Genomic DNA, 123,049 nt, shown 5'->3' on the forward strand with positions numbered 1-123,049 from the left:
GGAGACAGGGTTTTTTTCTGCCCGTCTTTTCGGGAAACTCTTTTTTAGTGCCGTAAATATACCTACGGACCTGGCCTCTACCGCATTCTGTGGCAAACAATTACACGGATTCAGTTGTCTCGGCTAAGAAAATTCCTCCTTAACACTCATCTAAATGTTGGCCCCTAAAATTCGAGTCGGTTGCCTCGTGTTCTGGATACCCTCAACAGAGAAGACATCCTCTTCACATCCACCATACAAGCCCTTAAACAATTTGGTAGGATTCAACGAGCTCTCCTCCGCATATTTTAAGTTGCAGTGAGTACAGCCCCCAAACTACCAAACGACCCTCTTTTGTCAACCCTTGTATTCCCAGAATCATTCTAGTGAACGGTCTGTGGAGGTTCAACAATGCCAACACTTCCACTCTGACATAAGGGGTGCAGTAATTGTGGCAATACATAAAGTGAGGCCTGACCAGTGTCTTACTATTTTTCAGCATTACTTCATTTATTTTACATTCCATTATTCCTGAAATAAATGTCATCATTGCATTTGCCTCCTTACCAGTAAATTAACCTTCTGGCAGTTTTGCACGAAAACTCCTAAGTTCTTCAGTTCCACTGATGTTTGAACCCTCTCACCATTTAGATAATAGTCTTGCACTATTGGTCCTGTTACGAAAATGCGTTGTCATATATTTCCCAGCACCGTATTCCGTCTGCCATTTTTAGCAGCACCCTCTGCAGGGATCTACGATTGAGGGAAGTACATTTCCCCTTACCGGGAACTGATGCAGCCAGTCAGGATGCTCTCAGTCGTGCCCTTATGAAAGTTCATAGAATCTGGGGGCCACAGCATAATTCTTAAACGGTCTGAAGTGAAAGAGATGCTGTTGTGCCTTTTTCACCACATAGCCGTTATGTACAGACCACGTTATGTCCAAGGTGGTGTTTTTTGCCGAGGAGCTAAAAGCTGTTCACCCTCTCAAATCCAGATCTATTGACGTCTATAGGGGTTAGCCTGACTCCATTCTTCCTGTAGTCCATAGCCATCACCGTTGTTATTCCGACGTTAAGATAGAGTTTTCTTGACACGGCTACTTCAGGGTGATGACTTCCTCTCTGTAGACTGTCTCATTATTATTAACATTACATCTATACTTTTATGTTCTAGCCCTCTTGAGGTGAATGATAACATTGCCGTTGTCTTGCTCAACATAGACTTTATGAAATGTATTATCTTGTCAGTACCTCCAGTTGAATTCCGTCTTTTTGTGTGCTTTTCCACTAGCTATCATTCCTTGTTTTTGTATTGCCATGCGCTCTTGTTTGATTTCATGCCACTTGTGTTCATATCCCCGCTACTGCTCTACTCTGGCCCCTGTATTGCCGAGTACTCTGCCTCTCACCTGTTTCTCCTTATTACCCGTTTTGCTGACACACATGTCTCATCGTGCACCACCTACCCTCTGTCTCTCTGTTTATTGCTCAGTTTATTTTAGTCCTGTATTTTCACCTATTTGTTACCAAATTGTGCCAGTGAATTTCCCTGATCCTTTCCAGCATTATCCTCTGAACTTCGTCCGTCCGAATTTCGACTATGCCTGCTTCCCGATTCTGGTTTTTAGATTTCTGTGGAATTTTGGATCTCAGCCTGAACTTTGCCGCCGACTTTGTTGCCATCTGGATTTGCTACTCAGTAAGTAACACAGAGCGCACAGTAATTGGTCTTGTGATTGGGGCCCTTCTTCAGCATCCTGACATATATCTCCAGTTAGAACATCGACTACCCTTTCATTTCTTCTACCAAGGCGCATGCCCATAGACTTTCCGACAATGTATTCTATCTGTCATTTCTTTGGCTGCACTCGTAATTTGTCTATGTTCTTCTGTACCGTTCTATCTCATCAAAACTGTCTGCCCCTCCGAATATCTTCATATCGACGGAAAGCTTTGCAAAAAAAAACATCAATTCTATCTTCCAAATCATTGACATATGAAGTCAAATTCCGTTTGAAACACTGAAACCTGGAGAAAAGTACTGCTCACTGGCACACCGGCAGCCAGTCAGAAAATGTTTGTGTTTTTTTTTCCCCAGTCAGCCTCCTGCTCATCGGCCACTTATTTATACGTGTTGGAAAATTTCCTGTAATTCCATGGGGACGTACCTTGTTAGGCGCCGTCATGTGCGGCGCCCTGTCGAAAGCGTTATGACAATACAAGTTAAGAACATCAGCCGAGTCTCCCTTGCCTATCGTGCGTGTTACTTCTTCAGAGAAGTCCAACTTAATTGTTGGGCAGGATTTTCCCAAACTTTGCCGACTACGGTCAACTTTATCATGTGCCTCCAAGTACCCTGAAACATCACCTTCAACGACTTCCCGACTTCTGAATCAGACTAGCTGGCTCTCGTGTCCTCTGTTCTACATCTCTCCCTTCTTGCCGATGGCATGACATTTGCAATTCTCCAGTCTTCTGGAACTATTCCAGAATCTAGTGTATTTTAGAAACACCACTACTTATACCTCGCACCTGATGACGGAGGGGAGTTGCCACCAATACGAGCGTTCATGGACGATCTCACCATTTTGGGTCCTAACACGGAGGCAGTGGAAAGTGTACTATGTAGACTCAAGTAGCTAATGGATTGGGGAAGAATGAAATTCAAGACCAAGAAGTCAAGGAGCTTTGTTCTTAGGAGAGGAAAGCTGGTTGACTTTCATTTCACCTTTTCTGGAGAGGAGATTCCATTCATTCAGGACCAACCAGTTAAGAGCCTCGGGCGATGGTACACAGAGGAGCTGAGAGACACCAAGTGGGTTCAAGAGACAGAGGAACAGATCAGCAGAGGTCTGATGTCTGTCGACAAGTGTGGCTTGCCTGGCAAGTTGAAGTTGTGGTGCTTGCAGTTCGGACTGATGCCACGGATAATGTGGCCATTAACTGTATATGAAGTGGCAATATCCCTTGTTGAGGCAATGGAACGGAAGATCAACAAGTATGTGAAGAAGTGGCTTGGAGTACCGAGCAGCCTCATTAATATTGCAATCCACAGTAGCCAGGCAAAGCTTAGCATCCCAGTACAATCCCTTGTTGAAGAGGTCAAGGTAGCCAAGGTCGGATCATTCTTGATGCTTCGAGACTCAAAAGACTCTGTCATCAAGAACATCCAGCCGGATGCGAGATCAGGCAGGAAGTGGTCAGCCCGGGCAGCAGTTGATGAAGCAGAGTCTAGATTGAAGCACAAGGAGACGGTTGGGGCTACCCAGCTAGGCTTCCATGGACTTGGATGGACAACCTACGAATGGTGGTCACCTTCTACAGGTAAAGAGCGTCGCGAGCTTGTATCGCATGAAATACGAGATGTAGAAGAGGAGAAGGGGTTAGCTAAAGCAGCTGGCCTGACCAAACAAGGGACTTGCACCTGGTGGGAAAGTGCTGAACGACATCTATCTTGGAATGTCCTGTGACAGATGGAACTGCTCCGCATTTATTTTCTATACACAGCAGTGTAAGACCTGCTCCCAACACCTGCCAACCTCAGCACCTGGTATGAAGATAAGACAGACAGGTGTGCTACTTGTGGCGAGAAGGGAACACTTCAGCATATTTTGAGTGGATGTGGAGTCAATCTTTCCAGTGGCATATACACTTGGAGACATAACAACGTTCTCAAAGTTTTAACAGAAGCGGTTGAGCAGAGGGTACTGCAGCACAACTTATCTCATTTCCCATGCTGCACAAAACATCGCATATCATTTGTGAAAGAAGACTCCAAGTCAAGGGTGAACAGCGCAGGCCCACGATCAGGCATACTTTCTTCAGTCAATGACTGGTGTGTCAAGGCCGACCTGGATGGGAAAGGCAGTTTCCCGGTTTCACCAAATTGCGTCCAGATATAATTGTCTGGTCTGACACTAGTAGAGAAGTGGTTATTGGTGAACTCACAGTCCCTGGGAAGACAACATCGATGAAGCCCATGAGCGCAAGTTAACCCTTATGCAGAATTAAGATCAGAGTGCAGAGACAGAGGGTGGAAGTTCTCATGCTATCCATTCGAAGTAGGGTGCCGTGGCTTTATTGCGTGCACTTTCCAGAAGTGGCTGTGTGACCTTGGATTCACTAGAAGAGAGATCAAGTCAACCAGCAGGGCTGCAGCTGAGGCAGTAGAGGCAGGATCATCATGGGTGTGGACTAAGTACGTCCAGAGGGGCAGATAGTCGGACAGCGTATCCATCTTTTGTAAACTCTTCAGTAGCGGAATAGATACCGGAAGAGTAGACTATCTGTTGGATGGAAGGGACCAACAACAAGGGACAGAGGCCGATGCCAAGTCTTTAAACTCCTCAGCGGGAGGTGGTGCTTCAGCACTGCTGGCCAACCACCTCGAGGGAGTCTTGATCATAAGCGGGCCGAAATTCCTCAGGACAGGTGGCATTTCAACTGATAATCACACTGATGATAGCACAGGACAGTTAACATATTAGTCCATGTATATTTTCAATTCAAATACATCCAGATCGCTTGAGACATCACTTTCAGAACTCTGGGGTTTAAACCATCTGTCCAAGTGACTTATCCACCTTCATACCTTTCAGTTTCCCATGAACTGTCTATCTAGTTATGGTAACTGCACACACTTCATGACCTCTAACAACTGAAATCCCCCCCCCATATATTTTGGAAGCACGGCGGTGTAATATTTCCTTTTTGGAACCTATTCCTATTAGCGATTTATTTACTATGTGCCTTCCAAACTGCTTCCACAATTTCCAGCCACAATCCTGACAGTATGATTTACCAATAAACATTGACCAATTCTTCTGTTATGCCTCGGTAGTTCCCGTTATTCCACTGCAAACGTAATAATGTGCTTTTTGGTTTCTCTAATTTTGGGGTGATTTTGATCATATGATAATAACAATCCTTTGAGTGTTCTATTCCGTTAATCTCTGTAGTGAATTTTGCTTCCTTGCACAATGCCCAATCCAGAATATATCGATGCTCTAGTGGGCTCAACAGACAGCAGCTCAAAAAAGACATTTCTAAGACACTCTATAAATTCTCCGTACTTTAATCCATCATCACCCTGATCTATTAAAGTCCCCATCACGTTTGGAACATTGGCCAATTCGCATGCATTTCATATGTGCCGTTGTAATTCTTGGGCCACATCCTCACTACTGTATGGTTGCATGTAAACGACGCGAATTAGCGTCTCCTCTATGTTTACATTTACGGAGCTTTAATCTTAATGATTCAACGCCTTCCAATCCTGTCTCACCTTTCTAATGACTTAGTTTCATTTTTTTACCAATAGACCTATGGCGCCGCATAACCTTTCTGCCTATCCTTTTGATATGATATGTATTCATGGCCATTAAGGTCCGAGTTATAGTCTTTCAGGCATGATTCTTTGATGCCCACAATATCATTCCGGACCCTGGAAGCCAGGAGGCAGCATACCATCCAGGAATCTTGTTCTCGGCTACGGAACGTCCTGTCAGTTCCCCCAGTTAACTAACCACTTATCAACACAGCGTTCATCATCTACCCTCTTCCGGTCTGTGTGAAGGTTTCGAGCGCTTTCTGTGTTTTGCTTTGATTTCCAGAATCTGCAGCATGTCTCTTGCTTGTTGCGTGGATTCTGTTGCCTTATGGGGCAAAGAGACAAATTGCGACATAAAAATTTCAAGTTCATTTCCAATCGTTCCATTGATGAAATATGTAACTTTGTTTCCGCTGCTAATATTTCACTTAGAAATCGGTTCAGTTGTTTATGCTTGAAGCAGGTGGCTATTGACTTAGTTACATATCATTTAATTGACTGAAGGGCGAAATGTTCATACTCTCGGGATTGCTTCTTATTTCTGCTGTGAGTGCATTTACCTGAATTGATTAGGTGCAAATATTATTCTCTAGGAATTTCCGCAGATGTATAACCAGATGTACCTACATCAAAACAAGTGTCTTTCATACCATGTCATCATCGGAGTCTTAATACATTACAATAATTGCTGCCGTTGTTAACCGCTTTGGGATATCTTTGGATCTCGGCAGAGACATTATAAATTCACGTTTTTTTCGCTGATCGTGACAGCTATTTGGAGCAAAGCAATGCAACTGCTTGTGATTTTGCTCTTTCTCGGCGCTGTATCAAAAACGCACGGAATCTTCTGCAAAAGTCGAGCAGAAGCCAGTTTGCCCGATTTGTCCAAAAATGGAGACATCATCCTTGGCGGAATATTCACTATACATTTGGATGTGATTAGCGAATTTTATTCATTTACATCTGCTCCGAAAAACACTGTGTGCAGAAGGTAGGTCTCCAGTTTTGAGATTGGCACCACTTCAGCCCTCCTTCCAGTACAAATTGTTCTTTCAGTTTGAGAGCTAATTATCGTCTGAAAACTTTGTATTCTGTTGTCGGTGTCCACTGTTCCTGTTTCAGCGTGGTGGGATAGTAATCATAAATTGGTATATCTACTTGAAATATTTGTTGTAACTTTCACCAGAGAGTCTTGTTTGCTTATATATATATTTGTTATTCAGCATTTCTTTTCCCTTTCTGTGAAAAAAAGGCTCAAAGTTTCAATGGAATAGTAATCATGCTACATTTATCAATCACAGAGATCCACGGTATGTATTTTGTTGGTTGGCGTCGCATCGTCCCAAGGGAGCGTGCTGCAGCGCATGATTATTAACTCTCTTGTCAGTTGAAGGAGTCATTTATCCATGTGTTTAATGCCAGCTATGTATAGGAGCCGATTTTGCACCAGTTAGAGGTTGACAACTGCGATGCTGCACATAGGACTCTGCGTGAGTGAGGAGAATAGAAGTTGTAAGAAGCTGAGCTAATGTTTGAGTCGGTGTGGTCCTGGATTATTTTGTTTGCTTTATCGAGACAGACAGAAGTGTTGGCATGCCGAGAAGGACGGTGTCTCTGCTGAACGTAGTTTGAAAAACTCTGTAGCTTCTTGCGGTCTCCGATAGAGCTGTTGTCAACCCGTAGAATGGTGAATCTGAATAGTATATTATCTCTGATGGATTAATAAAAGAAATTGGGTGTGAAGGGAAAGCTCCGGATGGTAACAGTTTTTTTTTAAACTCAGTTTACATTAGTGTTTCACTCATCTCTTTAATTGACAAGCATGCAGCTGGTATAATTTTTCGTGCATGCAAATGTTAAAAAGATGGCCAAAGGTTCCCCGTGGTTCTCATTTAATCTGCACATGTCCGACGTGGAGTAATGCGTAGCTGTGATGATGAGTCACCGCGGTTACCGCTGTCTGAGCTTTCAAAATCCTCTATTTTATTCATTATAGTTATCAATTACATTTAATTTACACCTAGCTCTAGTGCCGAAATATTGACGGAAAGTTCTGGCAGATGGCAGGTAGGTTTATATTATGACAACTCGTAATGCAGAGTGTCGGACCGAAACGTCGACGTTGTTTTCCTCACCACAGTTGTTGCCTACTCTGCGGACTTCCTGCAGCAGTTTTGTGAATGACACTCTGAATTTACAGCATCTGTAGAATCACTTATGTTTCTAGAATGATTTATTGGATGGGCGCTTACCTCTAATTTTTAGCATTGTAGTGTCCATACAAGCTCTATTGTGTGTCACCGGATTATGACACTACTCACGCACTGTTCCTGTCCAGTCCTGAAGAAGAGTCTGAGCTCAAAACGTTAACTGTTCATTTCTGTCCGTTGACACAGTCTGACAATCTGAGTTACTGCAGCATCTTGTGTATGTTGTTTTGTCCCCGTTAACCAAGTAATTGAGAGGTCGGCGAGGTGCTACAAGGAATTCGGTTCCTTTCGAGCCCTATTCAGTACTATACGTTTAATCCTGTTTATTGTATAACCGAGCGTATTTGGTATCTTGATCTGGTAGGTAGGATATTACCATGAATCTGCAAGCGTCCCAAGCCTACGTCAAGAGCTGCGAACACCCTTTATCAATAACCTGAAAATTTTTAAAAATTGTCACAGATTATCTCTTTCAAAGTTTTAGATTGAACGTTGTTTAATGTCATTTCTTGATTGAATTGGGCTATGAAGATTTCCATCAACACGTATTATTTCCATCACACAGATTGGGGTTTGCAAACTTCCGACTGCTGCAAACGATGATTTTTGCCATTGAAGAAATAAACCAGAATAAGAAACTACTTCCGGGAATCACACTCGGGTATGAGATCCATGATGACTGCCCGTCCTCCTCGATCGCCTCGAAAGCAGCACTCACTTTGATCAATGGCAAAGAGGAATCATTTGAATACACTGAATGTCGGGAATCCTCCAACGTCGCTGCCATAGTTGGCTGCGGTCCAACTACAAATTCCATCGTAACAGCAAGGACGATTGGATCGTTCGGGGTTCCGCTGGTAATGTTCCAAATATTTGAGTATGTCAGTACCAGTCTCCCATTTAGCACCTACACAACATTATGATCCTGTGTCTGAGCAGAGTTGAATTAGAGGTGTCTCAATGTAAAATGCTAAAACAATAAGGAAATGTGTATTTTCTTGAGATTTTGTACGGTTTGAAGTCTGCCAGAAATTGATCAAGTGGCATTCATAGAAATAAGCTGCATTTTTTTCTTCTTTAGACAGGCGATTCTGTGTACGCAGGGAAGAAACTCGGATGCTAATTTGCTTCCCAGCTGCCAGGGTCCGGAATGTTTCTGATCGCGTCCACGATATCCTGCAGTAGGCGTCAGAACAGCCAGAAGTCGTGGTACAAATTGGTACCAGAGACATAGGTAGGAAAAGGGAAGAGGTCCTGAAAACAGACTACAGGAAGTTAGGAAGGAAGTTCAGAAGCAGGACCGCAAAGGTAGTAATCTCGGGATTACTGACTGTGCCACGTGACAGTGAGTATAGCAATAGAATGAGGTGGAGGATAAATGCGTGGCTGAGGGATTGGAGCAGGGGGCAGGTATTTAGATTTCTGGTTTACAGGGACCTCTTTTAAGGCAGCAGTGACCTGTACAAAAAGGACAGGCTGCACATGAATCCCACAGGGACCAATATCCTGGCGGGAAGTTTTGCTAAGTATACTAGGGAGAGTTTAAACGAGAACTCTTGGGGGTAGGATCAGAACTGAAGAGACTGGGGAAGAGGCGATTGGCTCACAAATAGAGAAATCTTGGACACAGTGTAAGAGAAAGGATAGGCAGGTGATAGAGAAGGGACGCGCTGAGACCGGCGGTGTGGGATCTGTCTATTTTAAGGCAAGGAATATTGTGAACAAAGCGGATGAGCTTAGAGCTTGGAACTGTACTTGGAGCTATGATGTAGTTGCCATTACAGAGACTTGGACGGCTCGGGAACAGGAATGGTTAATTCAAGAGCTGGGTGTTAGATGTTTCAGAAAAGACAGACAAAAGAGGTGGGGGCGTGGCACTGTAGCTCATAGATAGTGTCACAGCTGCAGAAAACTGGACGACCTTGAGGTATTGTCTACGAAATCTCTGTGGGTGGAGTTTAGGAACAGGAAAGGATCAATAACTCTACTGGGTGTTTTTAATAGGCCGCTCAATAGCAACAGAGATATCGAGGAGCAGATAGGAACACAGATCCTGGAAAGGTGTAAGAAAAACTGAGTTGGCGTGGTGGGATCTTTTAATTTTCCAAATATCAATTGGCGTCTCCCTAGAGCGAGGGGTTTTGATGTGGTGTTAGGTGTGTTCAGGAAGGTTTCTTAACACAATGTGTAGATAAGCTTACAAGAAGAGAAACTGTACTTGGTTTTGAGAAATGAACATCTGTCAATGGGAGAGCATTTTGGAGATAGTGATCATAATTTTATCTCCTTTACAATAGCATTGAAGAGAGATAGGAACAGGCAAGTTCGAAGAGCGTTTAATTCGAGTAAGGGGAATTATGAGTCTATCAGGCCGGATTTTGGAAAAATTAAATTGGGAAGAGACCTTGTCAGGTAAAAGTACGGAAGAAATGTTGCAGATGTTCAGGGGATATTTGTGTGGTGTTCTGCATAGGTGCGTTCCAATGAGACATGGACGTCACAGCAGTGTACAGGAACCGTGGTGTAAAACAACTGAAGTAAATCTAGTCAAGAAGAAAAAAGAAGCTTACAAAAGATTCAGAGAGATAGGTAGAGATCTAGAAGATTATAAGACTAACAGGAAGGAGCTTAAGAAGGAAATTAGGAGAACCAGAAGGGGCCATGGCAAGGCCTTGGTGGGCAGGATTGTGAAAAATCCAAAGACATGAACAAGGATGTGAAGAGAAAGAGATAGGCGTGAAAGAATAGGGCCTACAGGTGTGGCAGTGGAAAAGTGTCTATGGAACCGGAGGAAATAACAAACGTTCATAATGAATACTTCAGTATTCACTACGGAAAAGGATCTTGGTGATTGTAGCGGTGTCTTACAGTGGACTGAAAAGCTTGAGCATGCGCATATTAAGAAAGAGGATGTGCTGGAGCTTTTAGAAAGCATCAAGTTGGATAAGTCGCAGGAACTGGGTGAGATGTACCCCAGGTTACTGTGGGAGGCGAGATTGCTGAGCCTCTGGCAAAGATGTTTGAATCATTACTAGGGACGGAAGGGTTTCCGAAGGATTGGAGGGTTGAGAGTGTAGTTCATTTATTCAAGAAATGGAGTAGAGATAGCCCAGGAAATTATAGACCGGTGAGCCTTACTTCAGTGGTTAGTAAGTTGATGAAGAAGATTCTGAAAGGCAGGATTTATGAACATTTGGAGAGGTATCCATGATTACGAACAGTTATCATGGCTTTGCCAAGGGCAGCTCTTGCATTAGGAGCCTGATTGAACTTTCTGAGGATGTGACTAACACATTGATGAAGGAAGAGCAGTAGATGTAGTGTATATGGATTTCAGCAAGGTATATGATAACCTACACCACGCAAGGCTTATTGAGAAACTAAGGAGACATGGGATCCAAGGGGACATTTCTTTGTTGATCCAGAGCTGGCTTGCCCACCGAAGGCAAAGTGTATTTGTGACAGGCCATATACTGCATTGGGTCGGTCACCAGTGGTGTGTCTCAAGGATATGTTCTGGGACCCTTACTCTTCGAGATTTTTATAAATGACCAGGATGAAGAAGAGAAGGGGTATGTTAGTAAGTTTGCTGGTGACACAAATGTTGAGAGTGTTGTGGATCGTGCGTAGGGCTGTCAGAGTTTACAACCGGACATTGATTGGATGCAAAACTGGGCTGAGAAGTGATAGATAGATTTCAACCCAGATAAGTGTGTGCGGTTCATTTTGGTAGGTCAAATATGATGATGAATATAGTATTAATAGTAAAACTCTTGGCGGTTGGGAGACTGTAGGTCTGACACGGTGGTCAGCAGCACAGGAGCGCCGCAGGGAACCGTACTCTCTCCGGTCCTGTTCACCCTGTACACATCAGACTTCCAATATAACTCGGAGTCCTGCCATGTGCAGAAGTTCGCTGATGACACGGCCATAGTGGGGTGTGTCAGGAATGGACAGGAGGAGGAGTATAGGAAACTGATACAGGACTTTGTGATATGGTGCAACTCAAACTACCTGCGTCTCAATATCACCAAGACCAAGGAGATGGTGGTGGACTTTAGGAGATCTAGGCCTCATATGGAGCCAGTGATCATTAATGGAGAATGTGTGGAGCAGGTTAAGACCTACAAGTATCTGGGAGTACAGTTAGACGAGAAGCTAGACTGGACTGCCAACACAGATGCCTTGTGCAGGAAGGCACAGAGTCGACTGTACTTCCTTAGAAGGTTGGCGTCATTCAATGCCTGTAGTGAGATGCTGAAGATGTTCTATAGGTCAGCTGTGGAGAGCGCCCTCTTCTTTGTGGTGGCGTGTGGGGGAGGAAGCATTAAGAAGAGGGACGCCTCACGTCTTAATAAGCTGGTAAGGAAGGCGGGCTCTGTCGTGGGCAAAGTACTGGAGAGTTTAACATCGGTAGCTGAGCGAAGGGCGCTGAGTAGGCTACGGACATTATGGAAAACTCTGAACATCCTCTACATAGCACCATCCAGAGACAGAGAAGCAGTTTCAGCGACAGGTTACTATCGATGCAATGCTCCTCAGACAGGATGAAGAGGTCAATACTCCCCAATGCCATTAGGCTTTACAATTCAACCGCCAGGACTTAAGAACTTTTTAAAAGCTATTATTAATGCTTTTTGAGATAGTGATTTAGATGCATATCATATTTTTAACTGAGTTAAGTATTGTATGTAATTAGTTTTGCTACAACAAGTGTATGGGACATTGGAAAAAAAGTTGAATTTCCCCATGGGGATGAATAAAGTATCTATCTATCTATCTATCTATCTATCTATCTATCTATCTATCTATCTATCTATCTATCTATCTATCTATCTATCTATCTATCTATCTATCTATCTACGTGCAGGATCAGAGGGATCTTGGGGTCCGAGTCCATTGGACGCACAAAGCTGCTGCGCAGATTGACTCTGTGATTAAGTAGGCATACGGTGCATTGGCCTTCATCAATCGTGGAATTGAATTTAGGAGCCGAGAGGAAATGTTGCAGCTATATAGGACCCCGGTCACATCCCACTTGGAGTACTGTGCTCAGTTCTGGTCACTACAGGAAGGATATAGAAACTATAGAAATTGTGCATGGGAGATTTACAAAGTTGTCTGGATTGGGTAGCATGCCTTATGAAGACAGGTTGAATTGCTCGGCCTTTTCTCTTTGGAGTGTCGGAGGTTGAGAGGTGACTTGATAGAGGTGCATAGGATAATGAGAGGCACTGATCGTGGAGAGTCAGAGGCTTTTACCCAGGGCTGAAATGGCTGCCACAAGTGGGCACAGGTTATTCATGCATGGGGTTAGGTACAGAGCAGATGTCAGGGGTAAGTTCTTTTTTTTCTTAACACGCATAGAGTGCGTGGAATGGGCTGCCGACACAGGTGCCGGAGGCGGATACGATACAGTCTTTTAACAGATTTTCGGATAGGTACATGGAGCTTAGAAAAGTAGGGAGATATGTGCAGCCCTAGTAATTTCTAAGGTTGGGACATGTTCAAAGTGCCTGTTTGGTGCTGTAGGTTTTCTATGTTTCTATGTTTCTTTAATTATCCCCTGTTAGATTTCGCTGTAAAATATCATAAAACACAGAGAATAATAGTTCCCTTCGGCGCATGTTTGTGACGAAATTTATTGAACTATAAATTAAATGAACTGTTAATCTAGTCCCACGTGTATGTCCCTCCGTACCTTCAACATGCATGGGTCTATCATGGAATCTCTGAAACAGCTGTGTGATGTTTATATCCCTAACCTCACTAAGCAATGCAATCCTGACACCGAACAATGTATGTACGAGAAACGAAATGCTCAGCACACCTTTGATCGTTTCCGTCCCACACGCTAATCGATTGTACTATGCTTTGAAATGTTTAAACACTAAGAGCAAAAAGTACGGGCGGTCTATTTCGACTATGTCTCCCATAGCCTTATAAACTTCTATCGGAATTTTTTTTCATCCTAGCACTTGGGGAAACAACCCCGATTTGTCCAAACTCTTCTTATAGCGCATATCCAACAGTCCTGAGAGCAAAACGATAAAAGTCGGCTGCACCCGCTCCAAAGCCCGTACATTGCTCCTATAATGCAACGACAAGAAATGAAAGCAGAACTCTTGATGTGGCCAACCAGAGTTTTTAGTCCCCGAGTAATAAATATGCATTTAATGCATCGTTGTATAATTATGCAATTAATTCCGTTTCTTGATGTTACATGCATTGTATATACTTGCTGAAAGCTGAATATTCAATATTGTAATTATGTACATAGAAATATTCACATTGAGATGCTGGTAATTTATCAGTCATTTATATTTAAAATCGGCACCTCAGTATTGATCTAATTACCTCCTTCTCTACAGGTTAGTTATTTCTCCACCTGCTCCTGTCTCAGCGATAAGACTGAATACCCGACGTTTTTTCGAACTATTCCCAGCGACCAGTACCAGTCCAAAATTCTCGCTGAGCTGGTAAGAACATTCGGCTGGACTTGGATTGGCACCATTAGAAGTAACACCGAATATGGCATTTTCGGAATGCAAGGATTTGTCAAACATGTGGAAACGTTTGGGGTTTGCATTGCCTACTCTGAGTCATTTTACAGAACCGACCCTCCAGAGAAGATCAGCAAAATCGTCCGGGTGATAAAAGATGCGTCCACTAAAGTGGTGGTGGCCTTTGCTCACGGTGCTGATATGCGAATCTTATTGAACGAAATTGTGCGTCAGAATGTAACAGGTATACAATGGATTGGAAGTGAGTCGTGGGTGACAGAAAATATTTTGTCGCCTGAAGAAAGAGTAATTTATCTGAGACGATCTGAGAGGATATCTTCATAACGTTCATCCTTCCAACTTTCCTGGCAATATTTTGGTGGAGGAGTTTTGGGAAACTTTATTCGCCTGCACTTTTACTACAGGGAATACGACAAACCCAATGGATTCCATGGGTCAAGTACGGCAGTGCACAGGGAACGAACAAATGGAAGAGCCAGTAGATGCCTACCTTCCAGCTATAATGGAAGGGAGTTCCTACCACGTGTATAAAGCGGTCTACTCTATTGCTCACGCACTCCACAATCTGTTAACCTGTGTAGATGGTCATGGGCCATTTATAAATAACACATGCGCACATATTTCAAATTTCGAGCCGTGGCAGGTAGGCCTGGAATTCCTTTACAACTCCAAGCAACTAATTGACAAAGCGAGCAAGTGTGAATGTTGTTAAAGTTAACATTGTGTTCTATTTCCAGGTGCAGGTAAAATACAGGCGACTATACTTTAGTTTTGTGGGGTCATTTTTTTTATTTCTGGAAGTTGGGTTCAAAAGCTTGACAAACCAATCGTTATTAATTATTAATAAAACAATTAATTATTAATAATAATTAATAATTAATTGAAAGTGGCCAGTGAGTGAATGGGCCAGTGAGGCTTTGACTCTAAAGGCTTTGACGAGAAGAGGCTGAGGACGAGCTTCACTCCAAGTGAGGTGAGGCCGGGTAGTTCCTTTCAAAGGAGAAAGTTTCAAAAGTTGAGGCAAGTATTGGGTAGGTCATGGCAGCTGAGATCGGCCCCGTGTTTTGTTCATCCTGCAGCATGTGGGAAATCAGGGATACTTCCAGTGTCCCTGACGACTATGTGTGCAGGAAGCGTGTCCAACTGCAGCTTCTGGCAGACCGCATTGAGCGTCTGGAGCTGCGATTGGATTCATAATGGAGCATCCACGATGCTGAGAAAGTCGTGAATAGCACGTTCAGTGAGTTGGCCACACCGCAGGTAAAGGGTACACAGGCAGAAAGGGAAGGGGTGGTCACCAGATAGCGTAGCAGTAGGCAGGTAGTGCAGGAGTCCCCTGAGGTCATCACCCTCCTAAACAGATATACTGTTTTGGACACTGTTGGGGGAGATGTCTCAGCAGGGGAAGGCAGCAGCAGCCGAGCTCATTGCACCAGGGTGGCTCTGCGGCACAGGAGGGACGGAAAAGGAGTGGGACAGCTATAGTGACAGGGGATTCGATTGTAAGGGGAATAGATAGGCGTTTCTGCGGCCGCAAACGAGACTCCAGGATGGTATGTTGCCTCCCTGGTGCAAGGCTCAAGGATGTCTCTGAGCGGCTGCAGGACATTCTGGAATGGGAGGGTGAACAGCTAGTGGTCGTGGTGCACATAGATACCAACAATATAGGAATAAAACTGGATGAGGCCGTACAAGGTGAATTTAGGGAGTTGGGAGATAAACTAAAAAGTAGGACCACAAAGTTAATAATCTCTGGATTACTACCAGTGCCACGTACTAGTCAAAATAGAAATAGGATATTTCAGATCAATACGCGGCTTGAAAAATGGTGCAAGGGGGGAGGGATTCAAATTTCTGGGGCATTGGAACCAGTTCTGGGAGAGGTGGGACCGGTATAAACAGGACGGTCTGCACCTGGGCTGGACTGGAACCAATGTCTTTGGGGGAGCGTTTGCTACTGCTGCTCAGGAGGCTTTAACCTAATGCGGCAGGGGGATGGGAACAAATGCAGAGAGACAGACGGGTGTAAAATGAGGGTAGAAGCAAAAAGTAGTAAGGTGAAAAGTAAAGGTGGCAGGCAAATCCAGGGCAAAAAGCAAAAAGAGCCACTTTTCAACATAATTGTATAAGAGCTAAGAGTGTTGTAAAAACAAGCCTGAAGGCTTTGTGTGTCAATGCGAGGAGCATTCGTAACAAGGTGGATGAATTGAATTTGCAGATAGTTATTAATGAATATGATATAGTTGAGATCACAGAGACATAGCTCCAGGGTGACCAAGGATGGGAGCTCAACATCCTGGGATATTCAATATTCAGGAGGGATAGACAGGAAAGAAAATGAGGTGGGGTAGCATTGCTGGTTAGAGAGATTAACGCAATAGAAAGGAAGGACATTAGCCTGGAGCATGTGAAATCGATATGGGTAGAGCTGCATAACACTAAGGGGCAGAAAAAGCTGGTGGGAGTTGTGCATAGGCCACCAAACAGTAGTAGTGATGTTGGGGATGGCATTAAACAGGAACTTAGAAATGCGTGCAATAAAGGAACAGTAGTTATAATGCGTGACTTCAATCTACATATAGATTGGGTGAACCAAATTGGTAAGGGTGCTGAGGAAGAGGATTTCTTGAAATGTATCTGGGATGGTTTTCTGAACCAACATGTCGAGCAACCAACTAGAGAGCAGGTCATTCTAGATTGGGTATTGAGCAATGAGGAAGGGTTAGTTAGCAATCTTGTCGTGCGAGGCCCCTTGGGTTAGAGTGACTATAATATGGTGAAATTCTTTATTAAGATGGAGAGTGACATAGTTAATTCAGAAACAAAGGTTCTGAACTTAAAGAAGGGTAACTTTGTAGGTATGAGACGTGAATTAGCCAGGATAGACTAGCAAATGATACTTAAAGGGTTGACGGTGGATATGCATTGGCAAGCATTTAAAGATCGCATGGATGAACTACAACAATTGTTCATCCCAGTTTGGCAAAAGAATAAACCAGGGAAGGTAATGCACCCGTAGCTGACAAGGGAAATTAGGGCTAGTATCAAGTCCAAAGAAGAAACATGTAAAGTAGGGGGGAAAAAAGCGGCACACCTGAGGACTGGGAGAGATTCAGAGACCAGCAGAGGAGGACAAATGGCTTAATTAGGAAAGGGAAAAAAATTATGAGAGAAAGATGGTAGTGATCATAAGAACTGACTGTAAAAGCATTTATAGATACCTGAAAAGAAAACGATTGGTCAAGACAAATGTAGGTCCTTTACAGTCAGAAACAGGTGAATTGATCATAGGGAACAAAGACATGGCAGACTAATTGAATAACTACTTTGGTTCTGTCTTCACTAAGGAGGACATAAATCATCTTCCTGAAATAGTAAGGGACCGAGGGTCTAGTCAGATGGAGGAACTGAGGGAAATACATGTTAGTAGGGAAGTGGTGTTAGGTAAATTGATGGGATTAAAGGCAGATAAATCCCCAGGGCCAGATGGTCTGCATCCCAGAGTGCTTAAGGAAGTAGCCCAAGAAATAGTGGATGCGTTAGTGATATTTTGTCAAAACTCCTTAGATTCTGGATTAATTCCTGAGGATTAGAGGGTGGCTAATGTAACCCCACTTTTTAAAAAAGGAGGGAGAGAGAAACCGGGGAATTTTAGACCGGTTAGTCTGACATCGGTGGTGGGGAAAATGCTAGAGTCGGTTATCAAAGATGTGATAACAGCACATTTGGAAAGAGGTGAAATCATCGGACAAAGTCAGCATGGATTTGTGAAAGGAAAATCATGTCTGACGAATCTTATAGAATTTTTTGAAGATGTAACTAGCAGAGTGGATAGGGGAGAGCCAGTGGATGTGGTATATTTAGATTTTCAAAAGACTTTTGACAAGTTCCCACACAGGAGATTAGTGTGCAAACTTAAAGCACACGGTATTGGGGGTATGGTACTGATGTGGATAGAGAATTGGTTGTCAGACAGGAAGCAAAGAGTGGGAGTAAACGGGACCTTTTCAGAATGACAGGCAGTGACTAGTGGGGTACGGTAAAGCTCAGTGCTGGGACCCCAGTTGTTTACAATATATATTAATGATTTAGACGAGGGAATTAAATGCAGCATCTGCAAGTTTGCGGATGACACGAATCTGGGCGGCGGTGTTAGCTGTGTGGAGGATGCTAAGAAGATGCAGGGTGACTTGGATAGGTTAGGTGAGTGGGCAAGTTCATGGCAGATGCAATTTAATGTGGATAAATGTGAGGTTATCCACTTTGGTTGCAAGAACAGGAACACAGATTATTATCTGAATGGTGGCGGATTAGGAAAAGGGGAGGTGCAACGAGACCTGGGTGTCATTGTATACCAGTCATTGAAGGTGGGCATGCAGGTACAGCAGGCGGTGAAAAAGACAAATGGTATGTTGGCATTCATAGTAAAAGGATTTGAGTACAGGAGAAGGGAGGTTCTACTTCAGTTGTACAAGGCCTTGGTGAGACCGCACCTAGAATGTTGTGTGCAGTTTTGGTCACCTAATCTGAGGAAAGACATCTTTGCCATAGAGGGAGTACAGAAAAGGTTCACCAGATTGATTTCTGGGATAGCAGGACTTTCATATGAAGAAAGACTGGATCGACTAGGCTTATACTCACTGGAATTTAGAGGGTTGAGTGGGGATCTTATTGAAACGTATAAAATTCTATAGGGGTTGGACAGGCTAGATGCAGGAAGATTGTTTCCGATGTTGGGGAAGTCCAGAACGAGGGGTCACAGCTTAAGGATAAAGGGGAAGCCTTTTAGGACCGAGATGAGGCTTCTTCACATAGAGAGTAGTGAATGTGTGGAAATCTCCGCCACAGGGAACAGTTGAGGCCGGTTCATTGGCTATATTTAAGAGAAAGTTAGATATGGTCCTTGTGGCTAAAAGGATCGGGGGTATGGAGAGAAAGCAAGTACAGGGTTCTGAGTTGGATGATCAGCCATGATCATACTGAATGGCGGTACAGGCTCGAAGGGCCGAATGGCCTACTCCTGCACCTATTTTCTATGTTTCTATAGTAATTATTAATTTATTAAATAAATAGAGGGTTAACTCAAGCAGAGCGGCCGGTGGAATGCGTCCAGTGAGTGAGTGGGCCAATGAAGGAATGGAGATTTGAGGCTTTGACTTGAGAGATTCTGGCAGTTTTGGCAGCTGGACTGTGCAATCAAGTCAATCAAGATTTTAACAGCTCAGACTCTGCAGAAAGCAGCTGATTGGGCAATCGAGGTCAGGTGACCAAGCAGTTTGAAAAGCTCAAACAAATAAATAGCGGGTTACCTCAATCGGATCGGCCTGTGGAAAGCGGCCAGTGATGGAGTGGAGATTTGAGTCTTTGACTCGAGAGGCTTCGCCAAGAAGAGGCAGAGGACGAGCTTGCTCCCAATTAGTCTTAACAATGCCTCCTGAGACGGTGATGTGCCTCTGCTGTGTGATGTGGCAGTCTTGGGGGAACTACCCTCTCCCGCAGAGTCACGTCTGCCAGAAGTGTTTGCAGCTGTGCGATCTGGAAGACCGTGTGAGGAATCTGGAGCAGCAGCTGGATGACCTTCGACTCATAAGGGAGAATGAGGCAGTCATAGATAAGAGCTACAGGGAGGTAGTTACACCTAGGCTGCCGGAAGCAGGTCGTTGGGTGATGGTCCGAGGGGGGGGAAACCGAAGGAGTGTAGACAGGTAGTGCAGAGCACCCCTGTAGCCATTCCCCTGAATAACAAGTTTACCGTCCTGGATGCTGCTGGTGTGGACGACCGACCAGCTGTGAGCCACGGTGGCAGGGCCTCTGGCACTGAGTCTGACCCTGTGGTGCAGAAGGATGGGACGGAGAAGAGGAGAGATGTCGTCACTGGAGACTCTATACTCAGGGGAGCAGACAGGAGATTCTGTGGACGTGAGAAGGAAACCCGTATGGTTTGTTGCCTCCAGGGTGCCAGTGTCCGGTAGGTCTCTGACCGGGTGCATGCCATCCTGGTACGAGAGGGAAAGCAACCAGAAGTCGTGATACATGTTGGGACCAACGACATAGGCAGGAAGAGTGATGAGGTCCTGAAGTGTGAGTTTCGGGAACTAGGCAGAAGACTGAAGAACAGAAGCTCGAGGGTAGCCGTCTCAGGATTGCTGCCAGTAGTACGTGATAGTGATGGTAAGAATTGGAGGAGATGGCAGTTTGAATGCGTGGCTGAGGAGTTGGTGCAGGGGGCAGGGTTTTAGATTTTTGGACCATTGGGATCTCTTCTGGGGAAGGTGGGACCTGTACAGATTGGATGGGTTGCACCTGGACTCGAGAGAGAGCAATACCGTTGCTGGTAGGTTTGCTAGCATGGTTCAGGAGGGTTTAAACTAATTTTACAAGCGGGATGGGATCCGGAGCGATAGAGCAGTGAAAGGAGTAAAGCCAGATCTAACATATAAAGAGGCTTTGAGGAAAGAGAGGCAGAATAAACGGTGTAAAGGTAGCTAGGTATAAGGGCTAACGTGTAAGTACTTCAATGCAAGAAGCATCAGGAACAAAGGTGATGAACTGAGAACTTGGTACATACATGGAATTATGATGTAGTGGCCTTTACAGAGACTTGGCTGGCATCAGGGCAGGAATGGATTCTCAATATTCCTGGATTTCAGTGCTTTAAAAGGGATAAAAGGGGGGAGGGGAAGAGGGGTGGCATTACTGGTCAGGGATACTATTACAGCTGCAGAAAGGGAGGATAATGTAGCAATATACTCTTTTGAGTCAGTATGGGTGGATGTCAGGAACAGGAAGGGAGTAGTTACTCTACTGTGGGTATTCTATAGGCCCCCTGGTAGCAGCAGAGATACCGAGGAGCAGATTGGGAGGCAGATTTTGGAAAGGTGCAAAAATAACAGGGTTGTTATCATGAGTGGCTTTAACTTCCCTAATATTGATTGGTACTTAATTAGTTCCAAGGGTTTAGATGGGACAGAGTTTGTTACATGTGTCCAGGATGGATTCCTGTCACAGTATGTTGACAGGCCGACTCGGGGGAATGCCATATTAGATCAAGTATTAGGTAACAAACCGGGTCAGGTCACAGAATTGTCAGTGGGTGAGCATCTGGTGGACAGTGACACCGCTCCCTGGCCTTTAGCATTATCATGGAAAAGGATAGAATCAGAGAGGACAGGAATATTTTTTAAATGGGGAAGGGCAAATTATGAGGCTAGAAGGCTAGAACTTGCGGCTGTGAATTGGGAAGATGTTTTTGCAGGGAAATGTACTAAGGACATGTGGTTGATGTTTAGGGATATCTTGCAGGATGTTAGGGATAAATTTGTCCCGGTGAGGAAGATAAAGAACGGTAGGGTGAAGGAACCATGGGTGACAAGTGAGGTGGAAAATCTAGTCAGGTGGAAGAAGGCAGCATACATGAGGTTTAGGAAGCAAGGATCAGATGGGTCTATTGAGGAATATAGGGTAGCAAGAAAAGAGCTTAAGAAGGGGCTGAGAAGAGCAAGAATGGGGCATGAGAAGGCCTTGGCGAGAAGGGTAAAGGAAAACCCCAAGGCATTCTTCAATTATGTAAAGAACAAAAGGATGACAGGAGTGAAGGTCGGACCGATTAGAGATAAAAGTGGGAAGATGTGCCTGGAAGCTGTGTAAGTGAGCAAGGTCCTCAGTGAATACTTCTCTTCGGTATTCACCACTGAGAGGGAACTTGATGATGGTGAAGACAATATGAGTGAGGTTGATGTTCTGGAGCATCTTAATATTAAGTGAGAGGAGGTGTTGGAGTTGTTAAAATACATTAGGACGGATAAGTCCCCGGAGCCTGACGGTATAATCCCCAGGCTGTTCCACGAGGCAAGGGAAGAGATTGCTGAACCTCTGGCTGGGAAGTTTATGTCCTCGTTGTCCACGGGAATGGTACCGGAGGATTGGAGAGAGGCGCATGTTGACCCCTTGTTCAAAAAAGTTAGTAGGGTTAGTCCAGGTAATTATAGATCAGTGAGCCTTACGTTTGTGGTGGGAAAGCTGTTGGAAAAGATTCTTAGAGATAGGATCTACGGGCATTTAGAGAATCATGGTCTGATCAGGGACAGTCAGCATGGCTTTGCGGAGGGCAGATCGTGCCTAACAAGCCTGAAAGAGTTCTTTGAGGAGCTGACCAGGCATATAAATGAGGGTAGTGCAGTGGATGTGATCTACATGGATTTTAGTAAGGCATTTGACAAGGTTCCACATGGTAGGCTTATTCAGAAAGTCAGAAGGCATGGGATTGAGGGAAGTTTGGCCAGGTGGATTCAGAATTGGCTTGTCTGCAGAACGCAGAAGGTCATGGTGGAGGGTATACATCGAGATTGGAGTGTCGTGACTTGTGGTGTCCCACAAGGATCTGTTCTGGGACCTCTACTTCTTGTGATTTTTATTAACGACCTGCATTAGAGGGTAGAAGGGTGTGTTGGCAAGTTTGCAGACGACACAAAGGTTGGTGGTGTTGTGGATATTGTACAGGATTGCCGAAGATTGCAGAGAGACATTGATAGGATGCATAAGTGGGCTGAGAAGTGGCAGATGGTGTTCAACCCAGAGAAGTGTGAGGTGGTACACTTTGGATGGACAAACTCCAAGGCAGAGTACAAAGTAAATGGCAGGATACTTGGTTGTGTGGAGGAGCAGAAGGATCTGGGGGTACATGTCTACAGATCCCTGAAAGTTGCCTCACAGGTAGATAGGGTAGTTATGAAAGTTTATGCGGTGTTACCGTTCATAAATCGAGGGATGGAGTTTAAGAATCGCGATGTAATTATGCAGTTGTATAAACCTCTAGTTAGGCCACACTTAGAGTACTGTGCCCCGTTCTGGTCGCCTAACTATAGGAAGGATGCAGAAGCATTTTAAAGGGTACAGAGAAGATTTACCAGGATGCTGCCTGGTTTAGAGAGTATGGATTATGATCAGAGATTAAAGGAGCTAGGGCTTTACTCTTTGGAGAGAAGGAGGATGAGAGGAGACATGATAGAGGTGTACAAGATATTAACAGGAAAAGACAGAGTAGGCAGCCAGCGCCTCTTCCCCAGGGCACCACTGCTCAATACAAGAGGACATGGCTTTAAGGTAAGGGGAGGGAAGTTCGTGTGATATTAGAGGAAGGTTGTTCACTCAGAGAGTGGTTGGTGCGTGGAATGCACTGCCTGAGTCAGTGGTGGAGGCAGATACACTAGTGAAGTTTAAGAGACTACTAGACAGGTATATGGAGGAATTTAAGGTGGGGGGTTATATCGGAGGCAGGGATTGAAGGTCGGCACAACATTGTGGGCCGAAGGGCCTGTAATGTGCTGTACTATTCTATGTTTGTTCTATGTTAATTCGGGAACGGAGTCACCAATCAAGAGAGAAGTAAACTCGCCCAATAGCAGATTTATTGTTTCGATCATCTGCACAGAGTGTTCGATGAAGTATTAATATTGGAAAGGGCAATGCTCGAAATGTCCTGCTTTCTGTATAGTAGGTAAGTGTGAACTGTATTCCACTTTATCAGTTGGCGGTAAGAGGTCACTATCTCAGAGATTACACATCGAAGACGACTACTGTGTCTAGCTTTTGCAGTAGCATGCAGTCATGTACGGAGTTTAAGTTTCTTGCCTGTATAATCAACCCAGGACATCTCATTCAGTAATGATAGTGAGGGAAGCGCGACAGCCATATTATTCTAGCCCAGAAATATGTGAAACAGAAGATATTCTCTGGATGGTGAAGGTCCAGAATAAAACACTCAAAATTCTGGGGCATCTTAGCAATTTGGTACCTTTTCTTATTAAAAGAAATACATATTCGTATTATAATAGCTATTGCTTTGTTCTTGCCTGTATTTAGTCCTTGGCATGTATCTTCCTTTCCTCTCCTCTACTTTCTAACATGGTGCTCTGATTCCCATTCCCCAGCCAAGCCAGTTTAAACCTTTCGCTCGTACTACTTGGAAGGGTTTAAATGTGAAGTACCGCACCTTGCTAGGTCAGTCTTGAAGATACCCTGCAAAAAAACAAGATCCTAGATAGTTTTCAGAAACATTGGGATTCAAGTTCATACAATCATGAAGGTGGGTACGTAGTCTGAAATAGTGGTTAAGAAAGCATATGAAATGGTCCTTTATTAGTTGAGGCATTGAGTTCTAAAGCCAGTAAGTTATAGCTCAGTAATTCTATTTGAGCTGTATATGCAGATTTCATATAGTTCTAATCGACCCATTATCACAAGGATGCCGACGCTTCATAGGGTTTGCAAGAGAAGTTTACTATGATGTTGACCGAGTAAGAGGGCGTTGATATGAAGGGCTGGAGAAACCTGGCTTGTCTTCACTGCAGCGAGAGAGTCTGAGAAAAAAGAAAAGAGCTGTGTTTTTACACAGAGAATGGCATGTGTCTGTAGCGCACTGCTTGGGAAATTCTTAGAGGCAGAAACATTATAGAATTTAAACCATTAAATGGAACCGTGAATGTGAGAGAACTGGAGTACTATAGGCATTGTGTAGGCAGAAGGAATTTTTAGTTAGCCGTTTGATTACTAACTTAGTGATTTAGCATAACTTTGTGGGCCCAAGAACCTTTTCCTGCTCAATGCTCTACTGTGTTCTATGTTAGGAGTCGCCACATATTCTGCTGCAGTCCATTGAGAAATGTCCTAAATTACTCAACCTTTCCCTTACAGTCGGGTCACCAACTCCTGGAAACACCCTTGTAAATTTGCTTTCTCTCTTTCAGTCTTACTATAGGTAGGTAGCTAGAAGACGGCACAATATTCAAAGTACGACCGTGCCAAAGTCCTGAGTGTAACATACAGCTTTTTTTTCATTATTTTGATTTATGAAAGCCAAGATTTACGATGAATTTGAACGCCTGTTTAGTTGCACTAAATCCCTGCCTCCGTTAAATAGAAGTCTCCATACGTTATTCTTCCCTAGTTGCTCCACTACCTTCAAAGAGTGAATTTCACAGCAAAGACGGGAGAAACCGTGTATTTTGATGAAAATGGTGACCCGGTGCCAAGATACGAATTCGTGAACTTACAGAAGAATATTAAGGGTATAGTTGAGATTGTAAACATTGGGTACTACGATGGATCTGCTCCACCAGGGCGCGAACTAAAGATGCATATCCATGACATCGTGTGGAGCACGACTGGAAAGACGGTACAGCCATCATTTGATAATGCAATTACATTGTGAAAAGGGAAAATAGTTGCATGCCTAGTATATCGATGATATCGGAGATACTGGTATATTTTTGCCGACATTGTCCTAGATTAATGAACTGTAACACCCAGTTTCCACAGTTCAGGAGCTCTGGACATTCAGGAGTTTTGAGGAACGAGAGATTTCCTTCATGATATATATAATGTGTTCAGGGTAGATGGTAAGATCTTTGAAACAGTGGGAACGTCACGAACAAGACACCACAGTATCCAAGTAAGAGGCTGGACATTTCAAGCTAGGGTGTGTGTGTATATATATATATATATATATATATACATCTTTGTTAAGCTCTTAATGAATTTCTGAGTTTTTTCCCCCAAAGATGGGGCAAAGCCATATAATTAGATAATTTACATGCCTTCAGGTAGATATTCGAAAGGAGATCATGGATAATGGAACTGATGGAGCAGAGAAGTTGTGCCCAGCTTTGTTAAGCTATGACCAGACTGAAAGATAGGATAAGTTCAAAAGGCCGAGTAGACTATTCGTATATGATTATGTCCCTGCGAGACTCTAACTTCTACATCTCTTCCCACAGCAAATTTACTAATCTCGAAAACAATGTTACTTAAGACCAACATAGCTTTGACATTCATATATGAACACTTACATAGAATTAGAATATATTTCATATTCTACACTTCTAAGGTTGCCGTAGTTCCAATGGAAATCTATACCAAGTGATATTTAACACTCCTTAAAGGAGTAACATGATGATTTGGCAGACAAAAGAGTGGATGGCAAGCTGGTTGCGGGGCAGGAATTCAGATTCTTGATTCATTTGGATCTCTTTTGGGGTAGTTAAAATCTATAAAAAAGGGGTATGATGCCTCTAAAACATGGAGGGCCAATTATCCTCGCGGGAAAATCTGTTAAACGTGTTTGGGAGGTTTTAAATTAGTTCGGCAGTGAAATGGGAAACGGAGAGAAGGGAGGCTGGGAAGCATGGTGAGAAAAAATAAAGGTAGCGAGGAGTCAAACTATCACGAACAATAGGGGGATGATAAGAAAAAAATAGCCAGGAAGGTGAGTATCAGCACATTATGGATTCAATAGACAATAGACAATAGACAAAAGGAGCAGAAGTAGACCATTCGGCCCTTCGAACCTGCACCACCATTTTGAGATCATGGCTGATCATCTACTATCAATACCTGGTTCCTGCCTTGTTCCCATATCCCTTAATTCCCCTATCCATAAGATACCTATCTAGCTCCTTCTTGAAAGCATCCAGAGAATTGGCCTCCACTACCTTCCGAGGCAGTGCATTCCAAACCCCCACAACTCTCTGGGAAAAGGTTTTTCCTTAACTCTGTCCTAAATGACCTACCCCTTATTCTCAAACCATGCCCTCTGGTACTGGACTCTCCCAGCATCTGGAACATATTTCCTGCCTCTATCTTGTCCAAACCCTTAATAATCTTATATGTTTCAATCAGATCCCCTCTCAATCTCCTTAATTCCAGCGTGTGCAAGCCCAGTCTCTCTAACCTCTCTACGTAAGACAGTTCAGACATCCCAGGAATTAACCTCAAGAATCTACGCTGCACTTCCTCTACAGCCAAGATGTCCTTCCTTAACCCTGGAGACCAAAAATGTACACAATACTCCAGGTGTGGTCTCACCAGGGCTCTGTACAAATACAAGAGGATTTCCTTGCTCTTGTACTCAATTCCCTTTGTAATAAAGGCCAACCTTCCATTAGCCTTCTGCCCTGCCTGCTGCACTTGCTCATTCACCTTCAGTGACTGATGAACAAGGACTCCTAGATCTATTTGTATTTCTCCCTTACCTAACTCTACACCGTTCAGATAATAATCTGCCTTCCTGTTCTTACTCCCAAAGTGAATAACCCCACACTTATTCACATTAAACGTCATCTGCCAAGTATCTGCCCACTCACCCAGCCTATGGCAGAATATGGCAGGTATTCTTGGGAATAATGCACAAGGTGCAAAATCAGTTCATCCCCCAGAGAAGGAAGGATTCAAAGGGGGCAATCAAAACGGAAAGCAAATCATGCATTCAGAGTGCAACAACTAAGGTGGTGTGTAACAAATGAGGTGGATGCTCTTTTTCCTCTTTTAAAGATCGTCGGATATGATGTTGCGATCACAATTAAATCGTGGCTGAAGTTTGGTTGTAGTTGAGAGCTGTATGTCGAGGGTTACACATTGTTCTGGAGGGACAGGCAGTTGGGATGGCGGGTTTAGGGAGGAAACAATGTCATTACAACAGTAGAAGGAAGTAACATAATATTGGAACATGCTGAATACCTTTGGCTTGAGTTACTGAAAGTGTAAAAGGATCTTGATAGCAGTTGCATGAAAGGCCTCCGATCAGTAGCTGGGATGTGGAGTAAAAATTACAAAGGAAATAGAAATGCTTGCAATAAATAGCAAGGTTATGATAGTTATGGATATATTAACATGCAAGATTAGGAAATCAGATAATAGATCTCCAGATAGTGAATTTGTTGAATGTCCACAGGACGGATTTCAGAGGAGTTTGTCTTTCAGCCTGGTAGGAGATTAGCTGACGTCACGTAATGATTCGGAGGCGATTACGGAGCTTAGGGTAAAGGAACACTGAGGGTCCAGTTATCATCGTATGATTGAGTTCAACCTGAAATTTGATAGGAAAAAGGAAAATTCCGACGTAGACGTATTTCCGTGGAGTAAAGGAAATTATAGTGGTATGAGACAGGAATTAGCCGAGGTAAATTGGAGGAAGATGCCGGCAGGGAAGGCAGCAAACGGAAATGACTTGAGCTTCTGTAAAAAATTAGGAACGGGCAGCATAGATGTATTCGAAAAACAAAGAAATACTCAAATGACAAATGTACCAAAGTGGCTGAGAAAGGAATTCAAAGCTAATGTAAAAGCAGACGAGAGGGCACACACTAAAGCAAAAGCAGCGGGATTATGAATGATTGGGAAGTTTTTAAATACCTACTGTTACACGGGAGCGACGCAGGAGAACCCAAGTGCGGGACACTGGCACGTCGAATCAGTTGGGGAGTCTGTCATAGACCTGAACGTAGAGCAGGAAACCAGAGGGATCTTGACAAGGGGACGGGATTCACAGGGACTCTCTAGAAACTAGAGCGGAATTTAAAACTACCGGTTCTAATCGGAACAGGGAACGGAGTATCACACGAGAATTGACCAACGAACTGGAAACCTGTGATAGAGTCGCCATCGTATTTATTTCCCAGTCTCTGATGAAGGCTAGATGTACGGTAATTTGGTAGCTAGCAGCAATTGACTGAAATTGGGTCATGATCAGGGAGAAAGAAGTGTTACAGGGGAACGGCCAACCGTAAACATGACAGTACACCCCCCCCCCATCAATGGGAGCCTCCCGGCGTTCCTCCAGGCCTGTCTGGATGGTCCCGATGGAAGTCCTGGATGAGGGAAGGGTCTACGATAAAGGAGCGGTGGACTCAGGAACGCTCTTCAGGACCGTACCCCTCCCAGTCCACCAGGTATTGGAGACCCCTGACCCGACGGCGCACATCTAGCAAGGGCAGGCAGGGGGAGGAGTCTCATCTGGGGGACACAAAGGGCTGACGGAGACTGGTTTCAACTGAGACACATGAAAGGTTGGCTGAATACGGATGGACTTTGGCAGCGTGAGGCGGACCGATGTGGGATTGATAATCCTATTGACCTTGAATGGTTCCAGGAAGCGAGGGGCAAGTTTCCTATGTTCGCATTTGAGCGGGACGTCCCTGGAGGAAAGCCACACCATCTGCTCCGGTCGGTACTCCGGCGCTGGAGTCCGGTGTCGGTCAGCCGTTTTCTTATTTCGATTTGTTGATTTGAGTAGGGCCGTGCGAGTCTCCTCCCAAATCTTCTGGCACCGATCAACATGGTCCCGAACCGACGGTACCGCGATCTCTTCTTCCTGTACGGGGAACAGCCGGGGTTGGTACCCAAGGGTGTACTCGAACGGGGACCTCCCAATGGCCGAGCTCACCAGGGAGTTGTGGGCGTACTCAACTCACTGGAGATGGACGCTCCAGGTTGACGGGTGGTTTGACGTTACACAACGTATGGTCGCCTCCAGGTCTTGGTTGACCCGTTCCGTCTGCCCGTTCGTCTGGGGGCGGAAGTCGGACGACAGGCTGACCGTTGCACCTAAGGCTTGACAGGAGGCCTTCCATATCTGTGAGACGAACTGGGGACCTCGATCGGAGATGATGGCCTCGGGAATTCCGTGGAGGCGTAAGACGTGGCGGACGAGAAGATCTGCGGTCTCCTGCGCGGGGGGTAGTTTAGGGAAGGCCACAAAATGCACTGACTTCGAGAAACGATCCACCACATTGAGTACGGCAGTGTTTCCATGTGAAGAGGGTAGACCATGATGAAATCTAAAGCGATTTGGGATCAGTGACACCCAGGTACAGGTAGGGGACGGAGTAATCCCGCAGGTGGCCGATGGGAGGCTTTTCCACGGGCGCAGACGGAACTTGCGGAAACATAGGAACGGGTGTCAGGGTCCATGGAGGGCCACCAGAAATGCCTTTTCAGGAGGGTCAAGGTCCGATCGACTACGGGATGGCAGGCGAAGCGAGAAGTGTGTCCCCACTGTAAGAACCTGTGATCGAACAGCATCGGGTAAAAAGAGGCGATTGGGAGGTCCGGTGCTTGAATCGGGTTGCGTCCTTTAGGCCTCATTGACTCTGGACTCGATCTCCCAGGTGAGGGCAGCCACTACAGAGGATGGTGCAAGAATGGTCTCGGGGTTGGAATGATCCACCTCGGAAAAGTATTGGCGGGAGAGAGCATCAGGCTTCCCGTTCTTGGTCCCCGGACGATAGGTGAGTGAGAACCTGAACCGGCCAAAAAATAATGCCCAACGCCTGGAATTCAGGCGTTTGGCGGTCTGGATATATTTAAAGTTCTTGTGGTCTGTCCAGACGATGAATGGGTGTTCCGCTCCCTCCAACCAATGCCTCCACTCCTCCAACGCCGGTTTGACCGCTAGTAGCTCCCGGTTCCCCACGTCCTCGTTTCGTTCAGCGGGAGACAGTCGCCGAGAGAAGAAGGCACAGGGATGTAGTTTCTGATCCGGGTCCGAACGTTGGGACAGTACCGCTCCCACCCCGGAGTCAGAGGCGTCAACCTTCACAATGAACTGACAGGAGGGGTGCGGTTGAATCAGAACGGGGCAGACGTAAAACGCCACTTCAGTTCGGCGAATGCTGAGTCCGCCTCGGAGTTCCAAAGGAAAGGTGTGGCAGGTGCGGTAAGTCGGGTAAGGGGAGCCGCCACCTGACCGTAGTTTCTGATGAACTGGCGATAGAAGTTCGCAAACCCCAGGAACCGTTGGAGTTGCTTGCGGTCCGTGGGTTTGGGCCACTCCGCCTCAGCCCGGATCTTCTCGGGATCAGCGCTCACCTGTCCGCTCTCGATTACCGAACCTAGGAAGCTGACCGAGGGGACGTGGAATTCGCATTTCTCCGGCTTTACGAATAATTTATTCTCCCCTAGCCTCTGCAGGACTTGACGGACATGGTGCACGTGTTGCTGGGGACTGCTGGAAAAGATCAGGATGTCATCCAGGTAGACAAACACAAAGCGGTTAATGAAGTCTCTCAGTACATCGTTAATCAAGGCTTGAAAAAGTATGGGGGCATTGGTGAGGCCGAAAGACACGACTAAGTACTCGAAGTGGCCAAACGGGGTATTGAAAACCGTCTTCTACTCGACCCACCCCCCCTTATCCGGACCAAATGGTAGGCGTTTCGGAGGTTCAACTTCGAGAAGATGGTGGTTCCATCAAGTGGCTCGAACGCAGAACTTATAAGAGGCAGTGGGTACTTGTTCTTGATGGTTATATGATTTAGGCCTCGGTAATCGATGCAGGGACGGAGAGAGCCATGCTTCTTCCACACAAAGAAGAATCCAGCTCCCACCCGGGAGGATGAGGGTCGAATAATGCCTGCCGCGAGAGACTCACTAATATATTTCTCCATGGCTTCTTTGTCAGGCCGGGACAAGTTATCCAGGCGACTGATAGGTAACGCGGCCCCGGGGTGAAGGTCCATAGCGCAGTAATACGGGTGGTGTGGAGGCAGGGAAAGGACATGTTGCTTGCTGAATACCTGTCCCAGGTCGTGGTATTCTGTGGGAAAGCTAGGCAATTCGAGGGTTTGAAAGGCAGGCGAGGTCGCTGTATCCTCTCTAGGGCATAGGGCTGACAGCAGACAAGTGGCGTGGCAAAACGGACTCCAGCTGGCTATCCTCCCGGTAGACCAATCAATGCAAGGATTATGGCGGCTTAACCAAGGGTATCCAAGTACTATCGGGGCTTGAGGAGAGGAGATTAGGTTAAATTGTGCCTGCTCCCGATAATTCCCAGAGAGGATCAAAGAGAAGTCTTCCGTCCAGTGCCCGGGCTGCCAGAAGTGTAGCCAATGGCTCCCGAGGAATTCCGGCCTGGGCAGCTGTGTCTTCATCCAACAGATTCCCCTCAGCACCGGAGTCTATCAAGGTAGACAAGGACAGGGACTGTTGGTTGTAGGTTACAGTAGCTTGGATCTGCATCCGGGCTTGGGGAACTGAAGGGAGTGTCGTCTGATTCAGCAGAACATTTGGAGCGGGGTCTGCTCTCGGCTGGCCGAAGATGGTAAGATGGACCATAGGATGACTCGTCTGTTCTCTCAGACGTTCTCGAAGTCGATTATCTACCCTGATGGCTAGAGAGACCAAACAGTCCAGGCTGTTCACGTCACTCCTGGCCGCTAATTCATCTTTTATCTTGTCAGACAGACCCCGTCGAAACACTTCCTGTAGTGCTTCGTCATTTCACACAGAGTCGGCCGCTAATGTTCGAAACTCTACGGAGTATATCGCTACGCTTCGAGAGCCCTGACAAAGAGTCAGAAGGCGGCTATCGGCGTCTTTCCCGCGAATGGGCTGTTCAAAAGCCTTCCTCAATTCGGAGAAAAAGGTGGAGAAGGAGGAACATACCTCTGGCCAGTTGTCCTAGATAGCGGTGCCCATAAAAAGGCACCCCCTTATAACAGCCCCATGAAGTACGCACTTTTAGATCTGTCCGAGATGTACGTACGTGGCTGTTGCTCAAAAACCAGAGAGCACTGCAGGAAGCAAGCCCAGCACTTCCCAAGGTTCCCAGCGTAGGGTTCTGGTTCGGGTACGTAATCACTCGAGGCGATTGTGTTGCCGAGCCAGCCAAGGGGCGTACCCATCCCAGGCTGTGCGATTTGGTCAGACTAGGTTCTTGGAAGGGACGGAGTAAGGGGAGCGGATACCCTGTCAACCTGCTCACTGACCTTCTTTACATCTTCGGATAGGGCAGGAATATCTTTCATGACTTCTCTGAGTAGTTGCTCATGTATGCCCAGTAGGGAGCCCTGACTAACGAGGGCCTGTTGCACCAAGTATGTGTCCAATGGGTTCATTCTGGCCAGTTCGTTCTGTTACACGGGGGCGACGGAGGAGAACCCAAGTGCAGGACACAGGCACGTCGACTCAGTTGGGGAGCCTGGCGTAGACCTGAACGTAGAGCAGGAAACCAGAGGAAACTTAACAAGCTCACGGGATTCACAGGGATTCTCTAGAAACTAGAGCGGAACTCAGAACTACCGGTTATAACCGGAACAGGGAACGAAGTATCACACGAGAATTGACCAACGAACTGGCAACCTGTGATAGAGTCGCCATCGTATTTATTTCCCAATCTCTGATGAAGGCCAGATGTACGGTAATTGGGTAACTAGCAGCAATTGACTGAAATTGGGGCATGATCAGGGAGAAAGAAGTGTTAAAGGGGAACGGCCAACCAGAACCATGACAGGAACAAAAAGCTTTAAAAATAATATAGAGAACAAAGATGAAGTACAATAGCAGGCTTGCAAAGAATATCAAAATGCACAGGAAAAATAACGATTCCAAGAATGTGAAAAAGTCAAGTCAAGTCAAGTCACTTCTATTGTCATTTCGACCATAACTGCTGGTACCATACATCGTAAAAATGAGACAACGTTTTTCAGGTGCACGGTGTTACAAGGCACAGTACAAAAACTAGACTGAACTGCGTAAAAAAACATACACACAAAGAAAGCTACACTGGACTACAGACCCACACAGGACTGCATAAAATGCACAAAAAAAGAGGGATAAAAATAGATATAGGACCGCCGGAAGGTGAGACGAGAGATATAACGAGGGTCATGGCAGATAGACTAAATGAGTATTTTGCATCGCTGTTCATTGCGGAAGACACTAGCATTGTGCCTGCTGCTAAAGGGTATGGCAGAAGAGACGTGAGTGTTGTTACTATTGCAAGGTAAATTGTTCTCAAAAATATAAAAGGTCTACAGTTGCATAACTGAACCACACCAAATATACTGCACACTTGCGTTCTGAAGAAAGTAGCTGTAGATATAGCTGAGGCATTAGAAATGACCGTTCAGGAATATTTCAACTACATCAATGGTCCGGAGGACTCAAAAATTGCAAATATCACTCCACTTTTAAGAAAGGAGGGAGGCATCAAAAATGAACTATACACCAGTTAGCCTGACCAGAACGCTTGGGAAGATGTTGGAGTCAATTGCTAGGGATAAGCTTTTGGGGTACTTTGTGAAACAGGTCAAAATAGAACAAGTCGGCAAGGTTTCTTTGAGGGAAAATCTTGCCTGATTAAACTGTGGGAAAAGTTTGGGAAGGACCCAAGAAGGATAGAAGCGATGCATGCAGTGGATGTTCCATATTTAGATCTTCAGAAGGTCTTTGAGAGGGTCCCACACATGACGCCGCTTCCCATGTTAATAGTTCATGGTATTAAAGGACAGTTACTGGGATGGTTAGAGAATTGGCTAATTGTAGGAGGCAGACAGCTGGAACAACACAGTCATTCTTGAGGAAGGAAAATGCAATGTTCGCATTCATTTCAACAGGACAGGGATATGATGTTACAGCTTATCAGGCAATGTTGAGGCCTCATCTTGAGTATTCTGAGCGATTTTTGAATCCTTATCCAAGAAAAGAAGTGATGTTATAGAAAGAGTTTAAAGAAGGTTTACAGGCACGAATCCAAAAATGAAAGGGCTGAAGAAGGTTTCTCGGCTCTTGTCTTATAATCGCTGTAACTTAGAAAGATGACTCATTGAAAGCTTCCCAATGTTGAAAGGCCTAGGAAGGATAGATGTGTAAAGGATGCTCCCCATGGTAAGACAGTCTAAGACAAGAGGGCACAACCTCAGGATAGAAGCGCGTCCATTAACGAAAGAAGTGCCGAGATATTTCAGTATCCAACGGAGGAAAATTTGCGGAATTTGTACCCACAAGCAGCTATGGAGGCCAGGTAGTTGGGTATATTGAAGGCAGAGCTTGATAGGTTCTTGTCTGGCCATGGGCATCAAAGTTTACCGGGAAAATGTCGAGGTGTGCAGCTGAGGAGGGGTGAAAAGGATCAACCAGGATTTATTAGCGAGGTAAATTGGATGGGCCAAATGGCCTAATTCTGCTTCTAAGTATTTGGTAAATATGGTCTTATCGACTTGCTGCAGACGAAACACTGATGATGTTGAACTTCAGAATTCATCTCATCTGCTGTGAGGCATAATACAGCTGTTTCTCAAGTCTCGCTAAGTAGCCATTTTAGCTACCACCGTTTGTTGCTTCAACTCCCTCACATTTAATGCTGCTCAGAATTAGAATAGTTCAACATTCCTGGACATTTACATTTTTCTCTCTTATCAACTTGAGTTTTGAGATTGTTTGTCCGTTGTACACCATGCTGAACGGGTGTATTACACCTCCAATGGATACTATCTGAATCTTTCCTGTTCCTTCAGATCCCACGAGCATTTTGCTCTAAACCTTGTCTTCCGGGTACAAGAAAAATAAATCGGGAAGGGCAGCCGATATGTTGTTTTGACTGTTCAGAATGCGCCGCCGGTGAGATCAGCAACGCCACTGGTAAGCGCATAATGTACAGCAATATATTGTATATCACAGCACGGCAGTGGAAGCTGCGAACAGATTTAACTTCCTGAGGGAGAACAGGCCACACAAACATCACAGCGTTAAAACACATAATATACAATCACAAAAGCTCACGAACGCCTTTACATTCTGTAGAGCCTGAGATGAGACGGAGCATGAGCACCTAAACTCAAATTGTTGAACAGGTGCACAGTAGAGTACATTCTCAGATGCAGCATTACAGCAAGGCACAGAAACTGCATGGTGGTGGAAAGGAAGAATGTATATGCCTTTTATATATGCCTTTTGTATATGCCATGTATCTGCAAAACTGCCTTTTGCATCATCAGCATCAATCTCCCAACCATCAAGGATACGGCAGCTGCAAAAAGGGCGATCAACTTCAGAAATGTTACCATCCGCCATTCTCATGGCCTGTCTGCACTACTCCAATCAATCAGAGGCCAGAGTAACATCCGCTCCAGGACTACCGTCACCATCATTATCTGCTGTGTCCACGCCAGGACCACCACTAATTAGTTGTTAATTTTCCTATTCAGTAAGGCAAATCAACACCTCCACCCTCAAAGTACCAATCCACACCACTGAACCTACCATTAACATTTTCTGCCGGACTGTGCAGTTACTCGTTTGCAACATCTGTGTATTGATCAGCAATCATTCACATGTATATTTATTCGTTGATTTCATTATTATGTTCTTTATTATAAACTTTTTTCGTGCTGTATCAATTGCTTCGTTCTCTTGTGTAGGTACCTGAAGTGAAGTTAAAACATATTGCATCTTTTGAATCTTTAACTTTTGTAGGAACTTTTGTATCAAAAAAATTGTTTTTCCAGATTCAATGGATTGCACCAAGTGCCCCTCGGAATACTGGTCCAATCAGCCAAAATCCCAGTGTGTTCTCAAGAAGGTTGAGTTTCTTTCCTTTCAAGAAGCACTAGGATTTGTATTCGTGACGCTTGCTCTCGTGGGAGTATATTTTACATTCGTCACCGCCGTGATATTCTACCGGTATCGAGAAACTCCCGTGGTCAAAGCGAACAACTCCGAGCTCAGCTTTCTACTCCTCTTCGCCCTCCTGCTTTGCTTTATTTGCTCGCTTGCATTCATTGGAAAACCTACAGAATGGTCTTGCATGTTGCGCCGCACGGCTTTCGGGATTGTCTTCGTTCTCTGCATTTCCTGCATCTTGTGCAAAACCATCCTTGTCATTGTCGCATTTAAAGCAACTATGCCCAAGAGCAGCGTGATGAGTTGTTTCGGGCCGACACAGCAACGACTGGGCGTCTTCGTCTTGACCTTCTTTCAAGGCCTAGTTTGCATTTTCTGGCTGAGCGTGTCACCTCCGTACCCCCTGAAAAACATGAACTATTACAGAGACATCATTATTCTGGAATGTGACGTTGGTTCATTGCCTGCATTTTTCGTAGTCTCGATCTATATTGCTCTGTTATCTATTGTCTGTTTGTTGCTTGCATTCCTTGCCCGTAAACTCCCAGACAATTTTAACGACGCTAAATACATAACCTTCAGTATGCTGATCTTTTGCGCCGTCTGGATAACCTTTATTCCAGCTTATGTGAGCTCGCCCGGAAAGTACACAGTGGCTGTAGAAGTGTTTGCTATTTGGGCATCGAGTTTCGGTCTGCTAGTGTGTATTTTTGCACCGAAATGTTACATTATCCTACTGAAACCGGAAATTAATACTAAAAAACATATGATGGCTAAAGGGACCTCACCGTAACTACCAAAGTACCTTTGTATTATTATCGTATGGAAGTGTGCAATCGTTGCTTATTAAATGCAGATTGGAATCTTTTTGCTGCCTTGACTGTTTTATTTGTTTAGAATTTCTCTCAGATGTGTGAAAGCTGTTTAAAATTAGCAACTTTTTGGATTATATTACGCAGACGTTGCTTGTAGAATGTGATCAATAGGTAATGTGAGGTTTGACATTTATTTATGGGTACATCAGTTTTACGTTTTACTGATAAAAAAAACTTCTTCCTCAACATTCAACTCGGATTCATATAAAACTGCCTCCATCTAACAGTCTGGATCTTTGCCAACCATCAAGATGGCACCGGCAGTTTTCAATTTTATGAGACAAATCATGGAGTAGTTGATTATGTTGAAGTGTAAAATAATAATTATGGCATGTAATAGACCTTATAGATCGATGGGACTATTTTGTGTGAGTGCACTTTGAAGAAGACAATCGGCACCCAGTACTCAATTTGCTATGCAGCAGGGCTGAGCATTAGTCTGCATTATTACAAGTCTCAAGGCCCTGCTGTTGTAAATTGCAGAGATGGAATGAGTTGGCTTTCAGGTTTGTGGATACATTACTTACCGTCTTCCGATATAATATAGAGTAATATAGGTTTATATAGTTTCATGCAGTGATTAAAAAAAAACTTTAATATTTAATCCACGAGAGAGCAACGAAATGCTAATGTGCTGTTTCGACACGATGAGTTGGGATGATGAGCCGGTAGATATCACAAAAATTCTGTGGTGTAATGATACCGTAATAATAATAATAATATCGTTCCGTTGAATCAACGTGAATATATGCAGAACGTCTGTGTTTGCATAAATATACAGTTATTACAGCGAGACACCTGTAATTTATTTAGATTAAGGACATTTTGCAGGGTACATAGCAACCAACACTTTGTGTTATGAATAAATAATACTGTTTCAGTTCACTGGTGTGATAATGTTTTCTACAAACCCCATTTCTAGAAAAGTTGGGATAATTTCCAAAATGCAATAAAAACAAAAATCAGTGATATGCTAATTCACGTGAACCTTTATTTAACTGACAAAATTACAAAGAAAAGATTTTCAATAGTTTTACTGACCAACTTAATTGTATTTTGTAAATATACAGATACAGATTTCTGGATTATTGGGACCTCTTTTGGGACAGGCGTGACCAGTACAAAAAGGATGGGTTACACTTGAATCCCAGGGGACCAATATCCTGTTGCGGAGGTTAGCTAAGTCTATTGGAGAGAGAGTAAACTAAGATTGCTGGGGGATAGGAACCAAAATGAAGAGACGGATGAAGAAGTGGTTGACTCACCTTGGCTCATGGATGCAGAGGAAGCTTGGAGACAGTGCGAGAGGGAGGTTAGGCAGCTAATAGAGAAGGGACGCCCTCAGATCGATGGTTTTGAATGTGTCTATTTCAATGCAAGGAGTATTATAAGCAAATCGGATGAGCATCGAGCGTGGATCAGTATTTGGAGCTATGATTTGTGGCCATTATAGAGACTTCGATGGCTCAGGGGCAAGAATAGTTACTTCGAGTGCCAGGCATTAGATATTTCAGAAAGCACAGGGCGGAGATTATAATTGCCCAATTGGTAACAGATGTTCTCAAGGAATTGCACGGAAGAAATGTGCTCATGTTCAGTGGATGTTTGCGTGAAGTGCCGTATAGGTACGTTCCAATGAGAAGGTAAAGGATGGCAGTGTACAGAAACCATGGTGATTAAAGGCTGTTGTAAATCTAGTCAAGGAGAAAGAAGAGTTTATGAAAGTTTTAATGAACTGGGTAACGATAGAGTTCTAGAAGACAATAAAGCTAACAGGAAGGAACTTAGGAACGAAATTAGGAAAGCCAGAAAGGGCCATGAGAAGGCTTTGGCGGACAGGATTTAGTAAAACGGCAAGGCATTCTACAAGTATGTGAAGAGCAAGAGGACAAGATGTGAGAAAATAAGACCAATCAAGTGTGACAGTGGAAAACTGTGCAGGGAACCGGAGGAGACAACAGAGGTACTTAATGATTACTTTGCTTCAGCATTCACGACGGAAAAACGAACTTGGCTATTGTAGGGTTGACCTACAGCGGACTGAAAAGCTTGAGCATGTAGATATTAAGAAAGAGGATGTGCTGGAGTTTTGGAAGGCATCATGTTGGGTAAGTCACCGGGTCCGGATGCGATGTATCCCAAGCTACTGTGGGAGGCGATGGAAGAGATTGCTGAGCCTCTGAGAATGATCTTTGCATTATCAGTGCGCGGGAGAGGTTCCCGAGGACTGCAGCGTTGCGGATGTGGTTCCATTCTTCAGGAAAAGGAGTAGAGATAGCCCAGGAGATTATACACTGTGAGTCTTGCTTCAGTGGTTGGTAAGTTGATGGAGAAGATCTTGAGAGGCAAGATTTATGAACATTTGGAGAGGCATAACATGATTAGTAATAGTCAGCATGGCTTTGTCAGAGGCAGGTCGCGCCTTAAGAGCCTGAATGACTTTTTGAGAACGTGACTAAACAGATTGATGATAGTAGAGCAATAGATAAGTGTTTATAGATTTCAGCTAGGCAATTGACAAGGTACCCCATGTAAGGCTTATTGAAAAAGTAAGAAGGCATGGGATCCAAGGGGATATTGCTTTGTGGATCAATAACTGGCTTGTCCACAGAAAGCAAAGAATGTTTGCAGACGGGTCATATTCTGCATGGAGGTAGGGTATCAGTGGTGTGCCTCAGGGTTCTATTCTGAACCCCTACTATTCGTGATTTTTATAAATGACCTGGATGAAGAAGTGGACGGATGGGTCAATAAATTTGCTGATGACACAAATGTTGGAGGTGTGGTGGATAGTCTGGAGGGCTGTCAGAATGTCAGGGCGCTGTGGCAGTGATCCAATCTCAGACCCAACACTGCCCAGACAGGGATATTAATTGACTAACAAATCCTGAGGTGCAAACAAAGTCGGTGACGATGTTCAGGCAGAGACCAAAACATTCAGAGAAATCCAAAAACGAGAATATGGAAGCAGGCAGATTGGCACAAATAATTTAATTTATTATTGCGTTTACCCAACCTTTTTGCATAGATATTCTTCATTTTTAAGATTTGTGATTGACTGGCATAGTCACTGTTTTAAAACCTTTGCTAATATCCCTCAAAACATTCGTGGATTATACTCTTGGACCATTGTCCTTCTGCAGGTGATTAGAGCATCATTGGGTAGGGAATACGATTATTTGGACCGTGCATTGTTAAAACTCCAATCATTTTCCAAACAAGCATTGCGGATGCCTAGAAGATCATCTGCTGGTGTTGAGTACACATGTTGCTTCCTTACCTTAGCGCAGGGGTTCCCAACCTGGGGTGCCCGCACCCCCAGGGGGTGCGGAATGGAATTTCAGGGGGTGAGACAAAGAGGGGCTTGTGTCCTTGAGTGAAGAGTCACGAGTCATCACTCAGCAAGCTGGCAGTGTGCCTTGAGAAGTGATAGTAACGTTTGTCCCAAGCACACTCAGGTCTCCTGCAGCCCGAATCAGCGTTGAGGAGTCTCATCAGTGTCACCTGGGAGTTACACAGAGTTGCGGAGTCTCATCATTGTTAGCTAGGTTACATCTCAGAGTTAAAAATCATCTCATGATGCCAAAATCTTTATACATCCCGAATCAACCATAGAGTAACGACTTCGCGTCAAAACTAAACCCGCAGACAGCAGGTAAATTATTCAATTATAAATTTTTTTAAAGCCGCATTTTGATAAAAAGCAGCTGAAGTGATTCATTTGTATTTGTCTAACTGCATTAAAGAAGTTTTTGAATTTCAAAGGTTTTTTTCTCTTAAAAGGTTTTTTTCTTGATTCGTTGATAATTTTGAATTGTGTTAGCTGAGGAGGTATCATGGTTAACACCAAGGACTTTGAATCACGTGATGGGGGTTCATATCTCCGGTAATTATCAGAAATAGGTGTGTAAATAGAGAGTAGCCTAATAAGTTTCGTAGTGTCCCTGTAGCATTTCCACCTGTTATCCGTCCTCGCATCAAACTTGGCACAATAGAGGTAGTCACCCAAATTTTCCCCACAGCCCATTTCAAAGACAGCAGCTCCAAATTTTGTGTGGTATAATTTCTCTCAGAGTGTGACAAATTCGCATTAGGGTTAATGTGAGGGCGTATTTTGTGTAGACATTCATTAGTCGGCTTATTCTGTTCAAAAGCCACGAAGTAATAGTGCAGCTCTTTCATTATCTGGCTATACTGTACTTGCAATATTGTATTTAGTTCTGCTCAACTCATTCTAGGGAGGATGTAAAGGATTTAGAGAACACACAGAGTGAGATTTACCAAGATGTCGCCTGGATTAAAAAGCATTTATTATGAATACAGTTTGAATGAGCTGAGACATTTCTTTTGGAGCACACGAGTATAAGAGATGTATATGGAGGTGTATATGATGATAGGACGCACAGACAAAGTAGCTAGCCAAAGATATTTTCCACACGGAAATGGCTAAAACGCGAATCATACTTTTAAACTGAAGAAAGTATGGCGGACGTTATGGGTGCAGTTTGCTCTGTTCTCAGCTTGATTGGGTTATTGTTGAAGATAGGGATGATGTGGACTATGTGACATCAAATTCGCGGGAGTTTTTTTCTTGGTGCGGGACAATAAGTTTGGTCTTGCGTTTGTGTTTGTCGGGAGATGAGAAAGAAGACGCTGGGGAGAAACGGTCTCAACAACGATTTAAACGTATAATTATAATGGTACCTTTGCTTTTTGTAATTCTTCACTAACACTTCAGTCAAGATTCATAAATATAATTCCTTTAATCGTATGCAGTGTGTTATCTGGTATTTAGTGGCACTAAATTGAAACAGCGTAACAAACTACACAGGATCCACACAAAACGGGGTATGGAGTAGGATGAGCCATCTGAATATCACGAGTTTGGCAGAACTTGAGAATGTCTTCCCCAGAGTGACGCAGCCAAAAAAACCACAGTGTTTCAATTGTAATTTATTTTACACCACTGAAATGCTGCTGTGTTGGACCTTACCTTCTGCCTATTAAATATCCAGTTGAACTAAGTCATGTTGCGATCGCTGCTTCCAAAGGGATCTTTAAACTTTAATTCCCTTATCAGCTCTGCTTCGTTACACAGCACGCAAACAGTATAGTTCATCCCCTAGCAGATTCAGTAATAAACTGCTCTTAAAAGCCCACTCTTCGGCATTCAAAAAACTCTTCAGATCCGTTTGACCCAGATTTTCCTAATCTATACCTGCATGTTGAAATCTCTAATGACCAGCTTCTCGTTTCCCTTTTGACATTTTTTTTTCTCTTTCCTGTTGCAATTCATCTTCCATCCACCGTTGAGCGGGCTGTATAAAACTGCCACCAAGTCTTTTTACCCTTGAAGTTTCTTAACTCAACTACCAACGATTCAACAGTGTCCGATCCTATGTCACTCTTCCTACCGATTTAATGCGATGCTTTAACAGCAGAGCCAATCCGTACTCTCCCCCTCGCTCTTCTGGGGTTCTTATCTTTCTCCTGCATGTCTGCGAAAGCAAGAATTTCAGGTTGTATAGTGTATACTTTTTCTGATAATAAGCAGAGCCGTTTAAATCATTTAAAATTATAGAGCTGTTTTACTCTCTTCTCAAAAAGAGGAAGTGCAGCAATGATTCACCAGAATTTACTGTATCTGAGGAGAGCAAGCGGATCAGCTCTAGATTTTCTGAACTGACGAGAATGTGATGTGATTTGAGAGAAATTTACAGTACGATAAAAAGCAGAGAACTACTTAACTTAGCTGATAAGTCGAGAACAACCACTCAGGACTAAGAGAAGGAGAAATATCTTCACGATTAGGCGATTTAATATTTGGGATCGTTTACTCTGCAGAGATTTAGGAATTCCCATATATTAAGGCAAATAAGGGGAAAAATTGTCTAGTTTAGAAAAACATGCATTCGTTGAATGTAAGATGAATGGCAAATGTCCATTCTTAGACTGCATTTTCATTTTTTCAAAGTTGTTGCATTATTTCGATGTAAATGAAGTTTGAGGTGATATACAAATATTTAGCATCTGCATCGGCAAAGTAACATGCATAAACAATTACAAAGAGCAAGGTAACCAAAAGTTAACAGACGGAGAAGAAACTGAAACTCTTAATATCATTAAAGAATGATATTTGAGTATGGGAAGAGTATTTTGCATCTTTTGTTGTTTTCCTTGGAGTTTAAAAGGGGCAGCATTTTTTGTATGTTTGAAGTGTTCCAAAGCGGGTAGGGTGAGAAAATATCTGATTGAGTCAGGGAGTAGTAAACGTAATACAATTCACAACGAGAGAGATAGAGAAAATAAGACATGCGAATTAGTTTACATAACAAAAGTAAGTAGCAGAAACAGCTGAAATATGGTCTATGAAACAATATTATAACAGTGACATTATACATAAATAGAAACACAAAAAAAGGCTACAGCAGATTAAAATAACTTCGAACCACAATCCTGTGCCGAACACGTGCTTAATTTAAAATTTCGCCGAGGTCAATATTTCAGTGAATGGGTTGTTGTCCGTCCACACTTCGATGGTGCTAAACAGCTTGCATCTTCAGAAACAGCTCGATTTCCAAATGTAATATCTCTACTTTTCTTCTGAAGACCCTGACCCAGAATTAAATGTTGATCCGTTCTTTGCGGGAATGGCAACCATTTCACGGGGTTTCACGACTGGACGTTATCTGACATGCTAAAGGCGCGGCCTAAGAATCAGCTCTCCTTTGGAGGCCTAGGATCTCGTGGCTCTGGAGACTGGAAGATCGAAGGTAGGTGTCCCGACAGGTCTGTGTATCGTAGGAGCCGGAAGAGTTTTGGCTGTGTGCCCAGAGGCATCAGATCTTAGGGTACGGAGCTGGGGAATAAAACGACGCAACGGACTTCTAACATCGAAATGCAGCGAGTTGTTTGTTACATCTCCTCTCTCGCTGTGAAACCGAGACATCTCTTTCTCCCTTATTAACTTCCATAAAAATGTAAATCTGGCTCGTAAGGCACAACTGGCCTTTGCCAAAGCCATGCTGACTATTCCTAATTGGATTATGCCTCTCCAAATGTTCAAAATTTTGCCCCATAGGATCTTTTCCAACAACTTAGCAAACTGAAGTAAGACTCCGTAGTCTATAACTTCTTAGGCTATCTTACCCCTTTTTTGAATAAGTGAACAACATCCACAAACCTCGAATCCTCTGGAACCTCTCCCATCCCCATTGATAATTAAAAGATTATTGACAGAGGCTCAGCAGTCTCCACACTCGCCTCCCACAGTAGCCTAGGGTACATCTCGTCCCGTCCCGGAGACTTATCCAACTGGATGGTTACTAAAAGATCCAGCAAATCCTCTTTCTTAATGTCCATAGGATCAAGCTTTCCAATCCGCTGTAAGTTATCCCTACAATCGCCAAGATCTAAGGGATGTATTCTTTAAATGCCTCTGCTATTTCTTCCGGCTCTATACACAATTTTCCAATGTCACACTTGATTGATCCTATTCTCTGATGTCTTATCCTCATGCTCTTGGGGTTTTTCTTTAATCCTGCTTGTCAAAGACTTCTCATGCTTCTTCTAGATCTCCTATCCTGCTGGCCTCATAATCTTCTGGATTTATATCATTTCCTAGTTTTTGAACCTTCAGGAATCTTTTCTTTTCTCCTTAACTGATTATTCAACAGTCTTTCTACAGCGTGTTTCTTGTATCCTACAATCTTTTCCCTGTCTTTTTGGAGCGTATCTATGCAGAACTCCGCGCAAGTATCCCCCGAACATTCATCACATTTCTGCGTACATTTCCCTGAGAACATCTGTTCCCCATGTATGCTTACGTTCCTGCCTTATTTCTTCATATTTCCCCTTATTCCAATTAAATGCTTTCTTAACTTACTTGTTCCTATCAGTAACCAATGCTATCACAGAAGATTTAGAATTGTGATCACTATTTCCAAAACGTTCTCCTAATAAGAGACCGGACACATGTGAGCTTCATTTCCCAATACCAGATCAAGTACAACCTCTCCTCTTGTAGACTTATCTACACGTTCTGTCAGGAAAGCTTCCTAAACACATCTAACAAACGTCACCCCATCTAGGTCCCTTGGTGTAGGGAGATTCCAATCAACATTTGGGAAATAAAATTCTCCCACCACGATAACTCTGTAATGATTACACCTTTAAGAATCTGTCTTCCTATCTGCTCCTCCATGTCCCTGTTACTATTGGGTGGTCTATGAAAACACCCAGTACAGTTATTGACACCTTCCTGTTTCTAAATTCTACCCGCAGCGATTCCCCAGACATTCCTCCCATGATTTCCTCCTATTCTGCAGCCGTGATCTGCCACGCCCCCACCACTTTTGCCTCCCTCCTGACCTTTCTAAAACATCTAAATCCTGGAAGTCTAAGTAGCCACTCCCGTCCTTGAGCCATCCAACTCTCTGTAATGGCCACAAAATCATAGCTCCAAGTAGTGATCCACGCTCTGAGCTTTGTTCATAGTACTCCTTGCATTATATAGACACATCTCAAACCATCGATCTGAGCGTATCCCTGCTATATCACTTGTCTATCCTCACTCTTGCATTGTCTCCAAGCTTTTCTGTATTTCTGAGCCAACCGCCTCTTCCACCGTCTCTTCAATTCGGCTCCCATCCCCCAGCAATTCAAGGTTAAACTCTCCCTAGTCGCCTTACCATATCTCCCTGCCAAGATATTGGTCCACCTGGGATTCAAGTGCAACCCGTCCTTTATGTGCGGGTCATTCACTCCTGTTCTAAAAGATGTCGTAATAATCTAGAAATCAGAATCCCTACCCCCTGCTGCAATACCTCAGCCACGCAGTTATTCTCCACCTCGCTCTATTCATTTACTCACTGTCACGTGGCGCAGGCAATAATCCCGAGATGATTACCTTTGTGGTCCTGTTTCTGATCTTCCTTCCTAATTACCTCTAGTCTGCTCTGAGGACCTCCTCCCTTTTCCTACAAATGTCGTTGGTACCTACATGTACCATTACCGCTGGCTGTTCAACTTCCCACTTCATGATATTGAGGACACGATTAGAATCTTCCTGGACCCTTGCACCTTGGAGCCAAACTGCCATTCGTGTTTCTTTCCTGCGTCCACAATATAATCTGTCTGACTCCATTACTATAGGTTTCCCCAATAAGTTATGCATTTTTCTTTTCCCTACCCTTCATGATCTACATGGATGCACGAAGTTGTACGAATGCAGTCGTCAGTTCAGCGGAGGAAGAGATGATAAGTTAACTGGGGAAGGCGTCGAAAATAAACTGTTCGAGATAACTGGCGAAAAGGCAGAAATTTACGCCTCGAGTTTTGATAAAGTTGGAAAAGTCAATGGAAAAGTTATTTAGGAAGAGTTCCAGTTCAGTCATTTGTTTGCTTCCTTTGTTAAGGAAGCAGGGAAAGTCTTTGCGGACTTTATGATGGGGGACTGAAGTCTACTGAGAGTGAACATGAGGAAATCTGCAGATGCTGGAAATTCAAACAACACACACAAAATGCTGGTGGAAAACGGCAGGCCAGGCAGCATCTATACGGAGAAACACTGTCGACGTTTTGGGCCTCGGCCAGCATTTTGTGTGTGTTGTTGTTTGAATTCCCAGCATCTGCAGATTTCCTCGTGTTTGCTCTGTGAATTTCCTGGTAGTGGTTAGAGTTCGACAAAGTAGATTATTACCGAGATTGTGTCAGAGACAGTTTTTGATGGTGTGGATTGGTGTCTTGCTCGAGGAGCAGGTATTAAAATATGTCTGAGTTGCCGCCTGGCGTTAGCTAGGTAGTGCGATATACTTCAAGAGCGCCCCCGTTGTCTGCGAGTTTGATGTTAAGCTTGAGGTTGTTGCGGGGAGAGTCGGAAGCAGTGCCTTCGGAAAGGGTCAGGGCGAGGACTAGGGAGGAGTGTTGAAATCGAGATGGCTGGTATCTCTTCGGCAGTCAGAGATGAAAAAATCCATAACAGGCGGAGGAACCGAGCGGAGCGTCAAATAAGACGAGGAGGTTAGAGACGAAGAAGGAGGGGTCAGCAGCGCGGGGTGTAGAATCCTTGCTCAAAGACGGTGGCGACGTAAGAGTTCAACGTCGTGGAGTGGTTCTGGTAGGAACTGAAGTGCGTCAGTGAATATTGCTCCGGGCAACCTGCAAGTGACGCGAAACTTCCAGTGCCTACATACCATGCCAAAGCACACAAACCCTAACCGTACGTCTTTGGAGAGTGAAAGGAAACTAGTGCACCAGCAGGAAACTCACGCGTTTTCGGTAAACACTTACAAACGTCGGTCAGCCAGCGGCTTGAATCGTACCTCGATCTTACAGCTGCCACTATAAAGTGCTGCGCTAACTGCTACACTACCGTGTCACCGTCATGCCTCTTTATCGTTATTAATATCGCGGTGGATCCACACAAACATAATGATCCTCACATCTTCTTCATTTCTGCTATCTCAGATCTAGATGGTATATGAAACCACTCAAACTACTACCTTATTCTTTGTCTTGCATTGTGATCAACTTCCTCATAATACATATCTGATTCTGATTCTGCACTTTTCTATGTTCTCCATCGTCCATAACTGCGTTTGCTGATTAATAGTAGCCACATTTGGAATTTTGTAAGAATCGCTGATATCAGCAACTAGAAAGACTATGCATTGTCCTGTAGATTTTGAAATCGAGGCATGAAAAACGATCGACCAGGGCCAATAGGACAATTCTGCGAGTTTGCGTTACGTGGGCCTCCTGCCTGGCCGATTTTGTGAACCAGATTTGAAAATGTGAGTGGACCCAGCGGAGAATTTCCGGCGGGTTTCAGATAGGTTGTCAATTTTTTTTGTGTTCAATTAGTGCAGAGGGAATGCAAGACTGGATTGTGAAATGATCCTTGCGTGGGATATCGGAAGACAAGACACTTCTGACAAGTTACACGCGCAAGACTTAACCGCAAAAAGCAACTGCAGCTGGATCTGAATGTATTCCGCATCATTTGGGAGAGGGCGTCGATTAACAGTTGATCGACGTTGTCTCTAGGGGCTAGGGCCAAGGATATCTCGCATTGCATCGTTAAAGTTCTTAAGCTGGCTGTGGTCCAGATCAATGCCAATTGCATGGACAGGAAGGATGAAGACGTTCTGCAAAGAAAGTTTAGGAAGATAGGTTAACGTTAAAGAACTCGACCTACAGGGTTTTGACCTCAGGATTGCTAATTCTGCTCCCATGTTGTATCGACTTATGGTCTTATTACTACCCGTGCCACGTGCTAATGAGCACAGAAACATGAAGGGAACACAGATTCACACGCAGCTAAATGGTGCAGGAAGTGGTGCTAGTGTCAGATTTTCAGAAATTTTGGTTATTGTGCTCTCTTCCAGGGATTCGTTCGGACCTGTACAGAAGGGACTGTTAACAGCTGAAGTGGATTAAGTCAAGTGTCCTAGCGAAGGTTTCCGAGTGCTGCTTCGTTTTTTTTTTCAAAGTAGAGTTGTGGGGTAATGTGAACCAAAGTATCATGACAGATATTCGAGTGAGTCAGATAGATTTAAGCCTACATACAGTGGGGTGAGTATCAGTACATTAGGGATACAGAATCGGAATCTGCATCAGCGTCAGGTTTATTATCAACGGCATGTGACGTCAAATTTGCTAACTGAACAGCAGCAGTTCATTGCAATGCATAATACAGAAAAAAAGGGGGAAATGAAAGAAAATAATAATAATAAAATAAGCAAACCAATTGCATCATACGTATATTGAATATGTTTTTAAAAAACGTACAGAAAACAGAAATACTGTATATTAAAATTCAGGTAGTGTCGAAGGGCTCAATGTCCAGTTAGGAATCGGCAGAGGAGAAGAAGCTAATCCTGAATCGCTGAGTGTGCCCCTTCAGACTTATGTAGCTCATGCCTTATGGTAACAGTGAGGACAGGGTGCTGGAGGTCCTTAATAATGGGCGATGTATTTCTGAGACACCGTTCCCTGAAGATGTCCTGGATATTTTGTAGGCTAGTACCCAAGATGCAGCTGACAAGATTTACAACAAGCTGCTTTCGGTCCTGTGCAGTACCACACCCGCCACCTCCCCCCAAACCGATATCAGACATTGATGCAGCCTGTCAGAAATCTATCCACGGTACATATATAATGGGTTTTGAGTGTATTTTTGGACATGACAAATTTCTTTCAACTCCTAATGAAGTATAGCCGCGCTCTCGCCGTCTTTAAATCTGCATCCATATGTTGGAACCAGCATATCCTCAGAGATCTTGACACCCAGGAAGTTAAAACTACCTGTGTGGGAGGATTTGAAGAACCGGCTGGTACCTATGCAGTGCCTCTCCCCCTCACCACGTCACTGATGTAGTCCAGGGGAAGGGCGATAAGATTGACGTTAGAATCGTAGAATCGTTGCAGAGGTTACCAGTGAAGCTGAAAATAAAATCACACTGCCTAAGAGATCCCGGCTCCGGATTTCTTCTCCGGGGTTTACTCCCGAAGCGTTTCCCATGGGTCGGTAAGGTCGTAAGGCAGCTGAGGATTAAAATAAGAGTTTTCCCTCCCTTAGGTGGGCTGCCGTCCAAGGCTGACGAGCCCCAACTGGTTTTGCTAAGAATATATAGTGGCAAGGATAGAAGCAACACACACAAAATGCTGGTGGAACGCAGCAAGCCAGGCAGCATCTATAGGAAGAATTACAGTCGATGTTTCGGGCCGACAGCCTTCGGCTGGACCTGACAAAAGTATTCAGTAATGGTTAAATGGCTGAGCAAACTCAATTTTCCAAATGGCCTAATTCTGCTCCAATGTCTTCTGATGTTATGGACTTCATGGAATTATAAACCTTAAGACAAAGGAGCAGCAGTCGGCCATTCTGCCCATCGAGTCAGCTCCGCCGTTTTGTAATGACCTGATCCATTCTCCCATTTAGTCCCACTCCCCCGCCTTCTCACCATAACCTTTAATGCCCTGGCTACTTAGATACCTATCAATCTCTGCCTTAATTCACCCAATGACCTGACCTCCACTGCCGCCCGTGGCAACCAATTCCACAGATTCACCACCCTCTCGCTAAAAAAAAATCTTCGCATCTCTGTTCTGAATGGGGGCCCTTCAATCCTTGAGTCATGTCCTCTCGTACTAGAGTCGCTCACCATGCGCCACATCCACTCTGTGCATGTCTTTAATCATTCTAAATGTCTCTATGAGGTCCCCCACCCCATTCTTCTAAATTCCAAGGAGTACAGTTCAAGAGCGGCCAAATGCTCCTCATACGTTAACCCTCTCATTCCCGGAATCATTCTAGTGAATCTTCCCTGAACCCTCTCCAACGTCAGTACATCCTTTCTTAAATAAGGAGCTCAAAACTGCAAACAGTACTCCAAGGTAGGCCCTTCTAGTGCCTTATAGAGCCTTAACATCACATCCCCACTCCTGTACACGATTTCTCTAGAAATGAATGCCAACATTGCATTCGCCTTCTTCACCACCGACTCAACCTGGACATTAAGGGTATCCTGCACCAGGACTTCCAAGTCCCGTTGCATCTCAGAACTTTGAATTTCTCCCCATTTAAATAATAGTCTGCCCGTTTATTTCTTACACCAAAGTGCATGTCCATGCACTTTCTAATATTGTATTTCCTTTGTCCTTTCTCACAATCTATGCAAGTCTCTCTTCAGACTCCCTGTTTCCTCAGCACTAGCGGCCGCTCCACCTACCTTTGTATCATCAACAAACGTAGCCACAAAACCATCTATTCCATAATCCAAATCGTTGTTATACAATGTAAAAGAAGCGGCCCCAACACGGACCACTGGTAATTGGCAGCCGACCAGAATGAGATCTCTTCATTCCCTCTCTCTGTTTCCTGCCAATCAGCCAACGCCCTATCCATGTATGTAACTTTCCCGTAATTCCATGGGCTCTTATCTTGATTAGCTGCCTCATGTGCTGCACCTTATCAAAGGCCTTCTGAAAATGCAAATACACGACATCGACTACACCTCCCTTCTCTAGCCTACTTGTAATTTTCTCAAAAAACTGCACTATGTTTGTCAGGCAAGTTTTTCTTTTAAGGAAACCATGCTGAGTCCTACCTATGTATATGTCATATGACTCCAGGTACTCCGCAACCTCATCCTTGACAATCGACTCCAGCAACTTCCCAACCACCGATGTCACGCTAACAGGTCTATAATTTCCTTTGAGCTTCCTTGACCCCTTCTTAAATATTGGAGGGACATTTGCAATCTTCCCGTCCGCCGGAACCATCTATCGGCTTCTGAGAAAATCATTGGTATTGCCTCTGCAATCTCCACAGCTACTTACTTCAGAACACAAGGGTGCATTGCATCTGGTCCGGGAGATTTACCTACCCTTAGACTATTTAGCATCCTGAGTACTTTCTCTGTCGTAATTGTGACTGCGCACACTTCTCTTCCCTCACACCCTTGAGTGTCCGGTATATTGCTGATATCTTCCTCAGTGAAGACTGATGCAAAATATTCGTTCAGTTCCACCGCCACCTCCTAATCTCCCATTACAATTTCTACAGCATCATTTACTATCGTTCCTATATCTAGAGTCACCTGTCTTTTACTCTTTATATACTTGAAAAAGATTTTACTGGAAAGCAGCCAGTGAGTGAGTCATGCTTTGAGGCTTTGAATAGAGAGATTCTGCCAGTTTTGGCAGTTGGAATGTGCAAACAAGTCAATGAATATTTGAATAGCTCAGCAGAAAGATGTAGATTAGATAATCAAGATGTGAAAAGCTCAGACTCAGCATAAAACAGTTGATTGGGCAATCGAGTTCAGGTGACCAAGCAGTTTGAAAAGCTGAAAAAAATAAATAGAGGGGTAGCTCAAGTGGAGCGGCCTGCGGAAAGCGTCCAGTGAAGAGGCGGAGGATGAGCTTGTTCCCAGTTAGTCTTTGCAATGCCTCCTGGGACGGTGATGAGCCTCTCCTGTGAGATGTGGCAGTCTTGGGGGAACTCCCCTCTCCCGCAGAGTCACATCTGCCAGAAGTGCATGCGGCTTAGCGATCTGGAAGGCCGTGCACGGAACCTGGAGCAGCAGCTGGATGACCTTCGACTCATAAGGGAGAATGAGGCAGCCATAGATGAGAGCTACAGGGAGGTAGCCACACCTAGGCTGCCGGAAGCAGGTCTTTGGGTGACAGTCAGAGGGGGGAAAGCGAAGCTGAATACACAGGTAGTTCAGAGTTCCCCTGTAGCCATTCCCCTGAATAATAAATTTACCGCCCTGGATACTGTTGGAGGGGGCGACCGAACAGGTGTAAGCCACGGTGGCAGGGCCTCTGACACTGAGTCTGACCCTCTGGTGCAGAAGGGTGGGACGGAGAAGATGAGAGTTGTCGTCGTTAGAGACTCAATAGTGAGGGAAGCAGACAGGAGATTTTGTGGACGTGAGAAGAACACCCGCATGGTTTGTTGCCTCCCGGGTGCTAGAGTCCGGGATATCTCTGACTGGGAGCATGACATCCCAGTACGAGGGGGAAGGCAACCAGAAGTCGTGATACATGTTGCTACCAAACGACATAGGAGGAAGATGGATGAGGTCTTGAAGTGTGAATTTCGGGAACTGGGAAAAAGGCTGAAGAATAGGACCTCAAGGGTGGCGTTCTCATGATTGCTGCCAGCGGTAGGTGATAGTAATGGTAAGAGTTCGAGGAGATGGCAGTTGAATGCGGGGCTGAGGAGTTGGTGCAACGGGCAGCGTTTTAGATTTGTGGATTGGATAGTGGACTACTTGACAGATAGACCTCAGTATGTGCGGTTGGGAGACTGTAGGTCTGACACAGTGGTCAGCAGCACAGGAGCGCCACAGGGAACCGTACTCTCTCCGGTCCTGTTCACCCTGTACACATCTGACTTCCAATATAACTCGGAGTCCTGCCATGTGCAGAAGTTCGCTGATGACACGGCCATAGTGGGGTGTGTCAGGAATGGACAGGAGGAGGAGTATAGGAAACTGATACAGGACTTTGTGATATGGTGCAACTCAAACTACCTGCGTCTCAATGTCACCAAGACCAAGGAGATGGTGGTGGACTTTAGGAGATCTAGGCCTCATATGGAGCCAGTGATCATTAATGGAGAATGTGTGGAGCAGGTTAAGACCTACAAGTATCTGGGAGTACAGTTGGACGAGAAGCTAGACTGGACTGCCAACACAGATGCCTTGTGCAGGAAGGCACAGAGTCGACTGTACTTCCTTAGAAGGTTGGCGTCATTCAATGTCTGCAGTGAGATGCTGATGATGTTCTATAGGTCAGTTGTTGAGAGCGCCCTCTTCTTTGTGGTGGCGTGTTGGGGAGGAAGCATTAAGAAGAAGGACGCCTCACGTCTTAATAAGCTGATAAGGAAGGCGGGCTCTGTCGTGGGCAAAGTACTGGAGAGTTTAACATCGGTAGCTGAGCGAAGGGCGCTGAGTAGGCTACGGTCAATTATGGAAAACCCTGAACATCCTCTACATAGCACCATCCAGAGACAGAGAAGCAGTTTCAGCGACAGGTTACTGTCGATGCAATGCTCCTCAGACAGGATGAAGAGGTCAATACTCCCCAATGCCATTAGGCTTTACAATTCAACTGCCAGGACTTAAGAACTTTTTTTTTTTAAGCTATTATTAATGCTTTTTGAGTTAGTGATTTAGATGCATATCATATTATTACTGAGTTAAGTATTGTATGTAAGGAGTTTTTGCTACAACAAGTGTATGGGACATTGGAAAAAATGTTGAATTTCCCCATGGGGATGAATAAAGTATCTATCTATCTATCTATCTATCTATTATTGGGGTCTCAACTGGGGAAGGTGGGACCTGTACAGATTTGATGCTTTGCCCCTGAACTCGAGGGGGAGCAATATCCTTGCAGGTACGTTTGCTAGCATGGTTCAGGAGGGTTTAAACTAATTTGCAAGGGGGATGGGATCCGGAGCGATAGAGCAGTGAAAGAAGTGCAAGGAGTAAAGCCAGATCTAACGTATAAAGAGGCTTTGAGGAAAGAGAAGCAGAATAAACGGTGTAAAGGCAGTAAGGTATAAGGGCTAAAGTGTAAGTACTTCAATGCAAGAAGCATCAGGAACAAAGGTGATGAACTGAGAGTTTGGTACATACATGGAATTATGATGTAGTGGCCATTACAGAGACTTGGCTGGCACCAGGGCAGGAATGGATTCTCTATATTCCTGGATTTCAGTGCTTTAAAAGGGATAGAGAGGGGGGAAAGGGGGAGGAGGGTGGCATTACTGGTTAGGGATACTATTACAGCTGCAGAAAGGGTGGGTAATGTAGCAGGATCCTCTTTTGAGTCAGTATGTGTGGAAGTCAGGAAGAGGAAGGGAGCAGTTACTCTACTGGGGGTATTCTATAGGCCCCCTGGTAGCAGCAGAGATACCGAGGAGCAGATTGGGAGGCAGATTTTGAAAAGGTGCAAAAATAACAGGGTTGGTATCATGGGTGACATAACTTCCTTAAATTGATTGGCTCCTCATTAGTTCGAATGGTTTAGACGGAGCAGATTTTGTTAAGCGTGTTCAGGACGGATTCCTGTCACAGTGTGTTGACAGGCAGACGAGGGGAAATGCCATACTAGATCTAGTATTAGTTAACGAACCGGGTCAGTTCACGGATCTCTCCGTAGCTGAGCTTCAGGGGGACAGTGATCACCGCTCCCTGGCTTTAGCATTATCATGGAAAAGGATAGAAACAAAGAGGTATAGGAAAATAGTCAATTGTGGAAAGGCAAATTATGAGGCTATAAGGATACAACTTGCGGGTGTCTTTGGGATGATGTTTTTGCAGCGAAATATACTATGGACATGTGGTCGATATTTAAGGATCTCTTGCAGGATGTTAGGGATTAATTTGTCCCGGTGAGAAAGATAAAGAATGATAGGGTGAAGGAACCATGGGTGACAAGTGAGATGGAAAATCTACTCAGGTTGAAGAAGTCATCATACATGAGGTTTAGGAAGCAACGATCAGATGGGTCTATTGAGGAATGCAGGGCAGCAAGAAAGGAGCTTAAGAAGGGGCTGACAAGTACAAGAAATGGGCATGAGAAGCCCATGGCGAGTAGGGTAAGGGAAAACCCCGAGGAATTCTTCAATTATGTGAAGAACAAAAGGGTGACAGGAGTGAAGGTAGGACCGATTAGAGACAAAGGTGGGAAGAAGTACCTGGAGGCTGTGAAAGTGAACGAGGTCCTCAATAAATACTTCTCTTCGGTATTCATCAATGAAAGGGAACTTGATGAAGATGCGGACAATATGAGTGAGGTTAATATTCTGGAGCATGTTGATATAAAGGGAGAGAAGGTGTTGGGGTTGCTAAAATACATTAGGGCGGATAAGTCCCCGGGGCCTGAAGGAATATTCCCCAGGCTGCTACACGAGACGAGAGAAGAGATTGTTCAGCCTCTGGCCAGGATCCTTATGTCCTCGTTGTCCACGGGAATGGTACTGGAGGAGATTGGAGGGAGGCGAATGTTGTCCACTTGCTCAAAAAAGGTAGTAGGCATAACCCGGGTAATTATAGACCAGTGAGCCTTACGTCTGTGGTGGGACAGCTGTTGGAAAGATTCTTAGAGATAGGATCAATGGGCATTTGGAGAATCATGGTCAGATCAGGGACAGTCAGCATGGCTTTGTGAAGAGAAGATCGTGTCTAACAAGCCTGATCGAGTTCTTTGAGGATGTGCCAGGCATATAGATGAGGGTAGTGCAGTGGTTGTAATTTACATGGATTTTACTAAGGCATTTGACAAGGTTCCACACGGTAGGCTTATTCAAAAGCCAGAAGACATGGGATCCAGGGAAGTCTGCCCAGGTGGATTCAGAATTGGCTTGCCTGCAGAAGGCAGAGCGTCGTGGTGGAGGGTGTACATTGGATTGGAGGGTTATGACTTGTGGTGTCCCACAAGTATCTGTTCTGGGACCTCCACTTTTCGTGATTTTTATTAACGACGTGGATGTGGGGGTAGAAGGGTGGGTCTGCAAGTGTGCAGATGACACAAAGTTTGGTGGTATTGTAGATAGTGTAGAGGATTGTCGAAGATTCTAAAGAGATATTGATAGGATGCAGAAGTGGGCTGAGAAGTGGCAGATAGCGTTCAACCCGGAGTAGTGTGTGATGGTACACTTTGGAAGGACAAACTCCAAGGCAGAGTACAAAGTAAATGGCAGGATACTTGGTAGTGTGGAGGAGCAGAGGGATCTGGGGGTACATGTCCACAGATCCCTGAACGTTGCCTCACAAGTAGATAGGGTAGTTAAGAAAGTTTATGGGGTGTCAGCTTTCATAAGTCGAGGGATAGAGTTTAAGAGGTAATTATGCAGCTCCATAACACTCTGGTTAGGCCACACTTGGAGTATTGTGTCCAGTTCTGGTCGCCTCAATATAGGAAGGATGTGGAAGCATTGGAAAGGGTACAGAGGAGATCTACCAGGATGCTGCCTGGATTGGAGAGCATGGAGTATGATTAGAGATTAAGGGAGCTAGGGCTTTATTCTTTGGAGAGAGGGTAGATGAAAGGAAACATGATGGAGGTGTACAAGATATTAAGAGGAATAGATAGAGTGGACAGCCAGCGCCTCTTCCCCAGGGCACCACTGCTCAGTACAATAGGACATGGCTTTAAGGTAAGGGGAGGGAAGTTCAAGGAGGATATTAGAGGAAGGTTTTTTTTTTACTCAGAGTGGTTGGTGCGTGGAATGCACTGCCTGAGTCAGTGGTGGAGGCAGATGCACTAGTGAAGTTTAAAAGACTACTAGACAGGTATATGCAGGAATTAAAGGTGGAGGATTATGGGAGGCAGGGTTTGAGGGTCGGCACAACTTTGTGGGCGAAGCGCCTGTAACACGCTGTACTATTCTACGTTCTATGTAGTATCCTCTTTGATATTATTTTCTAGCATATTTCCCTTTCATAGTTCATCTTTTCCCTCTTAATGACCTTCTTAGTTTCCTTTTGTAAGCTTTTAAAAACTTCCCAATCCTCTGCCTTCCCACTAATTTTTGCCTACTTGTATGCCCTCTCCTTTGCATTTACTTTGGCTTTGACTTCTCTTGTCAGAGTTACGGATTCAGCAACAATAAATATATAAGTGAGGCAGTTTTTTTATAACAAATAAAATATTTAATAAACACTGAAAACAAGCCCCCAAAAGTAAACAAACAACTAACATAACCGGAAATCAGCTGCTGTGCGGCAGCTTAAACAGTTCTTAAAGGAATAAAGCGAAAACAGTTCTTAAAACGATGTTGCAAAAACAGTTCTTCAACGTAGTACTGCAAAAGTTCAAAATTCTTTTTCACGTCTTGTTGTTGCGGTTCCCAGTTGAACTATACTTTTCCTGGAGAATTTACGAAGATGAAAATGAAATGGCTTAAAGGCACTGACCTCTCCTTTACAAAACTGTGCCCAACCCTTTCTGCTATTATTTGCTGTGGTCAACACGGGCAAAGCCAACGAAATCCTTCTGAATGAGGATCAAACAAGGTCGAACCTGTTTCACCGTCGAAATCGACTTTCCTCGATCTTTTAGCTCCCGAACTCGGATCTTCACTCTCCAATGATTTTTAACTGGCAGTATTATAAAGGAACGGCCGGCAATGACCTTTTAAACTTTAGGTATTAAATAAAACTCCACCTTTCAACCAAACTGCGTCATAATATTGGACCACGCAGTGGCATGGCGTCAAAATGTCAAATCCAGCCACGAACTGCCCCTCTTCACAGGGAGGGGTCCTCCTTTCATACCCTGTGTAAAAAAAAACTGTCACGTGACCGCTACTGGCGGGGGAAATGACGTCACTCCACCGTCACAAGACCACTACCTTAGGTCCAGCATATCTTCAACACCAATGTCACGTGACAAGTACAAGACCCTCACGGGTACGTAACATCAGCCACGGTTGCATCCTTTTTCCTTCCGAAAATTTCTTCTTCTTTGGAATATATCTGTCTTGCACCTTCCTCACTTCTCGCGTAAACTCCAGCCACTGCTGCTCTGCCGTCCTTCCCGGTCAACCTTGGCCAGTTCCTTTCTCATGCCACTGTAATTTCCTGTACTCCACTGAAATACCGACACATCGGATTTCGGCTTCTCTTTCTCAAATTTCATAGTGAACCCAATCATGTTATGATCAATGCATCCTAAGTGTTCCTTCACTTCCATCTCTCTGATCACCTCTGGTTCATTACACAATACCCAATCCAGTACAGCCGATCCCCTAGTGGGCTCAACAACAAGCTGTTCTGATAAATAAAACCATCTCGTAGACATTCTACAGATTCTCTCTCTTGAGAACCAGTGCCGACCTGATTTTTCGAATCAACTCGCATGTTAAAATCCCCTACAATTATCATAACACTGCCCTTCTGGCAAGCCTTTTCTGTTTCCTGTTGTAATTTGTAGTCCACATCACTGAAGCTGTTTGACAATAGACAATAGGTGCAGGAGTAGGCCATTCGGCACTTCTAGCCAGCACCGCCATTCACTGTGATCATGGCTGATCATACACCATCAGTACCCCGTTCCTGCCCACTCCCCATATTCCTTGACCCCGCTATAAGAACTCTATCTAACTCTCTCTTGAATGCATCCAGAGACTTGGACTCCACTGCCTTCTGAGTCAGAGCATTCCACATATCCACCACTCTCTGGGTGAAAAGGTTTTTCCGCATCTCTGTTCTAAATGGCCTACCCCTTATTCTTAAACTGTGGCCTCTAGTTCTGGACTCACCCATCAGCGGGAACATGCTTCCTGCCTCCAGCGTGTCCAATCCCTTAATAATCTTATATGTTTCAATCAGAACCCCTCTCATCCTTCTAAATTCCAGTGTATACAAGCCCAGTCGCTCCAATCTTTCAACATATGATAGTCCCGCCATTATGGGAATTAACCTTGTGAACCTACGCTGCACTCCCTCAATAGCAAGAATGGCCTTCCTCAAATTAGGAGACCAAAACTGCACACAATACTCCAGGTCGGGTCTCATCAGGGCCCTGTACAGCTGCAGAAGGACCTCTTTACACTTATACTCAATTCCTCTTATTATAAAGGCCAACATGCCATTAGCATTCTTTACTGCCTGTTGTACCTGCATGTTTGCTTTAATTGACTGATGTACAAGAACACCTACATCTCGTTGTACTTCCCCTTTTCCTAACTTGACTCCATTTAGATAGTAATCTGCCTTTCTGTTCCTGCCACCAAAGTGGATAACCTCACATTTATCCACATTAAACTGCATCTGCCATACATTTGCCCACTCACTCAACCTGTCCAAGTCACCCTGCATTTTCATAACATCCTCCTGACATTTCACACTGCCACCCAGCTTTGAGTCATCGGCAAATTTGCTAATGTTACTTTTAATCCCTTCATTTAAATTAATAATGTATATTGTAAACAGCTGCGGTCCCAGCACCGATCCTTGCGGTACCCCACTGTTCACAGCCTGCCATTCCGAAAGGGACCCGTTAATCGCTACTCTTTGTTTCCTGTCAGCGAGCCAATTTTCAATCCATGTCAGTACTCTGCCCCCAATACCATGTGCCCTAACTTTGCCCACTAATCTCCTATGTGAGACTTTATCAAAAGGTTTCTGGAAGTCCAGGTACACTACATCCACTGGCTCTCCCTTGTCCATTTTCATAGTTACATCCTCAAAAATCTCCAGAAGATTAGTCAAGTATGATTTTCCCTTCATAAATCCATTCTGATTCGGACTGATCCTTCTACTGCTATCCAAATGTGTCGTAATTTCTTCTTTTATAATTGACTCCAGCATCTTTCCCACCACTGACGTCAGGCTAACGGGTCTATAATTCCCTGTTTCCTCTCTCCCTCCTTTCTTGAAAAGTGGGACAACATTAGCTACCCTCCAATCAGCAGGAACTGTTCCTGAATCTATAGAACATTGGAAAATGATTACCAATGCGTCCATGATTTCTAGAGCCACCTCTTTAAGTACCCTGGGATGCAGACCATTAGGTCCCGGGGACTTATCAGCCTTCATACTCAACAGTCTCTCCAACACCGTTTCTTGCCTAATATAAATTTCCTTCAGTTCATCCTTTACCCTAGTTCCTTTGGACACTATTACATCTGGGAGATTGTTTGTGTCTTCCCTAGTGAAGACAGATTCAAAGTACCTGTTTGGAGGCTTGTCATTTTAGGATAATTTTACCGCTGCTATTTCTTAGCCCAGTCGATAAAGATTTTGCACCTTCCGATCCTATGTCACCTCTTTCTAATGAATTAATATCATTTCTGACCAATAAAGCCACGCCACCACCTCTGCCTACCTGCCTATCGTTCCGATACACCGTATAGCCTTGGACGTTCAGCTCCCAGAGACATGCATCCTTTAGCCACGTCTCAGTGATGGCCAGAACATCATACCTGCCAATCTGTAGCTTTACGACAACATCATCCACCTTATTCCTTATGCTGCATGCATTTAAGTATAACACCTTAAGTCCAGTATTTGGTACTATTTTGTTTTGATTGCAGTTCAACTCATCCCAATGGCTGCAAATTTGTCCTATCACCTGCCTGTCCTTCCTGACATCTTTACTGCTCACTATCTTAGATTTATTTCTGCCCACCCCCCTCCGCTCTATCATTCCGGTTCACATCACCCTGCCAAATTAGTTTAAAACCTCCCTAACAGCTGTATTAAACCTTCCAGCCACGATATTGTTCCCCTTCGAGTTCAGGTGTAAACCGCCCTTTTTGTGCAGGTCATACTTCCCCCAGAAGAGATCCCAACGATCCAAGAATCTGAAACTCTGCCCCCTGCACCAGTCTCTCAGCCACGCATTCATCTGCCTGATCCTTCTATTCTTGCCCTTGCTAGCATGTGGCACAGGTAACGATCCTGCGATTACCACCCTGGACCTACTTCTCAGCTTCCTTCCTAGCTACCGGAAATATCTCTTCAGGACCTCCTCCCTTTTCCTATCTATGTAGTTCGTACCAAGATGTACCAAGACAGCTGGCTGCTCGCCTTCTTCCTTCAGAATATTCTGCACCTTGTCAGAGACAAGGCCTGGGAGGCAACACACCATGCAGTTATCTCTGTCACAGAAATCTCCTATCTGTTCCCCTGACTATGGAATCCCCTATAACTAAGGCATTCCTCTTCTCCCTCCTTCCCTCCTGCACAACAGCGCCATGCTCAGTGCCAGACACCTCGTCACCGTGGCCGTCCCCTGTCAGGTCATCCCTGTCAACTTCATCCAAAACTATACATAGTTATTGCTGTGGGGGATTGCCACAGGGGTGCTCTCTACTACCGGACATTTCCCTTCGCTGTCCTGACAGTCACCCAGTTTTCCGACTCCTGTAGCCTAGACATGACTACCTCCCTGTAGCTCCTGTCTATCATCTCTTCACTTCCTTAATAAGCAGTAAGTCATCAAGCTGCAGCTCCAAATCCCTTACACGGTCTCTGAGTATCTGCATCTCTGTGTACCTGGCGCAGATTTGGCATCAGGGAGGCTGGAGGTCTCCCAGAATTCCCACATCTGACACCATGAACAAAGCACTAACCCTGCAGACATGCTACCTAATTCTACAGGAATGAATCAAGGAAAATAAGTCTACTCACCCACTTACCTAGCCAAACACATGAACTTTTTAATCTGTTATCTCGTACCGTTAGCTGTGTGAGCCCTGCTGTTCCATCGTCTGTCCGGGCCGGTTCGCCAAGGAAAAGAACAGACTTACTTCTAAGTTAATTAGATTAATTAAAGAAGATTACCCTAAAGGAGCTTAGTCTTATGGCATCGCAAAGGACCTGGCAAGTGTGGACTGGAATAGGTCATTTATTGGCAACGTTAAGCTTGGTCGTGAGAAACATTCAAGCGTGAACTTCTGAGAGTACAGTGTTTTTATATTGCTGTCAGAATAAAGTGATAGATAAAAAAACATTATGGAGGCTTCGATTTTGAATGATATTGAGGCTCCCGGTAACAAGAAGAATGAGGTGCAGTGCAAGTAGAAGCCGCAACGATAAATGATGTCGTTGAAGAGTCTCCGAAATCCATGAATAATTAAAAAGGGAATCGGAAAGGCTAAAAGAAAGCAAGTGCTTACACTAGTAGACAAGGTGGAGGATTATTCCGAGTTTTGCTAGAGAAATACTAAGAACAGACCGATAGTAAGGTACAAAGATAATCCTATAAGACCATTAGACCATGACATATAGGAGCAGAGGTAGGTCGTTCAGCCCATGGAGTCTGCTCCGCCATTCAATCATGGGCTGATCCAATTCTTCCACACCTACCTACTCCCCTGCCTTCTCTCCATACACCTTGATGCCCTGGCTAATCAAGAAACTATCTATCTTTACCTAAAGTGCACCCAATGACTTGTTCTCCACAGCTACCCGAGGGAAAAAATTCCACAGATTTACCACCCTATCACGAAGGTAATTTCTCTGCAACTCAGTTCTAAATGGAGGTCCTTTAATCCTGAAGCCGTGCCCTCTTCCCCCTCGACTCCACTACCATAAGAAATAACTTTGCCATATCTAATATGTTCAGGCCTTTTAACCATCCTGTTGAATATCCCGGTGGTCATCTGCACGTGGAGCCGAAAGAGATGATGGATATATTTAATCGACATATTTTTGTATTTCTATTTACTTAGATGACTAATAGAGAGTCGACAGAACAGAAGCAAAAGAGACGTGAGGGCATCTACCGTTTCCGAATGGAGGAGACAAATTAGTGTGAATAAATCCCCAGGGTGTGACAAGATTATCCCATAGACCTCGTGAGAAGGTATTTCAGAAATTATGGGGCAGTACCCAACATATTTTAAGAAAATCGAAACCAAGTGTGAGGTGCCGGGGGGATGAGAGGATACGTCATATTCCATTTTTAAGAAAGGATCTAAGAAGAATCCAGGAAATTATAGGCTAGTGAGCCTGCCGTCAGTCGTCTGTAAATTATTGGAATGTATTCTACGGAACAAGATTTATAATTTTTTAGATAGACAGGGCTTACATATGAATAGTGAACTTGGCTATGTGAGTGCTAGACCGATTCTAATAATCCCTGTCGTAATTTTCGAGGAGGCTACAATAAACGCTGATAAAGGCAAGGCAGCGGATGCGATGTCCATAAACATTAACGCGGCCATAGAAGGTCCTGCATGGGATGTTGGTCAACAAGTTTCAATCGTTTTGCATTTAGGACGGGGCACTTTATTGGATTCAACATTGCCTTCTTGGCAGAAGGTTGCACTTTGGGTGTACAAACCAGGGTAGAACTTATACAGTGAACGATAAGAAACTGAGGAGTGCGGTAAAATTCACAATTGTTTAGCAGTTTCAATACAGGGAGGATACAAGTACAACTTCTGGAATATTGGACTTCATTAGCCAAGGTTTTGTCTACAAGAGTTGAAACGGCATTTTGAAATTGTATAACACTTTCGTGAGGAAAAATGTGCAGTGTTGCTGCGGCAAATTTATCAAAAAGGTTGAATGACAACAAAGGAAATTTGCAGGGCTAAGGGCGAGTCCTAGACACCTGAGTTATAGGAAAATGGTTTTGTTATGACTTTGTTCTTGGAACACAGGAATGCGAGCGGAGGTTTGAAAGATGTATACAAAGTTCTGAGTGTTAGAGATAGGGTACATGCACGCATGATTTTCCACTAATCTTGGGTGAACCTGGAAGTACGGATAACAGAGTAAGAGTGAAGGAAGAAATATTTAAGGGGCACATGAAGCTGACTTTTTCAAGGGTAAGGACAGCATGGAACAAGCTGCCAGTGTTTACGATTTCATCAGTTACGAGACATTGGATTATATATATGGAGGGCAGGGATATGGAGTGCCAAGGTTCACGTGCAGGTCGATATCACTTGGCAGAATAAAGGTTCGGCACGACTAAAACTAGTAGTATCTACTTACGCAATTCCTGACCATGCGACAACGTGGAAGTGCACTCTATCAACCTAATAAAACAGTTCGCAAAGGAAACAAATTCTTTACATCCCTTCAACATAACTGGTGGTAACTTCATATTCTGTCTTTATGCCCCTGCTGAATCCTCACACTACCGGTTCACAGATGAAGTTGTCTAAATTAGTAGGGAAATCCTTACATACTTTAGATTTTAAATGTCACCATTATGTGATATGCATCAGTTCCCTGACAAATCACATTTTCTGACAAACCTTTATAAAACTATTTAATACAGTAATCTCAACATCAGTGAAGAATAGTATTTAATCACTCCACAATGTGTTGAATGCTAAGTACACTATCAAATGCCGCCATTCTAAAAGATTGACAATCCTCTCGTGGCTTCCACGCCACTTCATTATAAACGCTATAAGATTTGTACTCGAAAGGAACCTGTATAAGTCCACGTGATTTTGGTAGGTTGTGACCATAGAATCTACTGGCTGTCGAGCCATCTCAATCATAACCCTAGAATTTAGACCATTAGCTCATTGTAATTTGTCACCTTTCTGATTAATGTCCACTACGCCTGGACAGAAAGCATTGTATTAAAAGCTTATTATGTAAGCCAAATATCAAATTTGCCAATCATGGGGCCTTAACTGAATATATTGCAGCAGACCACCGTGGCCAATTGGTTATTCTGCATAACATACCAATCATCACAAGGGTAAGAAAAGTGATTGCCTCACAAAGTTGAGTAGATACGATGCAATCTTTTAGGTTCCCCAAGTTCCAATCGGACTCAAAGGTGGAAATGTCTTGTGTAAATTTGAGGTCGGCATAGGCAGAGGAGAAGGTTGGACCTGTAACGTACAATTATAGAGTAGACTTATATATACAGTAAACCTGACATCACTTTACCTCTTGGTCACCTTCGCTCTTAAACGTTGCAACAATCCGAAATGGAATATTACAACATATTTCAAATAACACACAAACAGTTGATTTCAATGCATCTAAAAATGTACATCTACCGTTTGAAAAAGATTCTGAACTACGTTTATTGAATGACGATTAAACATACAAATACAAAAAAATGCAAAGTGACGCTCCCAGTCATGGTGAAGTCCCTTTCGCCATCATCTGTTTCTTAGTATTATTCTCCGGTTTCAGTAGAATAATATAACATTTCGGTGCAAAAATACAGACAAGCAGTCCGAAGCTCGATGCCCAAATGGCAAACACTTCTACAGCCGCAGTGTATTTTCCTGGAGAGCTCACGTAAGCCGGAATAAAAGTTATCCAAACAGCGCAAAAGATCAGCATGCTGAAGGTGATGTACTTGGCATCGTTGAAACTGTCTGGGAGTTTCCGGGCAAAGAAAGCAAGCACTAAACACACGATGGACAACAAAGCAATATAGGCCGACACGAAGTAAAAAGCAGTCAATGAGCCCACGTCACAGTCCAGAATAATAACGTCTCTGTAATGTCTCATGTTCTTGAATGGATAGGGAGGTGATACACTTAGCCAGAGAACGCAGGCTAACACTTGCAGAAACGTAACAATAAAGACACCCAGACGTTGCTGCACGTGTCCGAACCAGTTCATCGCGCTGCTGTTGGGAAGAGTTGCCTTAAAAGCAACCACGACAAGGATGGTTTTGCCCAAGATGCAGGAAATGCAGAGTACGAACACAACTCCAAATGATGTGCGTCGCAACATGCAAGACCAGCCAGATGGTTCTCCAATGAAGGCAAGCGAGCAGATGAAGCAGAGCAGGAGGGAAAAGAGTAGCAGGAAACTGAGCTCGGAGTTGTTCGCTTTGACGATTGGTGTTTCTCGATAGTGGTAGAAAATCACAGCGGTAGCCACGGTAAAACAAATCCCCACGACAGCAAGCATCACTAATACAAACCCCAGAAGTTCTCCAAAGGAAAGAAACTCAACTTTCTTGAGGACACATTGGGTTTTGGCCCGATTCGACCAGTATTCTGATGGACACTTGATGCAATCTGTCGAATCTGGACAATGATATGAGAATGTGTGAGATCATTCAATGCAGAATTGAGAAACATTGCTGTACCTCTCATCACTTACCAGTGACGTTACTGATCTCACCGTCGGCACACTCTGCACAGTCAAAACAACATATCGGCTGCCCCTTCCGGCTGACTTTTCTTGTCCCAGGAAAGCAGGGCTCTGAGCAAATTGCCTGTGGAATCTGAAGCAAGTGAAAACATCTTCATGCAATCCATTGATTTATAGGTGCACACTGTGAGCATGCCGGACAGCTAACAAAATAACCGTGAAATAGAGCTTGAGTGGTAAAAGGAAAATCTATATCCAGTGAACGTTGATCAAAGCAATAATAATGTGACCGATGTGATGCAACAAAATATGGTTGCTAGAATGATACTTGGCAAAACTGGAGAAACAATAGCGTTTTGAGTCATTGCAGATGATAACTTTTGCGTTTCGAAATCATGAATGTGTCCATGAATAAGGAGAGGCAAATGGTCACAGCTTATTTTACTCTGTGGAACGGCTACCACGTTAGACGCAGAGACTGACTTGTGTGTTCTCATTCTATCAATCGGTTTACACCTTAATTCCGGTTCATCCGGAAGCCCGAGGTGTAGATTGCCAGGATATACAGGGAGATGATTGCAAACTAGGTGCAGAGGACAGCTAACTAGGGGACCAACAGGACCAGGAAAGCGGATAGACAGTCATTGAAGAGCACCCGCGTGGGCATTCTTCCCTCGAAACAAAAAATACTGAGCGGTTGAGGATGAGCTAGCAAAGCAATAGCACACCGTTCAGTTCTCTGGAAGTGAGTCTGGCTCAGATGTTTCGAAGTGATTCTAGTCGGAGTTGGCGTGAAGGGGAGAGCTGTAGTGATAGGGGTTCCATTGATTAGGGGAACAGAGAGATGATTTTGTAGACGAGAAGAAGGTTACCGAATCCTCTGAAGCCTCCGATGTGCCAGGGTCAGGAGCATCTTGCAATTAGATCACAGAATTCTTACATGAGCAGCCAGAGGTCTTAGTCCACGATGGTACCATTGATATGGTTAAGAAGGGTTACAGGGTTATGCAAACTGAGTTCAAGGAGTTAGTTGCTAAGTTTAAGGAACTTAGTCCTTACGTCGGTCAGTTGTGGTTATGATCTCAGGGGTGCTATTCGTGTGAAATACTGGAGAGACAGCAATAGGAAGATTATCCCACTTAATAGGTTGTTTTCTGGCAAATGAGTAGCAGGTATGTGGGAGGCCTACCGATGAGAAACTTTAAAAGAACAGAGATTGTATATTCAAGTCAACATAAAAGGCAGAGATAACAGAGAAAGTGAGAGGAAGCCCCTTTCATGTGGTATTTAAGACGCGGGATATTTGAAACTGGAAGTCAAGGGCTAAACAATGAGAAGAGCATCATAAGTTTCTAAATTCACCAATCACAACAAAGCATACCGCCCGGGCAGGATGGATGAAAGTTTTTTTTTTTCTGTTGGGAGGTCTGTAGTAGAGGGCCGCAAGGATTGGTGCAGAATCACGTTGTTACTTTAATCTATATCAATGATCTTGCTAATACTGTCATAAATATTTGCTGGTGACACCAAGCTGGGAGTGCCGTGGCAGTGAGAAAGACCATTAAAGCTTGCAGCAATATCTGGGCAAACTGGAGAAGTGGGGTGAAAATTGCGGAATGAATTTAATGCAGAGTCGTGTGCACTGCTGAGCAATGCGGGATAAATCAGGGTAGAGCTTACACAGTGAGCACTACGGCTCTGAGGAATGCGGTAGAACAGAAGAACAGACTAATACAGATTCATAATTTATTGACAGTGGCTTTACAGATAGGTAGGCCACATAATATGTTTTGGAACTTTGGCCTTCATAAACGAATGAATTGACTATAGCAGGTGGGATGTCATGTTGGAGATGTAGAAGAGGTTCTTGAAATCCAATTTGGATTACTGTGTGCAATTCGGTCACCTACCTGAGTAAAGATGTCAATATAAATTAGAAATAGCAGAGAAACTTCAGCAAACATGTTACCAGGACATGAAGACCTCAGTTAGAGGAAAGGTTTCTGTACATTGGGACATTACTCCCTCGCGTTTAGAAGAATTAGGGGAGTTGCTACAAAGGAGTACTAAATTATGAGGGCTTTAGACAGTAACTTTCAAAGTTTAAGAGAAATTTGGATAGGTAAGGACAGTTATAGCTCGGGTTCAGGTCGACGGATCCAGTTAGATTAATAATGTGGTATGGACTAAATGGGTGGTAGATGGAAGAATATCAAAGCTTGCAGCGGGGTTCCCGTCAATCGGACTAGCTAGATTAATAGTACAGCATGGCCTAGGTGGGAAGAAGACCCTGCCTCTGTGCTATAGTGTTCAATGGTTTTATGAGTCTACGACTCACGAAAATACATGTTACCGTTTACAGGAACTGCTTTCAAGTTTATGTATTTAATTGTGGGAAGAGAGAGAGAGAAGATATGGTTACAAAAAGACGCACAGGATTAGGGCACTTGTTCCTTCGAGGTTGCCCCATCAGTGTATCTAATTATGTCCGATCTAAGCAGGTCTCATCACGTTTTTTTTGTTCCAGTTCCCCCTCATGCTCAATCCCTTTGAAATATCAGTCTTACACTGTTTACACAAGTAAAATAGTTTGGCATTCAAAACATATATAGAGACATTTTTGAACTGAAGACGTACACTACCTTGGCTAACAAGTGATATCAGAGCCAAAGTAAAAAGAAAAGATAGTGCATACAAGGAAGCCAAAGGCAGTGCGAAGGTAAAAGATTGAGAACCTTTCAAAAAATTGCAGAAGGAAACTAAGAAGGTAGTTAGGAAGGAAAAGATAAATTATGAAAAGATGCTGGCGATTAATATCAAAGAAGATAATAAAATATTTTAAAGTATTTAGAAGGGTAAAAGAGAGTCGAGGGTTGTTATAAAACAATAGAAAATCACGCTGGAAATATTGTAGTGTGAGGCGCAGAAATGGCAGAGGAACGGAATGCCCATTTTGCATCAGTCCTCATAGTGGAAGACATCTGCAGTATACAGTGCATTCAGGAGTGACAGCGAAGTGAAGTGTGTTCAGTAACAATGACGACTGAGAAGCCTAATGGTCTAAGGGTAGATACATCTGTTGGACCTGATGGAATGCCCCCTTGGGTTCTGAAGGAAGTTGCTGGAGAGTTTGCGGAGGCAAATAATATTCCATTCGATTACAATAAGAGATAGATTCTGGCCTTGTATCAGATGGCTGGGACATTGCAAATGTTATGTCAGAAGGATGGGAGGCAGTAGATAGGAAACTATAGACCTGCTAGCCTGGTTGGAATTTTTTTTGTAATCGATCTTTAGGTATGAGATTACGGAGTAGCTCGAGGTACATGACAAGATATGCCGAAGCCAGCATGGTTCCCTGGAAAGAAAATCCTGCCAAACTAACATACTGCAATGTTTCTAAGGAAATTACAAGCAGAGTAGAGAAATAAATGCAGTACATATAGTGTAATTGGATTGTCAGAAAGCTTTTGAGATGGTGCCGCATATGAGGCTGCTTAGCAAGATAAGATCCCATGGAATTACAGGGAAGCTACTAGCATGGGTGGAGCATTGGCTGATCGGCAGAGAACAGAGAGTCAGAAAAAAAGGGATTCTTTTCTGGCTGGCTACTGGTTACGAGTGGAGTTCCATAGTAGTCAGCTCTGGCACCGCTGCTTTTTACGATGTGTGTCAATGATTTGGACTATGGGATTAATGGATTTCTGGATAAATTTGCCAATGATCCGAAGATACGTGGAGTAGCGGCAATAGTTAATGAAACAGAGTGCTGGCAGAGAGACTTAGAATTGGTAAACAAGAGGCAAATGAAATGGCAAATGTTGGAAAGTATATGGTGATGCACTTTGGTGGAAGAAATAAATCTTAATTAGATAGGGGGAGAATTCAAAATGCAGAGATGCAATGGGACCTGGGAATCCTTGTGCAGGATACCCCAATGGTTAACCTGCAGCTTAAGTCGGTCCTGAAGAAAGCGAATAAAATGTTGTCTTTCATTTCCAGACATATAGAATATAAGAGCAAAGATGTGAAGTTGAGGCTTGAAAAGACACTCATGAGACCACACTTGGAGTATTGTGTGCAGTTTTGGTCTCTTTATTTTAGAAATGGTACAATCAGGCTTCGGCGAGAACAGGCAGAGGCGAGGATTGAACGGGGCGCAACTGCGCAAGCGTGTGAAAGTCGGCCCGTGTGGCAACGGGAGAATTTAAATAGCGTACAGAGGCTGAGCACGAGCTTCACTCCAGGTGAGGTAAAACCAGGTAAGCTCCTTTAATGAATCTAATTAGCTTAGGATTGGGTAATGGAGGCCGCAGTTAGGGCAGTTGAGTGCTCCGTTTGCAGTATGTGGGAAGTCAGGTCGGGAACATTTGCCCCTGATGACTACACCTGCAAAAGTTGCATCCAGCTGCAACTCCTGACAAACCGTATTAGGGAACTGGAGCTGGAGCTGGATGAACTTCGGATCATTCGAGAGGCACAGGCAGAAATAGACAGGAGTTTCAGGGAGATAGTAACCACTAGGAGTCAGGAGACAGGTAGTTGGGTGACTGTCAGGAGAGGGAAGGGGAATAGACAGGAAGAGCAGAGCAACCCTGTGGCTGTTCCCATCAACAATAAGTATACCGTTTTGGATACTGTTGGTGGGGACGACCTACCAGGGACAAATTGCAGTCGTTGCGTCTCTGGCACCGAGACTGGATCCTCAGCTCAGAAGGGAAGGATGGAAAAGAGGAGAGCAGTAGCGATAGGGGATTCGATAGTTAGGGGAACAGATAGGAGGTTCTGTAGAAGAGATCGAGAATCCCGGGTGGTCTGTTGCCTCTCTGGTGCCAGGGTCCGCGATACCTCGGATTGAGTACTCAGTATTCTCAAGAAGGAGGGTGAGCAGGCGGATGTCGTGGTCCATGTAGGAACCAATGACGTGGGTAGGAAGAGTGAGGAGGTCCTGCAAGGTGAGTTTAGAGAGCTAGCTGCCAAGTTAAAGGACAGGACCTCCAGGATAGCAATCACAGGATTGTTACCAGTGCCACGTGCAGACGGGTTGAGAAATAGTAAGATAGTGCAGATTAAAACGTGGCTGCAGACATGCTGCAGGAGGGAGGGCTTCAGATTTATAGATAATTGGGGAGTTCTCCGGGGAAGGTGGGACCTGTTCCAGCGGGACGGTTTACATCTGAACTGGAGGGGGACAAATATTCTTGCAGGTAGGTTTGCTAGAGAGGCTCCAATGGATTTAAACTAGATGTGAGTGGGGAGGAGACCAGAGTATAGGAACAGATGTATGGGAGAAGGAAGAAAAGGAGACAGTAAATTTCTTTGTACTGTTAGAGAAAAACAGAGAGGAAGAGTTGGAGAATTTCTTGCATGCATTTATTTTCATGCTAGGAGCATTGTAAGGAAGGTTTATGAGCTGAGAACATGGATTGATACCTGAAAATATGATGTAGCAATTGGTGAAACATGGTTGAGGGAGGGGTGTGATTGGCAACTAAATATTCCCAGATTTCGTTGCTTCAGGTGTGATAGAATCGGAGGGACAAGAGGGGGAGATGTTGTGTTGCTTGTCAGAGAAAATATTACAGCGGTGCTCTCGCATGATAGACTAGAGTGCTCGACTAGGGAGCCTATTTGGGTGGAATTGAGGAATGGGAAAGGTGTAGTAACACTTATAAGGGTCTATTATAGTCCACCTAATGGGGAGCGAGAATTGGAGGAGCAAATGTGCAAGGAGATAGCAGACATTTGTAGTAAGCACAGGGTTGTGATTGTGGGGGATTTCAATTTTCCACACATAGACTGGGAAGCCCATACTGTAAAAGGAATGGATGGTTTGGAGTTTGTAAAATGTGTGCAGGATAGTTGCTTGCAGCAATACGTAGAGGTACCAACTAGAGAAGGGGCAGTGTTGGATCTTCTGTTAGGGAATGAAATAGGTCAGGTGATGGAGGTATGTGTTCGGGAGCACTTCGGGTCCAGTTATCAAAATTCCATTAGTTTCAATATAATTATGGAGAAGGATAGGACTGGACCCTGGATTGAGATTTTTGATTGCAGAAAGGCTAACTTTGAGGAGATGAGAAAGGATTTAGAAGGAGTGTATTGGGACACTTTGTTTTATGGGAAGAATGTAATAGGGAAATGGCGGTCATTTAAAGGTGAAATTTTGAGGGTGCCGAATGTTTAGGTTCCTGTTAGGTTGAAGAAAAGGTTAAAAGTTTGAGAGAGCATGGTTCTCAAGAGATATTGGAAACTTGGGTAGGAAAAAGAGAGAGATCAATAAATATAGGCAGCATGGAGTAAATGAGGTGCTCGAGGAATATAAAGAATGTAAGTAGAATTTTAAGAAACAAATTAGAAAAGCTAAAAGAAGATACAAGGTTGCTTTGGCAAGTAAGGTGAAAATGAATGCAAAGGGTTTCTACAGTTATATTAATAGCAAAAGGACAGTGAGGGATAAAATTCGACCCTTAGAGAATCAGAGTGGACAGCTATGTGTGGGGCCGAAAGAGATGGGGGAGATTTTGAACAATTTCTTTTCTTCAGTATTCACTAAGGAGAAGGATATTAAATTGTGTAAGTTAAGGGAAACAAGTACCGATAGTTCTGGAAACTATGACGATTAAAGGGGAGTAATTACTGGCGCTTTTATGGAATATAAAATTGGATAAATCTCCGGATCTTGACAGGATATTCCCTAGGACCTTGAGGGAGGTTAGTGTAGAAATAGTAGGGGCTCTGACAGAAATATTTCAAACGTTATTAGAAACGGGCTTGGTGCCGGAGGAATGGCGTATTGCTCATGTGTCCCATTGTTTAACAAGGGTTCTAAGAGTAAACCTACCAATTATATGCCTGTCATTTTGACGTCAATGGTGGGTAAATTAATGGAAAGCATTCTCAGAGATGGTATATATAATTATCTGGATAGACAGGGTCTGATTAGGAACAGTCAACATAGATTTGTTCGTGGAAGATCATGTTTGACAAATCTTATCGGATTTTTTGAAGAGGTGACGAGCAAAGTTGACGAGGTAAAGCAGTGCATGTTGTCTATATGGACTTCAGTCAGGCTTTTGACAAAGTTCCGCAAGGAAGGTTAGTTAGGAAGGTTCAATCGTTAGGTATTAACATTGGAGTAGTAAAATGGATTCAACAGTGGTTGGATGGGAGATGCCAGAGAGTAGTGGTGGATAACTGGCAAGTTGGAGGCCGGTGACGAATGGTGTGCCTCAGGGATCTGCACTGGGTCCAATGTTGTTTGTCATGTACATTAATGATCTGGACGATGGGTTGCTAAATTGGATTAGTAAGAATGCAGATGATACTAAGGTAGGTGGCGTTGTGGATAATGAAGTAGGTTTTCAACGTTTGCAGAGAGATTTAGGCCAGTTAGAAGAGTGGACTGAGTGATGGCAGATGGAGTTTAATGCTGATAAGTGTGAGGTGCTACATTTTGGTAGGAATAATCCAAATAGGACATACATGGTAAATAGTAGGGCATTGAAGAATGTAGTAGAACAGAATGATCTAGGAATAATGGTGCATAGTTCCCTGAAGGTGGAATCTCATGTGGATAGGGTGGTGAAGAAAGCTTTTTGGTATGTTGACATTTATAAATCAGAGCATTTAGTATAGGAGTTTGGATGTAATGTTAAAATTGTACAAGCATTGGTAAGGCCGAATTTGGAGTACTGTGTACAGTTCTGGTCACCGAATTATAGGAAAGATGTCAACAAAATAGAGAGAGTACAGAGAAGATTTACTAGAATGTTACCTCGGTTTCAGCACCTAAGTTACAGATAGATGTTGAACAAGTTAGGTCTTTGTTCTTTCGACCGTATATGGTTGAGGGGGGAATTGATAGAGGTATTTAAAATTAGAGGCAGGTTCTGTATTGTCATTTAAAGCAAAATTGGATAGGTATATGGACAGGAAACTAATGGAGGGTTATGGGCTGAGTGCGAGTCAGTGGGAGTAGCTGAGAGTAATCGTTCGGCACGGAGTAGAAGGGCCGAGATGGCCTGTTACCGTGCTGTAGCTGTTATATGGTTACGTGGTTATATATGTATTTCCTGGAGTGTAGGAGAATGAGAGGGATCTCATAGAAATATTTCGAATGTTAAAAGGCCTGAACATAACAGATATGGCAAATTCATTCCCCATGGTAGGGGAATCGAGGCCAGAAGGCACGATTTCAGGATTGAAGGACGTATATTTAGAGCAGAGATCTGAATATATTAATTTAATCATAGGGTGGTACATCTCTGGAACCTGTGTCACGAGAGGCATTGGAGGCCAAGTCGTTGGATGTATTTTAGTCAGAGAGAGACAGGTTCTTCATCAGCCTGGGCATCAGAGGTTATGGAGAGAAGGCAGGTCAGTGGGGATTGCTGGATGAATTGGATCAGCCGATGATTGAATGGCAGAGCAGAGTCTATAGATCGAATGGACCACTTCTGCTCCTATATTTTGTGATGTTATGGTCTAACACCCTCGAGCGCACAGAACCCCGAAATTTCAGGAACATCTCAGAAACCAAATGTCAACGCCTCTGAGTTTGAAATGTTGAGGGACTTACATCTTGATTGTTCCCGTTTGGTCTGTACTCTTCAACTGCTCACGCGATCGCAACATCTATCCTTAGCACTTATATCTTTGAATAACAATATCTCTTGTTCTCGGAAATTCTGAAGAAAACAGACCAACGTGTCGAGACTGCACTTCATATATTAAGCTCGTTCAATATCAACAATATCTGTTCCGCAGTATTACCAGTATGCTAGGCAAGCAAATATTTTCCAATCGCCAACTTAAATCGATGGTAAACGAAGGCCATACCGTATTCCCAGACGTGCTCCATACAACATCTCCGATATTAATGACTAGTTTCCGCCCTGCCGCAGCCGAGCCGTCATAATACCCAATGTTTACAATGTCAACGGTACCCTTCAAATTCACTTGCAAATTCACGAATTCGTATCTTGGCACCGGATCCCCATGTTCATCAAAGTAAACAGTTTCTCCCGTCTTCGCTGTGAAATTCACGGTGCGAATGTAGTGCAGTAGCTGGTAGTTGGGTGGGACGGGATTTGTGGAGGGGATAGAATAATAAAAAAAAAGACGGTTAAATTATTTCACCGGGTATGGATTCTGTCCACGTAAATACACGCACAAAAATTTTCAGCAAAAGGGAACTTATGAAATGTGATGTTTGACAATTACCTAATTTTAAAACCTGCTCAGTGACAGTAGATGGTGTTTAAGGAAAACATGGAAACATAGAAACATAGAAAAATTAGAACACAATTAAGGCCCTTCGGCCCAAAATGCTGTGCCGAACATATACTTACTTTAGGAAGTACGTAGAGTTACCCTTACCCTCTATTTTTCTCAGCACCATGTACCTATCCAAGAACATCTTAAAACACCCTTTTTTATCCGCCTCCAACCCCGTCCACAGCAGCCCATTTCACGCTCTCACCAGTTTCTGAGTAAAAAATTACCTTTGGCATCTCCTCTGTACCTGTTTCCGAGCACCCTAAAACTGTTCCCACTCATGTCAGCCATTTCAGCCCTAGGCAACAGACTCTGACTCTCCACACGATAAATGCCTCTCATCATCTTATATACCTCTGTCAGGTCACCACTCATTGCCCGCCGATCCAAGGAGAAAAAGGGCAAGTTCTCTCAATTTATTCTCATAAGGCATGCTCCCCAATTTAGGCAACATCCTTGTAAATCTCTTCAGCACCATTTCTATAGTTTACACATCCTTCCTGTAATGAAGTGACCAGAACTGAGCACAGTACTCCAAGTGGGGTCTGACCAGTGTCCTATATACCTGTAACAGTACCTTTCAGCGCTTGAACTCAATCCTACTACACCGTATCTCTTCTTAACCACACAGTCATCCTGCATGGCAGTTTTCAATATCCAATGGACTCGAACCCCAAGATCCCTCTGATACTCCATCCTGCCAATTGTCTTCCCATCAATACTATGTTCTGCCATCATATTTGACCCCCCAAAATGAACGATCTCACACTTATCTGTGTTGAACTCCGGCTTCCACTTTTCAACTCAGTCTTGCATCCTATAGATGTCCGGCTGTAACTTCTGACAGCCCTCCACACTATTCACAACACTCCCAACCTTTGTGTCATCAGCATATTTACTAATCCATTCCTCCACTTCCTCATCCAGGTCATTTATAAAAATTACGGAGAAGGGGTCCCGAAACAATCCCTGCAGCACACTTCTGTTCACCGAGTTACATGCAGAATATCACCCGCCTCCAATCACTCTTTACTTCTGTGGGCAAGACAATTCTGGATCCGCACAAGAAGGTCCCTTTAGATCACATGCCTCCTTACTTCCTTAATCCATGCATTTCTGAATTCCTTATGCAATATATCTACTGCTCTACCTTCATCTATGTGGTTAGTCACATTCTCAAAAAAAATTACTCAGTCTTGTAAGGCAAGAGTTGCCTTTGGCAAAGCCATGCTGAGTATTCCTAATCACATTCTACCTCCCTAAATGTCTATAAATCCTGAATCTCTGGATCTTTTTCATCAACTTACCAATGACGGAATAATATAATTTCTGAGGATCACAAAATATAACTGCTGAATGAGAAATTGTAGATTGCGGGTCTGAGGTAGAAAATTAAAATCATATCTGAAGGCGGCGGGATACTGAAAAACTGCAGTGACGCAGTGCTGTTCGATGTACAGTCTGTTAGATGTTGCCCCTTCTCCACCAACTATTATAGAATAATAAAGTCTCCAGGGAGCTACTGTCTGGAAAGCAAAAGGGTTCTACCAGTGACCATCCCAACGTCCAACCTTCAACCAATGTCCTTTCTAAAACATACAAGAATGAATCACACCGTTATTGGGAGAGATTTCAGCTCTGTACATGAGCTGCATCATTCCCCGCTGATTAACTAACTGACGAGCTAAACATTTGAAACCAGTCCCTGAGACTTAATTTCTTTGACGACCATTAAAAAAATTCAGGGTTGAAATAAAGTGGTCGGAAGTTGAATAACCGCCAAATAAAATAGAATAAATATTCAAAAATGTAGTCACAGATGATGGGTTTCGAATTACGTTATTTGTATTTGCAAAGGAATTACATGCCTACCTGCCATGGTTGGAAATTTGCAATATGCGCACATGTATTCTTTGAAAAAGGTCCTTCGCCTTCAACACAGGTTAACAGATTATGAAGTGCGTGGGCGATGGAGTAGACAGCTGTATACACATGGTATGAACTTCCGTCCATTACCGCCGGAAGGTACACACTTTCTATCCCTTCCACATGTTCGTTCCCAGTGCATTGCCGAACTTGACCTGAAGAGTTCTGCTGGTTTGTCCCGTTGTCAGTGGTAAAAGAGCAGGTGAATAATGTTTCCCAAAACTCCGTCACCAAAATATTGCCAGGAAAGTTGGAAGGATGGACGTTCTGAAGATGATTTCTAAGATCACCCAGCTCAGTCCTGCGGGTGGTTGGACCGATTGTGCCTGCGAGATAAATTACTCTTTCTTCAGGAAGGAGGAGGTTTGCTGTCACCCACGCCTCAGTTCCAATCCACTGTATACCAGTTACATTTTGACGCAAAATTTCGTTCAATAGAATTCTCATATCACCAACGTTAACAAAAGCCACTACAACTTTAGTGGATGCCTGTTTAATGATTTGGACAAGTCTGCTGATTTTCTCTGGCGGATCGGTCCTATAAAATGTCTCAGAGTAGGCAATACACACACCGAACTTTTCTGCATGTTCCATAAATCCTTGCATTCCAAAATTACCATAATCGGTGTTACTTCTAATGGCTCCAATCCAAGTCCAGCCAAAGGTTCTTACCAGCTCAGCTAAAATTTTGGACTGGTAGAGATCGCTTGGAATAGTTCTGAAAAACGTGGGGTATTCTCTCTTATCGCTGAGGCAGGAGCAGGTGGAGTAGTAACTAACCTGTTGAGATCAAGATAAATCGATGAATACTTGAGTCCGGATTTTGACTGTGAGTGACTCATGCACGGTACCTTTACCAATCTTTGCCAATCCTTTTGAGATTGTACAAAACCGTAATATTGTATTTGCATCACGAAAATTATACATTGTGTTACTGGCATAATTTACAACGTTGTATAAACTACTTTTAAACTCTGTTAATCTATTTCTGTCTAGCCAAATCAGAATTACAGTTTATAATTCTGGATATAAATCATAGGAACGCTGTAGAGGCAGACGAGATCATCAGGCTGTTGTCTATATTAGAGGACATGTACCAACAGAAGAGTTAGGAGAAAGTCGGAATGCTTTCCCTGGAATGACGGGGACCTGACAGAAGTATATAAAATTATGAGCCACAGACAAAATAGACGGCGTCCAAGTGCTTCGATATGTTTTTTTTCTCCTAGTGTTTAAATATATCATACACCAGTGCAGATATTCAAGTCGAGAAATAGGAAAGATTAAAGGAGATGTGCCGGGCATTTTTCCACGCACTGTTGGTTGTCTGGAATGGGCTTTCTCGTGCTAGGAAACATTTAGATTTGATAAAGGCGTTTGGATTTGTGTTAGATAGGTTCTGGATTGTGTAGTAAATGGTGGGTCATGGACATTGAGCAGACAAAAGAGACTATGTTAGTTCGTCAGTTAATTAACATTTTAATTATTTGGCATACACTTGGGCGGAATGGAAACTTCTTGAGAGGCATTGTTTCCTGTTATGTGTTCGATCTTCTGTCACAGGAAAACTTAACAGAGCTTAATTTATGTTCTTGAAGGTTTTTTTTTTGTTTTTCTGCTGGCGTATAACAACACTCTGGCAGCAAAATCTGTTGATATAAACAAAAAAAACGTTGGTAATCTAATTTAAGAATTTCTTATTTAAACTCTCATCACATGGGGCCATATGTTTGTATTGCTCCTAATGAAGTACTGGTACAGCCAGAGTAAAAATGCAATCAATTATTTGAGACATTACCAGTGGAATCCCGAAGGAACCGATTGTCCTGGCGGTTACAATCGAATTTGTAGATATTTGGCAGCCAACAATGGCAGCGACGTTGGAAGAACCTCTACATTCACGGTATTCGATTGATTCCTCTCCATTGATCAAAGCGAGTGCTGCTTTCGAAGCTATCGCGGAGGACGAACAATCATCGTGTATCTGATACCCAAGAGTGATCCCCGGAAGGAGATTTTCGTTCTGGTTTATTTCTTCAATGGCAAAAATCATCGTCTGCGCCAGTCGAAAGCTTGCAAGCCAAAAACTGTGCGATAAATGTAAGACGAGGTGATAAAAGAATCAGATTCCTCAATCAATCAGGAAGTGATATTACACAATCATGAATCTCGTATCTTGAAAGATTTAAAATTTAACAATTGTCTTGTTTTCAAGAAAGGGTGCGGGCAAAGGTGACCTCGGCTCCAAACGCACTCTGAATGTTTGTGTTTTCACCAGTTCAAGATACCGAATTATCAACTCAACAAACTCTATAGCAGAGTCCTGGAAAGGTATCACTTTCGTAGCAGCACGTAGCTGACCTCACAAATACATGGATAAGGAGGACATAATAACACACAAAGTGCCTAAACAACTCAGCATGTCAAACGGCGTCTACGGAGGAAGTGGATACCTGACATTGTGGGCTGACACCCTTCGTCAGAACTGGAAAGGAAAGGACCTAAAGCTGGAGGACAGCAAACTTTCCAGTTCTAATGAAGATTCTCGGCCCGAAACATCGTGCGTTTATTCTATTCCATAGTTGCGGCTTCAGCCGCTGAGTTACTCCAGCTCTTTTTGTGGGTTGTTCAAGATTTTCAGCATCCGCATTATCTCTTGTGTGTTTGAAGCGAGGACGGTGTGTGTTCAGTTGACGAGATGTTCTGTGGACCCTCTGTAAAAGTCAGTTTATTAACAGAGAATAAACAGAACCCTCAGAAGCAAATGCTCCGGTAACGCTGACTACAGATCTTATGGACCCATAATGTGGTAATTTTATGGTGGGCCAGAACGTATAAATCTTGATAAAAGTATAGGAAATTCTACAGATGCTGGAAATTTTTAGTAACACACACAAAATGCAGGAGGAACTGCTCAGGTCAGCGAGCATCCATAGAAGCATCCATAGAGTTTCGGTCTGAACTCGTTCTTCAAGATCATAATATTATAAATGTTCGTGTTATTTTCCAGTAATTCCCGTCAATATTTCAGAGATGCATTCTGATCGGGTGATATCAATTACTCAATTATCAGCTACTCGTTGAACATATAAATGTTCATCATAGTTGATAGAATAGTTGTGCTAAACTATTTATACTGAAATTCATTGCCTATCTAAACTAATCCGTCAGCTCATATCTAGATTGAACTTGCTCCCCTCTCTAACCTTAAAGTGTCTCAGGTAGTAAGAGAGGATCATGATGAAAAAGTGATACCATTTCTCATTTAAATAAGAAGATGACACCTTAATGCAATCTCCGTTCAGACACTGGCACAATCTTGCAGTTCCTCTTTGTAAGAATTGCAAAGCATCATTAAGAAATATTCCACCATGAGGCATCTTGGCTATGTATGGCAGCTTCTTTTTTGTCTGAGACAGCAGAAAGCTGCAGCGTGTTGAGGACACAGCTCAGCATGTCATGGAAGCTACCATCTTCGCGTTATGTATCCTTCTCTCTGCCTCGATAAAGCAGCCAATAATGACCACATCAACCTTGGGGCATTTTCCCAACATCTTTCTTTATCTCCACTCCGCAACTACACATCCTCCTACTAACTTGGATTCACTTACGAACTAACAACTTCTACTCTTCTGCACCCCTACGGCAGGTTCGTATTCTGACATTTTCCCCCTCCATTTCCAGTCTGGATTAAAGTTCGAGGCCCGAAGTCTCGACTATTTATTTCCCAGTATAGAATCTGCCTCAGTTGTTAAATACCGAGCATAGGTCACTTTAAATTTCACAGAGAACCAATGAAATCTCGCCTCTGTTGCGTGATGAAGGACAGAGTTACTTTTTTTTATGAACACAGTGGATCAGTTAGGATGTGTTTCTAATAGAAGTATTGGACCCGGAATGTCGAGTTCCAATTTTCTTCCACAGATTGCAACTGACAAGCCAAATTTCTGCAGCAGTTAATATTTATTTTAATATTCAAAAAATCCATATTTAATCACCTTCCGTATTGTATATCTTTAGTGAATATAACCGTGTCAGAGAATACCCAACATCTCTTATGGAATAAGCAATAAACTGTGAAGTATCACAGTAGATAAGTGTTAAATGGTGCAGAACCGACCACGATAAATATCTTGAATTTGGTTCATGATTGACTGTCTTATTGCCTCTAACTAGAGAGTTCTGAACACGTTGTTGCGATACCATGATCTCCAGCAAGTGCATCGCCAGAAGCAAAACTACTTAATGTGTTTGCCGAGGATCTCTGAGATGAGGAACAATAACAATACCAATATTCCGTTAAAACCACATTCTTTGTGCCATTGTTTAATTTGCTTTAATCATCTACAATAAAAGTGTTGAATAACAGATACACTTATGCAGGCACAAGAGACTTATTATTTTGACTATTTTACTTTTATTCACAAGCGTAAAAACACTATCCTAATATGCTGAATCACTAATAGACAACGATAAAGGTACATACAACTTTCAGATGATAAATGGTTTAAAAATTAGAGATCTAATATATAGGTAAGAACAATTTTTACAAGTCAGAACGGTGACTAATTGTCAATCAACTTTGGGTAAACTCACCTTTTACACACAATGTTTTTCGGGGGAAATGTAAATGGATGGTCGTCATGAATCGGATCCATATGTAATGGGAACATTCCTCCGATAATGATATCCCCATTCATGGATAAATCGGGCAAATTGACTTTTGCTTGACGTTTACAGAAGTTCCCTAGCGTTTCTTGTGGAATGGCGTGCAACAACAAAAACAGAAACGCAGACATGACTCCGTTGCAGGGAAATTTTTGGTTTGCAGGAAAGAACATGGATTTATAGCCTCTCGGTGAAGAACTAAATATGTCTCAATGTCGTTTATATCTGCTACACAATTATCTTGTATTAAGTCTCTGATGATAACATGGTACACGAGGGGCTCATGTATTGATGTTTGTACATCTGTCTGACAGCTGGGGAAAATTAACAGAGCAGTTAATTTGCACTCCCAGCAGAGCGTAAATACTTTCAAAAGAAACTAAGACGAATCTCCATTGCATTAAGGTTTTGTATTACTTGACACCTGATATGTAATTTAGACATGTGTCACCTGTTCCCATCATGGAAAACACAAATTAATTCCAGATTAACAATCACTACAGAAAACAAGTAAGTTTGCATGTTTCATCAACGGAGAGAAGGAAGTTGAACTAAAAATTGGTTTGTTACATTGCATCTCCACTCCCCAAACTGAAATAGAAAGCAGGCTACAGCCAATCAAGATTCGGGCGTCGGTGGACAATAACATGACTAAAAGAATCCTAGTATCCTAAAATTATGCAAGATATTGTATTGAAGACGTCAGGCAGAAAGACTGGGAATTAGACTGGGAGTCTGAAACTGTGCACAAATTTTGTGTTCTGGACGAAGGAAAACCAGCGCCACGACTACTGTCAAGACTCGTATTCAGAAGACGACGTTCTTCGCACCTCCACACCCCCCCCCCACCCTATTCGTAGTATCATAGAATACTGCAGCACAAAAGCAGGCCGATCGGAGCATCCAGGGTCGAGAAGCTATGATATACGAAGTTATCATGGAGTACTTTCGGACCATAACACTCAATACCTCATCCATCCAACGAGCTAGTGACAGAGAGTCATAAATCATTCGTTCTTCCCTACCCTTCACTTCTATACATTTTTCTTCTTTACCAAAGCACAATATCTCTCGAAAACCAATATTTCATAAACGAATTAGGGTACCTTTCCTATCCTGTGTTTTTCCAGTATGGTAGTACCTGTAAATATCTGGAAAGTTAAATCTTAAGTTGTTAAGATAAAAATCTTAAATTTCTGGTAAAATTCCTCTTATAAGTCCTACGGACTGCTGGGAGGTCTATAATATAATCACACTGATTTGGTCATCTCTTTCCTATTCCTCAGAGTCACCAATATAACATCAGTATACAAGCTGTTTGCTCTGTTTTCTCTGAGCACGGTCGCTAAATTTTCCATGCCTCTTAATGCCCGCACTCGGCCCTTAATCCCTCCTGCTCTATCACAGCTAACGGACGGACGCCCGGAACTCCAAGTTCATGCCCTTCCCTGAAACAGTTCTCACTAATGGCTACATTGTCATAATTCCACTTCCTGATCCATATGCTAAGCTCAATCGCCTTTTCGACAATACTCTTTGCGTTACAACTTAGAACAGTAGTGCCACCTTGTTCAATAGTTTTATATCCATCTTTGCAGGTCACATAAACAACCTTTTTCCCCACAACCAGTCTTTTATTTGCTCTAACAACAACACACACAAAATGCTGGTGGAACACAGCAGGCCAGGCAACATCTATAGGGAGAAACGCTGTCGACGTTTCCGGCCGAGACCCTTCGTCAGGACTAACCAAAAGGAAAGATAGTAAGAGATTTTATTTTCTCTGATACTTTGGTTCCCATACCCCTGCAAATCTAGTTTAACACGCCCCCGTGCAGCCGTAGAAAACATTCACGCATTCGGCCTCTGATTCACTCTCAAACGATCCCATGTCTATAGTCCTCTCCATCCCCCAACGTGTGCCCAGTGACACAACAAAAAGATGAAGCCCTCACTTGCTCTCCACCTCCTTTAGCAACGTGTTAACCTGCATTATCTTCCTATATTTGATATCACTAGAACCCAGTATAGGTGGTAACCCTGACAGAGCAGCTCTGAAACTACTTTATCTTGAAGTAAGCACCTTTTCGCCTAAATTCACCTTGAAGGACTTTGACATCTTTCCAACACTTTGCCTTTGGTACCCATGTGAACCACAAAATTTTGCTGCGCATTGTCCCACTCAAGATTGCTATGGATGTCAGCGATGTGCTCACGACCGTGACAATATATCATGGAGAAAATCTGTGTGTGGACCACAAAACATACCATCTGTTCCCTTAGCCAAGAAATGCCCTATCACTACAGGTGGCCTCGTCTCCATCAACCACACGTTCCTTTGTGAGCCACAGAGCCAAGCTCAGTACCAGTTACCTTAGCGAAGTGGGTTTCCTCTGCTACATGATCACCTACCAACTGGGTCTAAAACGTTATCTCTATTACTGATGGGGATGGGAACAGGGGTGCCCTACTTTGGCTGCCTTCTCCCCCCCTTGTGGTTATGAAGTTACCTGTGCCCTGTATGCTGTGAGTAGCTAAAGTGGCGCTAGAAGTTTGTGAATTCTGCAGAAATTTCTCTTTTTCTGCATATATATGATCTAAAATATGATCAGACCTTAAGTCCTGAAGCCAGATAAAGAAATCTCAACCGAATAAATAATACAAAGCATTATATTTGTTCCGTTTATTGCAGAAAAAAATGAACTAATATTGCATGTATTTGTTGGAAAAGAATGTGAACCTTTGGGGTAATGCCTTCTACAAAAGCTATTTAGAGTCAGTTTTTCCAAATGAGATCTGATTGGATGTGTGAGATGGGGCGGGGGCCTACGATATAAAAAGACACACAACGATAGTCTGCTCAGAGAGAACTCGTGAAAGATCTGATCATCTGCACCATGCCTCGACCACAACAGGTTTCCGAGGAACTGAGAAGAAGATTTATAGAGATGCGTTGAGCAAGAAAAGGATAGCACGGTATAAGTCATAGAAACATATAAAATAGGTGCAGGAGTAGGCCATTCGGCCCATCGAGCCTGCACCGTCTTTCAGTATAATCATGGCTGATCATCCAACTCAGAACCCTGTACCTGCTTTCTCTCCATACCCCCTGATCCCTTTAGCCACAAGGGCCATATCTAACTTTCTCTTAAATATAGCCAATGAACCGGACTCAACTGTTTCCTGTGGCAGAGAATTCCACAGATTCACCACTCTCTGTGTGAAGAAGTTTTTCCTCATCTCGGTCCTAAAAGGCTTCCCCTTTATCCTTAAACTGTGACCCCTCGTTCTGGACTTCTCCAACATCGGAAACAATCCTCCTGCATCTAGCCTGTCCAATCCCTTTAGAATTTTATACGTTTCAATAAGATCCCCTCTTAACCTTCTAAATTTCAGTGAGTATAAGCCTAGTCGATCCAGTCTTTCTTCATATGAAAGTCCTGCCATCCCAGGAATCAATCTGGTGAACCTTCCCTGTACTCCCTCTATGGCAAGAATTTCTTTGCTCAGATTAGGGGACCAAAACTGCACACAATATTCTAGGTGCGGTCTCACCAAGCTCTTGTACAACTGCAGTAGAACCTCCCTGTTCCTGTACTCAAATTCTTTTGCTATGAATGCCAACATACCATTTGCCTTTTTCACCACCTGTTGTACCTGCATGCTATTGAGAAATATGCCTGACATAATCATTATATATACCTGAAACATAATCATTCTATATACCTGAAATATAATCACTATGTATTAGCTATTTAGTATACTATGTAATCACTTCTAGGTACTGAATATTAGTATGTATTATTTTACTAGACACATTTTGCTATGTGTTGTTTTCACTAGATACTTTGTACTCTCTTAGCTGCATACTTACAGGACACCTGTTTAGTTAGCAGCACTATTAGCTGAAATGCACCCCATGTATTACACTCAGCCTTTGTTTAGTACGAGATAACGGTGGCGGACAGGATGCAGCGAGCAGGAATGTAATGTGAGGGAGGTGTCTGGAGAACATAAACTTGGCCACGAATAAGGCCCCAATGCGAACGGGTGAAATATAATGGTGACGCACCGAGGGCTAGGCAAGAGCGATTAATTAATTAATTAATATATAAATTATATGCATTTAAAACTTGATTGGGTATGCTGATGAAACCGAAATGTAACTGGGATAAGAAATTACTATAAAGAATGCTGTACACCGGAGCTCGGTGGGCTTTCGGTGACAAGTTCATTGATTGCCTCAGCCTTTGTTTGCAAATAAAGGTTTAATTTTCTTGAAGAATTGTCTGTGTCTCCAGGTCATTTCAAGTAACCACGACAATGCCCACCTTCAATGACTGGTGTACAATGACACCCAGGTCTCGTTGCATCTCCCATTTTCCTAATCAGCCACCGTTCAGATAATAATCTGTTTTCCTGTTCTTGCGACAAAAGTGGATAACCTCACATTTATCCTCATTAAATTGCATCTACCATGAATTTGTCCACTCACCTAACCTATCCAAGTCACCCTGCATCCTCTTAGCATCCTCCTCACAGCTAACACCGCCGCCCAGCTTCGTGGCATCCGCAAACTTGGAGATGCTGCATTTAATTCCCTCGTCTAAATCATTAATATATATTGTAAACAACTGGTGTCCCAGCACTGAGCCTTGCGGTACCCCATTAGTCACTGCCTGTCATTCTGAAAAGGTGCCGTTTACTCCCACTCTTTGCTTCCTGTCTGCCAACCAATTCTCTATCCACACCAATACCATACCCCCAATACCCTGTGCTTTAAGTTTGCACACTGATCTCCTGTGTGGGACTTTGTCAAAAGCCTTTTGAAAATCTAAATATACCACATCCACTGGCACTCCCCTATCCACACTACTAGTTACATCTTCAAATAATTCTATAAGATTCGTCAGACATGATTTTCCTTTCACAATTCCATGCTGACTTTGTCCGATGATTTCACCTCTTTCCAAATGTTCTGTTACCACATCTTTGATAACCGACTCTAGTATCCACGATATTCTGACTGTGACAGGTCCTTGTTAAAGAGCAATGTCTCTGTTTCTGCTTCTCTTGTTCCGCGCCACTACGCCTGAAGTGCACAGAATCATCTGCAAGCGTCGAGCCAAAGAGAGTTTACCTGATTTAGCGAAAGATAGTGATATCATACTTGGCGGTATATTCACCAGACATTTGGATCTCATTCTCCACCTCCATATGTTAACTTTTACTCGGACGAACACTGAATGTAAAAGGAGAGTTTACATCTTGAAAACCGGCACCTGGTCTACACTCCGTTTCGTAGAAATCGCTGTTACCAATTGAACAGATCTGTCGATTCTTCAGAAAATTATCATTTGACAATTTTCTCTGCCGTTGCATTGTCCTGAATTGCTGCTTGGCTGCGTCTTTGAATAATAGATTTTTCCAATGTACATTTAACGTGAACTAATGTTTTATTTGTGCCTTCATAGATATAAGTTTATTATTCCACACTTCCATTGCTACTATGTGCTGGAAACAAAATTATGAAACAAAGCATTCAGTTCTGAACGGAACAGTATACGTTCCTTATTTTCATCATCCGGTTGTAGTGAACTATTTAATTGCACGGAGGTCCTGGCAGGTCTGACGGTGTTTTATCACTGAGGAACGCGCTTGAGGTATCGCTCTGCCTACGTAGAAATGATGCAGTCTCATGAGGGTTTCCCTGCTGTTGCGCGAAAGGCAGCATCGCCCCTCGTGTGAGAACTCGTATGCTCGATTCGCTGCGGCTTTTTTGACTTATCGTCACGGATACTTCTCGGGAAGCGATTCCTCTCGCATCCTGGTGGCGAGGCATTATGTGATCGGAGGTAAGCCTTACGACACCGACTCTCGGTTATGACCACGATTGCAACGATTTTATTTAGGAATGCAAAATTTTAATGTAAAGCCAGGACCAATTTTACGTGCTATCTTGTGGCGTAAAATCAATGTATCAAGAAAGATCATGCGCTTCAGTTGACATGAAAGCCAAGTATGTGCAAAACAGTTGTCGAAGTTTCTAACTGTCTCATCTCGTTAGGGAGATACTTATTCCATTCATAAGTAATTAGCTAAGCACAAAAACACATATATCATTTCAGTAGAACACTGTACTGAGTTAGTGCCACGGGAAACATTACCACAGCGCAGCAGCTTATAATGTTACACTTCTCCAGAAAGGGCAGTGAACATAGGCATTAAAGTGCAAGGCCATAATAGGGTAGATTGTGAGTTGAATATTCCATCTTATTGTACTAACAAAACATTCAATATTCTTATAACAGCTGAAAAGAAGTTGTTCTTCTACATAATTGTACGTGCTGTCATGATTATTATCTTCTGCCCGATGAGGTGGGCAAGAATCGTGAATGTCTATATTTATGCTAGCTGCTTTACTCAGACATAGAGCCAGACATCGAGAGGAGGCTGATAGCCATGATATGCTGAGCAGTGTCTGCAATGCCTTGCAATTTATCACGGTCTTGAAGATTTGTCATTCCAAGCCACGATGCATCCAAATAGGATGGTTTCCGTTGTGCAGCCATTAAATCAAATGTATTTTTCGGAGAGGACATGTCAAATTGCGTCACTTTCTTCATTAGCAAATAGCCCACATTTTGTTGGAATTCACGGTTTCATTAATCAGACGAACTTACAGCTGGTCTGTTCAACCCACTCTTCTATGCCGACCATCGTGGCCTTCTCCATTACAGAAAGACCATACTTTATTGATCCCGAGGGAAATTGGGTTTCGTTACAGTCGCGCCAACCAAGAATAGTGAAGAAATATAGCAATATAAAACCATAAATAATTAAATAATAATAAGTTAATCATGCCAAGTTGAAATAAGTCCAGGACCAGCCTATTGGCTCAGGGTGTCTGACACTCCGAGGGAGGAGTTGTAAAGTTTCATGGCCACAGGAGGGAATGACTTCCTATGACGCTCAGTGTTACATCTCGGTGGAATGAGTCTCTGGCTGAATGTACTCCTGTGCCTAAGTAGTACAGTATGGAGTGGATGGGAGTCGTTGTCCAAGATGACATGCAACTTGGACAGCATCCTCTTTTTAGACACCACCGTCAGAGAGTCCAGTTCCACCCCCACAACATCACTGGCCTTACGAATGAGTTGCTGATTCTGTTGGTGTCTGCTACCCTCAGCCTGCTGCCCCAGCACACAACAGCAAACATGATAGCACCGTACATTAATACCGTACTCTGCATCTATTCGATACCTTCTCTCAAAATACCTGCCTAATTGGCATACGAGCTTTACTATTGCGTGTGCAATGTAATTGCACATTTAAAAAGAAGTTTCAGCTATGACGAGCATAGATACTCATTGAAATGTGTTTACCTGTTTTCGTATTTAAATATTTTAATATGATGTAAGGTGAATAGTGGACTACTTTACTGATGTGTCACGATGTAAAGAAGAGATACGCGCTTATCTGACTTTTAATGTTGTGACTAAAACTCTAGTTTGCAATATCAGTTGTATTTCATTTATTTCGGGTCGCCCGTTTACAGGGATGATACTGAGACTTTGATACTGGCGCAGAAGAGGTTGGCCACGATAACGACTGGATTAGAGGGCATATGCTATAAGAAGAGATTGGACAAACGTGACTTGCTTTCACTGGAAAAATGAATACTGAGGGGAAAGCTGTAGACAGAATAAAAATTATGACGCAAGGATAGAATAGGCAACCAACATAATTTTCAACAAACTGTATGTCTAACAACAGACGACACAAGTGTTTGGGGCTAAAATGAAAGGAAATGGCTGGATAAAACGTTTTAACAAAGATGTTGGTGGGTCTCTGTCATGTGGTGCCACTGGTGGTGGAGGAAAACAAAATGAACAAGTAAGATTTCATGGGGATACGAATACGCAGGGAATGAAGTGGCGTGGAGATCCGGACATTGCGTAGGCAGTGAGGATTAGGTTAATTATGCATTTAATTACAGATATAATTAGTTCGGAACTACACAGTTAGCCGATGGACTTGTCCCTGTGTTAAACTGTTCAATGTTCCCTCTGTCATTCAATGTATAGTAGAATCAAGCCAATGAATTTTTAGTAATATCGGCGGGCGGAATTAACGGAAGATGGTAATGTGTATTTGTATTATGTACTGTAGGTGTCCGCCTACCCACAATTTAAATTAAAATATATTGGATCCATATAAATTTCAATCACCGCCTCCAAATATAAAAACTCTGAACGAAACATCCTTTAACAATAAAGTAACTTGCATTATTGCAGATTGACTACAAAACATCATATTGCCTCAACACACACGTCGACGCAGAACAGAAGCAGGAGACTTGGCAGAAGCTGAAAATCTTGAGTAACATAGACACAATTCTGAAGGAACTTCGAGGGTGAAAGAGCATTTATGGAGGACATTGACAATTCGATACTTCGGGCGGAGACCCTTTATCAGAATTATCAGAATGCTGGCCTCCGGCGTTTCGCCCATATGCAATGCTGCAACGTTCTATTACAGTCTTGATGAAAGGACTTGGCTGGAAACTGTGAAATGAGTCGTGTTTGTTATCTTGAACTGGTGTAATAACCAGTACTAAGTGTGCATCCGCAACCTGAGTCGGTGCTGTGGGCACCATTTGTCGGCGATAAGATATTATTTACATTTTAAATCATTCACTTAATGTCTGATTGCTTTGGAAAGCTGAAGGCATTTAGACAGACAGACTGACACACTTTATTGATCCCGAGGGAAATTGGGTTTCGTTACAGTCGCGCCAACCAAGAATAGTGAAGAAATATAGCAATATAAAACCATAAATAAATAAATAATAATAAGTTAATCATGCCAAGTTGAAATAAGTCCAGGACCAGCCTATTGGCTCAGGGTGTCTGACACTCCGAGGGAGGAGTTGTAAAGTTTGATGGCCACAGGCAGGGATGACTTCCTATGATGCTTAGTGTTGCATCTTGGTGGAATGAGTCTCTGGCTGAACGTACTCCTGTGCCTAACCAGTACATTATAAAGTGGATGGGAGACATTGTCCAAGATGGCATGCAACATGGACAGCATCCTCTTTTAAGACACCACCGTCAGAGAATCCAGTTCCACCCTCAAAACATCACTGGCCTTACAAATGAGTTTGTTGATTCTGTTGTTGTCTGCTACCCTGAGCCTGCTGCCTCAACACACAACAGCAAACATAATCTCATTTTACATTTATCCCACAGTTTTGGGTCTGCAAGCTTCTGACTGGCGCAGCCAATGACTTTATGCCCATAAAGAAGTAAACCAGAATGTAAATCTCTTCCCAGGCATCAGGTAATTATCAGATCCACTATGACTGCTCTTCCCCCGAGATCGCCTCGAAAGCAGCACTGGCTTTGATGATCGGAGAAGAAGAATCAATTGAATATCTTCATTCTAGAGGTCCCTCCAACGTTGCTTCCATTGTTGGCTGCGATATGTTTCCAAATTCCATCGTAACTGCAAGGACAATGGGATGCTTCGGGATTCCGCTGGTAATATGTGAAATATTTGACTGCATTTTTGCTGCGTTAGTTCCATCTCCTTATCAGCAGAGGCAGAAACATATGATTCTCATCACAAACAAGAAAAAAATCTGCAGATGCTGGAAATCCGAGCAACGCACACAAAATACTGAAGAAACTCAGCAAGTCTGGCATCATCTAGGAGAGTATTACGGTGGACATTTCGGAGGAAGCCCCGAAGCTTCGACTGAACTCTTTTCCTAGATGCTGCTTGGCCTGCTGAGTTCCTCCAGAATTTTGTGTATGTTGATATGATGCTTATGAGTGGAATGAGTTGAAGTACAAATGCCTCTTAATTTAGAACACGAAAACAATAAAGAAGTTTGCTTATATATTGAGATTTTATAGTAACTGAAATCAAGCAGATATTATATGTTGTATTATTGATGTTCAAGGGAGATACCTTAAGGTTGTCATAGCTTTGGAAGTGGAGGGATAAGCTCATGTTACTGAATATTTGCTCCCAGTAGTGTGCTTCTCAAATAGCCTCAATCAACAAAGTCCAGCTCGTTACCGTCACTTATGGCTTAGCTACTTGGCCCTTTTTCTAAAGCCTCTCACAAACGTCTGTCAGATCGCGTCTCAGATATAGCCACACCATGGGAAAAAAAGCTACATTTGGCCAACCTCTCCTGATACCCTATACCTCATAACCCAATCAGAAATCTGGATAAACATCCTATGCAAGTTTTCAGAAGCCTACACATCATTCCTATAATACAGCGAACAGAACTGAATACAATAGTCCTGAACTGTCCAACCAGTGTTTTACTACCATAAAAATCAGTAAGTATCTTACTTTGTAAATTATGTCAGTAATTGTGGCTATTTATTTTGCATGCCCTTCATGTTGTATATTTAGTATAATGTTTATGTACGAACATTTAAAAATTACAACGACATGCAGAAGGATTATCAGTCACGTACGTTTGGAAAACGGACCCTGGTATTCATCTATTTATTTCCATCTCGATAGGTTAGTTACTACTGCAACTGCTCCTGCCGCAGCGATAAGAGAGTATATCCCACTTTTTAGAATTATCCCCGGCCAACGGTACCAATCCAAACTCCTCACTGAACTGGCGAGAATCTGTGGCTGGACTTGGATCAGAATCCATTACCGATTACGGTAATATCGAAATGCAAGAATTCGTCGAACATGTGGAAGACACTGGGGACTGCATTCCCTACTCTGTGTCATTTTACGGGAACGAACCGCTGGAGAAGATCAATGAAGTTGCCCAGGTGATTGAACAGGCGTGTACTAAAGTGGTAGTGGCCTTTGTTCACGCTGGTGAACGGCGAATTTTATTGAATGAAATTTGGCGACAAAATGTAACCCGTAAACAATGGATCGGAAGTGAGCCCTGGGAAACAAAAAAAAAATGCTCCCGCCTGAACAAAGAGCGCTTTATCTCACCGGTACTATTGGTCCAGCCAGGAGAAGGACAGAGGTAGATTATTTCAGAGCGTACCTTCATAATGCCCATCCTTCGAACTTTCTTGACAGTTATTTAGTTACGGAGCTTTCGAAAAAAATATTCACCTGCTCTTTCAGCACAAAGGTGGCAATGCGCTCGTAAAGAGCAGGTGGTACGGACAGAAAGTAGCTACCTTTCAATGAAAATGTACGGGAGTTCATTCCACGTGTATAAAGCGGTCTATTCCATTGCTCACACACTGCACGACATGCTCACCTTTGTCGACGGAGACGTACCCTTTATGAATAACACATGCGCGCATATTGCAAATTTCGAGCCTTGGCAGGTAAGCCTATACGTCCCTTTGTAACAAAAAAGCGCCAAATCGACATCAACGACAGATATGATTTTAGTTTGCTCATTATATCTTACTATTTTCATGTGACAACTATATTATAACAAAGCATTCCATTGATGGCAATCAAACATTAATTCTCCCCGTTTATAAAAGAGCCATGTTTTTATTCCTTCAACAAAGAGCATGGTCATACACTTACCGTTACTGAATTCAATTTGCCACCACTTTGCGCTTTCTTCTAGTCTGCCTAAGTCAATCAGTAGCACTTTTACTTGGCAAACAGGACCTGCCCATGCACTATTTTCTTATCATCTGCATATCTGGCCATAATGCCAAAAATGGGATCAGCGAAATCATTAGCATACAACGTCGAAAGAAGCATTTGCAAGATCACTCCAGTGGGACACCATTACTCACCGGCAGTCAATCCGAAAATAATGCTTTCATTACTTGTCAGTGCCTTTTACCATGCCAGTCAGCCAATACTCTATTCATTCCTGTAGTACCGTAGGCTGTCATTTTGTTTAGCACCCTCATGTAGGGCGCTTTGTCAACGACATTGTCAAATTCTTGGCACACAACAGCTACCATTTTTTTCTATCCTGCTTGTTATTTCTTCAAAGAATTCCAACAGGTTTTTTAGACAAGATTTGTCTTCATGGAATCCATGCTGACTTTGATTAGTTTCCGTGTGCTTTCAAGCACCCTAAAACAAAATTCTTCCAACCGACTCCAACATTCTCTCATCCATTGAGGTCAAGATAACTATCATGTATTTTCCTTTCTTCACCCACCCTCCCTTCTTAAAAGAGTTGGGTGACATTTCCAATTTTACAGTCCTTCAGGACCATGCCAGAGTCTTCTTGAATATTCGTTACTAATACCTCCATGAACACTTCAGCTTCCACGCCTTGAAACCTTATGTGACTTAGCTACATTCAGAGCTTTCAGTTTCGAAAGCACCATCTCATTTGCTTTAGCACCTGCAAGCACTGTTGCTTCCTAGCTCTCTCGAACTTCCGCCATACTACTAGCGTATTCCACACTGAAGACTGATGCAAAATATCTATTCAGTCTGTCCGACGTTTTCTTCAGCTGTTACCATCTCTCCAGGGTCATTTTCCAGGGTCCCAATAGTTGCTATCGCATCTATATCCTCTTTTATAAATGAAAGTAAGACATTTTGGTATTTTTATGATATTATTGGCTGCTAACCGTCATATTTCATCTTTCGCCATTATGGGTTTTTTTTTCAGTTGCCTTCTATTGTTGGTGAGACCCCAGACAAAGTTAGGAATCAAAAGGTTGATCATGGTCCGACCAAAATGAGAAGTGTAATTACAGGACTGGAGGATCTGAATCTCAATTTGCGCTGTATACAGAACAAAGTAGATGAGCTTTCAGTTCAGTTGCAGATTGGTAGGTATTATGTTGCCGTTATCAGTGAATCACGGCTGAAGGTTTATAGCTATGAGCATAACGTCCGAGGATACACATTGTATCGAAAATATAGGCACGTCGGCAGAGGGTGCGGCGTTGCTCTGTGAGTAAAAATGAAATGAAATCACTAGAAAGAGGTGACATAGTGTAGATAGTGTAGGAAGGCGTTGAATCATTGCATATATAAATCTATGCAATTGCCACGGCCAAAAAAATCCCTTATGGGAGTCGCATACACACCGCTAAACCGTATTGAGGATATTACCTACAAATGAAATCCAGAGATAGAAAATGTATGCTCAAAGGGAAATCATACAATGGCATGGTGATTTTAATGTGCAGCTAGATTTGGATTAGTTTTGGATTACAGGAGCGGGGAATTTCTATAGATCTTATGAGATAGCATTTTTAGAGAAGGTCGTGGTTGATCTCACCAGAGAATCAGTATTCTGGATCGGGTGTTGTGCTATGAACCAGAATTGATAAGCCAGCTTAAGGTAGAATAATCCTTTGGGGAAAATGATCATAGTATGATCAAATCTACCCTGAAATCTAAGAAGGAAAAGCTAAAGTCAGGTGTTATTACATCTGACATTAAACATCAGGATTACAGTGGAGTAAGGGAAATTACAGAGGCATGAGAGAGGAGCTGGCCAAAATATATACAAGATAGAGGTTTGGGAAGAATTGAAAACTAACAGAAGTTTTTTTAGAAGCTAAAGATGGAAGACGAAAGTAAGTCTTCCCATAATATTAAAGAGGATACCAAAAAATTTATCCGATACATAACGTACAGCAAAGAGTAGAATTCGGACTGTTGGACACCAATGTTAGCGAGGTACTAATGGGGGACAACGAAATAGCGGACGAACTGAATAAGCGTTTTGCATCGGATATCACAGTGTTGGATATTAGCATATATGGTGGACGTTCCAGGAGTCAGGCAGCATGAACTCTATGAAGTTACCATTACTAAAGAGACTGAAAGATTTGATGGTAGATACGTCGACTTGTCTAGATGTTGTACACTCCAGACGTGGCTGAAGAGATAGTGGAGGCATTGTCAATGCCCTTTCAAAAATCACTAAATTCCTGAATGATTCCAGGTGACTGGAAAATTGCAAATGTCACGCCACTCTTCAAGAAAGGAAAGGGAAGAAAAAAAGAATCCATAGTTCTGCTACTCTGACATTAGTGGTTAGGTAGGTGAAGCAGTCGATTATTATACTGTAGATGAGGTCCTAAGGTACTTATAGACAAGTGATAAAATAGGCGAAAGTCAACACGGTTTCCTCAAGGCGAAATCTTGTTCGACATATCTGTTGAAATATTGTGAAGCACCTACAAGCACAGTACACAAAGGAGAATCGTTTCATTCTGTGTACTTCTATTTTCAGAAGGCCTTTGACAAGGTGCCACAAATGAGGCTGCTTAACAAGCTGTGAGTCCATGCTATTACTGGAAAGATTACTGGAATCTTTATCCAACTTCAAGGGAGCTGCACGAAGGCATGGGATTACACTAGTAGACAATGTGAAGGAGAATAATAAGCGTTTCTACAGAAACATTAAGAGCATAGAAATAGCAAAGCAAAAGAAAGGCCCCCGGAATATCAGAAATGCCCTCTATGCTTGAGGCTGAAAGAGGCGGGGCAGTCCTTGAATTGAATTCTTTTAGGAAACGGACACAAAGTCTATAGTAGTGAGACAAATCACCAGGGAGGGGATAGGACCATAAGACATAAGAGGAGCATAATGCCATCTGGCCCATCGAATCTGCAAGCCATTCAATCATGGCTGATACGGTTTCTTTTCTAATCTTCAACTCCAGTACCCGTGCTTCTTCCCGTTACTTTTTCTGCCATGTCCAAGCAAGCACTTAACAATCTCTGCCTTAATTACACCCAACGACCTGGCCTCAATAGCTGCACGTGGCAACAAATTCCACAACTTCACCATCCTTTGGTTAAATAAATTTCTCCGCATTTCTGTTTTGAAAGAGCGCCCCTCTATACTGATATAAGTTTCCTTTTATTGTAGACTTGCCCACCGTGGGAAACACTGAATTATTTCCACTAGAAAAGAGCATTGCCATGCATTTTGTATTTCATTTGCTACTTTCTTACCATTGTCCTAATCTGTCTAAGTCGTTCTGCATCCTGCCTGTTTCCTCAATACTACCTGACTCTGCACCGATCTTCGTATCATCTGCAAACAGGGTAACAAAGCCATCTATTCCGTCAGATAAGTCATTGATGTACAGCATAAAATGAAGAGGTCCCAACACCCACCCCTGCGGAACACAACTAGTCACTGGCAGCCAATCAGAAGATGAATCTTTTATTTCCACTCGCTGCTTCCTACCAATCAGCCAATGGTCTAACCTTGTTAGCAACTTTCCTGTAATCCTATTGGCTCTTAACTTGATAAGCAGCCTAATGTGTAGTACCTTGTCAAAGGCCTTCGGAAAGTCCAAATATACAGCATTCACTTCATCCCCTTGATCTATCCTACTTGTAATCTCCTCAAAGAATTCGAATAGGTTCGTGAGACAGTATTTTCCTTGTTTTAACCGTGCATACTTTGCACTATCGTGTCTGGTAGCAAGTGCTCCATCACCTCATCCTTAAAAATTGACCCTAACATCTTTCCAACCACTGAAGTCAGGCTGAAAGGTCTATAATTTGCTGTCTGCTGCCTTCCTAATTTCTTAAAGAGTAGAGTTGACATTTGCAATTTTCCAGTCCTCTGGCACCATGTCAGGGTCCAATGATTTTTTTATTGAAAGATCGTTTCTAATACCACAACAATCTCTAACGCTACTTTTTTTTTCAGAAACCTAGAGTGCAGTTCTTCTGGTCCAAGGGACTTAGGTACCATTATGTCTTTCAACTTTTTGAGCACCTTCCCTCTTGTATTAGTAGCTGCACCCTCTTCACTTCTTTCGCACAATGCAACGTCAAGCATGCTGCTAATGCCTTCTACAGTGCAAACTGATGCAATATACTAATTTAGTTCATCTGCCATCTCCTTGACCCTCATTGTCATTTCCTATACCTCATTTTCTAGTGGCCCTATATCCACAGTCATGTTTCTCTTATTTTTTTAAAATACTCTACTTGAAAAACTTCGACTATTCGCCCTAATATTATTTACCAGCTTGCTTTCATTTTTCATCTTTTCTCTTCTAATGATATTTAGTTGCTCTCAGTAGGTTTTTAAAAACTTCCCAATCCTCTATCTTCCCACTAACTTTTGCTTTGTTGTGTGTCTTTTCTTTTGCTTGCACAATAGCTTTGATTTCCCTTGTCAGCCATGGTTGTACCATTTTACCATTCGAGTATTTCTTCATTTTTATCGGCATAACCGGTATAGAGGTATTGTTTGCACTCTGGGGTCAAATTAGTCGAATAAATTTCTACGACGTGACATACTGTTCCCTCGGACTCTGTGGAAGGCTGGTGTGGGGTATGCCTGCAGAATTATTTCAATCATTCTTAGCCATGAGTAAGATACCGGAGAATTAGAGAACAGATAATGATCCGTTGTTTAATAAAGTGTCTAAAAATTAGCCAGGGCCTTAGAAGTTGGTAAGCATGCAATCGGTAGTTCGAAAACTATGCTAAGGCCTTCTGAGAAACCGGTTATATTCTGAGAGACTGGGTGTTTGGCATATTGGACTTAATAAATACATTTATTAAATAAAGGATCGGGATATTATGTTGCTTTATCGAAAAGAGATGGGACTGCATATTTATTGTTTGGCACAGGCTATAATGGCCGAAGGAGCTGTTTCAGCTCTACACTGTTCCATGACTTGATGTCAGTATAAATTTAGCTACCTGGAAGGCGGGGTATGGAGGTGTTTGTTCCCAATGCAGGTCGGTGGAAGTGGAGAGATTAGTCGCTTAATCGAACTAGATGGAGGGAAATACCTACTTTGGTGCTGTAGTGATCTATAACTCTGCGAGTAGAGTAAAGGACAGAGGATGTAGCTCTGGGTGACCTCGGTGTTTTGAGTGATCGTGGCAGATGCATTGCTATGTCCAGAACAACATTTGTGCTCAGTGGCAGCCTCCAACTGTAGTGCCTCCACAGTTTAATTTTGTTTGATATTACCAACGCTTCCCAAATGTTTGCTACGGTGAATACAGGACACCAAAGATCTGTTACGGATGTAAGAGGTTAAATATGCTTAAACGGGATTGATTGTTGCATGGACTCTGTTACCTTTTTCAAAACACAGACATACTTTTACAAACATGTTTTAAGTTCAACTTCAGTCTCCTAGTTGATGAAATTTGCATCCTTACTTATTTTCAGTAGCTTTGATTTAATTTAAAATTTACTCCAAATGTTCATGGTGCGACCAGGTGAGTAACCATTGAATTGCATATCAGGTGTGAATTATTTTCAGCAGGAAACCTTCATACACTAGAGATTCCTTCTAATTTATTTCGAAAGTATTTACTCTGCGGGGAGTGCCGATTCCCCTCATGTTATTTGATGTAGTTATTCATAATATGGAAAATTCCCCAGCTCTTAGCCAGATGTACCCATAACAATACATGAGTCCCTCGTGTAAACTGCCATCAATAGAGACAAAACACATCACAGTTGTAGCAGTTGTAAAGCCAGTTGAGACATCTTCGAATCTTCACCGAGACAATATAAATTCATGTTCTGCCCTTTAATTGTAACAGATCCGTGCAATTGTTCAATGTCTCCTTTTTTGCTTTTGCTGCTGCTCACCGCATCACCAGAAACACATGGAGTCCTTTGCAGACGTCGAGCAAAATTCAATTTGTCTGATCTATCAAAGGATGGAGATATCATCCTTGGCGGAATATTCCAAATGCATTTGGATCAGATTCACGACTTCCATTCATTTACAATTTCCCCAAAAAACACCGTGTGCAAAAGGTGAGTTAACCACATTTAGAAAGGCAATTCTTTACTAGTGCGCCTTGCATAAATTGTTTTTATACAGTTATTAGATCTTTCAATTCGGGAGCTAATTGCCATCTGAAAAGTAGTACATAATATGATCATTATGTTTTAATGCTACTCTTTCAGAATGGTGGAATAATCATTTTAAATTTTGTGAATCAACGTGAAATGGGTAGTTCAATGTTCACAAAAAGTCTCTTGTGCAGTTAAAAGCATATGTTTGTTATTCAACACTTTGTTTTCCTCTTTGCGATTATGAGACATGATGGCACAAAGAAAGCGACTTGACCGGTATGGTAGTCATGCTATTTCTCCCCATCTGGGAGATCCTAGAAAAACACGTTAAAAATGTGTTTCGACTTCCGGTAAACATTCGCAGGAGATAGTGGTAAATTATGTACCGCAGTGCCGCATTTGGAACTCTGTAGTCACTTGCAATGGGACATAACTTGAAGATACCAAGTGCATTTATCATAATGAGTCTTGCTGAAGAGCTATGAAACGTCGACGATGTATTCTTGTGCAGAGATGCTGGCTGATCTGATGATTTTCTCCAGCATTTGATGTGTGTTACTCAGGGTTTCCAGCAACTGTGGCATTTCATGTGTTTTTATCCCTTGCTGCCGCCGACCAACACATTGATTGCGATATTTTGTTAATAGAACATAACACACCTCGTGGAATTTTTTGGAAATTCTCTGTCGATAAATTGACTATTACATGGTGACCAGAGAAATCTGTGTCCTTGTTGTACAGACACCTTTAACCTAAACACTTTATATCCTCATCTTACATTAATCCAACAGTTTTTGGTTTGCAAACTTCCGACTGGCGCAAACGATGATTTTTGCCATTGAAGAAATAAACCAGAATGAGAATCTCCTCCCGGGGATCACACTCGGGTATCAGATCCATGATGATTGTTCAGCTTCCGCGATCGCCTCGAAAGCAGCGCTGTCTTTGATCAATGGAGAAGGAGAAGCAATTGAATACACTGAATGTAGAGGTTCCTCCAATGTCGCTGCTATTATTGGATGCGAGGTGTCTACAAATTCTATTGTAACCGCCAGGACAATTGGTTCCTTCAGGATTCCGCTGGTAATGTCACAGCTATTCAACTGTATGAGCTATTCAATTGTATTTGTACTATAACGGTACCATTTCCCTATCAGCACAAATAAAAGCATACAATCCAATGCAGAAATAGGACGTCTTAACAGAAACAATTTAAACACATACGTGTTTATCTTTAGATTTTACAGCAGTTGAAATATGCCAAAAGGTGGTATACAGCGCATAGACCAGTACAAATCAGGAGCATTCACACTGGTCGAACTGTTGTGCCGGATTAATTAAACTACTAGTTAAATGGCGAACTAAACTAATCCCGGTTGTCTACACAATGTCAATGTCCCTCCGCTCTCTGCACCTTCATGTGCCATCTAAGAGTTTATTAGGTGCCTCTATCGAATTTACACGCCTCGACCCACACGTATCATATTTCAGGCAACGAACACTGTGTGGGAGAAAAGTGCCCGGCTCATCTCCTTTGTTCTTTGCTGTCTCTCTCCTTTAATCTCTACAACTGTGTATGAAACATTTAAACCCTGGTAGAAAAAAACACGGGCGATGTACTCTTTCTTTCCCTGTCTCATAATCTTGTACATTTCAATCACGTCTCCCAAATCCTTCGGCATTCCAGGGAAAACTCACCAAGTTTGTGCAATTTCCCATTGCAGCACATGCTCTCTAATCCAGATGGCAACCTAGTAAACCTCCAAAGCCACTACATTGTTCCTATAACTGAGCGAACAGAATTCTAAACAGTGATAATTAAGTCGCTTAAGCAAAGTTCTAAATTATGCCAGTAACATACTGTATATTCTTCTTGTGCTTTGTTTAATATTGCAGTTGTGTACAATCATAAAAGGATTCATAAACATTTTACTTGCAGTAAAATACATCTATTTGCCTCCCTTTCAACAGGTTAGCTATTATTCCACCTGCTCTTGTCTCAGCGATAAGACAGAATACCCTACGTTTTTTCGAACTATTCCTAGCGACCAGTACCAATCCAAAATTCTCGCTGAACTGGTGAGGACCTTTGGATGGTCTTGGATTGGAACTATTAGAAGTAACACCGATTATGGTAATTTCGGAATGGAAGGATTTGTGGAACATGTGGAAAAAATTGGAGTATGCATTGCCTACTCTGAGTCATTTTACAGGACCGACCCGCCAGAGAAAATCAGAAAAATTGTCCAGGTGGTTAAACAGGCGTCCACTAAAGTGGTAGTGGCTTTTGCTAACGTTGGTGATATGCGAATTTTATTGAATGAAATTTTGCGTCAAAATGTAACTGGTATACAGTGGATAGGAAGTGAGGCATGGGTGACAGCAGATCTTCTTCTCCCTGAAGAACGAGTAATTTATCTCGCAGGAACAATCGGACTGGCAACCAGAAGGATAGAGATTAATGATCTGAGAGATTATCTGCATAACGTCCATCCTTCCAACTTCCCTGGCAATAATTTGGTGACGGAGTTCTGGGAAACTTTATTCAACTGCTCTTTTACCAGATACAGAGGGAGAAGCCCGGAGAACTCTCCAAGTCAAGTTCGGAAATGCACAGGGAAGGAGAAGATGGATGGGATAGAAAATGCCTACCTTCCGGCAATAATGGACGGGAGTTCATACCACGTGTATACAGCGGTCTACTCCATCGCTCACGCAATCCACAATCTGTTAACTTGTGTAGAAGGCGCCGGCCCGTTCATGAATAACACATGTGCACATATTGCAAATTTCGAGCCGTGGCAGGTAGGCATGTAATTCATTTTCCAAACCATGCAAACCATTGAAAAGGCCATCAGATATGCGTATATTTTGAAATATATCTTGCTTTCCTTTTTCATTTTCCAATATTCAACCACTAGCCACTAAGTTTTAGTAATGAATTGCATTTTTTATGGTGAAACTTATTCTCAGAACACGGTTTCCAATGTTTTACACGCCAATCTATTGTTCAGTGGGAAATTTAGCATTTAATGTACAAATATGTAATCTTCCCGAAGTACAGTGTTGATCAGGCGTAGATCGTTTATAAAGTTTATTGACCGTTGGATGAATGCTGGAAAGGTTACTGGCAGAACTCTCCAGATGTTCGTATTGTAGGTACCTGTGGACTTTGACACTTTCTTTATTAGATAACGTTGAGAGGGTAGCGCCTAACAAACTGTGCAGAGAACATAGATGCATCCTTGTGGTTTCACAGTGACGTACATTCCTGGAGTACGAGTCTAAGACCGTGCCTTAGATCCACAACACACAGCTTCAGATTCAGTGATCACATCTGGCTATCAACGACAACTATATTATTCCTTAAACATATCCACTCTCCCACGGCAAGATCAAATATACGTACCTCCTTTTTGTAGTACTTGTCATGCAGTGCATTTGAATCATTTACGTTTACAGCAAATTTGATTGTCCGTATTTAGGTCGATGGTATCCACACACTGATTAAAGAAGACCCTTACATGTTTCGTTTCCTACCGTTCCCTCACTAGTTACTGCACTACCTCCGCACTGTGAATTTCACAGCGAAGACTGGAGACACAGTATATTTTGATGAAAATGGAGACCCGGTGCCAAGATACGAAATCGTGAACTTACAAGGCAAATTCAAGGGCGGCGTTGACATTGTAAACGTCGGATATTATGACGGCTCGGCAAAGCCAGGGCACGAACTATTAATAAATGTCGGAGATATCATGTGGAGCACGACACAAAATACGGTATGGCCTTCTCTTAATATTCACTTGGAATGGAAAATAGCTGCATATGTATGTCGTAGTAGTTCATAGTATTATTCTAATGTCACTACATTAGTTGTCCCCACATGGTAAGGGTTCACGTACTGTGCAATCAGGTTATAAATTAAGTACAGTTGAGTATTGTACAGGTTGACGTGCTGCTTTGCTCTGCATTATGCATCCAGAATGAATGTAACAATATGTCATAAGTGATTTATCGTTGATGATGATATAGACCAAATGAGATCCACAACAAGAAATAATTTATGTTAAGGCTGTTCTTGTTCGCTTAGAATATCCAGAAACATCTCAACCAAAACTGCTTATGCGACTTCGATAGCTATGAGGCCTGACCTGAGAAAGAGGCGAAATTGCTAGGAAACGCGTTTGAACTGCAGCTAAAAGTTGATATATTGTAATACGCCCTGGACCTCTAGCTTGCAGAAATGCAGAGAGACACAGACACAACAGAGTATTCAGAGACGTAAGTCAAAGTCTCTGCGGGAAAAAAGACTTTAATATTGCAAATAAATAAAGTAATAAACAAACGAAGGAAATGGAGCAAATACGTGCGATATCTATATCTACATAGCCAATAAAGCCCACTGAGATAGTTAATTTCTGCAAACCAAAGGCTATTGAGAGATAGTTCAGACTCTTTGAGAGATTTCGGTTTGTAAGCAATCTCATTCAGGCTTTAGAAGAGGCTCAAGTAAACACACTGATATCCATGGAACACAGGGAGGACACAGCTGGTTTATATCCTGGGTGGATTAGGAGTACAGAAAAATGCAGGATAGTTTCAGATAATATTTCAAAGGAAAACTAGAGGCAATATATGACCAGGCAAAATAGAACTCCAGTAAACATGAGTTAGGTGAAAGTGTAAATGGCTGTCAGACCACTGTATATATGGATATCTGAGAGATGAGGTCATTGAATGCACGATTGTCGATAGGCTAAATGATATCATATTTTCGAAGAGACTTCAGCTGCAGACTAATCTCACACAAGAGAAAGCTATTATTATGGTCAGACAGAGTGAGAATGTTCGTCAGCAAAAGCCAAAACTCCGCCACGAAATCAATGCTGTGGTAAAGCTGAAAGCGCTACAAAATGAAGCGTACAAACAAAGTGCAGTCAGACTGACTGCAAAAAGAGGTGACAGTAGAGCTGAGTTCAACAAACAGACAAACAAAACAAAGAACCAGTAAAATATCAAACTACATTAGTCCTGTGACTAGTGGTGCGACACATGAATCAGTACTGGGTCCATTGTTATTTGTCATCTATATCAATGATCTGGATGGTAATGCGGTAAATTGGATCAGCAAATTTGCTGATGATACAAAGAATGGTGGAGTGCACAGGGAGGAAAGTTTTCAAAGCTTGCAGGGGATTTGGACCAGCTGGACAAATGGGCTGAATGGGTTTAAAACAGACAAGTGTGAGTTACTGCACTTTGGAAGGAAAATCCTAGGTAGAACATACAAAATAAATAGTAGGGCACTGAGGAGTGCAGTAGAACAGAGGGGTCTAGGAATACAAATACAAAATTCCCTAAAAGTGGCGTCACAGGTAGATAGGGTAGTAAAGAGAGCTTTTGGTACATTGGCCTTTATAAATCAAAGTATTGAGTATAAGAGTTAGAACGTTATGGTGAGGTTGTATAAGGCATTAGTAAGGCTGAATTTGGAGTATTGTGTGCAGTTTTGGTCGCGGAATTACAGGAAGGATATTAATAATGTTGAAAGAGTGCAGAGAAGCTTTGCAAGGGTGTTGCCGGGACTTGAGAAACTGAGTTACAGAGAAAGGTTGAATAGATTCGGACTTTATTCCCTGGAGCGTAGAAGATGAGGGATTTGTGAAAGAGGTATATAAAATTATGATGGGTATAGATAGAGTGAATGCAAGCAGACTTTGTCTACTGAGGTTAGGGGAGCAAAAATAAAACAGAGCACATGGGTTAACTACGGAGGGGGGAAAGTTTAAAGGGAACATGGGGGGGAGCTTCTTCACACAGAGAGTGGTGGGAGTGTGGAATGAACTGCCAGGTGAAGTGGTAAATGCGTGCTCACTTTTAATATTTAAGAAAAACCTGGACTGGTACATGGATGAAAGGTGTATGGAGGGATATGGTGCAGGTGCAGGTCAATGCCTAGTTTCATCGATCTCAACCCGGACCATAATCCTCCATACATCTGCAAACTTCTTTAAATGTTCAAATCAAATGCGCACCCATAACTTCCATTGGCATTTCGTCCTAACCGTTCAACAGACGACGCCATCGCCACCACCCTCCACTTGGCCCTTACACATCTGGACAAAAAAAGACACCGACATTTGAATGCTGTTCATAGACTTCAGTTCAGCATTCAACATAATCATTCCTAATACCTGATTGGAAAGCTGAAAATGCTGGGCCTGAACATTCGCTCTACAACTGGATCCTAGACTTCCAGACTGGGAGACCTCAGTCAGTCCGGATCGGCAGCATTCTCTCCAACACCATCACACTGAACACGGGGCTCCTCAGGTCTGTGCGTTCAGTCCACTGCTGTTCCCTCTGCTGACCCACGACTGTGCAACAACACACAGCTCGAACCACATCATCAAGATCGCCGATGACACGACCGTGGTGGGTCTTATCAGCAAGAACGACAAGTCAGCTTACAGAGAGGAGGTGTAGCGGCTAACGGACTGGCGCAGAGCCAACAACCTGTCTCTGAATGTGAACAACACAGAAGTGATGGTTGTTGACTTCAGGAGAGCACGGAGGGACCACTCTCCGCTGAACATTGACAGTTCCTCCGTTGAGATCGTTAAGAGCACCAAATTTCTTGGTGTTCACCTGGCGGAGAATCTCACCTAGTCCGTCAACACCAGCTCCATAGTCAAGAAAGCCCAGCAACATCTCTTCTTTCTGCGAAGGCTGAGAAAAGTCCATCTACCAACCTCACCACATTCTACAGTGGATGTATCGAGAGCATCCTGAGCAGATGCTTCACTGCCTGGTTCGGGAATTGCAGAGTCTCGGATCGCAATACGCTGCAGCGGGTAGTGAGGTCAGCTGAGAAGATCATAGGGGTCTCTCTTCCCGCCATTACAGACATTTACACCACACGCTGCATTCGCAAAACTAACAGAATTGTGAAGGACCCCACGCACCCCTCATACAAGCTCTTCTCCCACCTGCCATCTGGCAAACGTTACCGAAGCATTCGGTCTCTTACGACCAGACTGTGCAACAGTTTCTTCCCCCAAGACGTCAGACACTTCAATACCCAGAGTCAAGACTGACATCTACATCATGTATTATTATATTGAAATGTGTACTCTACTGTGCCTATTGTCTTGTTTCTTAATTAATTATTGCACTGCCCAACACTGTTTTGTGCACTTTATGTAGTCCTGTGTAGGTCTCTGGTCAAGTGTAGTTTTGTGTTGTTTTACGTAGTCTAGTGTTGCCTTGAGTTGTCTCATATAGTCTAGTGTAGGTTTGTGTTGTTTCGTATAGCACTATGGTCCTGGAGGAACGTTGTTTCGTTCTTACTGTGTACTGTACCAGCAGTTTATGGTCGAAATGGCTATATAAAACGACTTGACTTGACCTGACTTGTTCACCAATCTCATCACATCTCCGTGAAGAAGCACCCCACCGCCAATGTTTCCTTTAAACACTCCACTTTTCAACCTTAACCAATGGACTCTAGTTCTAGTCTCACCCAACCTTAGTGGGAAAAGCCTGCTTGTATTTGTCCTCTCTATACCGCTCATAATTTAAGACGTATCTAAGAAAACACCCTCAGTTCTTCAACACCTCCACGAAATAAAGTCCTAACCCATACAAACCTTCCCTATGTCTTGGTGCTCGTGCCCTACAAACATGTGTTTACTTTTTTCTCTGCACCTTTTCAAACTTTTTGATATACTTTCGGTAGGTAGGTGACCACAACTGCACACAATACTCCAAACTAGTTTTCAAAATCGTCTTATTCAACGTCATCATAACATCGGAGCTCCTGTAGTGAATACAGTCACTTATGAAGTCAGTGCGCTCAATTTTCTTTTTTATAACCCCATCTACCTGTAACGCCACTGTCAATTAATTATAAACCTGTATTCTGGAATCCTACTGTTCTACCGCATTCCTCAGTGCCCGATCGCTCACTGTATAAGTCCTACCTGGTCTATCCTCCCAAATTGCAATATCTCTCACTTTTCTGCATTATACTCCATTTGTCATTTTTCAACCTATTCACCCTACTTGTCGAGTTCCTGCTTCAAGCTTCAGTAGTCCATACTATTTTACTATCCTCGTAAATACTCCTTGCTCCTAAACAGTCCACTACAACTCCATCTTGGTGTCATCCAGAAATTTTCAACATTCTCATCCAGGTTATTGACGTAGATGACAAACAAAAGAAAGATCCAGGACTGATCATTGTAGAAACCACTATTTACAAGCGTCCAGTAATAGAGGTAACCATCAACTAACACTCTCGGACTTTTGCCGAAACGGCATAAGGGAACCAAACTTATTACTTCATCTTGACTGTGAAGCGACGGAAGTTCTTTCATCAGCCTCCTATATGGGACATTCTCAAAGGCCTTGCTATATTTCAGCATGCACTGCCTTGCCTTCCTGAACTTTTGGTAACTTCTAGAAGAAACTTGATAAGATTCGTTTGACACGAATTACCACGCACTAAGCCATGTCACAATTCCTAATCAGTCCGCTTTAACGGTCTGTTAAAAATCTGTTAACGGTCGCTGAACTCGTGATGTTTTACCATACCTCCACAGGTTCTTTGTACACTTTCTAAATATCTATAGTTGCTAAATAAAAGCATTTAAACTCGTCTTCCATATTTTTGGGCTCCATGTATAGATTACAACTCTGATCCTCCAGAGAGGTCAGATGCTATGCTTTTACTCAGCATATCTGTAGAAGCCTCTGAGATTCTCCGTCACTTTGTCTGCTAGACAAACATTGTGTCTTCTTTTAACCCTCCTGACTTCCTTCTTAATTATCCCCTTGTATTTTTATACTCTTCAAGAGGGTGCAAACTCTGCACAGCTTCGCTAATACAGTTCGCTTGTTCAGTGATGTTCAGGGAGGCTGTTACCCATAGCAACCAAGTTAACTTCGGTAAATGTGAGGATTCTGTAACCAGTTATATAGAGAAATGTACTGACTACGTTACCATCACAAAACAAATATGTGTGACGGCAAATCGGAAGTCAGGGCTTACTGCAGACGTCCGAACACGGCTGAGGGATCGAGATGTTGCATTTGGATGCTAGAATACGACAGATCTCAGGGAAGCAAGAATTGTGCTTTCCCGCTCTATCAGGAAGGCAAACTGACAGAATTTACATCCAGTTCTGTCATAGCAGTGGCACGAGGCGCATGTGGCATGGAATTAGACATTTATTGACTACAAACCTAGCTTGTCCGCCAGTGATCAGGATGCTTCACAACCTAAGAGGCGGAATGTTTTCCATGATATGATGCGCAGAGTAAACTGCTGGCAAGGAAGGTACCTCTCCCTCCAGGGGTGCAGACACACCATATGACTGAAGCTAAGATGGGGAAGACTCTGGCCATAATCAATCCACGCAAAGCTGAGGGAGTGCATAATATATCAGTTCGGGTTCTGAATTTCTTTGATGCCTAGCTGACGTAGGTGCTGGCATATCTATGCAGCATCCCTCCGGAACAGTCCATTGACCTCTCGGTTTCCAAGGCGGCATTAATCATTTCAGTGTCAAGGGAGGTTAGGGTAACGTGCCTAAATGAGTATTGTCGGTAGCATTAACATCAACTATTATGAAATGTTTTGAGCGGCTGACCATGGAGCACACTAAAGGCTTTCCCTGACTACCTTGTACCCTTTCCAGATAGTTATCACTCAGATCGATCGACTGATGATGTAATAACCTCAGCCTTCCACTCTTTCCTTCCCCACCTGGAATATAGGGTCTCATATGCCAGCCTACTGTTTATAGACTTCCTTTCGTTGTCCAACACCATCATGGACCTGACACTGATAAGGAAAATATCCTCGCTAAGTCTCAATTCCACCCTCTGCAACTGGATATTCGTCAGTAAAGCCAAATAAACTCGTGTGGGCAGCAATATTTCTGCTTCCATTATGCTGAGGACTGGCCCTCCCCAAGGCTATGTCCTCAGCCCGTAGCTGTTGACGGTGCTGACGCATAACAGTACAACAAGATCCAGCTCAAATCGGATTATCAAATTTGCGGTTGACACATCAGTCTTTAGCCTCATCAATAACGATGACAAAAGAGAGTACAGAGAGAAAGTAGAAAAGCTTCTGGATTGGTGTGAACCAGCCCGTTCTGAGAATACATGGCTCCTCCGTAAAGGAAGTTGAGTTTACTGTTCCAAGAAACTCATATCACGGCTTACCACTCTTGCTTCTTTACCACCACCTCTCTGATCAAGAAGGCACAGCATCTCTTCCACTTTCACTTGAGGCAAACAAATCCCACCCCCATCCCGTCATCTTAACTGCGTTTTACCAGAGCACCATTGCGAGTTCCCTGAGAAGTTACATCTCCAATTGGTATTGGTGCAGTCGAGCATTGGACCAGAAGTCCCTACAAAGGACTGTGTAAAGAGCTGAGAGGACGATAGGGGTATCCCTATGATCAATCGGGAGCATTTACCGGGGTGGTGCATACGCAGAGCCTTTAGTATTGTCAAGGATCCCACACATCCACCCAGCATCCTCTTTGACTTGCTAATATTGGGTAGGACACTAAGTTGCATAAAAACAGCAACGGTCAGGAAGAGAAACAGTCTCCTCCCCCAGGCCATTAGGCTTCTGTAATGCTTGCTGTATACTATTCGAAGTGGCACAGGTTAATCTGTTCCGTACCTAACAATATTTAATAATAATGCACTTTAGTTTGCTTTTTGTGTGTGATTAATCTGTAGATGTTATCCTTATGTTCATGTTATAAGGTGTTATGTGTACTGCTGCGCTTTACAACCTGGTTTGGAAAAACGCTGTCTCGTTTCGAAACATGCTATGTTTATTTCCGTTACATACATGTGTATAGTGAAATGACAATAAACTTAAGCTGACTTGACTTCAAATATCTCCTTTACTCCTTCCCGCCTAAAACTGCTATGCACCGCCTTCTTTTTCTAAACAGGGTTCATTATCTCTCGAAAGCCAAAGTTCCCTAAACCTCTTATCCTTGGTTTGTATTCTGTTTGGTATATGCAAAAACCGTGTACTCAAAATTTGAATATAATCGTGCAATACTGTGATCATGGATGGCCAGTTGTTCTAAAGGTAGATCACGAACTGAGACCTACCGGTTGGAAAGAAACACGCTCACCCTTTTGCTGTTAAAGGACTCCAGAGACCCAATTCCTGCTTCGATGGACGTCAAAATCATTTGTCAAATCCACCAAGGACATCAAGGAAAATGTCGCCAACAAACAAGTGGTCCGTGTGGTGGTCTGGTCTGAACACACAACTGGAAGATTATGTAGAGTGATGTGAAACATGCAGAGAACTGTAAAGAGACATGCTGAACCTCACTATCATGATTTTCCATGGCAAATTGCAGGCTCACACATTTTGAAGTGAAAAGGAAAATCTCATTGTGGAATGTCGAGTTGTCCAAGCTGCCTTCTACATCCACAGCAGCAGTATACAGCACCTGAAAGCTGTGTGCACTTATTGTGGAATATCAGACACACGTGTGAAAAAATGGCCGGAAATGCCTCTGCTCAGAATTCAAATTTAGTATGAGTTTAAACAGTAGAGTCCAGCAATGTTGTCAGTGGGTGGGAGGCGGAGAACAAGCCTGCCCGATTTTCCTTCCTTTCCCCGATCTTTCTTTCTGTATTTAGACAAAGTGAGCAATTTTGAAACAAAACTGTGTTAGAAACTGAAGAGTGTGCATGACAACAGATGTAGAGCAAAATATTTTTGTGCGCACAAAAGTGGTGAAGCTGTTAGGGAATAGGACCAACTCTACAAAGGAATAATATGCGGGAAGATGCGGGAAGATCATTTGTGATTAGAATAGAAACATAGAAACATAGAAAATAGGTGCAGGAGTAGGCCATTCGGCCCTTCGAGCCTGCACCGCCATTCAGTATGATCATGGCTGATCATCCAACTCAGAACCCTGTATCTGCTTTCTCTCCATACCCCCTGATCCCTTTAGCCACAAGGGCCATATCTAACTTCCTCTTAAATGTAGCCAATGAACCGGCCTCAACTGGTTCCTGTGGCAGAGAATTCCACAGATTCGCCACTCTCTGTGTGAAGAAGTTTTTCTTCATCTCGGTCCTAAAAGGCTTCCCCTTTATCCTTAAACTGTGACCCCTCATTCTGGACTTCCCCAACATCGGGAACAATCTTCCTGCATCTAGCCTGTCCAATCCCTTTAGAATTTTATACGTTTCAATAAGATCCCCTCTCAATCTTCTAAATTCCAGTGAGTATAAGCCTAGTCGATCCAGTCTTTCTTCATATGAAAGTCCTGCCACCCCAGGAAACAATCTGGTGAACCTTCTCTGCACTCCCTCTATGGCAAGAATGTCTGTCCTCAGATTAGGGTACCAAAACTGCACACAATATTCTAGGTGCGGTCTCACCAAGGCCTTGTACAACTGCAGTAGAACCTCTGTGCTCCTGTACTCAAATCATTTTACTATGAATGCCAACATACCATTTGCTTTTTTCACCGCCTGCTGTACCTGCATGCACACCTTCAATGACTGGTGTGCAATGACACCCAGGTCTCGTTGCACCTCCCCTTTTCCTAATCGGCCACCGTTCAGATAATAATCTGTTTTCCTGTTATTGCAACCAAAGTGGATAACCTGTGTGGGACCTTGTACAAAAGCCTTTTGAAAATCTAATGTACCACATCCACTGGCTCTCCCCTATCGACTCTACTATTTACATCTTCAAAAAATTCTATAAGATTCGTCAGACATGATTTTCCTTTCACAAATCCATGCTGACTTTGTCCGATGATTTCACCTCTTTCCAAATGTGCTGTTATCATATCTTTGATAACCGACTCTAGCATTTTCCCCAACACCGATGTCAGACTAACCGGTCTATAATTCCCCGGTTTCTCTCCCCCTCCTTTTTTAAAAAGTGGGGTTACATTAGCCACCCTCCAATCCTCAGGAACTAATCCAGAATCTACGGAGTTTTGGAAAATTATCACTAATGCATCCACTATTTCTTGGGCTACTTCCTTAATCACTCTGGGATGCAGACCATCTGGCCCTGTGGATTTATCTGCCTTTAATCCCTTCAATTTATCTAACACCACTTCCCTACTAACATGTATTTCCCTCAGTTCCTCCATCTCACTAGACCCTCGGTCCCTTACTATTTCCGGAAGATTATTTATGTCCTCCTTAGTGAAGACAGAACCAAAGTAGTTATTCATTTGGTCTGCCATGTCTTTGTTTCCTATGATCAATTCACCTGTTTCTGATTGTAACGGACCTGCATTTGTCCTGACCAATCTTTTTCTTTTCACGTATCTATAAAAGCTTTTACAGTCAGCTTTTATGTTCCCTGCCAGCTTTCCCTCTTAATCTTTTTTCCCTTTCCTAATTAAGCCCTTTGTCCTCCTCTGCTGGTCTCTGAATTTCTCCCAGTCCTCAGGTATGCCGCTTTTTTTTTTTGCTAATTTATTGCAGAATATCACAAGGCGAATTCAGGTGGAGTAGATAGGCGCTCAGGTGCCTTCAAAGACCACGATAGGAAGAGAAATAAATATAGAGTGGTCTGATCCTTATCACGAGGATCACTTTCTTGAGGTGGCCGCACCTGTTTAAGAATATCAATTCGTTCCAACTCTTCCAGAAATCTGTACTAATCGAGACTTTCATCTGTCCAATGCAGGAATACACTACAAGGCCTAATACTGTAGCTCAGGGGCAATGACGAAAGAGACAGAATAATCCTCGCTATGCCGGACTGTCAAGTAGTCTACTCTGACCTACATTAGACTTGGTGTTTTCAGAAAGTTCCAATGTTGAAAGTATTTCATAAAATGAGACTGTTCTTTAAAAAAATGAATTGGTGAAAAGGAGACAGGTTGAACATTAAAGCAAATCAAATACAGTTATAATTTTGGCAAGTTTTTAAATATTTCTGTAAGAAAACTAAGTTACGTGCGACTAGTAAAGTGAACTAAATTGCTCAATTTCAGTGACTGTATGTTTAATACGGGAAGACATATTGGTAGCTGATAAGTTGAGTATCTAGCACGCTGGTGTCCTGGTGTGCTCTGCACTATCCCTCAATATCGAATGCAACATTGTGGAACAGATATTGATGATAATTCACATGCTTAATTTATAAAGGACATTCTGGACAGCTCTGGTCTGTTTTCTTGGAGTTCAGATTAAGGAGGGATGTCCTTAGTCAAATATATCGGACCGAAGAGTTGAAGGTGAGGTAGATTGAGAAGTTGGAGACTATCGAATAAAGGAAAGCAATCACGAGGTAAACCGCTCAACATTTCAAGCTGAGGAGCATAGACAGTTGGTTTCTGAGATGTTCGTGAATCTCTGGGATTCTCTGCCCCGAGGGTAGAGAAAGGAAGTTAATTAAATATCTTTAAGATAAAGTCAGATGGATATTCGAAAGGAATTGAGGGTGAAGGGGAACTGGCACAAAAAGGGAGATAAGGCCAACGTCGATCGAACATGATCAGACTAAGTAGTCGGACAACCCACACCTATCTTTCCCCAGAATTATTTTGAAACTAAGGGCATTACGACCACTAGATGAAAAGTGTTCCACTGCACAAATATCAGTCACGTGCCCCGTCTCATTCCCCAATACAAGATCTAGAATCGCATCCATTCCTTTTACGAACTCCATGTACTGACGAAGGAAACTTCCCTGAATACAGTAGACAATCTCTTTCCCATCCAGCACTTTTACAGTATGGGAGTTCTAGTCAATACGCTTAAAGTTAAAATCAACTATTATCACAACTTTCAGTTTCTGGCAACAGTCTATGAACTCTCTAAATATTTTGCTCTTCTAAATCCCGCAGATTATTGCGTGGTCGATAATATTACTTTGTTAATGTGTTGATCCCTTTCTTATTTCCCAATTTCATCCATATAGCTTCAGTAGACGAGGTCTCTAGTCATTCCTATCCAGGCACTGTCCTGCCGTTTGTCGGGACTAGTAATGTCATCCTTCCCTCTTTAGTACTTCCCGATCTTTCACGATAAAACAACGAAAATCTGGGTTACTGAACTGTCCATCCTACAAACAAATCTCACTATTGGCTACAATGTCATACTCCTATGTACAGAGCCATACTCTATAGTCATCGCAGTCCTACAGAACTCATTGCATTGAAATTTATAAAATTCACAACGTTAGTCCTACCATGCTCAGACTTTCGATTCCACACTTGGCATGTAGGATTAACCACATAGGTACAAATGACCACTTTGTGACCACTTTGCTAACAGCACAGGCCCATTGATTTTCATAAATTTACAGCTCGATCTTAAACTACTCGAGTGTAGCACCAGCAAACTTTCCCTCACGGATATTCATCATTCGTAGGCATCCGTTAGTCTCATGAGACCATGGATTTGCGCCTTGGAAGGTTTTTTCCTGGGCGCAGGCCTGGGCAGGGTTGTATGGGAGACCAACAGTTGCCCAACCTTCCCCTCTCCACGCCACCGAATTTGTCCAAGGGAAGGGCACTAGGGCCCATACAGCTTGGCACCAGTGTCGTCGCAGAGCAATGTGTTGTTAAGAGCTGAGGCTCGAACCAGTGACCTTCAGGTTACTAGTCCGATGCCTTGTCCACTAGGCCACGCGCCAATGTGGATATTAGTCCTCTTCCATTTCAAGTGAACCCCGTACCTTTTAAACAGGCCCCAAATTCCCCACAATAGAGGCCAACGTTCCAAAAATATGAAGCAACCCTTCCTGCAATAACTTCCATTGTTACGTGTTAAAAACTGCATGATCTTCCCATTTCTCGTCTCATCAGCACGTGGAACCTTTAAAGATACTGTGGTCACAAATATGGAGATCCCGGCATTTAACTTAGCAACTAACTCCCTGAATCAGTTTCCAGGACTTTATCAACCTTTTGACTTATATTACTGGTAACGATGTTAATCTTAACTTCTGAAAGTTAACCCTCCCACCTAAGAATTCTGGCACCACAGAGGCAACATAACATCCGGAAATCTCATTCTGATCCACAAGTGCACCGGTATGTTCCCCTAAACAATGGACTCCCTATCACTACGGCTCGTCTCTTCACCACACTCTTCCACCGAACCCCTTCTAAGCACAGACAAGTCTCTGTGCCAGAGACCTGACGGCTGTGGTTTTCGTCTACTCGTTCTCCAGACCATCTCAGTATCTAAACTGATATACCTGTGGCACAGCCACAAGGGTCCTCCGCAATGTCTGTCTATCCCTTTCCCCTTGCTGAGAGTTACACAGTTATGTATATACTGTGCGCTAAGTGCATCTACCTCCGTGTGTGTCCTGGTGATCAAATCGTCAAGCTCCCGAATGATCGGGATTTCAGGTATAACCAGCTGTACAGAGTTCGAATATAGTTTCCCGTCTGTGGCTCTGATATGTGCGCTGTTTCGTGGATGTAAATTGAGATGTAACCATTTACTGCTCCTTATGGAAGAACTTCGGGTGGACTATTCCTGATTTCGAACTCAAGAAATCATCTTCTTTGCCGGTATAAAAACAACCCTTCTGCTCCAATATTGCCGAACAGCCATTTTAGCAAACGTTGTTAGTTGTCCCATATGCGTCAAAAATAATATTGCCCAGAATTTACCTATTTGAACGTTCACTGGGCATTTATTTTCCTTTTACGATCAAGCTCCTTTTCAAGGTTTTTGAAAACTATTCAGCATGCTTAATGGGCGCACTTACACGTGCAATGCATACCATCAGGATGTTTTCTATTGCTTCAGATCCCACGAGCAGTTTGCTCAGAGCCCTGTCTTCCTGGAACAAGAAAGGTAAGCCGAAAAGGACAGCCGATATGTTGTTTTGACTGTGTAGAGTGCGCCGACGGTGAGATCAGCAACACTACTGGTAAGTGTTGAGAAGAAAAGCATTGTCTCCCTATTCACACACATTCCACGCAATTTCATATCAAAATATTATGTTTCCAGATTGCACGGATTGCATCAAGTGTCCCTCGGAATACTGGTCCAATCAGGCAAAAACCCAATGTGTTCTGAAGACGGTTGAGTTTCTTTCCTTTACAGAAGTTCTGGGGTTTGTATTAGTGACGCTTGCTCTGCTGGGAGTGTGTTTCACATTGACTACCGCTGCCATTTTCTACCGATATCGAGAAACACCCATAGTCAAAGCCAACAACTCAGAACTCAGTTTTCTGCTTCTCTTCGCCCTCCTGCTGTGCTTTATTTTCTCGCTCGCTTTCATTGGACAACCGTCCGGATGGTCCTGCATGTTGCGTCGCACAGCTTTCGGTGTTGTGTTCGTTCTCTGCATTTCCTGCATCCTGGGCAAAACCATTCTTGTCGTGGTTGCCTTTAAAGCAACTCTTCCCAACAGTAGTGTAATGTACTGGTTCGGACCCACGCAGCAACGACTAGGTGTCTTTATCCTTACCATTTTGCAATGTTTAGTTTGCGTTGTCTGGCTCAGCGTATCACCTCCCTTCCCAGTGAAAAACATGAGTCATTACAAAGACATCATTATTCTGGAATGTGACGTGGGTTCATTGACCGCCTTTTACTTAGTGTCCGCCTATATTGCACTGCTGTCCATCGTGTCTTTAGTGCTTGCTTTTCTGGCCCGGAAACTCCCGGACAGTTTCAATGACGCAAAATACATCACTTTCAGCATGCTGATCTTTTGCGCTGTTTGGATAACGTTTATTCCAGCTTACGTGAGCTCCCCAGGAAAGTACACTGTGGCTACAGAAGTGTTCGCGGTCTGGGCATCAAGCTTCGGTCTGCTCGTCTGCATTTTTGCACCGAAATGTTACATTATCTTATTGAAACCAGAGAATAATACAAAAAAGTACATGATGACGAAAGGGAGTTCACGATAATTGCCAGCGTCTCTTTGTATTTTTGTCACATTCATGTGATTAACCATCGTTCATTAAATGTAGTTTTAATTCTTCTGATGCGATCAAAGTTCAATGTTAGACCATAATAACATATGATATAGAAGCAGAAGTAGGCCATTCGGCCCGTCGTGTCTGCATCGCCATTTAGTCATGGGCTGATCCTATTCTTCAAGTCATCCCCATTCCCCTGCCTTCTCTCTTTACCCTTTGATGCAATGGCTAATCAAAAACCTATCTATCTCTTCCTTAAATGAGATGATGAGAGGCATTGATCGTGTGGATAGTCAGAGGCTTTTTTTCCCCAGGGCTGAAATAGCCAACACGAGAGGGCACAGTTTTACAATGCTTGTAGGTAGGTGCAGAGGAGATGTCAGGGATAATTCTTTTTTTGCGCAGAGAGTGGTGAGTGCGTGGAATGGGCTGACAGCGATGGTGGTGGAAGATGATACCATCAGGTCTTTTAAAAGAATTCTAGATAGGTACATGGAGCTTAGAGAACTAGAGGGCTACGGGTAACCCTAGGTTATTTATAAAGTAAGTACATGTTAGGCACAACATTGTGGGCCAAATGGTCTGTATTGCTCTGTAGCTTTTCTGTGTTTCTATGTTTCTAAGTGCACCAAATTACTTGTCCTCCACAGTCGCTTCTGGCAACAAATTCCACAAATTTATTATCCTCTGACTAAAGTAATTTCACCGCATCTCTTTTATAACTGGACGTGCTTCAGATTTTGAAGTCGTGCCTTCTTGCCCTAGACTCCCCTACCATGCGAAATAACTTTGCCATATCCAGTTGTATGCCCTCTCTTTTGCTTTTACTTTGGCTTCACTTCACTTGCCAGCCACGGAAATGTCCTTCTTCCATCGAAAATTTCTTGTTATTTGGAATATATCTGTCTTGCACTTCCCTCAGTTTCGCAGAAAACTCCGGCCATTGCTGTTCTGCTGTCCTTCCTGCTCGTGCACCTTTGCAATCAACTTTGGCCAGTTCCCCACGCAGGCCACTGTAATTTCCTTTATTCCACTGAAATACACATGTACGTTCTCCTTCCCAAATTTCAAAGTGAAATCGATCTTATTGTGATCGCTGATTCCTAAGGGTTCCCTGACCTTAAGCTTTGTGATCACCTCCGGACCATTGTACAACACCAAATCGAACAAAGTCGATTCCCTAGTGGGCTCAACAACAAGCTTTCCTAAAAAGCCATCCCTTAGGCATTCTATAAATTATCTCCTTGTCGTCCAGTATTAGCCTGGTTTTCCCAATCTAATTACATGTTAAAATCCCTAGCGGTTAACATGACACGCCTTTTCTCTCTGGTACTGTAATCTGAAATGCACATCCCCGCAGCTGTTTGGAGGTCTGCATACAAATGTTATTAGGCTCATTTTACCCTTGCCATTTCTTAACACAACCTCTACAGACTCTACACCCTCCGACCCTATGCCATCCCTTTCTAACGATTTAGTACTATTTCTTATACATAGGGCCACGCCATCCTCTCTGCCTATTAACCTATCTTTCTGATACTCCGTATATCCTTGGACGTTCAGAACCTAATGGGAGACATCCTTTAGCCAAGTTTCAGAGATGACCACAACGTCATACTTGCCAATCTGTAGCTGAATTTCAAGATCGTCCATTTTATTTCGTTTGTTGTGTGCAATCAAATATAACATTTTCAGTCCACTATTTGTTGCTTTCTGTTTTAGCTGCACCACGCCTCTATTGCCCTGTAACGCAGCTCACTAGCTGTGATTATGCCTCATCTCCTGAAGTGTTTTGTAAGTGTTTACAGCAAATGTTTGGATTGCTGGAATGTTTATATGCGAATGTGATCAAGAGGTAATGTGATATCCGATTTACAGTATACTAGTGGTTAATGGTTGATTAAATGTTACTGGTCGGAACTTCTCCTCTGCCAGAACCGATCTCAAATTTGCTTAAATCGCTTCCCATCTGTCAGTCAATCCGATTGGAACTTGCGGGATTTCAAAGATTGCACCGTATTTATCCAATGTTATCGGTCAATCAATAAACCTTCATTCATACGAAACATTTTTTCATAGGTTACCCTTGTCGAACATTTGAAAAATGGATTTCCAATGTACTCAGTAGCTACTTCGTTAGTTTGACAAATAAACTAGTAAAGTTTGGTAAATAAACTAGTCTACTGCCGTTTTAGCTCGTCATTCTATTGTAGAACTAAGAGCATAGGACCATAAAATATAGGAAAAGAGTTGTGCTTTATCAGCCAATGGATCATGGCTGATCTATTTTTCTGTCGGTTCGCAATATGTGGTTATTTGAGCTACTGTCATTTTCCATTCAGATGGAACTAGTCTGGCTATTTTCGCACACAAAACTACCACTCACTGGATCTTTTTTACTGCATTTTTTGCAAACTCTGAAGCCAGTTGTGCGTGGAAGTTCTAGCAGATGAGAACTTTTTTCACATATTTGAAGCACCCGATCTGGAACCAGCAACCAGTGCACAGTCAAAGATTCCGGTATCACATTGCTTCCTCCTACAGATATTTGGTATATCAGCAAATGAACCCCTTAACCATCTCTGCCATGTTTAATGCATTGAGCTTCTGGCACATAATGACTGATTGGATATTTATATTTATTACCAGGTATATAGGTGTCCCTAGTAAAGTGGGCACTGAGTGTGCATATGATAGGTTATTTCCAAGGAGTGCATTTTAAGAAAGCAGTTCTATAAGAAAGCCATCTGCTCCGAGAACAATACTTGCTATTTAGCTCTAACAGTCAGAAAACTGAAGGGTCGGAATGCCCTATTCGTCTAAATTCCAGATTTTTCAACAAGCTAGATTTGGAGTCTGTAGATACTTTCGTTACATGCTTCCAAAGTGATATAGATTCATATAGTTTCTTGTGGAGAACAAAGGTGATCCCAATATTTGATTACGAAGCAAAGAAAACGTGAAGATCTACCAATCTTGAGGCGTTTTTTATCATATTGCGTGGAGGCCAGCTGTCACGTGATGGAGACATGTTTCGTCTTGTAGGAAGGAGTTGTTCCACTGATCTGGGCAACAGCATCTTTGGACCGGGAGTGCGAGGGGTGAGCAGCGAGATAAAGAGATAATTTGAATCTGCCACCAGTTAGGCAGAAAGAATGCAAGAAATTTATTTTGCTTGAGAACTGCCTACTTAGAAAAATTCAGTAAATTTCCCTCTTGACGTATGGTCAGCAATTGTGTCAGGAGACGCAAGTAAATCTATTAGAGCTTAACATGTATTCCACCAAGTTCAATGACCTGCACCTGAAACATAGCACTCCAAACCCCGCTGCCCACATCCCATACGTGTATAACGAAATATCCCTTAATTGCTGAAATTGCAACCACATCGACCTCTTCCGCTGTTCCAGACTCTCGCTGCACTGAGATTCAAGAAGGTCCCTCATGTTCCCTTTAAATATTTCATCTCTTACTCCTAAACTACGACCTCTAGCCCTAGTATCACCCAAGCTGGAAAAAGTCAGTTTGCTTTTCCCTATTTATAGCATTCATAACTTTATAAACCTCTAAAAAATCTCTCCTCATGTTCCTGTCCTCCAACGAGCAAGGCCCTAAACTACTTAAACTTTCTTTTAACTCGGGTCCTGCAGCCTTGTTATCTTTCTCTATAAGTACTTATTCAATATTATTGATAGCTTCCTCGTTGGTAGGTGTCTTGCAGTGCACATAATACCCCACATTTGTCCTCACAAACATCTTGTACAACTTGAACATATCTTACCAACACTTGTTTATGAAATAATTAAGTTTATGAAGTTTAACGTCCCAACACCTACATTTGTGACCGCACCTACCTACGTCGTAACTTCTAGGTAGTTATAGACTGTATTCTGAAACTTTCTATTCCACCACATTTCCCAGTGCCTTCTCTCACCTTACATGGATGACCTATAAATTTTAAATATCTCCATTTGGCAAAATATGCTAACAATCTACGCCTCACACAATTTTATGATTTTTATCAGGTTTTCTGCTTGTGGACAGTACTACCTCGACATAATTATTCACCAATATTCTGCTCGCTTGACTCGCATTGGAAGCAATGTTTACTGGTCTAACCAAAGCCATAGCCCAAGATCAAATGCGCAATGTACCACGAGAGCAACGGCCTTTGACATGAAGATACTATTAGTCCGTGCAGCATCAATGAGCTTTAAAAAACTTAGCTAATGTCACTAATTAGGAAAGGTACTTCTCGGCAAATCCAGTAGTTGAGGTCCTGAACATGTCGTAGAAAATACAATGACTTCCCTATTGTTGCAAGGCACTTCTCAGCGGAGGTAGATATTAGTAATTAGAGAGACATAGCGACACGGAAGAATGCAGCACAGCTGCAGTCATTTTGGCTTCACAGTTCCGTGCTGACAATGGTGCAACCCACCTTGCCCGAAATAAAGAGAAAATTTTCAGTACAGCATTCGCCCATCCGAGGAAACGGAACCTTTAAGACTGAGATTTAAGTAATGTGTAAACATCATATTCTGCCCAGCACCAATGACCACGTACAACCCTATTCTTAGACCAACTCGGAACAGACAGCTCAAAGTACTGTGCTTTACAGGATTGCCTTAAGGACGGTTTCTATCCTACTGTTATAAACCAATAAAATACTTGGCTTAATTCGTTGGACTATAGATGTCAGACGGGGGTGTTGTATCAGGACTCAATTGCAGGACGCAGACACTGTAGTGCTAGGAACAGGGCAGGACGAGGGACTGGGAACAAGGAGCCTGGGGTGGACTCCGAGCCCGAGACTGGAAAAGGATCCAGAACCTGGGTCTTGCCTCGAGCTCGAACCCCCAAACCCAGGCGAGGACATGACGAGGCTTGGCTTGAGGCTTGAGGCTGGGGTCGAGGCTTGGCTAGAGACTTGAGGCTGGGGTCGAGGCTTGGCTTGAGGCTTAAGGTTGTGATCGAGACTTGGCTAGAGACTTGAGGCTGGGGTCGTGGCTTGGCTTGAGGCTTGAGGCTGGGGTCGAGGCTTGGCTTCAGGCTTAAGGTTGTGATCGAGGCTTGGCTGGAGGCTAGAGGCTGGGGTCAAGGCTTGGCTTGAGCTTGGAGGCAGACTAGGAAATGTACATAAACGTAGAGCCTGGACTTCTCCTTCGAACAGCCGGGACTCATCTTTAACAAGACACTAACATGAGACTGGACAGAACATAGACATAAAGCCGGGACTTTTCCTTCAACAAGCCGGGACTCAACTTTCACTCCACACCAAGGTGAGGCAGGACCGTCCGTCGGGTGACGGCAGAACGGTCGGAATTACC

The 123,049-nt window shown here is 43.1% G+C and overlaps 3 protein-coding genes across 3 annotated transcripts; 2 read left to right on the top strand and 1 right to left on the bottom strand.

The window, feature by feature from the left end:
• Positions 1–33,483: 33,483 nt before the first annotated feature.
• Positions 33,484–37,010, top strand: LOC140724658 (extracellular calcium-sensing receptor-like). The gene is made up of 3 exons (XM_073039083.1): positions 33,484–33,576; positions 35,113–35,236; positions 36,103–37,010. Exons 1-3 carry the CDS (start codon positions 33,484–33,486, stop codon positions 37,008–37,010), a joined length of 1,125 nt encoding a protein of 374 aa, XP_072895184.1.
• Positions 37,011–65,183: 28,173 nt separating this feature from the next.
• On the bottom strand, positions 65,184–79,428 carry LOC140724659 (extracellular calcium-sensing receptor-like). Its single transcript, XM_073039084.1, has 5 exons — positions 79,162–79,428; positions 77,310–78,143; positions 75,000–75,227; positions 66,168–66,291; positions 65,184–66,091 (listed from the first exon to the last, which is right to left on the bottom strand). Exons 1-5 carry the CDS (start codon positions 79,414–79,416, stop codon positions 65,184–65,186), a joined length of 2,349 nt encoding a protein of 782 aa, XP_072895185.1. The 5' UTR covers positions 79,417–79,428.
• Positions 79,429–100,596: 21,168 nt separating this feature from the next.
• Positions 100,597–117,707, top strand: LOC140724522 (extracellular calcium-sensing receptor-like). The gene is made up of 5 exons (XM_073038968.1): positions 100,597–100,869; positions 101,758–102,591; positions 103,341–103,568; positions 116,596–116,719; positions 116,800–117,707. The coding sequence occupies exons 1-5, from the start codon at positions 100,612–100,614 to the stop codon at positions 117,705–117,707; spliced, it is 2,352 nt and encodes a 783-aa protein (XP_072895069.1). The 5' UTR covers positions 100,597–100,611.
• The last annotated feature ends 5,342 nt before the right edge of the window (positions 117,708–123,049 follow it).

The sequence above is a fragment of the Hemitrygon akajei genome, chromosome 3 (assembly GCF_048418815.1).
Source record: "Hemitrygon akajei chromosome 3, sHemAka1.3, whole genome shotgun sequence".
Taxonomy (NCBI): Eukaryota; Metazoa; Chordata; class Chondrichthyes; order Myliobatiformes; family Dasyatidae; genus Hemitrygon; species Hemitrygon akajei.

Coding starts and splice junctions, on each gene's coding strand:
- LOC140724522 (XM_073038968.1), top strand. CDS start 100,612: ATGATTTTTGCCATTGAAGAAATAAACCAGAATGAGAATCTCCTCCCG. Junction 100,870..101,757: donor GTTCCTTCAGGATTCCGCTG/GTAATGTCACAG, acceptor CCCTTTCAACAG/GTTAGCTATTATTCCACCTG. Junction 116,720..116,799: donor TGAGATCAGCAACACTACTG/GTAAGTGTTGAG, acceptor TTATGTTTCCAG/ATTGCACGGATTGCATCAAG.
- LOC140724658 (XM_073039083.1), top strand. CDS start 33,484: ATGGCAGATAGACTAAATGAGTATTTTGCATCGCTGTTCATTGCGGAA. Junction 33,577..35,112: donor AAGGGTATGGCAGAAGAGAC/GTGAGTGTTGTT, acceptor CTGTTCCTTCAG/ATCCCACGAGCATTTTGCTC. Junction 35,237..36,102: donor TGAGATCAGCAACGCCACTG/GTAAGCGCATAA, acceptor TTGTTTTTCCAG/ATTCAATGGATTGCACCAAG.
- LOC140724659 (XM_073039084.1), bottom strand. CDS start 79,416: ATGATTTTTGCCATTGAAGAAATAAACCAGAACGAAAATCTCCTTCCG. Junction 75,228..77,309: donor CAAATTTCCAACCATGGCAG/GTAGGCATGTAA, acceptor CCCAACTACCAG/CTACTGCACTACATTCGCAC. Junction 66,092..66,167: donor TGAGATCAGTAACGTCACTG/GTAAGTGATGAG, acceptor ATCATTGTCCAG/ATTCGACAGATTGCATCAAG.